The sequence below is a fragment of the Podarcis vaucheri genome (genome assembly GCF_965113315.1).
Source record: "Podarcis vaucheri genome assembly, chromosome: 12".
In the NCBI taxonomy this organism is placed as follows: Eukaryota; Metazoa; Chordata; class Lepidosauria; order Squamata; family Lacertidae; genus Podarcis; species Podarcis vaucheri.
The window spans coordinates 20160733-20304911 of record NC_138750.1 but is presented as its reverse complement, the minus strand read 5'-3'; the positions used below and the strand labels follow the sequence as shown (position 1 = coordinate 20304911).

At 45.1% G+C, this 144179-nt stretch overlaps 1 protein-coding gene across 1 annotated transcript; it reads left to right on the top strand.

Moving 5' to 3' along the window:
• The first annotated feature begins 68486 nt into the window (after nucleotides 1-68486).
• TGFBR2 (transforming growth factor beta receptor 2) lies at nucleotides 68487-134969 on the top strand. Its single transcript, XM_082193429.1, has 7 exons — nucleotides 68487-68748; nucleotides 96558-96723; nucleotides 101081-101268; nucleotides 118381-119186; nucleotides 120459-120600; nucleotides 131133-131260; nucleotides 132357-134969. The coding sequence occupies exons 1-7, from the start codon at nucleotides 68673-68675 to the stop codon at nucleotides 132534-132536; spliced, it is 1686 nt and encodes a 561-aa protein (XP_082049555.1). The 5' UTR covers nucleotides 68487-68672; the 3' UTR covers nucleotides 132537-134969.
• Nucleotides 134970-144179: the final 9210 nt, after the last annotated feature.

The following is a 144179-nucleotide window of genomic DNA, read 5'->3' as shown; positions in this document are numbered from 1 at the left end:
GAACTTGAACGTTGATCTTCTATAAACATGCTTCAAATTATACCTGACTTCCTAATGATTGTTTATTACCACTGGGTGGTTAGAAAGTATTTGTGTTGTTTAGCAGGCTATTTCCTATACTGTTTTTTTTATTTTTATTTTCTACAGACCCTCTTAAAAATAATTCCCCCCACATTTTTCAGATCTAATGGATTTTCATTCCTACCTCTTAAAAATGCTTCCAAGGTCAAATGTTGAAGCAGCATGCAATTTGCTCCAAATAATGGGCTGAAGTGAGGCAGCTGGGTGGCGATGAGCTCATTGTTCATACAACCCAGCAGAGTGCAAATGGGATATTCCAGATTTTTCACACTCGCAGTTGCAGTGCAAAACAGCCACAAAACCAGACCTCCCTTTCCTTCACCTGCTCTCTTCTTCCCTTTTGCCGAATGACTCTCGTTTGCCAACCCAGAGAAAATTTGTTCCATTGGCTGCAATCCCAGGAAGGTTATTTGGTACTTCGTTATACTCAGCAACTGATTACACTGATAGGCTTGCAAGTTGATTTTCCATCTAACGTTCACTGCAAGTCCCGAACTATGCCCAGAGATTCTCATGATGATTCCACCATTCCTGGACCCCACAGTCACAGTTATTGGCTGCGTAGCATTAAAGCCATAGTCGGTTGCACAACCGCTTGTAATTTGGGGTGATGAAACACAATGCTCTTGTATTAAAAAAAATAAGGTCTTATATATATAATAAATGTTCATAAATGTACCAACCAAGCACGTACATAGATATGTGGACCACATATCTGGAGCAGCACAGGAAGACCGTCCTGAAACCATTTTGACTCCCAAACTGACCAAACGTTTTCTCTGCAAGGAGGGAGGGGGTGAGGGAACCTTCCCATTGTCTCAGGAATTGGGTAATCACCATTTCAAAGGAATGGCCAAACTACCAGGAAAGGCAATCAAATAAGGCATTATCAGAGAACCTGGCAGACAGGAAAAACAACAGCATTCAAATTTCTGTTGTAGACCACCTTTTCTGTGATGTAGGTATGATGTTTGTGGGGTGTGGTCTTGGGTTACACCCTTTCTGTGATGTAGGGAACCCACTTAAGGACTCTATATGGGCCCTTGGATACCCCATAAGGGAAGAAGGGCAGATTTTGTTTACAACACTCTGGAACTCTGATTCTGAACTTGTTGGGTCTGTACAATGAGCTGAATCCAAAGTAGTGCAAGCAAAACTCTGTCTGGGCAATGGGGCTTTCTCATCGCCTTCTGCTTCACTGTGTCCTCTGAAATGCAACTCAAGTTTGGGGGACTTTCCGGAATGGCATGGGATGGGGCGGCGGGGGCGGGGAATCTGTAGTGCAGACAACACCAAAGTGGTCTCATGGATGCCAGTGCTCCCACCAGTACCTCCTATGAAAGGACTTGGTAAATATGTCGTCAAAAATCCAAGATGCATGAGAGACCATTTGCTCGTTCTGCTTAGTTCCTGTTTGCAGCAGCTCAGACCCTCCTGAACATGTCCCTGTAGGTATCTCCACATTTCACCGTATACCAGGACTGAGCATCTTCTGTTCCTCCTTTTCTGAACAGAGAAGGTGCAAAGAGCTTCTGTCAGCAAGGGAAGCATTGGCTGATGTAGATGCTCTTTTTCCAGTTGATGGGGCAGCAGATGAAAAGGCATGCACACAGCATCTTGTGGTCCTCTCTCTTTCTCTTTTGGATGTGGCAGGCATTTTGTGGCTAAGTAACAACTCTACAATAGCAATGTTGTTCCATGCAATGCCCCCACAGCAGCCATTTTGTGACTGGTGCTCACAACACGTTCTCAAAATTTCAAGTGTGCCCACTGACCCCTCCACACCCCCAGCCACCACTGTTGTAGTGGGAGGGAATAATTTATGGAAATTACAGGGCCATAGCCTCCAACATTTCTCTGATGGAAATAGGGACATCAATAATAATAATAATAATAATAATAATAATAATAATAATAATACCCCGTCCATCTGACTGGGTTGCTGCAGCCACTCTGGGTGGTTTCCGACATATATAAAAACATAATAAAACATTAAATATTAAAAAAACTTCCCTCTACAGGGTTGCCTTCTGATGTCTTCTGAAGGTTGTATTGTTATTATATACCGTATTTTTTGCACCATAACACTCACTTTTTTCCTCCTAAAAAGTAAGGGGAAATGTCTGTGCGTGTTATGGAGGGAATGCCTACAGGTGGCATGCCTATGGATTTTCCTCCTCTAAAAACTACGTGCGTGTTATGGTCGGGTGCGTGTTATAGAGCGAAAAATACGGTATATATTATTTGTAACCTGCCCATCTGGCTGGGTTTTTCCAGCCACTCTGGGCAGCTTCCCACAAAGATTAAAAATACATTAAAATGTCACACATTAAAAACTTCCCTGAACAGGGCTGCCTTCAGATGTCGTCTAAATGTCAGGTAGTTGTTTCTTTCCTTGACATCTGTTGGGAGGGCGTTCCACAGGGCGGGCGCCACTACCAAGAAGGTCCTCTGCCTTGTTCCCTGTAGCTTTGTTTCTCCCAATGAGGGAACCGCCAGATGGCCCTCAACGCTGGACCTCAGCGTCTGGGCAGAACGTTGGGGGTGGAGACGCTCCTTCAGGTATACTTATCTCCTTGGCTGGGGGGGGGGGTCGCATAACTCCATACACTCCAACATTTCTCTGATGAAAATAGGGACTTCCTGAGGAAAAGCGGGACATTCTGGGATCAAATCAGAAACTAGGGATGGCTTCTGTAAATCTGGGATTGTCCCTGGAAAATAGGGACACTTGGAATGTCTGCGGGGGGAGCATAACTTGTAAAACAGAGGTGCCTTTCTGCTTGCCTAGGCCTCTGCCATTAAATTAATGAACTATGGCCACAGTGAGACATTCCCAATAGGTCTCTTCTATTACATCTATGTTCAATCAAGAATATTTTTTTGGTGGAGTTAAACGTTTTAGTTTATGGTAGGTTTTCCTAATCCATTTTAAACACAGAATGATAAATCTGTTTCCAAAACAAAAGAGCAAGCACTTTTAAAAATCCATTATTGTCACCATATTTTTCGCCCCATAGGACGCACCGGCCCATAGGACGCACCTAGTTTTTTTTGGGGGGGAATAAAGGGGAAAAAATTTATTTCCCCCCCCCCAGGTGCGCTGCGCTAATCCCGAAGCTTGGGGCGTGCGGAGCTCAGCACGCCCCAAGCTTCTGGGTGCCGGAAGGTCTCCGCTAACCGTGGGAGAGCTGCGCGGCTCACCCAGGGCTAGCGGACCGCTGCGCTAATCCCAAAGCTTGGGGCGTGTGGAGCTCAGCGCGCCCCAAGCTTCTGGGTGCAGGCAAGCAGTCCGCTAGCCTTGCGAGAGCCGCGGGGCTCTCCCAGGGCTAGCGGACCCCTGCGCTAATCCCGAAGCTTGGGGCGTGCTGAGCTCAGCGCGCCCCAAGCTTCTGGGTGCAGGCAAGCTCTCCACTAGCCCTGGGAGAGCTGTGTCTCCCACGGCTAGCGGATAGCTTCCTGAAGCCTGGAGAGCAAGAGGGGTCGGTGCGCACCGACCCCCCTCGCTCTCCAGGCTTCAGTGAAAGCCTGCAATCGCCCCATAAGACGCACACACATTTCCCCTTCATTTTTGGAGGGGGAAAAGTGCGTCTTATAGGGCGAAAAATACGGTATGTGGCATGAACTCATGAAGAAGTAAAAAACCCTGATACAAGTGCATTAGAGAGGTTGTTGAGCAAATAATTGCTGCTTTGTACATGTTCAGCTAACCCTGGGCTGTCTGTTCTGTTATGATTTTTTCTGATTTATATTGACGATTAAGGATCATTTAAGAAATCTCCTACTAGGCAAAAGTGTGTCGAAACTGGAAGGGTAGCTCATATTCTGAAGGACGCCTTTATGAGAAAATACCATCTTTCCTTGACAGCTGCTCTGAGAATTCTGTGATACTGTTCCAAATATTTCAAGTTGTAAATTGGCGGCACCATTTTAATTGCAGAATGGGCCTTTTCTAATCAGCAGCGAGCCTCATCTCTGAGGAATGTCCTTTGGTTAAAATGCTCCATCTTTGTTGGCTTGAAGAATTGCTTTATTACTCTGTGGGCTGAGGAAACTCCTTGTGAAACAAAGCTATAGTTTCATTTCTGTAGTGCTGCACATGCAAAAAATTGCTGATGCATGATAAAGTATGTAGCCTTTTGCCATTTTGCTAACCCCCGAGGAATGCACTGTAAAAGGGAAGGGAAGAAGTACATTTGTTCAATTACTTTTCAAAAGCGCTCTTTTCAATCGCACAAAGCCTCAGTTTTCCAACTTGATGAATGCATTGTTCATGATTTGTATGAGTATCACTGAAGCCTTGACCAGTATTGTTGATGGCAACAATTCTACTATTGTTTCCATGTTTCAAAATGCTTTTCAATTGAGGGAGAATGCAGAATATTAAATATCATTTCCCCCACTCCCAGCCTCAATCCTGAATACTGTATTCTTTTTTCTCAACTCCTCTCTCTCTCTCTCTCTCTCTCACACACACACACACACACACACACACACACGGTTCAGATAATTGTAAGGCACCAGTATTGGAGCAAGGGAGATTTTTCACTCCCCCTCACCTTCATGGGGTTCATCATAAGCTTAGTGAAAATGAACACAATATCCTGTACACAAATGCTTTATGACTGCATGTAGCACAGCCAGGTCAGTCATTAAGTGTGAGAGAGACAGCTGCCTTCAGCAGTTGCTTGGCACAGATTACAAATCTGCACTTTAAAAAATAATAATGCAGCAGCAGAAGCCCTGATTTATGGGGAGAAAACACCCCAGCCCTTTCTTAGGACGCAGTGACGGGGGGTGATATGGGGATTTCTCTTAGTATACAAATTTTTGCATGCAGTTTGGGGAAATGCCAATTCTTTTTTCAAGTTTTTTTATTCAAAATTAAAACAAGACATATTATCCAAAAACATATCATCCTTGCTTTCTCCCCATTTTTCCTCCCTCCCTCCCCCACAAAACCCACCCACCCCAACTTCCCTCAGTTCCAGTCTTTGGTTTCTCTGAGACTGCTGTTTTCTGCATGTTACACAGTTATATAGATCCTCAAACTATTTAGCTGATTATTATCAATGAAAAGTTTGTGAATGTTTATTCAAAACCTGCCAAGGAGTCCAGTTCACGTTGTTGCGTCTTCAAATACTTTGTAAAGGGTTCCCATTCATCCTTAAAGTCACAGTTATCCTTGTCCCGTAGCTTATCAGTTTTGCCAGTTCTGCATAGTCCGTCAATTTTTCTTGCTATGATTCTTTAGTTGGGGTTTCTTCAGTCTTCCATCCTTGTGCTATTAGAACTCTCGCGGCCGTTGTCGCATACATGAAGATGTTTTTCAGCTTTTTTGGCAGGTCTTTCCCTTCAATCCCCAACAAAAATGCCTCGGTTTTTTTAACGTTTTCTTCAATTCATTGTATATCATTTCCCAATTTTTTTAAAATTACATTACAATTCCACCACACATGATAAAATGTCCCTTCCTTTTCCTTACACTTCCAACATATATTTGAACTAGTTTTGTACATTTTCCCTAACTGCACTGGTGTTGTGTACCATCTATACATCATCTTCATGTAATTCTCCTTCAATAGGGAACAATCTGTAAATTTTAAATCAGTTTTCCATAATTTTTCCCAGTCTTCCATCATAATGTTGTGACCTACATCTTGTGCCCATTTAATCATAACTGATTTTACCTCTTGATCTTTCGTCTCCCATTCTAATAATATGCTGTATGTGGCCTTCAGTAATTTCACTTTCCCTTCGATCATTTCCAGGGAAATGCCAATTCTAAAAGGTAGGCTTTATTTTGTGTTCCCCTTGTTTAAGTGCAAATTATGTAGCTGCACATTAGAATGCAAACTGAACCAAATCTCCCTCCCATCTCCAATGCTGCTACTTCATCTCAGAGAATTGTAGAGATCAAAGGGACCCTGAGGATTTGCTAGTCCAACACCTTGCAATGCAGGAATATGCACCTGCCCCGTATAGGATTCGAACCTGTAACCTTGGCGTCATCAGCACCACGCTCTCTCCAGCTGAGCTATCCAAGCTATCCTCATTCTGGGTTAGCTGCTCCACCTCAAAGAACATCATGGTACACAAGAAAGCATGGAAGTGGGAACGCACCATCGCCTGCAATTATTGCCATCCTATGTATCTGCTTCTTAACGGAATGATAGAATTGTATACAGTACGCCGTGATCTCTTCTTAGTCTATGGCCCCTGCCATTGCTGACATCAGTGAGGCATTTATGGATTGTAGTGTGATGGAAAAGAAAGATATCAGACTTCACAGTATATATGAATGTCTCACCAACAGCTTATTACACGGGCAGGCCTCAGATGTTGTTGGAATACAACTCCCATCAGCTCTAGCCAGCACAGCCAAGGGTCAGGGATGATGGGAGTTGTAGTCACAACACATTGGCTACCCTTGGCTTCTGGTTTTGATATTCATTTCAGGGGCAATTCAGGCTTTATGTATCAGATGGTCTTGCTCTGTTATAAGAATTATAAGGTCTAACATATAAAATAAATGTACCAGGGACACACATACATAAATATATAAACCACATGTCTGAATCAGTGCAGGAAAAATCCTGAAACCATTTTGTCTCTTCCAAATTGACCTCAAATATTACTGGGATGCGGGTGGCGCTGTGGGTTAAACCACTGAGCCTAGGACTTGCCGATCAGAAGGTCGGCGGTTCGAATCCCCGTGACGGGGTGAGCTCCCGTTGCACGGTCCCTGCTCCTGCCAACCTAGCAGTTCGAAAGCATGTCAGAGTGCAAGTAGATAAATAGGCGGGAAGGTAAACGGCGTTTCCGTGCGCTGCTCTGGTTTGCCAGAAGTGGCTTAGTCATGCTGGCCACATGACCCGGAAGCTGTACACCGGCTCCCTCGGCCAATAAAGCGAGATGAGCGCCACAACCCCAGAGTCAGTCACGACTAGACCTAATGGTCAGGGGTCCCTTTACCTTATTTCTCTGCAAGGTTGAAGGAAATGGGGAGCCTGCCCATTGTCTCTTTGCTCACAAATCCTGTCTCAAGGGCACATTTAAGATATGAATAGGGTGAGGCTGTGACCTGTGACCTGGATTCAGGAACTGAGTAGTTATCATAACAAGAGAGTGAACAAGGATGTCCAGGTAATCCAATCAGGTAACCTGACAAACAGGATAAAAACAACACACTCAGATTTCTGTTGTAGTCCGCCCCTTCTCTGATCTATGTATGATGTATTGGGGAGTGGTCTTGAGCTACACCCCTTCTGTGATGCATGGAGGGGTGGTATTGGGCTCCAGGGTGGGCAGTTCAAAAGTCTATATAAGGGCTTGTGCGCATGGTTCGGGGTCCTCTTCCTGCCTCCTGCGTGTGAGGGGAGCACCCTGTTGGAACAGCTTTAATAAAGATCAGGCTTACTAGCTGCTTTGCTTCTCAATATTCTCTGGTTTGCCTCTGTTATTTTCTCCTACCAATAGAGAACCTAAAAAAGGACTCTGTATGGGCTCTTGGGGACCCCATAAGGGAAAAGGAGCTGTTTTTCTTTATAACAGCTCTTTGTCTCAACCCATCATTCCCATGAAATACCCTTACCTATGAAACGAGAGGCTTAGTCTCTGTGAAACACGTATATTTTAGGGAACTGTAGCCAATGGCAGCTCTTGGGACACGGCTTTCATGTATAATATAGACATTCAGGTCTCATTCAGACATTATGTGTTCATGCTCACCTGGCACCTAACTTGTGGAGCAGCCCTTACCTGCCGGCCCCTGTTTTTTACAGACCATACATTGAAATAACGTTCAGGCAATAAGCACGCACAGCTTGTGGGGAATACTCGTACTCAGCATATGTCATCTGAAAAAGCCACAATTTGGAGGGGGGCGCGAAGCATAATATTTTATAAGAAGCACTTGCTCATTTTTTAAAGGAGAAAAACTGCCTCTACTCAGTTTTTCTCCTTTAAAAAATCAGAAAACTGATTTTTCTTTTTGAATGCTCGTGTAAATGATACAGTCCCTTATGACATGGTATATTTTAATATCACCAGCTGGCAAAAGGATAATGAAGAAATGCAAGTTAACTGTAGACATCAAGACAGAAATGCACGGGTTTTAGAGTCTGGCCAGAACCCAAAACTGGAGGGAAACAATATGCAGTGTGAGCAAATGTGGCTGGAAAACAGGGGTTTTTTTTACTGAGACTCACAACTAGTATCATTTCCCTTTTGTAATATAAAAAATTAGAAAGTACTTGAAAGTACCAAACAGGCCTAGGATTAAATTAGGATAGAATCAAATAAATGGGATTTAGAACACTAAGAAAAGTGAAAAACTTGGATTATAATTGGAGATATTTTAGTTTAATAATGATATTGGAAAGCTGTTACATTCAATTATAAGGAAACACAGAAGGGAGGGACTAGAGGAAGTCAATTAAGATGTTTATAAGGTTGGACTTTTAAAGAAGTAAGTGTCTTCATTGTTCATTTGCTCCTGTTTGTTTATTTTTTGATGTATGTTCTCTTTTTGTTTTTGTTTTTGTATGTCATTCTGTTATGTGATGTTTGTTATAATTATGGAAAATCTAATCATTTTTTTTAAAAAGTATCATTTACTTTTGGAAGAGAGCTGTTGTGCCCCCCAAAGAAAAGATGGGATATGGGGTTGGTGTGGGTTGTTCTGGAGTGTGGGCACCTATTTTGCATGCTTGCTTTGCATGCATGCTTGTGCCAGACGTATATTTATGTAGTCTTATCTGCAGAAGAAGGCCAGGGTGCAGATGGCGCTGTGGTGTAAACCACTGAGCCTCTTGGGCTTGCCGATCGGAAGGTCGGCGGTTCGAATCCCAGTGACGGGGTGAGCTCCCGTTGCTCTGTCCCAGCTCCTGCTAACCTAGCAGTTCGAAAACACGTCAAAGTGCAAGTAGATAAATAGGTACTGCTCCGGCGGGAAGGTAAACGTTGTTTCCGTGCGCTGCTCTGGTTTGCCAGAAGCGGCTTAGTCATGCTGGCCACATGACCCAGAAAAACTGTCTGCGGACAAACGTCAGCTCCCTCGCCCAGTAAAGCGAGATGAGTGCCGCAACCCCAGAGTCGTTCGCGACTGGACTTAACTGTCAGGGGTCCCTTTACCGTTATCTGCAGAAGATGTGCCTGCAGAGGTGCGAGGAGTGGAGAGTTCAGAGAAGCCAGGCAAATGAGCTCTGGGAGAATGTCTCTGGATATCACAAGCTGCAAGGCACTGTTCCTGTCTGCAACTATGCAGAAGCGGCAGCCCACTGAGAGCTTGCGTCTCTGAAAGGAGAGGCCTAAGGACAAGAACAATGCGAAAGTGGGGAACAGGAAGCTTTTGGAAGTGTTTTGTGCAGTGCAGATTCAAAGCTGGGTTTTTTTAAAACTTAGGCACAATTGCTAAGAGACAAACTAGACATGATGCTAAACCAGGGCTAGATTAACCATTAAGCAAAATAAGCACATGTTTAGGGCATCAAGGGAAGGCGGGTACCACAGAAACTTCCCATTGCTGGATTTTTAAGACTTGTGGTCCCAAATTGCTCAGCTGAGTGTTCATTTTCTCAGTTGAAATATATTAAAAATCACAACGGAACAACTACGCAACAAGGCCAGCTGGATGCCTTATATCCACTAAGTTTAGAAGTAGATGTGTTACGTAAGATTAGTTTTGAGGCACTGATAGAATTGCAGTTAGAAAAAGCAGGATCCCCCCCCAAAAATATATATATAAGTAAAGTGGAAGTTTACAAAAATAAACATTATTTTTCATCTTACTGTAGGTTTTGTTTCATTTCGAAAAGTAAAATTTCATTTTACGTTTTATTCTTGTTTAAGTTTTGAATTAGATATATACTGGCCTCTAAAATTCTTAATCCGGCCTTGTACTAAACACACCATTAATAAGCACATCAGATCCACCTCCCCTTTTTTGAAAATGACAGAAAGCATGGGGGAGGTGGGGATTTTTATTTAGATTACACCACATGGAGAGGAGAAGAACAACATTCTCTCCCCGACCACAATCCCAGTGAAAATTGCCCTCCCCCATATAATGATTAGTCCTTTTTTGAAGGTAAATAGGAGGGTTTTATTATTATTATTTAAGGGAGCTAAATTTTCATTAGGATTGTGTCTGTAAGAAGAGGTAATATTCCCCTTTCTGCACTTTGTAATCCCAATTAAAAATGTTCGCCATGCCTCCCCCCACCCTCTGCCAGTGACAACCATTAATTAAAAATAAACCTGGCATGCTTCTGAGTGATGTCAGGTTTGGTCTTAAGGTAGAATTATTCATGTAAATATAGAAGCATATGATAGGCAATGGTAAGTTTTTTTAAAAAAACAACCCATGAAATATATAGATGGAAAAATATGAACACACGTATTGCGGGAGTGCAAGTGAGTCCCATTCTCTGTGAAGGGGGCAAAATTTGGGCATCATTCATCAGCAAAATGTCTGGCACTGTGTCAGTTACACCATGTTATTTTCTCCATCACATGCTATAGGTACTCATTCTAGGACAAAAAGGTAGAACAGATTTTGCCCTGCCAGGTGTGCATCTGTTCTAGAAATGGGAAACCTCCCGAAGTTGATAGATGTCAATCCTCTTTAACCCTGACCAGCATAACTAATGGGCAGGGTTTGCATGAATTGTAGTCTAGCAACAGAGGGCACCAGATCCTGCAGTCCTGCTCTGATCTCTTATTGGTGCTAGATAATTCACATTTTATTCTATTTCATAATGTGCATCTGATAGGGTGGAAAGCGGAGGAAACATGTGCGTGCAGTGCAGGTGTGGTAAAGATCTCCCATCCCAAAGTGTTGCTCATGTTGGACTTGATGTTATGCGCCTTGAATATTTATGGTTCATCGCAGGACGCAAAATGGTGAACATTAAAATGCATCATTGCCCATGACTTCCTGCAGGCGGTGAAAGAGCGAGCTATATCAACAGCCTTGTCGAAAGGGCAGGGGTGGGGTTTCTTTGGTCAAATGCCTCTTATCCAAACAAAACCACAGAGGTCTGTATAAACAGCTGTGCGTGGAAGTTGACAGTAGTCAGCATATTTCAGAATTCATGGCAGATTCCCTAGCTGAGAACCCGCAGAAGTGTGGACCTTGGTGACAATCCTGCCACTTTTGTTTAGTTTCTAGTTCTGCTTTTTAATATCTCCAAATGTTTCTTTCAATTGGTTGGGGGCAAAACTGTAGGTAAACAAACATGAAGGGGCAGGTTATAATGTGGGAGTCTGCTTGTGGGAATGTTAAGGATAGTAAAGGTAAAGGGACCCCTGCCCGTTAGGTCCAGTTGCGGACGACTCTGGGATTGCGGCGCTCATCTCACTTTACTGGCCAAGGGAGCCAATGTACAGCTTCCAGGTCATGTGGCCAGCATGACTAAGCCGCTTCTGGCGAACCAGAGCAGCGCATGGAAACGCCGTTTACCTTCCCGCCGGAGCGGTACCTATTTATCTACTTGCACTTTGATGTGTTTTCGAACTGCTAAGTTGGCAGGAGCAGGGACCAAAAAACAGGAGCTCACCCCATCACGGGGATTCCAACCGCCGACCTTCTGATCGGCAAGCCCAAGGCTCAGTGGTTTAGACCACAGCGTCACCTGTGTCACCAATAAAAATAGGGGTGTCCTATTCCATTATTCAGGGACGCAGGTGGCGCTGTGGGTAAAAGCCTCAGCGCCTAGGGCTTGCCGATCGAAAGGTCGGCGGTTCGAATCCCTGCGGCGGGGTGCGCTCCCGTCGTTCGGTCTCAGCGCCTGCCAACCTAGCAGTTCGAAAGCACCTCCGGGTGCAAGTAGATAAATAGGGACTGCTTACCAGCGGGAAGGTAAACGGCGTTTCCGTGTGCGGCTCTGGTTCACCAGAGCAGCGATGTCACGCTGGCCACGTGACCCGGAAGTGTCTTCGGACAGCGCTGGCCCACGGCCTCTTGAGTGAGATGGGCGCACAACCCTAGAGTCTGGCAAGACTGGCCCGTACGGGCAGGGGTACCTTTACCTTTACCTTTATTCCATTATTATTATTATTATTATTATTATTATTATTATTATTACCCTACCCATCTGACTGGGTTGCCCCTTCCACTCTGGGTAGCTGCCAACAGACATAAAAATGTAATGAAACATTAAACATTTTAAAACTTCCCTATACAGGGCTGCCTTCAGATGTCTTCTAAAGGCTGTATAGTTACCGTATTTTTTGCCCTATAGGACATACTTTTTCCCCTCCAAAAATGAAGGGGAAATCTGGGTGCGTCCTATGGGGCGAATGCAGGCTTTTGCTGAAGCTTGGAGAGCGAGAGGGGTCGGTGCGCACCGACCCCTCTCACTCTCCAGGCTTCAGGAAGACACCCGCAGTGTGGGGAGCCCTGCAGGTGTTCCCCGCAGGGCTCCCCACGCTGCAGATAGCAGCCTGCTGCCCAGCGCAAGGGGCGCCCTGAAGCAGAGCGCCCCTCGCGCCGGGCAGACATGGGCCAGCCCCACAAGCTCGGGGCACAGCAGGGAGGCGCAGTGCCGCCATCCTGCTGTTCCTCGACCTGGTTTGGTTTCCCCGACCTGCTTTTGGGGGGGAAATAAAGGGGAAAAAATTTTCCTTTATTTCCCCCCAAAAAAACTAGGTGCGTCCTATGGGATGGAGCGTCCTATGGGACGAAAAATACGGTACTTACCCCCTTGGCTCAGGGGGCTCGCATAACTCCATACCCACCAACATTTCTCCAATGAAAATCGGGACGTCCTAAGGAAAAGCAGGATATTCCAGGAACAAATCAAAAACTGGGATGGCTTCTGTAAATCTTGGACCGTCTCTGGAAAATAGGGACACTTGGAGGGTCTGCCATTGCTATAATCCTAAACGCACCTGGCTGGTAGTAAGTCGAATGGGACTTGCATCTGGAGAAACATGCATAAGTTTGAACTACAGATTCAGCACACCCACCTTACAAATTCTTTAGGTGTTTGCCATTAATCCTACCTGTCCTATCTACTCTTTTTAATTCTGCCCAAGGCCTTTTCTTAAACAGGAAACCAGGAACCTACTTTGAAGCAGATCAGACTGTTTGTCCATTTTGCACAGTGTGGTCTACCATGACTGGATTTTTTCCCAGGTCTGCCAAGGATTGAACCTGGCATGTTTTGCCTACAAAGCCCGAATTCTGCTCCAGAATCTCATATAGCCCTTCCCACTCCCTGTCCTCCCTTGTTTTTTAAGGGTCCTGAGAAAAAAATCACTGGTGTCCCACACTGTGGATTTTGGGGGTCTGTAGAGATGAATAAAGACAGACGAGATGTTTTCTTTCAGGGAGCTTGCGTGTGTGCCAGATGAAAAGTGAGAGAGAGAGAGATTCCTTCTCTAGCCTCACAGCATCTCCTTTTATTCAAAGTTACAACAAGCATGGCCACGAATGTGCCAGTGGCTGATTGGCTCAATACAAGACAAAGAAACTGAAATCCTATTGGCTCATTTGTATGTAAGGCGGGCTTACATAGCTCCATAGATCTTTGGCACATGAAAGACAGAATGTTAGAGCTGTATTTAGACAGGCATATAAGCTCTTAATCCACCTATGACTAAGATTGATAATGTTATGACTAAGGTGTTTACTAATGTTTAGATTGTTATATAAACTCACACAATTAATTATACATTGAGGATTAACACATCATTGTGATTTACACATCATTGTGAACTAAAGGTGAACTAAAGAGACAAGTGTGGTATGTAAGGAATGATATACAAAAGGATCTGTGCCAGGCACAGACCTTTAGCCTTGTGCATGAAAGAGAGGGAGAGAAGCGTGATTGATTATAAACAGGTCTTATAGTCTGTTTTAGAAGCAAAGGGAAGATAGAAATAATTCCCAGAATGCAGGAGGAAAAGAACCAATGTTTTACTATGCTAGGCACATAGAAATAACATGTCTACATCTCCTCCTTTTTTTTCTTCTTAGCGAGGTAAGGCAACTCGGTGAATAAAGCAACAATACTTCCGGATCAGTGGTTTGCCATCAAATGCCGGAAATAATACTGCTAGGCTTGATGGGGCAAAAGTACTTCAAGATTAGTGGTGTGCCAACAAATCTCAAAATAATCCTACCCACATCTCCCCTTTTATTTTTGTTTTTTACTTACTGGTGGCGTTGCCATTTCGCATAATAGGCTGCAAGGAGCGCGCTAGGTGGTGGTGGAGGAGAGAGAAGGCGAGAAAAGAGATTTGTAAGGCTAGGAATGCATTGGAGAAAGCAACAAAACAAAATTAATATACATACAATAATAATGGTATAATAAAAAACATCGCGTAGCCATTTGAGATTAGGTAGCCACGCCGTCGACCACAAGGAAAAGGAATCCCAGAGTCCGGAAAATCCGATATCCTCTTTGATGTGGTGAGTGAGATTTTGCAAATGAGAAATTTGCCTTTGAACGGCCTTAGAATTGTCAGTGATGTTAAAACAGCACATTTCCTTGAATTGTTCGCAACCATAATGATGTACCATGAGTAGGTAGTCCAAGGTAGATTTCGACCTTAATAAACCGTTGCGAAGTTCGGCTTGCTCTGTGTTGAGAAGATGAAGCGCCTTAGACGTAATATTCAGGGATTTTGCTGCAGAGCAAGCTAAAGAATTAATATTTGCGCTATTACGCACAGCCAAACCTGGAACACCTAAGAGAGAGACAGCTAAAGAGATGTATTCAGACCTGCTAGGGAGAGAGACAAGATCATCGCAGTCATCAGACAATTCAACACTACGCTGATGTCTAGAGTAAGAGAAATGATGTTTTTCAGGCAATATGATAGACAGACGGCTTAAACAACAAGGTGTGCCGTGACTAATGTTTGCCGGAATGTAATTGAAAGTGTAACCTGGGCAGGACCAAAACCAGCCTGCTGGCAGTTCTGTGTACTTATATATATAAGAAATGTTTACATAATCAGAGCAATTGAAGTTATTTTTGCCCATTTTCACGCAGTTCTGTTTCGTACAGTTGACCATACGTGCACAAACAGCGTTATAAGAGGCTACATATGGTGTTGTCAAATCAATAGCTAAAGGTGGGCGTTCACGCATTTGCGTTCCCCAATTGTGATAACCTTTATACCCAAGGGTACGAAGTGAATCATTTTGAGGTAGGAATGAGAAAAACCAAGTATCATTCTGTATGTCATGAGGATCATGGCAAACTGGAATGAGACAAGAGCCAAGGATATCACCAATGGCTACTTGCTGAGTAAGGCAAAATGATGAGACATTGAGCGTCCTTGCAAACGATTCCCATACATTTAACGATGTGGAATCACCAGTAGGAAGAGCTGAAGTAGAGAGAGGCAAAATTAAAATACTGAAAATGAGAATTATCATGGAATTCATATTAAGACAAGCAATGAGGGATAGAAGCTGGTTAGTAGGGCTTGCTTCCAGTTGCTGTTCTCTCCTATACTGTTCAGCTTGAAGAGAGAGCGATTTTATTTGGCCCCACGTCACTGGGGGATTGCGATGTCCCCGCTTACGAGTCCTGGGGGGGCTGGACGTCACATCGCGGGTGATCTGGAGTTGGTGGTTGAATTGAGGCAATGGATCCGGAAGAACCTGTCGCCACGCCATGGTGCAGCCGGATACAACGTGCAGGAACCCACCGAGCACCCTGTGGAGTAGAAACTGCAGCGTAACCCTTACCCCATGTAATTAATTTCACTGGTTCACTCCACTCATTGGAGGGTAGAATTTTATAGCGCACCAGTGGAGCTGGAAGAATTTCCTTTTGCTGGAAATGCTTTTGAAGACGTGTGTAAGATTGGTGATCCTGTATGGAGATATTCAAATGATTAAGAGTGAAAAGCACACTTGACAACCAACTTTCCTTTTCTGAAAGTGAGTTTGGAATGCCTGCTTTCTTTTCCTGCCTGTTCAGTGCAGTTTTCAGGGTACGATGAGAGCGTTCAACTATAGCTTGACCTTGTGAATTATAAGGGATGCCAAACAGATGATGAATATCCCAAGTTTCACAAAACTTAGCAAAGCCTTTTGCACAATACGCTGGGGCATTGTCAGTTTTTATAGAATGAGGCTTGCCCATAACTGACATTGCACGAACAAGATGATTGCAAACATGTTTTACTTGCTCTCCTCTTTGAGGCGTAACCCAAAGGTAGCCAGAGTATGTGTCGACAGAGACATGCAGAAACTTCCAGGGTGAAAAAGGGGCAAAATGAGTTACATCCATTTGCCACAACTGATTTGCTTCCAGTCCACGGGGATTAACCCCAGGGCTGGGATGGCCAATCTGATTGGAGCATTGAGGACACTGCTGAATAATTGCACGCGCCTCTTCCAATGAAATTTGAAATTGGCGGCTAAGGGCTTTTGCATTTTGATGATGAAAAGCATGACTTTCTATAGGAGAGACAGGCAAAATCTTTAGCAAAGAATCTGCTTTTGCATTTCCATCTGAAATGAAACCTGGAAAAGGTTGGTGAGAGCGAATGTGCACTACAAAGAGTGGGTGAGAACGATTAGAAAGAAGCAGTTGCAAAGACAGGAAGAGACTCAACAAGTTATCATCTAATAAAGGACTTACATAACTGCCTTGCATTCTACATATGACGTTTGAAACATATAAGCTGTCAACAATCAAGTTAATTGGTTGTGAGGAAAAATAATGCAGAGCTTTTACCGCAGCTGCAAGTTCAGAACGCTGAGCAGACTTTTGTGGGAGAGTGTACAGGCTATGCCACTCCTCATTCTGTTGCCAAGCAACAACTCCTCTAGAAGGAGCCCCGTCAGTGAAAACAGTCAGGGCATTCAAAGGAACAGGGGAAATGATAGAAGAGAAAGACATAGGGAATTGCTTGCTCATTTGCAGGCGCGTATCGGGTGGAATATGACAATCCACCTGACCCACAAAATCAGCGAACGCACACTGTAAATCCATGCTAGTGGAAAGAGCTGTTTCCCATTGTTCTAAAGGCATAGGGACAATAATTTGATTACAATCAACACCAAAAAGATGCTTACAACGTCGTCGTCCCTTGCTAATGAGCTGAGCAAGGAGATCCACTAAAGGGTTTACTGTGTTTCTTGGTGCATGATGTAAATAAAGCCATTCTAGTATATGAACTTTTGATGGACCTTTCTGAATAATTGCAGCAAAAGGTTGTACAGAATCCGTCATTATGACCAAATCAGGCATAACATTAGGAATCGCTCGATCCACCCAATGAATACGCATGAGTGCTTTCAACTCTGCAACAGTTTTGAGTTGATCAGAGTTCAAGGTGATTTGCTCACCTGGAGATTGATGGCCTTTTAAGGCTGAAAACAATGGCTTTAGCACTTCAAGAGGGATTTTAAAATAAGGCCTTATCCAGTTAATATTTCCCAGCAATTGTTGCAGTTGTACATATTTCATTGTTTTTGAAATATGAAGTTCAGGGATTATTGGAATAGAATAACTAGCTATCATTTTATGTCCTAGATACTGAAAGGGGGGAGATTCCTGAACCTTCTCTGGAGCTATTTTTAAACCATACAAAGACAAACTGGTTATTAAATCATGTTTCCAATTAGGGGGAAGGACTGGAGAATAAAAAAGGATATCGTCCGTATAATGCTGAATCTTAAGATGTGGGTACTTAAGACGAAAGGATTGAAGTGCCTTATCCACAAAATATTGGCACATGGTGGGGGAATTTATCATGCCTTGTGGCAGAACCTTCCAGTGATATCTCTTAGATGGTCTACAATTATTTAATTCTGGAATTGTAAAAGCAAAAAATTTGCGATCCTTTTCATGCAGGGGAATAGAGAAGAAGCAATCCTGCAGATCTATTATAGCCAATTGATATGAATGTGGAATCATATTTGGATTAGGCATACCACATTGCAAAGGCCCCATGGGTTCAATGATACCATTTATGGACCTCAGATCGTGCAAAAATCTATATTTCCCATTTTTCTTCTTAATTACGAAGACTGGGCTATTGAAAGGGCTGACAGAAGGTTCTATATGGTCAGCTAATAATTGCTGATCGACCAATTGTCTCAAAGCAATCAATTTCTCTGTAGTAAGAGGCCATTGCGGAATCCATATAGGATCAGTGGACTTCCAAGTAAGTGGAAGCACAAACTTACTCATTTATTTGAATCGTTGCTTGTAATTGTTGCAACAAATCTCTTCCCCACAAATTAAGATGAATTTTGAGCACACAGGGCTGAATATATGCAATAACTTCAGAGCTATCAGGCAAAGAGACAGGCAGCCATTGTGCGCTTTTGCAAGAAGTCTGATTGCCTCCCACGCCCCACACTTCAGGAGAAGTTTCAAGCGGCCAATTTTGTTCCCAAAAATTAATGGAAATGACCGAAACATCCGCACCAGTGTCTATCAGACCCTCTAATATTTTTCCATTGATTTTATACTTACGAAGGAGTTTCTCTCTTCCAATACGTTGGGTCACAGCTAGAAGCTGAGGGGAAAAAGATAAAGAGAGCTTGTGCAGATTAGTGTCAATTGCATAAACAACATCAGGTGGTGAAGGCAGCATCACCAAATGAGCAAAGGATTCACCCTTTGTTAACTGCATGGGCATATGGCTCCAAAATTGAACCATGATTGTGCCCACATAGTCAGGAGGCAAGGCACCTGGGATGACATGAATGCCTTGTTTTGCAGCAGAAAATTTAGGTAAAATTAAACCTGTGATATTAGAAGGAAGTGGACCTGCCATTTGGCTGGCCATGATTATGATTTCACCAGGCAATGCAGTGTTTTTGGTTTCTTGATTAATCAAATCAATGGCAAATTCAGAAGGCATATTTTTAGTAACTTTTGCAGCAGCAGAAACCAAAGGCTGACATCTCTCTATTCTTTGGGGCCCGAGAGACTGGGCCCACTGAAGTTTCCCTGAGACCTGCATTGATTTGCCCAATGATAGCCTTTTCCACACTTTGGACATTTTTTGGAAGGTCTGGTCGTGGTATTTGCATTATTATTCTTCTGTGCAGTCCCACCTTGGGCCTTGCACTGTTTTGCAAAATGACCTGGACGGTGACAATTATAACAGTTTCCTGTTTGTATCACGGAAGCGTGAAGTGCATTGGCAAACAAAGACATTGTATGAGATTGACTCCCTACTTCCGAACACGCTTTTATCAAATCTGCAAGGGAATATGTTGAACGGCTTATGATTGATTGCAGCAATTTTTTGCAGTCCGTGTTAGAGTTCTCATAAGCCAATTTTTTTAGCAACTCACTTTGAGCCGTTTCATTATCAATCTGTCTGCAGATCGATTCCTTCAATCTGTCCACAAATTGATGGTATGGCTCTGTATTCTGCTGTTTAACATTTACAAAAGAACTCAGTGGCTGTCCTGAGACAGGAATTTTACGAAATGCACGCTGCACGCAAGTTGCAGTGCGCTGAAGGTGTGAAGGTGACAACACGGCTTGGGCAGCCAGGGTCTCAAATGGAGGAGCGCCGAAAAGCTGGCTTGCTGTATGCGTTTGATCAGCCAGAGCGATGGCTGCATGTTTAAATTCATTTTCAAAAACTAAAAATTGCGCTGGAGATAACATCATCCTCATCAAATCTTTCCAGTCAATCGGAATCATTGTAAAAGAGGTAGAAATGCCCTCTATAATTCCCATTACATAAGAAGATTTAAGACCTGAATCACTAATGGCTTTCCTGAGATCTTTCATGACAGCATAAGGCAATTTTTCATGATAAACTTGCAATTGCTGACCTCCAGGAGCATTTTGATATGTGAGAGGAAAAATTAATGGCATTTCACCAGCCCATGCAGCTGTTTCTTCCATTGAAAAAAGCCCATCCTGCTTAGCCTGTAAAAGCCCAGCACGGACGGCTCCATATTGTTTTGGCAAAGCAGCATGGTCTAGAGACAAAGAGGAAGGGACAAAGGCATGCTGATTTGCTTGTTCAGGCAGAGAAGGGGGGCCGAGGGGGATGGGGGGGGAATTTGTAAACTGAGAAGGAGCAGCAGCAGAAAAAACAGCAGGCTGAGCCACAACTTTTACAGCAGGGAGAGGGGGAGGGGTCTCAGAAAGCTGAGACGACGCAGGAGCAAGGGAAGGAGAAAAGGGAGGGGGATTTCTGCTAGGTGATGAAGGAGACAAAGGGGGCAAAATCAGGGGGTATGGCGGGGGGGAAGTGATTTCTTCAGTTACCAGCAGTGAAGAAATTGAAAGAGAAGATTGTTCTAATTTCGCAATGGCGGTAGCACACTTTTGCCACGTGAGTAGGCAGCTGATTTGGGCACGTGGCTCAGAGAATAAAATTTTGCCGATTTTCTCCCATGTGCTAATTTGCAATGTGCCTTCTGCTTTATAAAAGGGACATTGATGATTTATCTCCTGCAGCAGCTGTTCAATCTCTTTTAGAGAAATTTGGACTTTGTCTATTGTCTGTCTTACTAACGAAAGAAGCTCTTTCGCATGAGCCTTTTGCACCTTACTTAAATCCCCTCCCATACTAACGAATTAAGCGCTTTAGACTTTTTCCCAGTCGGATTAGTATGAGGAATGCTTTTGGCTCTAAAGGGATCTCTATTGGGATCTGATTACTTACCCTTCTTCAGGATCACGTCAAGGGGTCACCAGATGTGGATTTTGGGGGTCTGTAGAGATGAATAAAGACAGACGAGATGTTTTCTTTCAGGGAGCTTGCGTGTGTGCCAGATGAAAAGTGAGAGAGAGAGAGATTCCTTCTCTAGCCTCACAGCATCTCCTTTTATTCAAAGTTACAACAAGCATGGCCACGAATGTGCCAGTGGCTGATTGGCTCAATACAAGACAAAGAAACTGAAATCCTATTGGCTCATTTGTATGTAAGGCGGGCTTACATAGCTCCATAGATCTTTGGCACATGAAAGACAGAATGTTAGAGCTGTATTTAGACAGGCATATAAGCTCTTAATCCACCTATGACTAAGATTGATAATGTTATGACTAAGGTGTTTACTAATGTTTAGATTGTTATATAAACTCACACAATTAATTATACATTGAGGATTAACACATCATTGTGATTTACACATCACTGTGAACTAAAGGTGAACTAAAGAGACAAGTGTGGTATGTAAGGAATGATATACAAAAGGATCTGTGCCAGGCACAGACCTTTAGCCTTGTGCATGAAAGAGAGGGAGAGAAGCGTGATTGATTATAAACAGGTCTTATAGTCTGTTTTAGAAGCAAAGGGAAGATAGAAATAATTCCCAGAATGCAGGAGGAAAAGAACCAATGTTTTACTATGCTAGGCACATAGAAATAACATGTCTACACCACACTATTACAGACTTCGTGCAAAACTTTCAAGGCTGCTTTCACACAATATTTTTCCAACACAGAGTTAACTTCTCTGTGTGAGAAGTGGTGGGGGCAGAACTACAGGCATTGTTCAGCATAAAAACTGTGCTAGCATCTGTCTTTCCTGAAGGAAAAAAAAAAGTGTTTACCTCACAAGATTTTGTGCTTTTCTTTTCATCTGCCTTACTGGGGGCAAAACTGTCAGATATGTGCTTTTTTCAACACATGGCATCTTATTCTTATATGCTGACTGGGAATAAGGTTTCAAGCAGTTAGGTTCCCCCCCCCCTCGGGCTAAAAAAAAATAAATAAATTGGCAATTGGCAAAGGAGTATTCATAAAAATAATTGCAAGTTCTGTGTGTGTAGCTAGAGCAGTCTTGAGTAGTTCCTGCAGTAAATTACATTTAAACCTACTGTTTCATCTTAGATGGCCTCAGCAGGGATAACTGAAAATGCAAATTTAAATTGCTGCTAAGCGCTCATAGATTTTCCCTTGCAATCAGGAAGATACTCAAAAGATCCTGGAATAGTTTTCTTTCTTTTTTACTATTTAGAAATTTAAACTTTCTTCCAACTAGTTGAAGTGATTTAAGGCTCTAATGGTTCTTTAAAATCTTCCTCAGAGGAGTCCTTACGAGTTATCAGGTTTTCCTGCTTTTTTTTACTTTGCATTTGCAGAGAGAGGAGGGAGGGAGGGAGGGAGGGAGGACACTTGAGCCGACTTTATTTTAAATATGCCCAGTTATGTAGGTTTTAAAAGTGATGGATTTGTTTTCATATTTTACAAAACAACAAATCTGTGAGGGAGGTTAGGCTGTGTAATAGTGATTGGGCCCAAGGTTACCCAGGCTAGAAACCTGAACACACCTAAGCTAGGAAGAAGACCCACTCAACCTAGTGGGACTTTCTTCCTAGTAAACATGTATAAGATTGCTCTGCCAGTGAGCTTCCTGGCTGAGAATGGATCTGAACGCAGGTCACCTCAACCTTTTAACGGTTAAGTCACACTCATTCTCTCTCTTTTTGCAATAATTTTTATTAGTTTTCAATTACAAAAATCCAATGTAAGCCTTATTATAACCAGCACTTTTTTCTTAAAAAAATGTTTAGGGGTACAGTGGTACCTCAGGTTACATACGCTTCAGGTTACATATGCTTCAGGTTACAGACTCCGCTAACCCAGAAATAGTGCTTCAGATTAAGAACTTTGCTTCAGGATAAGAACAGAAATTCTGCTCTGGCAGCATCGTGGCAGCAGGAGGCCCCATTAGCTAAAGTGGTGCTTCAGGTTAAGAACAGTTTCAGGTTAAGAACAGACCTCCGGAACGAATTAAGTACTTAACCTGAGGTACCACTGTGGTCTCATTTTGACTCAAGACAATCACTGGGAAAGGAAATGAAGCCACCATCGGAGGTGGTAACAACAAAACTGACCAATCACCATGCTAGATTCCAACTCCTACTTCACACATTAAACGCCCGCTTCAGTCTGAGACTCAGGAAACACCGTGACAGGAAATGAGGCTGCCATTGAGGGTAGCAATGGAACTGACGATTCACCATTTTAATTATTATTATTTTTTAGTTTCTTCTCCCATTAGTTTCACAAAATGTTTAGGGGTACGCATACCCCTACATACCCCCAGAAAAAATCACTGATTATAACCAAATTGGGTTAGCAGAGTCTGTAACCTGAAGCGTATGTAACCCGAGGTACCACTGTAAATTGCTTTTTCTTTAAGAGCAATTTATAGTTTTTCCTCCATGAATCTGTGTGGTCCTCCATGAAAGTTGGTGGCCGTTACTGCCTCTCGGGGAAGCGAATTCCATAGTTAAACTCTGCTCTCTGTGAAGAAATGCTTTCTTCTAGTGTTATATGAGAGAGGAATAAATACTACTTTCTTTCTACTTTCCCCACACTGTGCAGAATTTCATACATTTCTGACATGTCGCTTCTTGCCTGACGTTCTGAACTAAGAGTAATTTTGAATTCAACAGATTTAATGAGCATTCTCTCCCACTGAAACCCATGGCATGTAAAAGTGCTTACCTTTTGCTCATTACCCCCCAGGGTGGTCAGGATCATTCTCACCTGCGGTGATTATTGCTAGTGGGAGAAAGAGGAGGGAGAGAAAATGAGAGAATTTTGAGGAGACCAATAATGGACTCCCTAAATGACACAAAGCCCACATGGAGGGTGAAATTGGAAGGGACGGCAGAGCAGCCTACAATGTATTCACTGATGCCATTTTATTTGCATTGTGGAGTGGTGAAAAATAATGGCTGAATTAAGAACTTAATAACAAAACTCTGCAACCATGCATAAGCCAAAGCTGTAATATACGGGGAAATGGAGAGTTGCCTAAATTTCACAGAAAGTATGAGTTTTGGAGGTAGGCGTGTTATAGTTATACTTTCCCCTATTTTTAAGAAAATCATTACATTAGCAGTGCCAGCCGTCCAATTCCAAAAGGTGCCAGTGAATTTGATTTTAGAATGTTTCCTGACTTTTTCACTTAAATAATAGGTAAACAGGAACAGCTATTGTGTCAGCGTGCAATAAACTCATAAAGTGCAAATTCTTGACTGCGGAGAAAACCGTTAGCAGATAACACGGCGATTTCTTTTTTTCATGGTTCCGGAAACATCTAATCCAATGATCCTTAAAAGATTAAACATGTGATAAGAAGGCACCTCACAGGGACTCGCGGCGGTGCAAGCAGCCATCGTGCCGCCGCAGCCGCATGTGGAAGATCCTCCATTCACAGCTACAGCTGCAAGCAGAGGATCCCGGCGCCAGCAGCAAACCTCTATGTACAGTGCATGTGCGGCGCTGTACGTAACGCCGTCGCACATGTGCCGTACATAGCGGTTTGCCGCCCCGGGTGTCACGACGCCTTCGTTCGCCCCTGTCTACACGATCCTTGGGATCCCTTCCAACTCTACAATTCTATGATTTTAATATCTGTCCTGCCCTTTCCATAACCCGATATGTCTTTCTTTCTGCAATGTTACTGCATACATAGTGCAGTGTTAGGCTGCTGTCAGCAATGATGATACTTTGAAACAGCCTGAACTTTACTTTTTACACTGGTATGCGTTTCAGCTGGTTGGTCGCGAATCCCCCAAGTACCGGCTGGATTCAGCATCTGTGATTTATGAGTCATTCACAAAACTGGTAAGAGACAAGTAAAGAAAATGGATACATATTCCAATTACCGCAAGCACGTCTAATAACAGATATTTCAGGGCCTGCCTTTCTCTCGTTCCTTTTTCCAATATCCTAAAATACAAAACCCATCATAAGCAAATGGAAGTCAATTTTCAATCTACATCTGAGGCATCGTTTGCCATTAGGTTCTATGAGCACATGAATATTAATTCCCCACCTTCCAGTTCTTTCATATCTTTTTTTTAAAGTGCAATTTCATCTTACATCTCTGAATGACAGAGTTCAATTCATTCACATCCAAATAATACGAAGGCCCAGGCTTAAATTACATCTTTTAAAAATGGCAGTATTCATGGTTTTCTATTTTTGCGTTATTCGTCTTCATCTGTCACACTGCTGGTTTTTGTACACAGTAAGGCTGAACAGCTTGTGATGAATTTCTACACACACACACACACTTTTTTATTTCCTTGCATAAAATGTTTTACTAAATGTGTCTATTGGTTGGACCACAGCTGTCAACTTTCCCCTTTTTAAAAGGGAAATTTCCTTATTCCGAATAGGATTCCTCACAAGAAAAGGGAAAAGATGACAGCTATGGGTTGGACATGCCTAGGCCCAGCATTGGGGTGCTATTGACCTAATCAGGCTGTACACTTTGTAATGCTTCTGCTTAATGCTGGGATCTCCAACATTGCACCCTCAGACACCACCCTTGTCCCTTCCCCTTCCCCATTTGATATTTATTTGTTGCTTGGTAAAGGGATGCAGGTGGTGCTGTGGTCTAAACCAGTGTTCCCCAACCTTGGGTCTCCAGATGTTTTTGGACTACAACTCCCATCATCCCTTGCTAACAAGACCTGTGGTCAGGGATGATGGGAATTGCAGTCCGAAAACAGCTGGAGACCCAAGGTTGGGGAACACTGGTCTAAATCACTGAGCCTCTTGCGCTTGCCAATCAGAAAGTCAGCGGTTCGACTCCCCGCGACGAGGTGAGCACCTGTTACTCTGTCCTAGCTCCTGCCAACCAGGCAGTTCGAAATCACACCAGTGCAAGTAGATAAATAGGTACCACTTAGGCGGGAAGGTAAATGGCATTTCTGTGCGCTCTGGTTTCTATCACAATGTCCCGTTGTGCCAAAAGCGGTTTAGTCATGTTGGCCACATGACCCGGAAAGCTGTCTGTGGACAAACGCCAGCTCCCTCGGCCTGAAGCGAGATGAGCGCTACAACCCCATTGCCGCCTTTGACTGGACTTAACCATCCGGGGGTCCTTTACTTTTACCTTTTTACCTACATGGGTTTTTTTGTGTGGAGGGGAGCTGTCTGCTTTTTCTTCTTCTCCATGTTTCATTTCTTTAGAAGGTGTTTTGCTTAATTGGGGGGTGTTTATTGAGCACCACTGTTTTCTCCTCAGTGAAATGGTTATTTGGTGGTACTCATGACAGTTTCTTAAATTTTCATATTTGCCCTAGGCCCATATATAGGGGGGGGCAGGGGCACTTTTACATTCCTATAATTTCTTCTGCACTCTTAAGAAACATAACATTTGCCGAGTCTCAGGTATCTGGCCAGCATTTCCCCATAGTCATGATCAGTGTAATGAATGTGTTTTAACTTCTCTGAAGTATCCCTCAGATACTTCAGATAACCTTTCAGAACCTTTGTCTCATTGTCAGGCCACCTCCCTGATTTATTTCTTGCTTCTAAAGCATCTAAAAGCATTTGTACTGGTAGTCTTAATGTTTTTATAATTGCATTCTTCAAATTCCTCCCGGCCCACTTTACTTATTGTCAATATACATCTTTATCTCTCTCACTATCTCGCTGCCTTCCTTCTCTTCACTGGGACAAGACCTCTACTCAAAAAGAAAGTTATTTCTCTGCTTAATAGTTCTTTATTTGGGTTGTACTCAATGCTAGTCCTGCTCAGAGCTGGAATTAATGAGCAAGACTAACCTGAGGTTTATTCATTTCAGTGAGTCTACTCAGAGGAAAACTTAGTTGGATACAACCCTTTATTTATTATTACTTCCTCCAAAGAGTTCAAGATGGGGGTGTATATAGTTTCCTTCCTCTCCATTTTATCCTCACAACAACCCTGTGTTGTAGTTTAGGCTGTTTACCAGCTCCATCTGGTATGCAGGCTGAGACCCTATCTACCTGCAACTGTCTCGCCAGAGTGGTGCATGCTCTGGTTATCTCCCGCTTGGACTACTGCAATGCACTCTACGTGGGGCTACCTTTGAAGGTGACCCGGAAACTACAACTAATCCAGAATGCGGCAGCTAGACTGGTGACTGGGAGTGGCCGCCGAGACCATATAACACCGGTCTTGAAAGACCTACATTGGCTCCCAGTACGTTTCCGAGCACAATTCAAAGTGTTGGTGCTGACCTTTAAAGCCCTAAATGGCCTCGGTCCAGTATATCTGAAGGAGCGTCTCCACCCCCATCATTCTACCTGGACGCTGAGGTCAAGCGCCGAGGGCCTTCTGGCAGTTCCCTCATTGCGAGAAGCCAAGTTACAGGGAACCAGGCAGAGGGCCTTCTCAGTAGTGGTACCGACCCTGTGGAATGCCCTCCCACCAGATGTCAAAGAGAAAAACAACTACCAGACTTTTAGAAGACATCTGAAGGCAGCCCTGTTTAGGGGAACTTTTAACGTTTGATATATTACAGTATTTTAATATTTTGTTGGAAGCCGCCCAGAGTGGCTGGGGAAGCCCAGCCAGATGGGCGGGGTATAAATAATAAATTGTTGTTGTTGTTGTTGTTGTTGTTGGCTGATAGAGAGTGAGTGGCCCAAGATCACCCAGTGCACTTCATGACTGAGCCAGGATTTGAACCCGGGTCTCCTGTCCCATGGTTCTAGCCTGACACTAACCACTGTGCCGCACTGCTCAGCGTTCACCCATGACTGATAGATGTTTACTAAGAAGCAATTTATAATTTCTTTCCATTATTTTAGCAACAAGTTGACACATTTATTTATTTCCTCTCCGCATTTGTCTTATTGTCAACATACATTTGCTTTGCCCATGTTTGTGTTCCTCAAACCTGATGCTCAACTAGAAGGCTCACAGCCCTTCTGGCTGAGCATAAGCTTTGCAAAGGCTGGCAAACATTTTTTAAAAAGACACAAACACAACTTTGAACCACAGCATACAAACTTAGCGTACACACTCACGTCATTTTATTAATGCACCTTAGTAATGTGACAGTTATGGTTCCCCTGCAGTGTTTGTTGTATCCTGGGTAAACAGATCGCTGACACAATTGACGCTACTCCAATTATTTACACCAAGAAAAATATGTAAGTGTTCCAAGGATGCCTTTAGAGTCTGACGTGTAATGTAAATCTATCTTCAGGCACTTTGGGGAAAGAAAGGAAAAACACAACTCATAATGCCACTTAGCATATCAGCAGTACTCTGAAAAAGCCCAGCAAGAATTACACATAGCCATGAACTGAACATTAAACAAAAAGCATCTAGCCTTTTAATGCAGGGATTTAGAAAGGTCCTGTGTCTTGAGCCCCCGCACTTACTGTCCTCTTGGTCATGAGGTGATGAGGGTGGTTATTTTTCCTTTCTTCCACTGAAAAGTACACAAAGCTGGGAGAGGAAGTTGGAAGTGTGGCCTTCTTTCCTACTTCCTCTTTCAGCTCTATGTGATTTTCAAGTGAAATATACCGTACTCAGAGTCGAGAGTGGATTTCATGCTCTTTGTTCAGCTCATAGTGGTGAGGAGGAATGGAAGTTCTCCCAGAATGTCTGCTTTATATACATTATTTACACAATGGGCCCCACATGATTGGCTAATTCCAGGATTCTCCTGTAGGCCAATCAGGTTGCGGATTCACTTCCACCTGGAGCTGGATTGGGTAGCTCCTGTGGACCAACCAGACTGCTGTATTCTGGGTCCTATTGTTTTAGGACCAATCAGAGTGCTGCGTTCTGAATCCTATTGTTCTAGGACCAATCAGACTGCTGCATTTTGGATCCTATTCAACTCAGTACATAACATCAAGGTTCAGATTAATTCTACTGGCTGCAACTTTTACACAGATTCCTTAGGGAAAGTGAAGTGCTTTCGTGCACATGTTCTCTCTTTCTGGATCTAGGGAGGGTGGCACCGATCCACTGAGAGGAGGCAAAGATGTGACCAGAATGGGTGACACCTACAGCATTCATTGAAAAATCCAATGGTGGCCGTGGAATTCAAAGGTTGGCAACTTCTGGCATAGCAGATGATGACGCCATCATGCCCGAAACTCTCCCCTCAATGACAGAACTTAAGTTGGTGCTGCAGCAAGAACTTTGGAAGACGCAACAGAGACATCAGTTTCTCCCAGGCCCAGGTCATCCACCCAGGTCTTGATAATACATGCTAGGGTGATGCCCTCCTGCATAATCAAATTGTGGACTATTGAGGTTTTATGGCAGACCAATTTGGCACTGGGCAGCATTGGATTTTATACTTAAAACTGCAATGTGGTATGTCAATTTCACTTGGATGAATGGTGATCTGGAATTCTTCCAAGGGCTGCAGCCAGGAGAAGATCTGAACCCTAAATGTCTTTGTTTCAAGTCCATCTTTCTCTCCTTCTACTTTCCCTCCCTTCTCTAGTACACTTTCCTTACCTAAACACTGAAATAAATGCCCGGGACCATTTAAAACTTCTTTTCCTACTCAAATGGGTTTTCTGTCCTTTAAATAACTTGATGCCATAAAGGAAAAGAATTCAGCTAGAAGAACCTCAAGGAAAACTGTGAACTTTGGTACCCAGAAGAAGTATGGCTGACTGAAGTTTTAAGCATATTTTCTTCCAGTATTGGTAAAATAACCCTTAGTTTCCCACACCCCCATTTCTTCTTCTTCTTTCAGAGGTGGGGGGGGGGGGAGGGAGCATTATGTAGTTATAAGTAACCTTGGTTACTGATTTCTGATATCACTGGCAGTTTTGCAATAGAAGAGACCAGGTTCAGACTGGCAGTCATTTACTCAGAATTCTTGTTCTGAATTCAGGCAAATTTAGAGCAGGTTTTTTTGTTTTTGTTTTGTTTTTTTAACAACTGGAGATTAGAAACAAGTGCTGCTGGCCACTCACAGAAATTGCTTCCCCAGGTGACTGGTTGTGTTTGGTCTGCAAAAATCTCTTCCAGCTGTTTCTCTTCTTTGCTACCATTTGTGGCACAGGCCTTACTGGTACACTTTCTGTTTATTTATTTACGTATTTATTTAACAAAATGTACACGCCCCTTCTGGGATGCGGGTGGCGTTGTGGTCTAAACCACAGAGGCTAGGGCTCGCTGATCAGAAGGTCGGCGATTCGAATCCCCGCGACGGGGTGAGCTCCTGTTGCTGGGTCCCTGCTCCTGCCAACCTAGCAGTTTGAAAGCACGTCAAAGTGCAAGTAGATAAATAGGTACCGCTCCGGCGGGAAGGTAAACGGCGTTTCTGTGCGCTGCTCTGGTTCACCAGAAGCGGCTTAGTCATGCTGGCCAAATGACCTGGAAGCTATACGCCGGCTCCCTCAGCCTATAAAGCGAGATGAGCGCCGCAACCCCAGAGTTGGTCACGACTGGACCTTATGGTCAGGGGTACCTTTACCTTTACATTTACACACCCCTTAGTAGAACAGAAGACCTCTGAGGCTTGTCTAAAACAGGTAGTCTAAAATATTCATTAAAAATACCAATTTTTAAAAAGCAAACATTAAAACGAAGCTACGTCAAACATTTTAAAATACAAAATAACATTTTAAAACCTTTAAACTTGCTAAAATCGTCTGTCAAAATCACATGCCTGAGTAGGCTTGCTGCAACCAAGAGAGTTTTAGCAGGCTCCAAAACCCAAACAGTATAGCGTGTTCTCACTAAAAGAGAGCACGTGTTGCGGATGGGGCCGAACAAAACTCCACTTGGTTGCCAGGCAGTATTAGATTCAAGGGGCCTGGAGCAGATTGGAGGATGGTGTTACTGGGGTAAATTTGATGTTGCCAATTTAGGGGTGGGATCAGTGGTTATTTAAGCAAGGTCCACAGCTTTCTCTTTCTCTTTCGCTGTGGACATCGGATCACATGGAGCACTTGGACTGTCTGGAGGACAGTGATGCAAACTTCTCATTGTCTGGTTACATTTCTTTATTTCCCCCTTCTTTTAATCCTCTTTAGTCCCTTAAATAATTTAATTCCCCTTTTTCCTGTTCAATTTCCCACCCCACCCCTTACCCTGCCCTGTGGGAAGATTCTCCCTGTATCTGTGGCTTGCCTTTCTTTCGCAAAAAGGTTTCCCCCATTTATCCTGTTGTAAATTGTGGGGCTAGTCAGGGCTGTTCCCAGCTTAGCTGGAATCACTTTCGTTTATAGCACCCCCGAAGGTTGGCTTTATTTGAGTGTGTGCAGTGCTGTTGGCCAAATTTTAATCTAGCCTTGGGCGGGAGCACTATTTTGAGTTCCTTTAATATTGCTATGAGACTAAGATTCTCAAGAGCAGAGGCATGGAGCCCTATTCGGCCTGGGCATAACTTCCGAGCCTAAGTATGCTACAGGTAGCAGTTAATTGTTAAGTCTCTGACCTCTCTATAAGAATGTACCTGCTTGCAGGCTCAGTTGCTGCTAATGTATATCTGAGGCAGACAGAGGGCGGCAGAGGCTCTCTGTGCTTCCAATGACTATGAGCACTCTGTATATGCTCTTGAACTATGCTGTTTCTGAACAAGTTTATTTTCTTTAAGTTTGTTTTGCCCTGATAGTGGCGACTGCCATTTTAGAGGCAAGCCATTGTGGTTTAGTGGCTAAAGTGTAGGACTAGGACCTGGGAGACAGGGTTCATATCCCCCTCTTAGCCATTGTTATAACAAAACAAAACAAACTGCTCCTTTGGGGCTATTCTGTTGCTGGGTAGTTCGGCCCATTTGTGATAAAAGAACTTTGGGTTTCTTGAAGGGGTGCTTCCCTCTAAAAGGGCAAGCAGGGGTACCTGGACAAGCTGTGGGCTGCCTCAACTCTGCTATTTCACTGGAAACATTTATGCCTGGCCTGGCAGGTGATCCTAGGGCTTTGCCCTAGAATTCGATGGCCTGGAAGCGTTTCCGGCCTGAATAGTGTCCCCATGTGGTCCATGAAGCATTGGTTTCACCAGTTCCTTACATTGTTTAGTTTTTGCGGACTATGACTGGGCTTTTGCAAATGCCTCAAGAGCTTGCCTCTCCTGCAGGGGATGACTTGTGGACGCCCCAGGTGTCTTCTTCCAGAAGGAAGCATCTTCGAAGGCTGCAATCCAGGAGGAGGGCAAAGAGGAGCAGGGATCATGATTCAGACATCACCTTGGACCTCTACAGGGGTCAGGGTGAGGCTGTCCCGGGTCTTTAGGGATCATCCTGGATAGCTCAGCTGGTCAGCGCATAGTGCCGGTAATGCCTAGGTTGCAGGATTGGTCCCTATATGGGACAGCTGCATGCTCCCCCATTGCTCTACCTGGACACTTAGGTCCAGTGTCGAGGGCCTTTTGGTGGTTCCCTCACTGCGAGGGATGTAACAGGCGCCACGTTTGCAATATGCAAGCGGGAGAAAGCACCTTTGTGTGCCCGCACTGCAGTTTGCTCTGTGCGTTGCAGGGCACAGCGCTGCACGGGCTGCATTTGCATTGCATTGCGTGAGAGATTTGCATTGCACAGAGGTTGTGCGCATTGCACAGAGGGTGTGAGTGCATTGCACAGAGGGTGTGTGTGCATTGCACAGAATGTGTGTGCATTGCACGGAGGGTGTAGTGGCATTTGCACAGAGTGTGTGTGGTTTTGTTTTTGTTTTTGCATTGCACAAAGAGTGCATTGCACGGAGTGTGTAGTTGCATTGCATGGAGGGTAGTTGCATTGCACGGAGTGCGTTTTTGCATTGCACGGAGTGTGTAGTTGCATTGAACGGAGTGTGTAGTTGCATTGCATGAAGTGTGTAGTTGCATTGCATGGAGTGTGTAGTTGCATTGCACAGAGTGGGTAGTTGCATTGCATGGAGGGTAGTTGCATTGCATGGAGTGCGTTTTTGCATTGCACGGAGTGCGTTTTTGCACTGAGTGTGTAGTTGCATTGAACGGAGTGTGTAGCTGCATCGCACGGAGTATAGTTGCATTGCATGGATTGTGTGAGCACTGCACGGAGTGTGTTTTTGCATTGCACAGTGTGTGTCTGAAAAGGAAGCTGGCTCGGCGGCAGTTTTGTCGGGACTTTTTTAGCGGTTCTGGCCAGCATCGGCCCTGTAAATTTACGTATTATGATGGCAGCACAAGATGCCCCCTGCCCAAGCGGGGCTGGAAGCTGGCAAGCAATACCTCAATGCTTTTTGCCCATATTCCCATTTTATTTAGGGATCCAGTTGGATATCGTTGCTAAAACATACCACTTGCCTATGGAGAAGCTGTCTGCCTTGAAGGAAGTTATTTTGTAATACTTCCTCTGTAGCAAGTGATGCTTCATCAGATCCGATCTTGCTGGGTCACTTAATTAATCTTGCATGCAGAGTGGTTGCCCCAGGCCGCCCCTTCCCTTCCCACTAGGCCAGGTTGCCTGCGGCCTGAGGTCCCCTTACCTTTCTCATGCAATGGGATCTCATGCAATGGTTGCAATTCCTATATGTATGCAATAGTAGTTGGCCATGGCAGGATACTTGCACAGGGATTTTTCAGGTTCATGCTGATGCTGCTGGATCTTTGCCCTTTGGTTTTTTATTTCAGGGGCTGCTGGTGTGCAAAGCCATGGCCTCAAGCCCGGTATGGTGAGGCAATCATGTGACCTAACGTTTGAGTTTTCCCCATAGTAGTAGCAGTTCACATGTGGCCCGAGGAGTTCAGTGACCATCGGATCTGCTTTTGGTCTGATAACCAGGTAGTGGTGAGCGTCTTGGCTAAACAGTTCTCACGCTCCAGCAGAGTCTCCGCCCCTCCGCTCATGCTTTTGAGCTGCACCGCTTAAGGTTTAATATTGTGCTTTCTGCTCTCCTGATTACGGGATCCTCTAATGATGTCTCTGACACTCTATCCCATTTTCAGATGGAGCGCTTCAGATCCTGGGCTCCAGACTCAGCTATTGCCAGACTTTTCCAGACCACCTGTGGCATTTTGACAACAATTAGTAATTACAGAGAGCAGCAGCTTCCATTTCCCCTTCTGCTTTTAGCTCTTATGGGAAGGCCTGGATGGATTTCTTAGCCTTAAGCTGGCAGTCCTCGGCCATTCAGATGAACTGGCCCCCATCCTCTGAGCAGATCCTGCAGTATTTGGTCCACCTGCAGCAGATTGGGCGTCCTGTTATAACTATAAGAATTCAGTCCGCTGCAATGTCTGTTATACTGAAGCTTTATTTTTCAGAGACCCTTGCATAAAGTTTGTAATGCGCAGGGCCTTGGAAGGTTGGAATAGGCTCCAACCTCATAGGACAGTGGGCAGGAAGTCGGTCAATTTTACCTATGCAGGATCTGCAACAAGTTAAAACTTGTCTGCTGGTAAAAGATCAAGGCGAGACTCCTTTCAGTATTCCATTGCATTTTGGGCACTGAAGGTTGGGGAAATGGTTGTTGGAGCCAGCACAGGGCTGAGAGTCTGGAGGCTTATTGCTTCAGGACTTTTCCTTATCTGCTTTGGAGCTTGTCATTAGAGTTGGGAACTCTAAAACAGACTTAGTGGGCAGGAGTGCCACAATCAGGCTTCCCATTACAGATGAGGAGGGCCCTTGCACGGTTATGGATACCAGAAAAAATTGGCTTTTCATTCCCCTGGGGGCTGGCCCACTCCTAGTGCATGAAAATGGGTTCCCGTTAGCCAGGCATTAATGTGCTTACACCGTGCACCAGTTATTACGGCCTGCGGCTTGCCTACCACTGAACACGCCTCATTCCTTCCGAATAGGGCTGCTGCAACGGCTGCACACTGGGGGCCTGTCTGTAGACAGGATTGTGAATACGGGTCATTGGAAGTCTGACGCTGACAAGGGTTATATCAGGAAGTGTCACAATGATGTCTGTGCTGATGCTTGTCTGTTATTTCCTTTTCTCATAGGAGCAGCGGTGCACATTTGGGCCATAGCATTGTACACTGGGCTGGCAAGCGCGCTGACAAGTCTGGACTGGGGCGCCATCTCAGTCTTCCTGCCCATGTGGACATATACTGGATGTCCAGATGGGGAATGCTTTGGGAGGAGGTCCTTCCTTTGGTGCGGTCGAGTGTGACCTGTGCAGGTCCTCCCGCAGGGCTGGTGGTACAGCTGGGCAAGAATGATTTGCTGTCTTCCTCCAGCATAAGTTTGCATTCCTGCATGCAAGAGGGCTTGGATTGAGTTGATGGCAGCTCTCCCTGGACTCAAAATAATTTAAGGCATTTGGTTCAAGGTGGTCTGGAGGGGGGGTTGGAGCACCTGTCCCCTCCAATGCGCAAAGATATTCCATTAAAGGAAACCAAGGATTTGCCATGCTTTGTCAACCCCTTTCGAGGGGTAGGGCCACGCAAGAGTCCCTGGGAGCATTTGGGGTGAGCTTGAGTCTGATCCTGGTTCATTGCTCCCCCACGCTGTTTACTTGTACTGACGATATGGTGGGGCCCAGTCGTCAGTGCTGCCCTGCTGAGGTCAGGTGCAGCTAGTCGGGAACCAATGCCTAGACAAACTACCACCGAGCAGGCCAGAAAGCATGTTAATATGGCGGTGGAAAATAAAATAAATAAAGTAAATCAAATAAATAACATATAAAATAAAATAACAAATAAAATAAAATAGGTCCTTGCTTTAGGTGGTTCTGTGATATTGCACCCTGCTATTTTCTTCAAGACTGTTCCCCTCTTTGGGGCAGATGGGGGGTGCATCTTTCCCCTATGGGGAATGACACCTGGCGGGATGCGATTGCCTTGGGATTCCTTGCTCCCCCACAATGTTGCTGGTACTGACGATATGGTGGGGCCCAGTCGTCAGTGCTGCCCTGCTGAGGTCAGGTGCAGCTAGTCAGGAACCAGTGCCTAGACAAACTACCACCAAAGAGGCCGGGAAGCATGTTAATAAGGAAGTGTAAAATAAAATAAAATAATAATAAAATAAAATAAAAATAATAAAGTAAAATAGGCTTTGCTTCAGGTGGTTCCATGATTTTGCACCCTGTGATTACCTTCAAGGCTGCTGCCAGCTTTAGGGTGAATATTTCCCCTATAGGGAACGACACCTGGTTGGCTATGGTTGCTTTGGGATTGAAGGAAGGGTTGCATTTGTGAGTGGTTTGGCGGTGAGCTAAGGCTCTGTGGCGGTTAGGCATTGGTTAAATTGGTTGGTGGAGGGGTATGGATTGGCTGTGCCTGCCCCTCCAATGCTGCTGCTGACGGGTATTCCGTTAAAGGAATTCTGGGGCTTACCATCCCTTCGTCCAAACCCTTGGAGCAGGGTGCGGGCCGTGTAAGTTCCCAAGGAACAAGCAGGGAATAGCTGAGGGTCTGTGTCGCAGTCCCAGCTGTCCCTGGTCTTGTTCCTCCACACGCTGACTCACGGGAGTCAGCGCTGTCCCCAAGGCGGGGGGGACAGATAGTCATAACCAATGCCTAAGCAACCACTCTCAATTTGTATGAAAATAAAGTTGTGGCCAAAAGTATGCCAAAAACCTTAAACAAAAATTATGTGTGATGTGTGAGTTATTGGGGTAGGGGTTTTGGGGGACCTCAGCACGCAAAGCGTGTTCTCACTAAAAGAGAGCACGTGTTGCGGATGGGGCCGAACAAAACTCCACTTGGTTGCCAGGCAGTATTAGATTCAAGGGGCCTGGAGCAGATTGGAGGATGGTGTTACTGGGGTAAATTTGATGTTGCCAATTTAGGGGTGGGATCAGTGGTTATTTAAGCAAGGTCCACAGCTTTCTCTTTCTCTTTCGCTGTGGACATCGGATCTCCCGCCCGCCCTCCCTTGCTTGGGCTTGCGCCTTGACCTTGCTCTGCCTGTCATGGGGTCGTTCGCCTTGGTGCGGGGGCCCAGTAGGAATTTTTCCAATTGGCTGATTAGTGTGTGCCTTTTGGGTTTTGCCTACTGCTTAGCAAATCGTCACAACTTGTAAGGTTGGCGGTTAGGCATTGGTTAAATTGGTTGGTGGAGGGGTATGGATTGGCTGTGCCTGCCCCTCCAATGCTGCTGCTGACGGGTATTCCGTTAAAGGAATTCTGGGGCTTACCATCCCTTCGTCCAAACCCTTGGAGCAGGGTGCGGGCCGTGTAAGTTCCCAAGGAACAAGCAGGGAATAGCTGAGGGTCTGTGTCGCAGTCCCAGCTGTCCCTGGTCTTGTTCCTCCACACGCTGACTCACGGGAGTCAGCGCTGTCCCCAAGGCGGGGGGGACAGATAGTCATAACCAATGCCTAAGCAACCACTCTCAATTTGTATGAAAATAAAGTTGTGGCCAAAAGTATGCCAAAAACCTTAAACAAAAATTATGTGTGATGTGTGAGTTATTGGGGTAGGGGTTTTGGGGGACCTCAGCACGCAACTGTGGAACAATGAATGGGCAGAGAGTTTCAAAGTATAGGTGCCGCCACTCAAAAGAAACAATTTCTTTCAAGTGTGAAATGACCACTATGTGTCCCATTCAGAAATGCCAGTTCCCCAGATCTAAGTGACTGAGTGGGCAAAATATTCCAAAAGTGGATCACTTCTACGCTTATGAGATCCCAAGCCTTAGCAACAGTATGATTGTTTTGTACAGATCTGCCAAATGTTTGATGCCCTGCTCTTTCCTCTTCTGACTTCAGAACAGAGAGCATGGAAAGAGGAAGTGAGCTACGATAAAGTGGGCCAACTTTTAAAACCGCAGGAAAAGGTATACCAGGCATTTGGTGGGCTTGTTTGACTTGGAGCTGCTGTTGGGCCCTGACCCAATTCAACTCCCAGCACAAGTTGTTTTGAAGCTCAAGAAGTTATTACTCTCTTGCAGTCTAGAGGAGGCCCAAAGGGAAGAATATTTTAAGTACTGTACTGTGCATTTCTCAGATCAAATGGCCCATGTCCCATTTAAAATGCAATGTGGATTGAGGCAAGGTGGGCCAGGGCTGTTGTCGTTTTAAAAACATTATTATTATTTTTTACAAAGAAGCGAGTACAGTGCATCCTTCTTAATACCACCTTCATTTTCTCCTGTAGACGAGCATGTGGCTAAATATGGCACAATTTCTATCCTTAGCTCAAACAAGCCCTTTTCAGGTGCTTGTCTTGAGCATCCATGAGCTGAAGGAAACATGAGGACAGACTTTGCCCTCTCCTACACAATTCTGCCACAAGTCTACATGCATATGCTTCTATGATTCTATGATCTGCCTGTCTTAAGGGACAATGGAGTGTGCCTCTGGAGGTGAAGTCAAAGCACTGTAGAATCACAGCACTTGCTGTGGCTGCAGAGACTCGGAACTCATAACTGCTGCCTCCTGAGTTGGGTGTTTTTTTGGGGGGGCTGTGTTAGCAGCACCAAAGTGACCTCTCCAGGGCAGTGTGCATGGAGGTCCTGAAATGCCCAGACCGCAAGACACCCCCACCCCCAGATTCACTGAGGTGGTCCAAAGGAAAGCAGAGCAAAACATTTGCCACCACCTGCAGGAGTTGCCAGAAGGAGGCCTACAAGGTGCCACCCAACCATCTTAGGGACTTGACTTTGGGTTTGTGAAGGGTTTACTCCTTAGGCCTTTCCTCTCCTGAAGATATTCCTAGATGGGCTACCTTCCCAGGCTGATGAGCCCCATCTGCCCCTCACTTCCCTCTACAACATGTCTGCTCAGTCCACCAGATGAGCTTAAGGAGAGTTTGTCTGGACAACCTAGGGCAGGGGTCAGCAAACTTTTTCAGCAGGGGGCCAGTTCACTGTCCCTCAGACCTTGTGGGAGGGCGGACTATATTTTTTTTTGGGGGGGTGATACAAGAGCACCATGAGCCCCGGTGGCAGGGGCTGGCGGCGGAGGGATGATGAGCAGCACGTGAAAGGGCTCTGGAGAGGGGCTGCTTAAAATGGCAGCCACTCGAGCGCTGCTGCTGGCACCAACAAACCCCAGCCCTCTTCCTCCTCTAGGCAGGGCAGGGAGAAGCCAGGAGGAGGGAGGGAAGAGGCGCCGGCGTCGCTGTGTGAGGGAGAGGGAAAGAATGCGCGCTCTGGCGATCCACGCAGTGATTCCCGGACTGTCCACAAGCCGGATCCAGAAGGCAATTGGGCCTGATCTGGCCCGCAGGCCTTAGTTTGCTGACCCATGACCTAGGGAGTTGCTGCCTGGAGTGCTCAACATGGTGCTTGTGGCATTCAGCTGGCCCTCAGACCATCTGCTTGGTTCTGACCAGTGGCTGCTGCCTCTCCAAACTTTTCATTTTCTTTTCGTAGAGTTGAGTTTTGGGCAGTGGCTTTGCAGGGAGTGGGGCACAGGGACAGTTGCCCTGGCGCAAAATGGTTAGGGGCACAAAATATTGACACCCGGTGCTGCCTCAATACAGCTGTGCATTTCTGTCACTGGGCTCTGTTGAAAATGGCTTCTCCAAACAATGGAACAACTCTTCTTATGTTATCTTTGTAGCTGAAATCTCCTGGGTGACATTAGGCAGGTAAATGTGCATACATACTCAGTCTGTTTCCCTCCCTCCCACCTACCCCTCCATGTGGCCCTGGGCACTGGCAACCCATGCTACGCCACTGGTTTAGGGGGCTTTTTGTTGTGTGAGTTGCCTTTGAGGGGGAGATATTACCTGCTTTTTTTGTCTATGGTATGTATAGGTGTTTTGCTTGTTTGCAGGAGTTGGTGGGTTGTGAACATCACCAGTTTCCCCCATATGAAATTTTGTAGTTCACATGGCTGGTGGTTTCTTACATTTTCTGATGTGCGCCCGGGCCCATAAAAGGTTGGTGACCTCTGGCATGGACCATAATGAGCCAGATGGAACAATCGCCTGAATCAGTATGATACAGATTAATATATTCATATAGAGAAAGAGTATTCATATCATCGGACTTGCTGCTGAAGCATATGAATGTAGGTATTTGTTTGGAAATATACAGTGACTGGAGAGGATTATAAGGAAGAGAACAAAACCTGCCTTCAGGGCTGTTGTGCCTCCATAGATGCACTCCTCGTGGAATTTTGATAAATGACCTTTCCGCTGTTACCGAATCAAAAGGACAGATCAGTTTCCAGATTGAGCGAAGCAGAGTGAATCACATGATCTCTGGTGAGCTTTGGAATGTTTAGCAAATGAAGTCATCGAGACAGCATTAAAAAGAGTTATGTCTCTGTTGCCCAGTCGTGTTTATGGAAAAATGAGATTGGGGGATTGGGTTTTTGCTTAAGCACATAGTGTTCTTTGCTACCTAGTCGCACACGGATTGCTTCAATAAAGTAATCGCTGTCCTGGCCCGAAAATGCTCCCGATGAGCCTACAGAAGTGGCATCTGTGGCGGCAAGGCTATCTGTGCCCTGTGATTTCCCAGAGGTTTGGCCGCCCCTTTAATGTGTGACTCTGTGTGCCCTTTAAAAAAAAACAAGCGATCTCTGCATTTCATCCAAATTAGTAAACCTAGGAGCACATGAGATATATATTGATGGAGATCATTTGTTGTTGATGATGGTGGTGGTAAGAAAGTATATTGTGGCATAACTATTAACGTCCATCTAAATATCTATGTAAATTGTCCAGCAGCTGCAGAATTTTCCTTTTCTTCAGCCTATGAAAAGTTCCCACAGACCAAAACTTACCTTTTAATACATTTGTCCTCAGTCATTTCATAATCCTCAATCCCTGTCAAAACAACCACTTAGTCTGAGCAAAATATCTATGGATGGGATACTCAACCCAGGTCCATCCATGTGTGGCTGAACAAAGCTCCCATAACCCCTGGCCTTCAATCATCAAATTTTTATAGGAGCTACAGTATTTCAAAAGGGCAAGCTAGCAATGTGTTCCCTGTCAAAAGACAATTTCATGAGGAAGCATTAAACACAAAGAAACAAGCACTCCAGAAATAATTATGAACACTGGCCATCAGTAGAAAGACTTGCATATAGGCAGGAGATAACTAATTTATCTTCTGTTTAAGTCAGGGGTAGGGAACCTAAGGCCTGGGGGCCAGATGCAGCCCAATCACCTTCCCAATCCGGCCCACGGACTGTCCAGAAATCAGTGTGTTTTTACATGAGTAGAATGTGTCCTTTTATTTAAAATGCATCTCTGGGGCATAGGAATTTGTTCATTTCCGCCCCGCCCCCCAAAAATAGTCCAACCCACCACATGGTCTGAGGGGCGGTGGACCGGCCCATGGTTGAAAAACGTTGCTGACCCCTGGTTTAAGGGATAGGGTCATCAAATTGAAATGGAGATCTCCTTGTAGAGAGATCTCCAGAGTTGGTTACTGAGAGTACATGTGTGATTTTGTGTGTATAAATACATGCACGCACACGCGCGCGCACACACACACACACACACACACACACACGTGTGCTTTGGCATGTTTCAATCAAAGAAAATTAATCACAGTTCAATAGCAGGTCATATCACAGCTTTCTAAGACAAGAAATGTAAACATTATGAGTTTCTAAGCGGTCAGCCAGCCAGTTATATAAAAGCAAGGCCACTCAATAGCCCCGCAGAGATATTGCAGCCTTCTTATCAGCCCAAAGGAGTACATATCACACAAGATAAAGTACCCACAGATTAGCACAACAAGACCTTTGGACTTCAGGCTTGCTCATGTTGGCCTTAGTACAATGGGTGTCAAAATGATTTTTCTTTAGTAACAGCAGCTTTACAAACATTGCCAGTAATCTTCGTGATGCCAAAACACCTTGACCATCTCAGTTGCCCTCCTCTGCACACGTCAGCGGGACTAAAATAAATAAATAAATCCAAAACATGCTTACAGTGGTACCTCTGGTTGCGAACAGGGTCCGTTCCGGAGCCCCGTTTGCAACCTGAAAGCAACGCAACCTGCATCTAGGCATGCACGGGTCATGATTCGCCGCTTCTGTGCATGCACGTGACGTCATTTTGCACACCTGCGCATGCTCAAGCAGTGAATCCCAGAAGTAACCCTTTCCAGTACTTCCGGGTCACCGCTGGACGCAACCTGAAAAGACGTAACCCGCAGCGTTCGCAACATGAGGTATGACTATACTTGAAAATTACTCCCTTTTAGGATTACAGTCTTAGACTACACCACTTACCCAGGATTAAGCCCCATCAAACTCAAAGGTGCTTATTTCTAGGTAGATTTTAAAATGTACCGGTACTTCCACTGATGTTAATAGGGCTATGCCACAAATATATATCACAAAGTATATCAGGGATGGGGAACCTGTAGCCCCCAAATGCTAAAGATAAAGGTAAAGGGACCCCTGACCATTAGGTCCAGTCGTGGCCAACTCTGGGGTTGCGGCGCTCATCTCGCTTTATTGGCTGAGGGAGCCAGTCATGTGGCCAGCATGACTAAGCCGCTTCTGGTGAACCTGAGCAGCGCACTGAAACGCCATTACCTTCCCGCTGGAGCGGTACCTATTTATCTACTTGCACTTTGACGTGCTTTCGAACTGCTAGGTTGGCAGGAACAGGGACCAGTGGTGTAGCGTGGGTTGTCAGCACCCGGGGCAAGGCAAGTAATTTGCGCCCCCTAACCCATGGATTTGCGCCCCCTAACCCTAACCCCCAGATGTTGTGCCCGGTGCGGCCGGGCCCCCCCTGCACCCCCCACGCTATGCCACTGGCAGGGACTGAGCAATGGGAGCTCACCCTGTCGCGGGGATTCAAACCGCCAACCTTATGATCGGCAAGTCCTAGGCTCTGTGGTTTAACCCACAGCGCCACCCGCGTCCCGTCCCCCCATGCTACTGGACTGCAATTCCCATCATACCTAATCATTGGTCAAGCTGGCTTGGGCTGATGGGAGTTATAGTCCAACAACACCTGGAGAATTTTCAGATGCTTCTGAACTCCCATAATTCCAAGCACTGGGACAATGTTGGCCAGGGTGGATGGGAATCTTTGTTAACCACCTATGATGGGCCTCCTTATTCATTTCAGGAACTCGCCTTCAGTGCTTCTGGGTAACAACTAAACATCCTTTTTGTCATCCCTAGAATATAACAGATTCTAATTTTATTGCTGGTCTTACTGTTGCTGCGGATTTAAATGTGTATAGGATCACACTGCTAATATGTTTTATTTCTGGCTTTAGCTCTCTTTCAAGTTATTTGTTATTTTATTGCACTTAATATTTTAAAATGTTGTTTGCTGTCTCATTACTTTGTTCACCCTTCCCATGGAACATCAGATGTCTAACAGATAAACAACTATTTGACTTTTAGAAGACATCTGGAGGCAGCTCTGTTCAGGGAAGCTTTTAATGGTTGATGTTTTATTGTGTTTTTAATATTTTGTTGAGAGCTGCCCAAAGTGACTGGGGTAGTCCAGACAGATGGGTGGCATCATCATCATCATCATCATTTTTGGGCAACAGACTATAAATATGTAAAGGTAAAGGGACCCCTGACCATTAGGTCCAGTCGTGACCGACTCTGGGGTTGCGGCGCTCATCTCGCTTTATTGACCGAGGGAGCCGGCGTACAGCTTCTGGGTCATGTGGCCAGCATGACTAAGCCGCTTCTGGCGAACCAGAGCAGCGCATGGAAACGCCGTTTACCTTCCCGCCGGAGCGGTACCTATTTATCTACTTGCACTTTGACGTGCTTTCGAACTGCTAGGTTGGCAGGAGCAGGGACCGAGCAACAGGAGCTCACCCTGTTGTGGGGATTTGAACCGCCGACCTTCCGATCGGCAAGCCCTAGGCTCAGTGGTTTAACCCACAGCGCCACACATATAAATAAATATCAGTGGAGTTAGGACATTCATTTGGTGCACAGCAGACGAAACCAAATGCTACGGGACTCTTAATTCCAATAACTACCAGTCAACATGGCCAGTGGTTAGGGATTATGGGAGTTGAGGTCCAGCAGCAGGTAGAAGGCCACACCAGTGGGACTCAGTAGGACTTACTTCCGAGTAGTCTGTTTATTCATTCATTCAGTTTATATCCCATCCTTCCTCCCGAATGAGTCCAGGGTGACCTTTGTTGGATTTCACTGTAACATCTAATGCATGTCTACTCAGAAGTCCTACTGAATTCAATGAGACTTACCGTATTTTTCGCACGATAGGACGCACCGGACGATAGGACGCACTTTGTTTTAGAGGGGGGAGAACAAGGAAAAAAAAATCTCCCCCTCTCTGCCCAGCGCCCCTTCAGTGAAGCGGCAGGAGGCGCTGCACAGAGAGGGGGAGAACTTTCCCCCTCTTGTTTTCCTGCTCTAAAACAAGGTGTCGTAAGGTGCGTTCAGGCGGCTACCTTGGAAGCCTGGAGAGCGAGAGGGGTCGGTGTGCACTGACCCCTCTCGCTCTCCAGGCTTCAGGTTCCTTTCGATCTGCTCTTTGGGGCTGGCGGGGGGAAGCCCACCACCAGCCCCAAAGAGCAGGTCACGGAGCAGCGGAAAGGCGCAGCGGAGAGGCTCCTGCCATAGCCGCGCGTCACCTCTCCAGCCAGGAGAGGGTCGCGGGGGTTGCTTTAGCCCCGCGCGCGCTCCCCCGGCTGGAGAGGTGACGCGCGGCTATGGCAGGAGCCTCTAAAGCTGCGCGTCACCTCTCCAGCCAGGAGAGGGTCGCGGGGTGCTTCTTTAGCCCCGCGCGCGCTCTCCCGGCTGGAGAGGTGACATGGGGCTGTAGAGGCTCCTGCCATAGCTGCGCGTCACCTCCCCAGCCGGGAGAGCGCGTGCGGGGCTAAAGCAGCCTCCCGTGACCCTCTCCCAGCTGGAGAGGTGACGCGCAGCTACGGCAGGAGCCTCTATAGCCGCGCGTCACCTCCCCAGCCGGGAGAGGGTCGCGGGGCTACGCCGTCTTCGCTCCATAGGACGCACACACATTTCCCCTTCATTTTTGAAGGGGAAAAAGTGCGTCCTATAGAGCGAAAAATACGGTATTCTCAGTGAAGCACATATTGGATTGCAGCCTGTTGCATATGCCTTCTTCATGCAAACTCACTTATCCCGTTTAAAGTATTTCTCTCTCTCTCTTCTGCATATCACCTACCCATTGGGGGACATTGTATGCTTTGTTGGAACAGGCAGCCCTGTTTAGGGAAGCTTTTAATGTTCAATAGATTATTGTATTTTAATATTGTGTTGGAAGCTGCCCAGAGTGGCTGGGGAAACCCAGCCAGATGGGCGGGGTATAAATAATAAAACATTATTATTATATACCACAGGGAACAATATCTACTTTGTTAAGCAAAACAAGTGGCTTCCTTTCATCACATTGTGTTCGTAATGTCTTTCATATGAAAAATGTGGATTCAGCATCACCAGGATCACATTCTAAGCTGGGATCTCTGGCGATCACTCCTAGTCGAGTAAGATTGTCTTCCATAAACACGATTTTAACAATAAGTCCGTAAGTGACTGTGGAAGCCAATTCTGGATTCACACGTCCTTCCACAGTGGGGACATTGGTTTCCAGGCGGGAGTTGATCCTGGTGTGGATTTGCCAGGCGTGCCTTCCTCTTAGCATGTTTCTCCCTTGCGTCCTGAGTTTGAGTGTCTTCAAAGCCCATGACACCTTTGGTAAAGGCTGTTCTCCAACTGGATCGCTTGCAGGCCAGTGTTTCCCAGTTGTCAGTGTTTATACTACTTTTTTTTTTTTATTTGCCTTAGACAATGTGGTGTCCTTGGATGTTGTGGACTGCTGTTCCCATCAGCCCTAGAGCGCAGAGCCAATGGTGAGAGATGATGGGAATTGTTGTCCACAACATCTAGAGGGAACCACTTTGGCTACGCAGGTTCTATTCTGTTCAGGTCAATTCGCAGAAGCAACGAGATTCCTTCTATTGGTTTTGTTCCTATCGCTTCTATGGTTCCATGGAGTGATGATCTTGAATGAAGTGTTGCCCAGATTTGTGCTGAAGACTATTTGAGACCATGAAAATGGTTCAAGAATGCTGCCATGGCTTGACCTGTGCAATTTTACCCCTCAAAAAAGGGCGGAAGAGGTATCAAATGATTCCTTATTATGCATAATGTTACATTCGTGCTGAAGCATGGAACTGTGGCTAGAATGTGGGAGCCTTTAGGTTATCTGGAGATTTATTCTGCAGTCAAGAGGCAACAATCCTATTGATTTTTGTTGGACAGGATGGGATGGAACTAAATGTTTCCAGATGAAATTACATACTTGCAAAAAGCCACATGTTGTTTTTTCACATTCTGTGCACGGAGCTCAATTCATCTTTATGTTATGTACCGTAGCTGGTAAATAATAACCCATTTAAAAACTTTATTAAATTACAAATAATGGTACATATACTCAAAACTGCTGAAGGATGGGAGGAAGGAAACTGAAAAATGGGGGGAGGGTGTGTGGAATGCTTTTTCCACTATTAGCTAACCACATTGGGGCGGGGGGAGAATGCAAAGTCAGGTGTCAGGATACTAAGATCAGATTTTCCTTCTTCAAGGAATGAGGTTAATGTGGATTTTCTCCTGTCCACTAGGCTGGCAATCAATATAGACTTGCCCCCCATGCCCGGGCTGCTTCTGCAGAATTGGTTCTGCTGGAGGCAGAATAAACCATCAGAGCCGTAGATAGATTTTACAGGAAGGCATGGACCAATCCAGGCAAGATACAGATTCAAGCCAAGCTCTAAACCAGACATGCAGGTTACAGATGTGGTAAATGGAATAACACTTGTTTAGGTTGGGTGGGTGGGGTAACTTCCCTTTGTTTTTTTGTTCCCCCCTATCTGTTTTCCAAAACGACGATGATGTAATTTACATGTATGTCGTTGCACAAGGAACTTTGTTCCAAGCATAGAATACAGAGACTGTCATTTGCGAGTCTTTCTGGGTGCGTCCATTAAACTTTTTAGCCTCACTGAAGCAATATCCAATGAGTCAGTTCAAACAAGCAAAACAAAACCATGCTGACTTTTTCTGGTTATTTTTGTCATGGGCACCTTACCCTTACAAATTCTGCAGCACGTTATTAGATCCCAGTTCACCTTGTCTCCAAATACCACCACATAACCTAACTCAGCAAACATCTGTTTTCCTAAACATCTGTTTAACTTCAAACGTTGAGAATAATCCCAAAGTGTCGCATTTTTCAGTCAGTTCAGAGTGTTCTTTGTGTTCTTGAATCATATCCTTTTAAAAGATGGGCTGAGGAACCAAGATACTGAGAATCTTCCTTGCACAATAATAAAACAACCCGCAACCCTGTGTTGCTTTGTTAAATTTGTATTTTAAGATACTATGCCCCAATTGTGTTGCGATAGTAGTTGTATTTTTGAAAATATATATGTGTGTCCATTGTAGATGCTGATTAGGAAAACTAGATTTCTTCCAGGAATTGTTGTTGTTGTTTAGTCGTTTAGTCATGTCTGACTCTTCGTGACCCCATGGACCAGAGCACGGCAGGCACTCCTGTCTTCCACTGCCTCCCGCAGTTTAGTCATGCTGGTAGCTTCGAGAACACTGTCCAACCATCTCGTCCTCTGTCGTCCCCTCCTCCTTGTGCCCTCCATCTTCCCCAACATCAGGGTCTTTTCCAGGGAGTCTTCTCTTCTCATAAGGTGGCCAAAGTATTGGAGCCTCAGCTTCACGATCTGTCCTTCCAGTGAGCACTCAGGGCTGATTTCCTTCAGAATGGATACGTTTGTTCTTCTTGCCGTCCATGGGACTCTCAAGAGTCTCCTCCAGCACCATAATTCAAAAGCATCAATTCTTCGGCGATCAGCCTTCTTTATGGTCCAGCTCTCACTTCCATACATCACTACTGGGAAAACCATAGCTTTAACTATACGGACTTCCGCCCCCATAGGCAGAGTTTAAAGAACTTTATGCTGATGGCATAAAATGTGCATCTTTGATTTTAGATCGCATGGAAGAGTAATGTTCCCTAACTGTCTTGCAACAGGGATGGGGTGAGAAACTTGTGGCTTTCCAGATGTTATTGGACAGCAGTTCCCACTATCTCAGACTATTAGCTTTGTTGGCTGGGGCTGGTGGGAGTCCAGCAACATCTGCCAGGCCACAGGTTCCCCATCCCAGTCTAGCTCCTAATCTTGTATGGAGCCTCAGGACTGCAATACCTCAAGGACCGTGTCTCCCCATGTGAACCAACCCAGACTCTGTGATCATCATCTGAGGTCCTTATTTGTGTTTCTCCTCCGTGAGAGGTCCAGGGGGTGGGGACACGAGAACAGGTCTTTTCTGTGGTGCCCCCTGCTTATGGAATGCTCTCCCCCAGGGAGGCTCGCCTGGCTCCTTCCTTGTCTGCCTTTAGGCACCAGGCAAAAATACCCTCCTTCTCTCAGGCCTTGTCAGGGAATACTCTGAAGATGAAGGCTGGGGAATGCAGCAGCAGGCAGATCAGCTTAGTTCATAAGAGGAGGGGGGATATTAACCACCACCACCCATTCTCAGCGTTTCCAGAAGCAGAGAGACAGGCAGAGACAGAAGCTGCACAGTTGAGAGAGGAGCTACCCAGATTTGAGATAGTAGCTAAGCAACGGGAAGGGAGGGAGCAGCTGGGCAATACATCAATCGAGAGTGGGGGGGAAACCCCTCCCCCCCCCAAACCTGGAGGTTTGAGCGTGTCAAAGAACAAAGGAGATGCAACTTCCGGGTTGGCGCCATTGATAATGGCGGATTCCCTCTGAGTCTCTGAGGGACCAGCTCCGCGGGATCGGGTCTGGCCGCTGCGGCGAAGCGGGGACCCTTTAAAAATCACAGGCGGGTGAAGCCTGTGAACGTGGGGACTCGGCGGGCACCTTTTGCGCCCCCCCAAATTGCGAAAGGAACCCTTTTAAGGGCTCCGGAACGAGATGGGGTGAGCGGGGGGGGGGAGGAGTCAGAGTGAGCAACTGCTATCCTTGCAGAGAGATACTGGTCTGGGCTCACAACATGATACTGTAATAAAAAGACTATAAATCTACTAGATGCTTGTTAATTCTTATTGGTGAGGTACCAGAAAGGAGAGGGGAACTCCTGTACTTGACAGGACTTTGGCTAATTAAACAATCTATGGCCCTTTATATATTGTGTGGGGGGTGATGTTGTTTTAGTTTGTTAGTTACTATGGTATGTATTTTTGTGTTTTTATATTGTAAACCACTCTGTGATTCTTGGATGAAGAGTGGTATAGATATTTAATAAATACATAAATACCCCCCCCTTTGGGGTTATCCATGGACCACTAGGACGACTCAGTACAAAATATAAGACAACTCTCCCATGGTGAAAGAAGGGAACTTAGAATCTTGACTTGTTCCTGGTCCAACAATTCTCTCCAGAGGACTGTCTATTTCTATGAAGAAGCTGGGCCCAATTCACTTTTATATACTGCGACATCTGTACTTTAGATGGTTGTGACTCTGAGGGCGATTATAGACACAATTTGAATCACATTCTGTGCTTCATCCCTATCCAGGCCCAATTCCTGTTATCCATCATGCCTGGTTTAAAATAATGCCTGTTTTTTGGCACAGAGGAATTGATAGCACTGGAAAGTTGGCAGATATATTTGTTTAAGCAACGTTTCCCAACAGTCTGCTGGCAGGTGTTTTTGGAGGGCTTTGAGCTCAGCTTTTTGGATAGACCGTGTGCCTGCCAATGTACATAGCAACAGAGCAGGAACGTGTTTTCCTTTACCACAGCTGGGACGGTGCAGAGCTTCAGATACTGTGTTGTCAGGAACTTATTTTGGCAGCCGACTCAACAACTGCAGAGAGATAAAGCACAATATGATGATCTATGATAGGTTATGCTCCTGACGGTGAACCTATCATGCTCTTGTTTGTTGCTCCTAATAATTAAGCAGATTCTCTTACTTTTTTTAAAAAAAAACCACCAGTTTCCATTGTCTCTGTCCAACTGAGAAATAGTTGCAACAAGCCAATGTCTAAAGCATCCGAAGTGCGTAAAACATAATGCACTTTTTGTGCAATAAATATAATTAACCCCATGCTTATGTGGCAGAGACTGGTTTTTCCATCTTCTGCAGAATCTGTTGGGTTCCCTCTCTGCTTGGTTCGCCCAAGACTGAGCAAGCAGGGAGATGAAAGGACTAGAGAAACTGCATGGACACCTGGGGGAAATATGGCTTCCATAGATAAAGCACCTGTAATCAGAAAGAAATATGAGATATACACCACAGCTGCAAAGAATGGGGCTTCAAAGGGAGCCCGAGTGAAACTCTGAAGGGAGGAAGAGAGGAGAGCAGAGAGATGCATGCCACCCCTTAACTGCGTGGAGCCCATTTCAAAGTCTGGGCTGCAGTGGTAAAGTAGGCCCAAGTTATAGTTTCTTGGTGGGGGTTTTGAAGCAGAAAATGTGTCTTATGGCATTGGTGTGGCGCCCCATGCAGTGCAGCACCCAGCATGACCACACTGGTTGTGCTACCTTAAAACTGCCTCTAGTGGCGGTATATGGGATGGCATTTTGATGTGGGTGACACACTGTGTAGATGCTGGGGAAATGTCAGGTTTAGCGCTTCTCCCACACAAGACACGGAACGTTGGCAGTTTAAGTAGCTGAGGTTTATTTCTCAATCACAGGCTTACAGCAGTCCAAGCTTCCACAACTCATCCTTTGCCATCAGAGTCAGTTGACTCGACTGGCTTCTGACCACTCCCAAGGCCAGATATATATCCCCCGCCTCCTGCTGGCCTGCCTCTTCTCTAATCGCTTGCTCCGCCTCCTACTTCTTGGAGACTCAGGTACAGCCAATTCCTACTCCTTTGGAGTTTCCTTTCTGCTGGGCGTGTCCCTGACCGAAAATATCGCATGCATGTGGAGTACTGAGTCCACTGTAAAACTGCAGCGTGGAAGTGCCCCTTCTATTCTCATGAGAGTGTCAGGGACTAGGCAGAGGAGGAATGGTGGAGACCGCCTCCCCAGCCTGAACCTTCCAGAGAACAAGGAGACAGTTCAGAATTACAATGGGTTTGAGGGAGATCACAGCTCAGAGGAAGACGAGGGGGAAAGCTGGGAAATAATGGGAGAGGAGGAGGAGGCAGAGATGGAGCAGCTGGCTGACACGTTCTCACTAGAAAGCATTCCGTACCCACCATCTCCCAGAACCCGGCAAGCCTTTAAAATAGGAGAGCAAAGGACTCAGAAGCAAAAGGCCCTCAGCGCCAGCCGTAGAAGGGATGACGAATGAGGAAGTGGGAGAGAAGGGGAGGGGAGATTTACGCAGAGCAACGCCATTACTCCAAGAGGCTGCCTTTCTAAGCCTCTCTGTGTGAACATTGAATAAAAAGCAATTGGTAAGAACTTCCTTGTCTTATCTGTTCCTGGCATCCTGCCGTGGGGGTTGGATCCTCTGACGCTTGACAGAGAGCTTACGTTTTACATTACAGTGGTACCTCGGGTTACATACACTTCAGGTTACAGACTCCGCTAACCCAGAAATAGTGCTTCAAGTTAAGAACTTTGCTTCAGGATAAGAACAGAAATCGGGCTCCGGCGGTGCAGCGGCAGCAGGAGGCCCCATTAGCTAAAGTGGTGCTTCAGGTTAAGAACAGTTTCAGGTTAAGAACGGACCTCCGGAATGAATTAAGTACTTAACCCGAGTCAATGGAATGATGATAATTATTGTTGTTGTTGTTTATATGCCACCCATCTAACTGGGTTGACCCAGCTACTCTGGATGGCTTCCAGCACATATAAAAACATAATATAACATCAAACATTAAAAACTTCCCTATACAGGGCTGCCTTCAGATGTTTCCTAAATGTTATATAATTACTCATCTCCTTAACATCTAAGACTTTTTAGAAAGTCAGATAGTTGTTTATTTCCTTAACATCTGATGGGAGGGCATTCCACAGAATGGGTGCCACCACCAAGAAGCCTCCCCCCCCACCTGGTTCCCTGTAGCTTCGCTTCTTGCAATGAGGGAACTGCCAGAAGGCCTTCGGAGGTAGACCTCAGTGTCTGGGTCGGACAATGGAGGTGGAGGTGCTCCTTCAGGAATACAGGTCTGAGGCTGTTTAGGGCTTTAAAAGTCAACACCAACACTTTGAATTGTGCATTTGAGATGAGCAATCATGAGGCTAGAGATTCCTCGATAGGTATGCCCTCCTCGGTTCCGTGTCCTCAGCACCAGGCATGTTAGAGAATACCGCAGTGTTAAAAAGCAGCAATAAGTAAGGTGTTGTGAGTTTTTCAAGTCTTTGTTTTTCAGCGACAATATCTGGGATCGGAGAGCACGCACCTCGACCTTAAACGGATCAGATTGATAGTGACAGTCGGAAACGTCGCAGTTCGAACGTTTGCCCAAATCCAATCAGCTAATCATGCTGTTTAAATTAATCGCTGTGTATGTAATTGGTTCCAAATACCAAGAGCAAAGGAAATAAATGAACAACAAAACAATTAAGGGAGAGCAGCAAGAGGCCCTATTGTTCACAGTGGCATGCAGTCCACTCCAACTTCCGTTCAGCCTCTGGCTCCAGCTGGAACACATTCTGCATGCCTTCCAAAGTCTCTTGCAGAAGAACCAGCTCCCCTTAAATGGGTTGTTGTAAGTCACCACACCATAAGCTCCTTATTTTGAAGCATTGTTTTCATTAGGGAAACGTCCAATGCCACTTCGTTCAACAGCACCAGGCCCTAGGAGCACTTCGAAGAAACTTAGGAAATACCGTATTTTTTGTTCGATAAGACTCACTTTTTCCCTCCTAAAAAGTAAGGGGAAATGTGTGTGCGTCTTATGGAGCAAATGCAGGCTGCGCAGCTATTCCAGAAGCCAGAACAGCAAGAGGGATTACTGCTTTCGCTGTGCAGCGATCCCTCTTGCTGTTCTGGCTTCTGAGATTCAGAATATTTTTTTGTTTTGTTTTCCTCCTCCAAAAACTAGGTGCGTCTTGTGGTCTGGTGCGTCTTATAGAGCGAAAAATATGGTGCATATAGTTGAACGCTTTCTTAATCCCACTCATCTCAGCAAGACTTCAGCATCTCTGACTTCTGCTGGACTGCTCTCTTTGTACTTCCTGGAGTCCACCGAGGGCTGATTTCATGAAGTATAAAATCAGTAAGTATAAGACAAGGGGAAAGGGACTGCTGCGTTCATTCCACATTTCCTGGAATGAATTTAGCCACCTTCACATCTGGAAGTTAACAAGACACAAGACTTGCATTTCCAACCATATTGAATTTATATCTTAAAGCTCTGCCTTGGACAAAACACCTACGCCAGATGAAAAACACCTGTGTGGCTTGAAAGCATGCAGAGACGTTTTAAACTTGTCCAATAATATCCTATCGCATTTAGGTATCAAATTCACCCACTCTGTCTCTCTTCCCTAATTGTAAAAACATCCCCAAAGGGAAGCCATACACTATGCAAATCACACTAGCAGTTCAGCCACTCTTACGCAACACTGGTGCTTTGTTCATGCCTCTCTTTCCACAAATTGTATTTCCATCCAGCACAGGAAGCCAAAATAGGGATTCATGCTACAGTACTGTACTGCATTATACTATAAAAGCCAAATACTTGGGGGCAGACTGTGCTCTACACAAGACCCCAAGAGGAAGCATCTGCAGCAAAAGCATGACAACAGAGACCCTCTGCCTTAGGACAGTACAATAGGGCACAGTTACTGCTCCCCTGCAAGGGACGCAGATGGCGCTGTGGTCTAAACCACTGACTATGACTTGCCGATCAGAAGGTCGGCAGTTCAAATCCCCGTGACGGGGTGAGCTCCTGTTGCTCGGTCCCAGCTCCTGCCAACCTAGCAGTTCGAAAGCACGTCAAAGTGCAAGTAGATAAATAGGTACCGCTCCGGCGGGAAGGTAAACGGCGTTTCCGTGTGCTGCTCTGGTTCGCCAGAAGTGGCTTAGTCATGCTGGCCACATGACCCGGAAGCTGTACACCAGCTCCCTTGGCCAATAAAGCGAGATGAGCGCCGCAACCCCAGAGTCGGTCACGACTGGACCTAATGGTCAGGGGTCCCTTTACCTTTCCCTTACTGCTCCCCCGCAGCCAAGAAGCCAAGAATATCAGAGCTGGTGCACATCTTTGAGGTTCTGGACCAACAACTGTAGAGTGGTACCTCGGGTTAAGTACTTAATTCGTTCCGGAGGTCCGTTCTTAACCTGAAACTGTTCTTAACCTGAAGCACCACTTTAGCTAATGGGGCCTTGAGCTGCCGCAGCGCCGCTGGAGCACAATTTCTGTTCTCATCCTGAAGCAAAGTTCTTAACCTAAGGTACTATTTCTGGGTTAGCGGAGTCTGTAACCTGAAGCGTATGTAACCCGAGGTACCACTGCAATTCTATTGTGACTTTTTTGTCCTACAGAACAGAAACTGGGAAGAGTGCTGGGAGTTTTCATGCTGTTCCTCTACAGCAGGGGTCAGCAAACTTTTTCAGCAGGGGGCCGGTCCACTGTCCCTCAGACCTTGTGGGGGGCCGGACTATATTTTTTTGGGGGGGAAATGAACAAATTCCTATGCCCCACAAATAACCCAGAGATGCCTTTTAAATAAAAGCACACATTCTACTCACGTAAAAACACGCTGATTTCCAGACCATCCGAGGGCCGGATTTAGAAGGCAATTGGGCCGGATCCGGCCCCCGGGCCTTAGTTTGCCTACCCATGCTCTACAGTTTCAGGTCCATTTCCCTGATATCCTTTGCAACCTGGGCTGACATTGCCTTTAATGAACATTTATTTGGGAGAGGATGGTTCTTTCCATACAGTATGCTACGGATATGACCATTATCTCCCCAAGAAATGGGAAGCATTCTTCTTTCCCTTCAAGAGTCACGGCTTCTCCACTGTAGTTAATTAAGGTTGCTGAGAGTTGTCAGGAGAGCCTTAACAAGCTATAGTTCCTAGGATTCTTTTGGGAGAAGTCATGACTCGTAAAGCAGAACAAGACTGCTTTAAATGCACAGTGAGAATGTGGTCAACTTTCCTCAACAGGATTATATTTTATAGTGTTATACCGGTACTTTGTTCATTAGCCCTTGAATTGATGCAGCACTGCAAGACAGCAACCAATCCCTTCCAAAAGACTGCATGCATACATGCAGATGGGTGGGGTATAAATAATAAAATATTATTATTATTATTATTATTATTATTATTATTATTATTAAGTGGTGCATGTTCTAGTTATATTCCGCTTGGACTACTGCAATGTGCTCTACGCGGGGCTACCTTTGAAGGTGACTCAAAAACTACAACTAATCCAGAATGTGGCAGCTAGACTGGGAGTGGCCGCCGAGACCATATAACACAGGTCTTGAAAGACCTGCATTGGCTCCCAGGACATTTCTGAGCACAATTCAAAGTGTTGGTGCTGACCTTTAAAGCCCTAAACGTCCTCTGCCCAGTATACCTGAAGGAGCGTCTCCACCCCAATCATTCAACCTGGACACTGAGGTCCCGCTCCGAAGGCCTTCTGGCAGTTCTCTCCCTGCGAGAAGTGAGGTTACAGGGAACCAGGCAGAAGGCCTTCTCGGTAGTGGCGCCCACCCTGTGGATCTCCCTCCCATCAGATGTCAAGGAAATAAACAACTATCTGACTTTTAGAAGACATCTGAAGGCAGCCCTGTTTAGGGAAGTTTTTAATGTTTGCTATTTTATTGTGTTTTTAATATTCTGTTGGGAGCTGCCCAGAGTGGCTGGGGAAACCCAGCCAGTTGGGTGGGGTATAAATAATAAATCATCATCGTCATCATCATCATCATCATCAGCTAAATGTGTCAGCTAGATCTATTTGTTGGAAGGCACCTATAGGAAGGGGTTGAAAAATGCACGAGTATGCAATTGCTCCATTAATGTTAACAATTAATAAGCTGACAATTAATTATTCAATTAATATGTTAATTAACAAAAAATTCTCTAATCAATTGACAAACACGTAGATGCTCAAGACTGAGTGTTTAGTTACCGTTTTGTAGCTCCTCACCCCCACGAAGATTATTTTAAAGCAGATTGATTTTGCTGTATTTTATCTGAATGTTCTTTAGTGTGAGGTCACAAATGACCAAATCTTGGAAAAGAAGGAAGCAGAGCACATAGTCCAGGATCCAAAGAACCATGGGATAAGTTTCATAAGCCAATGGAAGCTTTAAGCTTTTTAATAAAATAACAGCAGCCCCTTCTGCTTGGCAAACCACTGTTGAAAATAAGGGGAGTTAAAAAAAAGTAGTTTGATCTGTCATGGGGTTGAATTGTTCCAATGGGAAAAAGTTCCACTTGCCCTTTAATATTCTGGTTGGTAAGGAAGCAAGTGCAAATTACTTATTTGGAGACACAACGGGTATCTCGCTCTGTAGATGGGCACTCTGAGGTCACATTGATGGTCTTTAATGCAGGGATGAATAACTTGTAGCTGTCAAGATGTTTTTGGACTCTAGCGCCAATCAGCCCCAGGTAACATGGCTGGGATTTTCAAGGCTGATGGGAGTTGTAGTCAGAAAATGTGGAGGGCCACATCCCATACCACTGGTTTCATGATTGACTACATCTCACGGCACATGAGGAGCTCTATCATTACCCATTGGTATGGCTGAAATGACCGGCAGAATCCGTGATCAGGGGAAAGAGACGGCGGATGAAGATTGGAAGAAATTTAAAATTTATCTTAAGAAATATTACAAAATTGATGAATGCTAAAATGTTGAAGTTTTTAGAAAAAAAGAAAAGAATAAATAAGGGACAAATTTGATAAAATTAAGTGTAGGATTTGCTGAAATAATTTTGGAAATTGGGGTGTAGAAAGGGGAGGTTTGGGGGAGTCGGAGAAGTGAGGTTTATGAAAAAAGGATATGAAATTATACATGTTTGTTTGTTTTCTTTATTTGTTTGTATTGTCTATAATTTTTTTTGTAAAACCAATAAAAAATATTTTTTAAAAAAATATCATTACCCATTGGTGTATCCAACACAAGATTATTCTAGGAGAAAAATTCCTTTTTCGGTTCACAGACCATTACGAAATCCCCACCCTGATTTTAGTCTAAATATCCCATACAGTACCAGGTAGATGTCCCAGAAGCACCCCATGTACATACTGTTGTTGATAAGTTAGTGGTACTTGACTGTTCTTTGCAAAAGAATGCTGCTTCTGATTTCTACCCTCTCCTTCTCAAGAGGATGAGGGTAAATTCAGATTCAGGGCGGGGAGGGGGCTGTTTACAATTTCATGCTATACACCAGGCACGCCCAATCGGTAGATCACTTGATGTCTGTGGTAGATCTTTGGCTCCCCTAAAAACTTTGGCTCCCCTAAAAAAGTTCAATAGTGTTGGTGTACCCCCAAAAAACAGGGTTTTCCTTCCTAAAAAAAAAAGCTCAGCTCAACAACTTTGACCTGAACCCCCCAAAAGGGGGTAGATCACTGCCAGTTTTTAACTCTATGAGGTAGATCACAGTGTCTTGGGAGTTGGCCACCCCAGTATACACAAATAGTCTTGCAAAATGACTCGTGGCTGGAGTTCCACCTAAGAGAAAACCCCACTCAATGCGATGGGACTGATTTCTGAATAAACGTGCAGAGGGTGCTGGGCAGCACACACACAGCCCCCCACCCCACTTCCATGACTAGTGTTATGTAGTGTAGTTTCACCCTGGGCCAACAGGGGGATACTGTATATAGTTTTCACTCAGGTCTGTAGATAGTTTTCACTCAGGTCCGCGTCCGTTATTTTAGGCGGGAACTCTGAGCTGTTGTGGTTACAATGTTGACAGCCGGCTGACTATAAATACAGGCCGGCTGAGCTGTTCGCAGTCAGTTTATTTCCAGCTTACTAGAATAAAAGAGCTACTTGAAGAAATCGCTGTGCCGACTGCTATGTCAACCCACAACTTAACAACTAGGAACAGGCCTTACACACAGTTCTCACACAAGGGAAACAACATGCAGATAAGCCGCTAAAAGGACCTTTTCATTCTGAAGTATGTTTTCAGCAGTGCGTGCTAGTTATCAGCAATGAAATCTCTATCTTGCTGCTTCAGAAAAGGATCTTTGTAGATTGCACATCTTCAACAACGCGAGGTTTGTATTCGTTCTCTTTTGTTAAAGGGACAAAGAAAAGTGTTGGGATTGTAAGTTGCGGAAGCAAAACATGAGAAACTAAACCAATGCATAGAGATATAAATATGCAGAAAGGACAGTTAATTCTTCAAACATTTGGTTACGGTTGATACACACATACAATACTAGGACACCATGTAAGAAAATATGTCTGTAACACCTATAGAGCACCAACAAATAGACAGACAGACAGACAGACAGACAGACAGATATGTTACATGAGTTTCCCAGTACAATAGTTCCCTGTTCAAGTCCAGAGACTACTTAGTTTTATCAGGACTATAGCATCAGGGGTTCCATGACCATTCTTTGGGTCCCAGTTGCCACAAATTAAAATTCAGTTCCAAACCTGTGGACCAAATATAGAATAAAAGTTACAGAAACTTGTAAAGGAGGTCACAGGTGGAGCATGACTCACGAGCACCCCTGTTTTTCAAGTCCAGTATGGTTTCCCTCATGGGACGCAGGTGGCGCTGTGGGTTAAACCACAGAGCCTAGGACTTGCCCCAGAGTCGGTCACAACTGAACCTAATGGTCAAGGGTCCCTTTACCTTTACTATGATTTCCCTCAGGCACTCATATCTAACTGCTCAGTTCATAGGTTTAACATTCCAGTTATTGTTATAAACAGTGGTGTAATGAAATGCCAAAGTTGCACACCCCTTTAGCTGGGATAGGGTGGGCGATGCAATATGTCTGTTGGGGGGGGGAAGTGCAATAGTTTTATAAGGTATTAAAAGATGGCCTTGGCACAGAGTTTAAAGTAATTTAACCTTGAATGTTTCCAAAAGCAAACCTTTGGATTTTGTTGAATTGCTTTCCTCCACCACTACGATCTCTCCCGCACGCCATCTTAACTAGCACCCCTGGATCCATGCTTCGACAAACAACCATTGTATTAAAAGTGTATCTTTGTATCCCAAGCCATGAAATGAGATCATTAATCCCAGCTACATGAGTCAGGATAGCATCACCACTCCTCTCTGCTTCATTCACCAGCGTGCAAGGGGCAAGATGAGACAACAGCCCTGAGATGTTGGGAGACGTGTAATTAAAGTACAAAGAGAGCTTTACGCCAGCATTAAGGAGATATCCTTTCAAATCCATCACTGTAACAGCTCCCATTAATTGAAAAGGGACTAAAGAGAAACTCTCCCATACATCATGTTAGAACAACATTTTAATGATTACCCATGCCTGGTTTGCTAAAGATACTATTTGCAGCGAGAGCGGCAAGCTACAGAACAGGAATCAATTGTGCTAGGCGGCACACAATGTGCAGTCTTATAGTGCAAGGCTCTACAAGTTGGAGGCGACTTCGTCTTTCACCATGGGGCAGTCACTTAGAGCAAAAGTCGCTATCACCACTGCCAGAGAGCGGACCTCAGTTTTGATCTGGACTGCAGTAGAAGGATAAAGAAAGAAGAAATTTTTGAAAAACCGTTTGCACATGTTTCATCTGTTGTGTAGTGATGCTTACGGACGTAACATGGAGTTAAAGTTGTAGCGATTGTTTAGTTTGCTTAAAGAAGGTAGGTTTCCAGGGGGCACTGGGTACTGTGGTACCTCAGGTTACATACGCTTCAGGTTACATACGCTTCAGGTTACAGACTCCACTAACCCAGAAATAGTACCTCGGGTTAAGAACTTTGCTTGAGGATAAGAACAGAAACCGTGCTCTGGCGGCGCGGCAGCAGCGGGATGCCCCATTAGCTAAAGTGGTGCTTCAGGTTAAGAACAGTTTGAGGTTAAGAATAGGCCTCCGGAACGAATTAAGTACTTAACCTGAGGTACCACTGTAATTTTTTTTTCTGAAAAGGGGATAATAGGCCAAATAGGTTTGGGAACCTCTGGTCTAGAAAAAGAGCTGCGTGGGGAACTTGGGGGAAATGAACAAATATTGCTGTGGATCAGATGTAGAACTGCGTATTAATGTTTCTGAGACACACTTCTTTGGAAAAAACAAACACACCCAGAGCCTGAATGCTGTACTTGACAATCTCTCTGTCCACTTTTGGTTCTGGCCCAGCCCATGATTGGCTCTGTCCCCTGACTGACTTTTCCAATGGGTCAATGGTCCTTCATTGGGTAACGGTTCACCACCCCTGCTGTAAAGGCAACCCAAAACTTTTCACACAACCTATGTTGGCTGGAAACTTACAATGCCTTTATTTACTTATCTATCACAAATAGACAGGTAGAACAGGTAATAGAGGAGAGGGACACATTCTGAGGTTCCTAGCCTCCTGCCTGAACGAGTATTGGGGGTGGGGGGAATAGTTCACACAGCACGTAATTAATGTATGGAATTTCCATGAGGTGTGATGATGACAATCACACTGCTTGGGTGGTCTTGAAAGAGGATCAGATATACATTCATGAAGGAAAAAGTTTATCTATGGCTATTTGTCAAGATGGCTATGGGTAACCTTTGGATAACAGGAGTGATACGCCTGCTCCGACTACCAGCTGACAGGGAGCAACAGTTGTGCCTACAGTCATACCTCAAGTTACGTTTGCTTCATGTTACATTCTTTCAGGTTACGCCCTGCAGTGACCCGGAAGTACCGGAAAGGGTTGCTTCTGGGTTTCGCTGCTCACGCATGCGCAGAAGCGCAAAACGACGTCACGTGCATGCACAAAAGCGGCAAATCGCAACCCGTGCGTGCGCAGATGCGCTGCTGGTTGCGCTCTTTTCATGTTGCGAACAGGCCTCCGGAACGGATCCCGTTCGCAACCAGAGGTACCACTGTACATCTTGTTTGTGGGGCTTTCCAGACACTGGTGGAGCTTCATGCTCCAGCACCGGGGAGCGGAGAGCAGGTGGGGGCGGGGCTGGTGCGCGTCCTGGGGGTGTGGCGTGCTGCCCACAGGGGTATGGTCACATCCTGGGGGCGTGGCACCCAGCGCGGGCGGGGAGGCAGCCTCAATGGCACCCCACCGGGATCGCGCTGCCGGGGGCGGTGTGCTCTCCCCGCACTCCTCTTCCTCTGCCGCTGTTTCCAGAGGCTACAGCAAGAAACAGGTTACTGGACTGGATGTGCTGAAGAACAAACTTTCTTATGTTCTAATCAGTGCATAAGCTGGGAGGCCGGGGAGGGAGGGGAGAGGGCAAGTTAATTCATTTTCAAAAGCCTTGAAAACCTATTTGAAGATTATCTTCAATGTTTTCCATATGTGGAATGATGATTTCAAAAATAAGTATACCACTGTGGTTGCTACATTTGATAATGGGACTAGGCTCTGACACACGGCAAATTTTGCTATCTATCTACGGAGCCGTGTTTTTCTTGAACAGCTCTCGAAGGACAGAATATACGCAGCAGAGAAGAATGCCTGTGCCTGCAACCCATTTATTTAGATTATTTCACACCTATTCCTGGAATATAGATGTGCACAAAAGTAAAACTGCATTTCCGCTGCTAGTTTTGCAAAACTCAACACACTTTTTGCTCAAGATCTACAATAACTGATAGCAGAAAATAATACTGTGAGATTTATTTTATTTCTTTATTACCTTTATATTACCACCTTTATGGGACGCGGGTGACGCTGTGGGTTAAACCACAGAGCCTAGGACTTGCCGATCAGAAGGTCGGCCGTTCGAATCCCCGCGATGGGGTGAGCTCCCGTTGCTCGGTCCCTGCTCCTGCCAACCTAGCAGTTCGAAAGCACGTCAAAGTGCAAGTAGATAAATAGGTACCACTCTGGCGGGAAGGTAAACGGCGTTTCCGTGCGCTGCTCTGGTTCGCCAGAAGCGACTTAGTCATGCTGGCCACATGACCTGGAAGCTGTACGCTCGGCCAATAAAGCGAGATGAGTGCCGCAACCCCAGAGTCGGCCACGACTGGACCTAATGGTCAAGGGTACCTTTACCTTTATACCACCTGTCATGGGCTCAGGGGCTGAGCCACAGGGGAAGGAGGAGATGGAGAGCGAAGGGGAACAATCTGAGGGGAGTTCAGGAGGGTATGCCAGCGATCAGAGAGATTCCATGAGTCTCTCCAGCGAATCAGAGGATTCCCAGAAGGGGGCCCCCAAAGGCAGGGCAAGGGGGGCCAGGGGGGAGTCTCCAAGCGGCAGCTGGAAATCAGGGGTAGCTTCCCCACCAGAGCGTAGCGAGGGGGAAGAATCCCAAGGGTTAAAACAAGAGCCTCCTGCAGGAGGAGAGAGTGAGGCTGGACTGACCACGCCTCCGTCAGAGAGTGGGGGGGCGGAGGGAAGAGCAGGTCCGGCCAGCCTCCCTGAAGGAGAAAGCAGTGGGGGGAGCAGTGTGGCCGTTAGGAGGAAAGTAGGCAGCTGGGCGCGCGCGCCAAGTTCAGATGTGGAGGCGCGCGGGCCAGCAGAAAACCAGGATTGGGAGCCAGGTCCTAAAGCCCGCCGGAAGGGTGGGGAGGAGTCAGAAGAATCCGCCTCCGAAGAAAGTAGGAAGGAGGTAACCCCAGAGGGCAGGAGGACCCGGAGGAGAAAGGAGCAGAAGGAGGAGAGGAAAAGGTGGAGCAAAGCTCAGGTCTTGAACTGGTGTAGGGGAGGGGAGGAGTCAGACGGAGCTTCGCCGGTCTAAGGACTCAGACGTAGCGCTGAGCGCCACGGATGTCAAACTAACAATGAACCACAATAAAGACTTTTGTTTATAAAGAGCAACTGGCGTTGGTCCTCTGTGAGCTGGGACCTGAGGCAGCGCTGACACCGTTATCTTCCAAGCATCTGAAGGTGGTGTCCATGGTTCCCTCCCCCCCCCCCATTTCATCCTCACAACAACCCTGTGGGGTAGATTAGGCTAAGAGATGGTGAGTGGCCCAAGGTCACCCAGTGAATTTCAGGGCTGAGTTGTAATTCAAACCCTGGTCTCCCAAGTCATAGTCCAGCCCTCTAACCATTTTTGATCACTATTAATTAAATTTGTATACTGCCCATCGTCTGAAGATCCCAAGGCAGCTCACAATAGAAAAATACAAAACGAGAATACAAAATACATAATAAAAACAAACGAATGCAAACCAGTAACCAATATTGTATTTATCTACAGTAACCTTCAAATACAATAGTTGTACCTACAGTGAACAGTACTTCAAGGACCTAGTTGTCTTCTGAATGTCTGGCTTCTGCCAAGTTGTATAAGAACTTTCTGATAATATTCTGTTGTATAATTATGGGTTGACTGGCCCAGAGATATTTTTAAAGCCAAGCATGTATGTACTATTTTCAGTTGTTGGGTACAAATGACATAAACAAATGAGAAGAAATGCTGGAAATCTTGAGAAATCCCAGTGTACGTTCAGACTGAATTGTAGAACAAAGCGTCGCTTGCATGTTTATTTACATTTTTAACATCTCTTATCAAGGAAGACCCTAGAGCATATCTGTAATGTCAACAATGCTATGAGCCAGATCACCACATTTTGAACTGGCTTTTAACCCTGGGCAGCGATCAAAAGAAGCTTCATTCAAAGAACATTGTAGTAAAGTGGTTTGAAATGGTTTCCACCAAGTTGAAATCTAACCAAAGAGTATTTTGGTTGGCAATACTTGCTCCTGGTCACCATCCACTCAATCCAGAGTTCCACGTGTACCCTAATGCTGCAAACCAGGAGATTAACTAGAGAAGGCATAGGAATTATATATATATGTGCCAAGAAGGAAATGCAAGGTTAGTTTTAATGATAATCTCTGGCATTTGCAAACTTCACTTTTCACACATTGGGGCACATCTCGACACATATGACGACAGTGGGCAGTGTTATGTTCTGCAAACATACGTATAAGAACATAAGAGCCTGCTGGTGGTACAACCAGTGACCCATCTAGTTCTCCCATTCTCACAGAGACCAACCAGATGTCCATCAGAAGCCATAGGAAGATCACTCTCTCCTACTTGTGATTTCTGGAAACTGGTGTTCGGAGGCTTATCTACTCAGGCAGTGGAGATAGAAAATGGCTGTCATGGCTGGTGGCCATTTATAGCTTTATCCTCCATGCCTGTGTCTAGAATTACTGCCCTTAAGTACAAGCCTACAAAGTAGGCGGAACCCCCAGTCAATCCTGAAAAAGCAGGATACTTGATCACACAAGGCTCTGTGATCGCCTTCAAGCTTATATAGGCACCAGTGCATGGTGCAGACATGCATTTTAATGGATGAAATGTGGGGAAGGTGATTCTGTCACTGCCCACCTTTCTCATGTTCATTGTATACATGAACAGAAAATTTATATCTCAGGAATTCTGTTCAACATAAATGAATTATTAAACGAATATGGAGTGTAACAATTTGGTTTCTATACAGAGGAACTGATAATACTCTTGTTAATTATGCACAACAGATAATCCAAGTTAGATAATAATAATAATAATAATAATAATAATAATAATAATAATAATAATTTATTATTTATACCCCGCCCATCTGTCAGAGCTTCCCCAGCCACTCTGGGCGGCTCCCAATCAGTGTTAAAAACAGTACAGCGTTACATATTAAAAGCGTTACATATTATGTCAAGGAAATAAGCATAATGCAGGGTATCCTCCTGACGATTTGAGTTCAGACTGTTATAAAATCTGTTGGCAGGTAACCTTTTCTAAATGCCCTTCCTTGAGGCTAAATATTTTTTACAGCAATGAATGAATTCCTAAGAACGAGTCTGAACTAGTGGAAGTGATTACGCAAAGGGCAAAAAAAGTGATGTGCCGAAATTCCTAATTGCTATGGTAGTACAATGTATTGATCATGAATAGCATTTACAAGTGTTTAGCATTCTCCAGTTACACTTTAGGACGTGGGTGGCACTGTGGTGTAAACCACTGAGCCTTGGGCTTGCCGATTGGCAGGTCGGTGGTTCGAATCCCCGCAACGGGGTGAGCTCCCGTTGTTCGGTCCCAGCTCCTGCCAACCTAGCAGTTCGAAAGCACATCAAAGTGCAAGTAGATAAATAGGTACCGCTCCGGTGGGAAGGAAACAGTGTTTCCGTGCGCTGCTCTGGTTTCACCAGAAGTGGCTTAGTCATGCTGGCCACATGACCCAGAAAAACAGTATGCAGACAAACGTCGGCTCCCTCGGCCAGTAAAGCAAGATGAGCGCCACAACCCCAGAGTCGTTTGCGACTGGACTTAACTGTCAGAGAACCTTTACCTTTACCATGTGTATAGTATACTTGCTTTACTTCTATATTTGCATCGATATTCACATTGGATGCCTTCTGTAACACATTTTGCAGGCTTCATTGTTTGCTCTGCAACGAGGCATAGTGATTTTTTGGAACTGAGTAATTAAAGACAGGGATGCGGGTGGCGCTGTGGGTTAAACCGCAGAGCCTAGGACTTGCTGATCAGAAGGTCGGCAGTTCGAATCCCTGTGACGAGGTGAGCTCCCGTTGCTCAGTCCCAGCTCCTGCCAACTTAGCAGTTCGAAAGCACATCAAAGTGCAAGTAGATAAAAGGTACTGCTCCGGCGGGAAGGTAAACAGCGTTTCCGTGCGCTGCTCTGGTTCGCCAGAAGCGGCTTAGTCATGCTGGCCACATGACCCGGAAGCTGTACGCCGGCTCCCTCGCCGCAACCCCAGAGTCGGTCACGACTGGACCTAATGGTCAGGGGTCCCTTTACCTTTAATTAAAGACAAATAGTGGATAAATAGTAGTTAGGAAAATGAATGAGAATCAAGATGAAATGAAGCTGTAAATCCTGAGATTATACCACTTTAAATGATCAGAAAACCACCCCTTTCAAGTGCATTCACAGAAGGAGTTAATATTTTTTCTTTGGTATTTCCCCCCTATTGGTGTAAACAGCTTTCAGATATGTTTTTTGGTTGAATTTTTTTGTTTGGGCCACCTGTCATATCATCATAATTGGGCCCATGCATCAACCAATTTGTGTGGACCAAAATAGGGTAGTCAGTTTTCTAGAAGCTTGGGGAATACACTATGCGATTTTGCCCCACGTAGGTAAGATTGCACACCAATGGATGTCATTCGGATTGGCTGAGTGGGACTGGTGAAGGCAGAATTGACCTGCTGGCTCCATGCATAAGGCCAGGACAAAACCTGAAAATATTTCCCAAACTAGCCCATTGTAGGCTTAGGGGGCTTCTAGAGGGTTACTACTTTTGGGTGGGATTCAGGCATCAGGAAATTCAAATCACGCAATTATAGTTGATTGGGTGGACTTATGCAACAAACCTGCTTCCCCACAGGTCAGACTTTTTGAAATTAGGAAAAGTATCAGTCAAATGCAATTGGAAGTGTGGGATAACACTTGTTTTGACACAGCCTCTCCACAAACAAATCAGAATGAAAGCTCAATAATCCAATTGTGTCCTCGCTCAGGGCGCCATATTATCAAGCTCCACCTCTTGGGCTCAAATCTGGCTTGCGGGTTTCCTACAGGTATCTGGCTGGTCACTGTGAGAACAGGATGCTGACCCAGCTGGGCCACGGGCCTGATCCAGCAGACTCTGTGTGTGCCCTGAAGTGCGTGGACCTGTCTATAGTGTTAGGATATTTCCGTTCCACCTTAAAAGGGAGCAGGATGTTTGTGTCACAGCCTGCGTATTTCCTGTTTTCACAGGATGTTTCTGTTGTGTCTTTGCTTTCGTTTTCTCTGTGCTGGAGACACTGACGCAGGCAGTCATGTCTTTCTTTGTTCTGATCAATGCTGAATAAAACTTGTAAATAATGCTCTCCTGAGTGCGACTTTTGCTGTGCATTATCTGCTGATAGAGTGTGCATGAGCTCTGGAATGTGGCAAGATATTTCAGGAAACTCATGTCACTAATTGCTGATACTGCGTGCCTATGGGAGATCGATGGATCGTCCGGCAGACGGCTTGGGGCCATGATGGACTTTGTCTCCCTGGCAGTATCCCAACATATAGCACCCCGCAAAAAACCAACAACACCTTCTTAGCATTTGCATTGCTGATGTGACAAGTACAAACAATAGAAACATGGGCACAGCCAGTGCTTTTCTTGTGGAAAAAAGGTTTCATTACTCACTGTGAAGTTGTGCCGCACTTTTAACCACAGCTTTTCTTCTAGAAAAAAAAAAGGTGTCTCAGTCAGGTTGCCAGTTGCGTCACTGGAACGCGCCACAACATCATCCAAGTGACCTCAGTGTGCATTTCAATTTCAAATATAATTTCTGCTTTTCAGTTAAGCAAGATAGCTCAGTTGGTTAGTGTGGTGCTGATAATGCCAGACCCTCCAAGTGTTCCTGTTTTCCAGGGACAGTCCTGGATTTGCAGAAGCTCTCCTGGTTTCTGATTTCCTGCCAGAATGTCCTGCATTCCCTATTATCGGAGAAATGTTGGATGGTAAGGTAGGACGCCCCTATTTTCATTGGAGAAATGTTGGGTGGTATGGAGTTATCTGACCCCCAAGCTGTCTGAAGGCAGCCCTGTATAAGGAAGTTTTTTTAAAAAAATGTTTAATGTTTTGTTATGTTTAAATCTGCCCAGAGTAGCTGGGGCAACCCAGTCAGGTGGCTTGGTAATAACAACAACACCATAATGGAATAGGACATCCCTATTTTCATCGAAGAAATGTTGGAGGGTATTCAATGCCAAGGTTGCAGGCTTGATCACCACATGGGATGTCTGCAAATTCTTGCTTTGCAGGGGGTTGGACCAGAATTCTGTGGTTCCTAACTTGGGGCTCACAGCCTAGGGGGGGGGCAATTTGATTTTTAAGGGGGACAATTCGAGAATGAGTTACAGGAGTTCACTTTTTTGAATAATTAGAATTATATGTCGGCTGGGGGGAGGGGATCAGGATTTTAAAGATGCTTAGGTTAAGGTTAGGGACGCGGGTGGCGCTGTGGGTAAAAGCCTCAGCGCCTAGGGCTTGCCGATCGAAAGGTCGGCGGTTCGAATCCCCGCGGCGGGGTGTGCTCCCGCTGCTCGGTCCCAGCGCCTGCCAACCTAGCAGTTCGAAAGCACCCCCGGGTGCAAGTAGATAAATAGGTACCGCTTACCAGCGGGAAGGTAAACAGCGTTCCGTGTGCTGCGCTGGCTCGCCAGATGCAGCTTTGTCACGCTGGCCACGTGACCCGGAAGTGTCTCCGGACAGCGCTGGCCCCCGGCCTATAGATGTGAGATGGGCGCACAAACCCCAGAGTCTGTCAAGACTGGCCCGCTCGGGCAGGGGTACCTTTACCTTTACCTTTAGGTTAAGGTTACCAGATTTTTTTCAAAGAATCCGTGGACACTTTTTTTTTTTATAAAAAAGTTATTTTTTAAAAAAGTAACTATGGTTAGGTGGGGCATGGCAAAAAAGAAAAAAAAAAGGTTGGGAACTACTGGACTAGATGATCGTCACAATTCTATGATTCTAAGTATATTTATTTACTTGATGGGGGGGGTTCAGCCCACGCCCACAAATAAAAATAAAAAAGCCACGGCGCGTGCCATAGAGATGAGGAGGGAAGTCCCCTTCCAGGAAACAAGCGGGCGACGTGCGACGATGCCCAGCCGCCTCTCTCTGGGCATTATTATTTTTCTTTTTCCCCCCAGCGTGTGTGAGAAAAAGAGCGCCCTGAGGGCGAGGGAGGGTTGGCCTCTGGCTCTTGATTGACAGGCAGCTCCGAAGCGAGCCCGGGAGGGAGGGTGGGCCGGAGAAGGAACTGGCTGCGAGAGTTAAGAAAGTCCTGCCCAGCTGTTTGCGAACTTTTTAAGATTTCCTGTTTCCTCTGCAAGGCAGGGCTGGAGCGGGGAAGGCGGGCGGGGGTGAGTCACACACGCCCTCCGAGCAAGCAGCCGAGAGCCGCGGCTGCTGCGGCTGCTGCTGCCTCTGCCGGGGCCTCGCTCGCTCGCTCGCCCGCTTTCCGCCTCGAGGGACCCGCCTTCGCCTCCAGAGGAGCCCCTCGCCGCGCCCCGCGCGCCCCTCGCCGCGCCTCCGCCGCCGAGCAGCCCAGCGCCCCGAGGGAGCTTGACAATGAGCTGGGCGCCCAAGCACGTTTTGCTGTGGACTCTCTTGCACTGCGCGGCTTGCCCGCTGGCTCGGGGTACAGGTAAGCCTCGCCTTTGCTTCGCTGCTTGGTCTCTGGTCTTCCGACGTTGCCCCGCCAAGACCTAGCTTGTGAACAAGGCACCAGAAGCCTATTATTATTATTATTATTATTATTATTATTATTATTATTATTATTATTATTTATTAAAAGGCCAGGTTCATAGCACCACAGAATTGCAAAGGGACACAGGTGGCACTGTGGGTTAAACCACTGAGTCTTGGGCTTGCCGATCAGAAGGTCAGCAGTTTGAATCCCCACGACCCGTTGCTCAGTCCCTGCTCCTGCCAACCTAGCAGTTCGAAAGCACTTCAAAGTGCAAGTAGATAAATAGGTGCCACTCCGGCGGGAAGGTAGACAGTGTTTCCGTGCGCTGCTCTGGTTTGCCAGAAGCGGCTTAGTCGTGCTGGCCACATGACCTGGAAGCTCTACGCCAGCTCCCTTGGCCAATAAAGCAAGATGAGCACCGCAACCCCACAGTTGGCCACAACTGGACCTAACGGTCAGGGGTCCCTTTACCTTTACCACAGAATTGCAAAGGGTTCCCCCAGGGTCATCTAGCCCAACCCCCAGCAATGCAGGAATCTTTCTCTCGAACCCACGACCCTGAGGTTTGGGAGTCTCGTGCTCTACCAACTGAGCTACGTCGTGTTTCCGGGGTGGGGGTGTTGATCTCCCTCCTCCCAAAAAAGTTAAAACTTTTGGAATGGTTTTTCTTCTTTCCTCTTGAAAAGAGTGTAGTTTTGGAGGAAAGCCTGCGTCTCCCCCCCCCCCCAACTTCTGTTCTTGCTTGAGGTGTGGTGCAGAAGTTTTCATCCTGATCTCAGGATATCTGGCAGGGAGCAGCTGCCTTGTGTCTTGCAGATGCAGCCGTAGCCGCAACACCTGGCCTAGGATGAGCTGCTTGCAGTTGTGAAATCGGTGGGTTGTTTGCTCCTGGCATGATGGCAGGGCTTTTGGCAATGCAGAGGAAGGTTTGGGGTTCAAATCCCTGGAAATAGGGGAAGTGAGTCATGCGCTGATGTTTTCTGAGTCACAATTCCCCAGAAAGTAAAGGATCCGAATTCCAGAACGCCAGTTCCCTTAATTTTGCAACTATAACCCAAGTGCGCCAAGAGACTAAGAACTCCCTCGTTACAAACTTAAGGGTAAAGCGGCCGTGTAGCCTGTCACTAGCATGCTTTTAAAAAATCCTGCACCTTCGTTTCTTCCTTCAGCTGGGTTAAAGCTGTTCGGAGTGTAAGCATGTGGTCGTACACAGTTTGCAGTAGTTTGGTGGCAACTTCATTTTTAAAACCGCTACGCTAAGCATCTGTAGAGGGAAGCAGTGTCTTTCCAAGTCACTTGATCAGTGTTTTGTGTCCAGGTTTTAAGTTGTCTCATGACTCCTTGTGTTCTTCATTTTGCTTTCCGCCTTGTTCAAGTGTGGAGCTCTTCAGTCATTTAACACGCTTCAGTGCAGACTGTTAAATAGCAACAGCAACAACAACCATACTGAGGACTGATGTGCAAAGCCCTTTTTCTGCACAATCCTTTTCACTGGTTATTATGGGTACCAGTGCTGTCAGCTGATGATATAATCAGAGTGGCCAAGTTTCACGAAAGTTAACACACAGCTTAACTTCTCTCATCACATTGCTGATGGTGCACAGCACACCTTTTTAAAAACACTTTTGGTCATCCTGGATGTTCTATTTTTACATAGTCTGTTTAGTAGGTAGAATCAAGGTTGTACTCAAGGCTTTAGGCACGTATTTTGGCCCTCAATTCCCATCAGCCAGAGCCAGCACAGCCAGTGGTTAGGAATGATGGGAGTTGTAGTGCAGCCACATCTGGAGGGCCAGATGTTCCTCAGCTGTGATCTGTAATTTTTGCCAAGAGCAGCTGCCCGGAAATCTCATGCTCCTTTAAAATGTACTGCCACTTCTTTCTTGCTTTTGGTCTCTTATTTCCGGAACTACCTCTATCCTTACGGATCCTTCCTCAAAACCCACTTGAAGCCTAAGGATACATAATTATATTTGAGCATATTCATTCCCAATTCCCTTGCACTTGCCTTGCACTTGTTCTCCTCTAGAATGTAAAGCTCTGTGGGAGTTGCCATTTTCACTTATTGTTAATGATGGAAAGTGACATGAACATTGTTGGTACCATACGAAGTACAGTGGTACCTCGGGTTAAGTAATTAATTCGTTCCGGAGGACTGTTCTTAACCTGAAGCACCACTTTAGCTAATGGGGCCTCCTGCTGCCGCCGCGCCGCCGGAGCACGATTTCTATTCTTATCATGAAGCAAAGTTCTTAACCTGAAGCACTATTTCTGGGTTAGCGGAGTGTGTAACCTGAAGCGTATTTAACCCGAGGTACCACTGTATAATGTCCACTGGCAAATTTACTAGGGCCTACTTCCCTGTATACTTACTTCCATTTTTTTAAAAGCCATCCCATAGTAACATAACAAACAGGGTGATGCTTTTGTATTGCTTGCAAAATGATGGTTAGTGGGGCAAAAGGAGAGGTAAAAATAGAGTGCTGGAAAGGAAACCTGTATATTAAGGTTATGCATCTTACCATTCAAATAGCTACCTATAGTGATATTAAGCATAAATATGCAGCATGCTTTTTTTTTTAAGCTGCTGATTTAAAGTGTTTTACTTACTCAGCATGCGTAAAATCAGTTTAGCTATGTCACAGTACAGCATTTGTAGCGTTTTATGTAAAGATCCTGCAAACAGTTGCATAGCTGAGTACCGTGCAAAGTGTTAGCAAAATCTGTGCATTTGCTGAAAAGTTAGGTCCAGTTGCAGATTATGATAATAATGTAATATTCCTGTACTGTAATATAAAACTTGTACGATAGAGAAGAACGTAGGCATTGCCTATCTTGGAATAAGTACTCACGTTAGAAATTCTCCTTGCCTCCTTTCCAATGCAAGTCTTTGCATCTCTTGAAAGTACAGTGGTACCTCGGCTTACGAACTTAATCCATTCTGGAAGTCTGTTCTTAAACCAAAACCGTTCTTAAACCGAGGTGCTCTTTCCCTAATGAGGCCTCCCACCGCCGGTGCCCTTCCACCATTTAGCTTCTGTTCGTAGACCGAGGTAAAGTTTGCTAACCGGAACACTACTTCCGGTTTTGCGGAGTTCATATACCAAATAGTTTATAAACAGGGCTGTTCTTAAACTGAGGCACCACTGTAAGGGGATCTTCTAGAGCAGGCACCCCCAAACTCGGCCCTCCAGCTGTTTTGGGACTACAACTCCCATCATCCCTAGCTAACAGGACCAGTGGTCAGGGATGATGGGAACTGTAGTCCCAAAACAGCTGGAGGGCTGAGTTTGGGGATTCCTGCTCTAGAGCAACTTCCCTACAACCTAATGGCCTTGCTGGGGAGGCTGATGGGAACAGTAATCCAAAAAATTTGGAGAGTACCAGCTTGGGGAGGCTACTCTAGAGCAGGAGCCGAGACAGCAGTAGCACTTTCTGCAGTTATACACGGCTGTTTGGGTCGTGACCAGTGTTATCTGAGAGCTAGCACAATCATTAAGAGTGGTGACCTTGTATAACAACTTGGCTTTCTCTCTGAGTTTTATTTCTGCTGCGTTATATCTTAGGCTGAAAGAGAATAAAAGTTTTTGTCCAAGACATCCAAACGGTATACAGGCCCAGAAACTCCTGTTTGTGTGGCCCTGCAAGCAGGATCCGTTGCCATACTCACAGTCCCAAAGGAACTCTTGGCTACATATGCATACTTTCCTTTCACAATTAATTGGCATTGCCTTTATCACTATAGCTATGTTCCCATGTCCCAGTAAACAACATTGTCATGTCGTCTGGACTGGCAAACTGTGGTTTGTGTTAATTTATGACAAGTTTCAAACAGGCCAGCGCCTAACCATGGTTTCTGAAGCTGTGTCCCTTAAACAAACCGTAGCTCCATGTCAGCCACAGTTCCTGGTTTTGGAGGGCATGGGAAGCTGTGATTGGCTAAAAGCAGATGGAAAAGCTCCAAAACTCCCCTTGAACACAGGGCAAGAGGGGAGATAGAGTGTGCAAGCCCAAGGCTTGTTCCTGCTCAAATCTGTGTGCTGCTAATGATCCCTCTTCATACTACTGTGAATAGTTCGATTATAATTACCTTGGTGTATTCGGAATGACAATGCTTTTATTTTTATTACTTAATCTCTAATGAGCATTCTTGGGTATAAGACCACTGACCTAATTACTCAAAGCCAATTATTTCTTTTTTGCAAAGCTCATTTTCAAGTACACACATAGTACATACGACACAAGGGATATCTGCCAAGTTTATCTCTTTATCAGTCACTATGATGAAGGCATGCAGCTGTGGCAAACACAGCTTTTTGCAAGTGAAGAAAGTTCTCTGACAAGGATGCAGTTTGCCAAATATAACTTGCATGATATACTACTAACATCACAAAAGTGGGGGGGGGGACACCGAACATTGATATTGCTCCCTCCCATCCTTCTGAATATATATCCTGCTTTTTAAATTTTGTTTTGTACTGTTGAATTATGCCTGGTTTCAGTAACATACCCTCTGTCTCCCAGGTTGCACTGCGGAGTCGTATGCCCTCCCTGAACCTACTTACTTCTGAGTAGCATGTATAGGATTGCATTTTGCTTTGGCTGACTTGGAGTGAGTGAAAAGGGATTCTTTCTTGGGCAGGAGACTTGGCAGCGCTAGCTTTTTCCTGGCTTGTATCCCTGGGTAACCTCCGTTGAAGTAGATAAAAACAAACCACTCCCTGTTAATGGAAGACTACTGGCAAAAATCTTAGTAACATGAAATACCCAAAGTACATCACTTTCTGTACATGTACACCAAATGTATATTAGGTGGTGGTGGTGGAATGGATGCTTGTTGGTGTGCAGAACAGAAGGTTCAGTCCTTAAGGAAAAACACTCCATGTGTAGTTGGGAGGGGCAGAGAAAGACAGAGACTGCTGGCTTAGTTTCTCTAGTTAAGTTTGCTGAAACTTTGGGTGGGAGCACTTTTTTTTGAGGGGGGAGGTTAGTGCTATCTTTGGGGGTTAGAACATAGACAGCTGCCTTATACGAAGTCAGAACAATGGTCTATCTAGCCTAGTACTGTCTACACTGATTGGCAATGGCTCTCCAGAATTTCAGACAGGATATTTCTGGCTCTCTCTGGACATGCCAGGAATCGAACCTGGAGCCTTCTGCATGGAAAGCAAATGTTCTGCCACTGAACTACAGCCCTTCTCCGGGGATCTACCTGTAGCAGCTCTTTGCCTACGCTTCGTTCTCTGCTTGTATGTCTGTAAATATACAGCTCTTTCAGAGATGACATAACATGCTGCCACACAAAGGAAACTCGGTTCCATAACTCTGTACCTACCAAGCCTGATGGGGTTGCCAGAATGTTACCTTGGGCTATATCATCATCATCATCAAACCTTTTATTGGCATCACATACAAACATCCAAAACAAATCAATACAGAATTAGCATTTCCCCAGTGGCACAAAACATTTGCTAAAAGAAAGGAGGCAGAACAGTCTATCGTCACATCTCTAGATCTCCTGGGAGATCAGACGTCTGCAGTGTATTTCGATGACAAAAAAACCAATAGAGATATTTAGCCACTAACTTGGTGAGCTCCTGATCATTCTCCAGTAATAGAAAATGTATGAGCTCCAACTCTGGTTTCCAGTTGAGGATACAGAGTTGATCTAGAAATTGCTGACTGAGATCAGCATATAGCTTACAATTAAGAACCATATGTATAAGGGTTTCCACCAGGTGGTCTTCACATGGGCAAGTTCTTTCTCCTTGCACCCTCCCTGAGAACCTTCCCCAAAGGAGGTTTGATGGATTTGAATTAAACCTGGCCAGCGAAAATGCCCTTCTTCCTTGAGGGTTAAGCAGAAATTCAAGGTAATTGTGGTTAGTTTCATGTGACCTTGGGCTGTAGAGTTCCCTTCCCACCTTAATAAGGAAGATTCAGAACCAAACTACACATTACATTAATGTGCAGCTGCATGAATTTTTTAATTTTTCACTGAATGTGGTTGCTTCTGGCCTTCCAACAGGCGTGTCAACTCTAGGGGACAAATGACCTCTCAAGGACTGCCTCCTGACTATGCGCCTCCTCCTGATGATGCACGTGTGACATCACAGGTGTGCGACAAGTGTCACGTGGACGGCGGGTTGCTGGCCACACCACCTTCGGCCCAAGGTGGCCTCTGGCTCCCAGTGAATATCAGCACTGTGGTGGGAGGGGTAGTTCAGCCTTCCTACCCACCATGGTCTCAGTGAAAAACGCTGTCCACCCTGCTGTGTTTTGACTCAAGGAATAGCCAGTGGGGAACGGGTGGCGCTGTGGGTTAAACCACAGAGCCTAGGACTTGCTGATCAGAAGGTTGGCGGTTCGAATCCCCATGACGGGGTGAGCTCCCGTTGCTCGGTCCCAGCTCCTGCCAACCTAGCAGTTCGAAAGCACGTCAAAGTGCAAGTAGATAAATAGGTACCACTTCGGCGGGAAGGTAAACAGCGTTTCCGTGCGCTGCTCTGGTTCGCCAGAAGCAGCTTAGTCATGCTGGTCACATGACCCAGAAGCCGTACACCGGCTCCCTTGGCCAATAAAGCAAGATGAGCACCGCAACCCCAGAGTCGGTCACGACTGGACCTAATGGTCAGGGGTCCCTTTACCTTTCTCTTGCAGGGGCAGTTTTATTAGGACAATGGCATGATAAGAAAAGTTTAACTCCCACTGCCCTATCCTTCAGTGCATGATCCTGATTCTTACTTGACTCCAAGCGGCTGTTATTTACAGTGTTTGTTAAAAAGTGACTGTGCATCTGTGAATTTAAATATTTAATATCTGTTGTAGCTTGGCCTTCAGGAAGCGTGCTGAAGGCCTGCTCTGCTTAGTGACTTGATCACATCTTGAAACTGTGCAGCAATTGTTAAGAGTTCTGCTATGACTAGTTGGTAAAAGATGAAGGAACCTGATAGATTCTCCCTCCTCTGAAGGCTTATGGCAGACAGCATTTCACAAATAAATGAAACCTCTAAATTTGAAGAAAGAAAATAAAAAGGTGGGTGGGTGGGAAACAGGTATTACACGTTTCTGTAGACTTTAGTATCTCTATTTCTGCTGTTTTTTTCTTTTCAGGGGAAAGCTCTGCCTCTCATTTAGAAAGGGGATGTCCAAAAAAAGACATGTTGTCACTTTCTGAAAATCAGATGTCTGTGCCTCAAATTGCTGTAATTGTAAACTGAAACAGCTGAACATTTGGGGAAATCTTAGAAGAACAAAAAAATAATAATCTTCAGTTCCTCAAATTGTCTAGTCATGAAAATATGTGTTAGTTAGGTGGACAGAATAGCCAGAGCTTTCTGGTTTTTTTGAGTTGCTCTTTTAGTTGCAACTCTAGCGATTTCTTACCTTCTGACATGATGCAGCTCCTAATTAGCATGAGGTAGCTAATTAAACAGGGCTGGAGATGGAATCTTCTTGTTATAGTATTGCACAAGCCAGTGAAATAGTTAAGCTCTGATTACAGCCTCGGAGCTACTTGTGCACGGAATTGCTACCAGAAGAAGCACATGTCTGTACAGTACTTTTAAATTATCAACAAATTGTAATTGGCAGGCAGAATGGTCTGAAGGCATGTATTTACAACTAGGACCCCAAATATAGCACCTGTGTGCACCAAGATACCCTAAGAACCCCCCCCCCCTTGGCTAAGACCCTCTACCAGCTTTTGAATTTTAATTTTAAAAATGGATATTTTATTTGTGTCATCCCTCACCACTTTGATTGGCAAGTTTGCATTTTTTATAGGGGGAGAATAGTTGGCATTTTTGTCTGTGTTTTATTTTGTGTGTAGGTATTTCACCTGTTTTGTTGAATTCTGAGCACCATCAATATTCCACCCCCCCCCCGTGAAATGGGTACTTTGTGTTGCCCACAACAGTTTCTTGTGACCCTTTCTTTTTTGCAGCATATGGTTTAGACAGACACTCGCCATTCTGTTTGTTGTGGTTCAGCAGGTATTCCATAAGCCAACAACCCTGTTAGTGTAAAGGGTTACACGAGGAAGAGGGTTTTTTTCCAAAGAGAAAGAGTGTGCACACAAAGTCTTCAAAAGGCAAGATTGCATATGTGAACTAATTAAGGCAATATGTGACATACACAAAAAATGTCAGCTGTTAACTCCCCAACTATTACATTTTATTCTCAAGATTACATTAGTTTCTTGAACATGTATTAAATATGCATTAAAGCGCATATCAAGATGAAGTTCTGTGCATTTTATTATTGCTGCACTTATAATAGTTTTAATATTTTGCTATTTTTTTTTTAATAAAAAAAGCCCTTCGTGTGAATTTGTAAGGCTGTTTTATCTATTCCGAGGTTCCAAGTTGTAGCCAGTGGGTGGGAAAGGAATCTTTTGTATAGATAAATAAAATAAACATGCTACATATATGAATGGCTAATATTTACCTGGCCACATTTAATGAGCTATCTAGTGAGCTATGTATCAAGTCTGTACCAATAAATACCAGCCAGGCCTATTAATCCATAGCAGCCATTTCTACTTCTAATGATAGAGAGAAGTGCGACAATTTTGGGGCGTCTTTGGTAGCCAGCCAAATATTGGATGGGCAAGATCTTGCATATTCCAGACCTGATGCTGCTCCTCTAGAACTCTGTAAGTCCCTTGCTCCTTTTTCCAGCTCCAGGCCTTCCCAGATTTCCCCTCAACCCTGGAGTAGGGGAAGGGAACAGGGGATTATTCCCGTAGTCTTGCTGTTCTTTGGAGCAAGTTGCAATCCAATCACATTGGAGGGTGGTGTGTGAAAATAGCAAGCCTTAGCCCTATTCTTGAGCTTTGAGCTGAAAAGGGGATCACGCCTAGAATCAGGTCCAGTATACCTGAAGGAGCGTCTCCACCCCCATCGTTCTACCCGGACACTGAGGTCCAGCACCGAGGGCCTTCTGACGGTTCCCTCACTGCGAGAAGCCAAGTTACAGGGAACCAGGCAGAGGGCCTTCTCGGTAGTGGCGCCCGCCCTGTGGAACGCCCTCCCACCAGATGTCAAAGAGAAGAACAACTACCAGACTTTTAGAAGACATCTGAAGGCAGCCCTGTTTAGGGAAGCTTTTAATGTTTGATGTATCATAGTATTTTAATATTCTTTTGGAAGCCGCCCAGAGTGGCTGGGGAAACCCAGCCAGATGGGCGGGGTATAAATAATATATTATTATTATTATTATTATTATTATTATTATTATTATTATCATCATCATCATTGAGTTGGAAATAATTGAGAATCATCTAGAAACTAACATGCAGCTGGGTTCAAACCCACAACCTTGGCGTTATCAGCACCACACTCTGAGTTATCAAGTTGCTATCCCTGTGGTTTTGAACATAAGAATAGCGTGCTGAATCAGGCCAGTGGAACATCTATTCCAGCATCCTGTTTTCACAGTGGCCAACCAGATGCCTGTGGGAAGCTAGGGAGCAGAACACGAGCATATTCCCCTCCGGTAGTTTCCAGCATCTGGTATTTCAAAACATTGTTACCTCCATCTGTGGAGGTAGAGCCCAGCCGCCATGGCTAGTAGCCATTGGTAGACCCCTCCTCCATGATTTGTCTGATCCTTTTTTAAAGCCCTCCAAGTTGGCGGTCATTGCCCCCTCTTGAGGAGGCAAGTTCCGTAGTTTTGACTATGCAATGCATGAAGAGGTATTTTATTTTCTCTGTCCTGGATCTTTCAACGTTCAGCTTCATTGCTGTGCTTCTAAAGTCCTCCTGTGGCCACCTCAGGACTAGCGCTGCTCCTGAGAGACGACCCATCCACTTTTTACAGCTCCAAGTTCAGGAGGGCAGCTGTGGCTTGTGCTGCCCATCTTCTACTTTTGAGATACAGTACCTCAAAATCACCTTGCCAACAAAGGTCCGTATAGTTAGAGCTATGGTTTTCCCAGTAGTGATGTATGGAAGTGAGAGCTGGACCATAAAGAAGGCTGATCGCTGAAGAATGGATGCTTTTGAATTATGGTGCTGGAGGAGACTCTTGAGAGTCCCATGGACTGCAAGAAGATCAAACATGTCCATTCTTAAGAAAATCAGCCCTGAGTGCTCACTGGAAGGACAGATCCTGAAGCTGAGACTCCAATACTTTGGGCCACCTCATGAGAAGAGAAGACTCCTTGGGAAAGACCCTGATGTTGAGGAAGATGGAGGGCACAAGGAGAAGGGGATGACAGAGGACGAGATGGTTGGATAGTGTTCTCGAAGCTACAAACATGAGTTTGACCAAACTGTGGGAGGCAGTGAAAGACAGGAATGCCTGGCGTGCTCTGGTCCATGGGGTCACAAAGAGTCGGACACGACTAAACAACAACAACAACACTACCTCAAAACGCATCTTACATGTTTTTAACCTGCGCAGTTTCCGCCATGCACAGTTGAAGACCAGCCGGTTGAATTCTGTAAATTAAATGCGCCCATTTCTGGCTTGGAAAGAGCTATTAAGCTCCCTGTCTTGCTTACCAGGCAAGGGCAGATCAATGTGCCTGCTCTGCAAGGAAAGGATGTTCACACGGGGGTATGTGGGGTGTGAGTCAGTGTTTGATATTGGCCCGGTCCCAGGCACATTTTGTGACTGTTGCGGGCCCAATTGCAACCACATGGAGAGCTCTGAATGCCAGGTTGGCAGCTGGGGAAAGCAAAATGTCCCCTAGTGAAGGATCTGAAATATTTTCCTTGAAGCTTTAATTAATTTTATTCTGGATTGTTTTATTTGGTGTTTTAATGTGTTGCAAACTGCTTTGAGATTTGTTCTTTAAAATATAAAGTTGTATAGAAATAATAATAATAATAATAATAATAATAATAATAATAATAATAATAATAATAATAATTAATAATAAAATAATCTCATCCCGTGGCGTGGGAAAAACAGTGCCTAGACATTGCATTGTGGTGACCGTAGCCCAGGTTTAAGGTGCCATTTGGCGATTAGATAATACAGTGGTACCTTGGTTCTCAAACGCCTTGGTACTCAAACAACTTGGAACCCAAGCACTGCAAACCTGGAAGTAAGTATTCCGGTTTGTGAACTTTTTTTGGAAGCTGAACGTGCTCCGTTTTGAGTGTCATGCTTCCATTTTGAGTGTTACGCTGAGGTCTGTCAGATTTTGCTATTTGTTTTGCGTTTTTGTTTTTGCAACTTTTTTGTTTTGTTTTTGTGGCTGTGTGGAACCCAGTTCAGCTACTGACTGATTGATTGTGTGACTGCAGTCCATTGTTTATTGCTTTCATTTTATGGATCAGTGGTCTCGTTAGATAGTAAGATTCATGTTAAATTGCTGTTTTAGGGGTTGTTTTTAAAAGTCTGGAACGGATTAATCCGTTTTGCATTACTTTCTATGGGAAAGTGCGCTTTGGTTTTGGAACGGACTTCCGGAACGGATTAAGTTTGAAAACCAAGGTACCACTGTATATCTGAGTTTCTGACACTGGTTTGAGTATACGCAGCTTGTGTATCCATCCCATCCCCAGATCATAACCCCCACATAAGATGTGAATGTACTGTACTTGGAGCATAGCATGACTGTAGAGATGAGATCCTGTTCCCTCCAACTGCTCCAGTGTTGAAGGAAAGGATGGGGCTCACCCTGTTCGTCCCAGAAAGTGATGCAACACTTCCTTTAGGGCATGTGGAGAGTGGAATTACGGGTCCCGTTAGGCAAACATTGGGAATTAATCCAATCTTTCTCAGTGTCCCTTGCAAACTCTCTTGGATTTCTTTGGTCACCCTTGGAGAAAAATCAACAGTTCTCTTTCCTAGTGAGAATCTGGATCTTTCCACCTTGAAACTTCCCCCCAACACTTCGTTTAATTAAATTTAAAATAGAAACAGAAAGGACTTGCAAAATTTAAGGAGAAAAGCTGAGCTTCCTGCATTCAGTAATGCCTTGGTTTATGCCAAAAGCAGGCATTCCACAGGAAGGCGGACATTTTTGAAATTTCTCAGATGCAAAACTTTATAGCCCGCAAACATCTGAAATATCCGTTCGGAGGGCTTGTTAGCAGCCGAGCTTAACTGTTTGTTATTCTACTGAGCAGAGTTTAAAATCCGAGCTGCAGTTTCAAACTGAGGCTCGTTTGTAAAAGTTGGCACTGTGTGCTTAGCCATTTTAGAGTTGTATTAGGACTTTTCTATTTAACACCAGTGTAGGAACATAAGAAGAGTGTGCTGGATCAGGCCAGTGGCTCAACCTAGGCCAGCATCCTGTTTTTGCAGGATCTGAGCACAAGGGCACACTCCCCTCCCCTGGTTTGTGATATGCAGAAACAGAATGTCTCAGATAGGGAAGGAGCTTGGTATAGAATAGGCATATGAGGCCTCAGGTTCTTGGGCACAGAGCAGTGTTTGAAATTAGCCAGGCGCCAGGAGCATTTTGCATCTGGCTTTTGACCACTTGCGACCAAGTAAAGATGTTGGGTGCCAGGATATTGTTTGTCATAACCATCTGGGGTCATTGGATCTGGGCTGTTTTCACACACTGGTACCCCATCCTGTAGAAGTCTATCAGTTATATTTTATCTGCACAATCAGAATGAATTTCTGGAACCAAATTGCATTTTGTTCTGTGGAGCAGGAGCAGTCACCATTAAGAAAAAGAGGTCGGAATAGGCAAATAGGCCAATATGTATGTGGACTGTCTCTGGCTGGATCAAGTGACTTTGCTTCTTTAAGTTCTCAAAGCTCTTAACCTAGCTCAAGGTTGTCATCTGAACTAGCCAGGTGTTTAACTGAGAATCAATCACAGTCAAGTTCTCCATTTGAAAAATAGGGCTTTAAAGCCATCTTACCCCCAAATGTCAACTAGGCCTTCCATTTTGGCGACTTTAACCTTGGTTTAAGGAGCCATTTGCCAGCTAGGTTATATATATGAGTTTCTAACACTGCACAGAAGTGCATGGGTTTAAGGTGTGTGTATGTGTGCGGGTGGCGCTGTGGGTTAAACCACAGAGCAAAAGACTTGCTGATCAGAAGGTCGGCAGTTCGAATCCCCCCGACAGGGTGAGCTCCCGTTGCTTGGTCCCAGCTCCTGCCAACCTAGCAGTTTGAAAGCACGTCAAAGTGCAAGTAGATAAATAGGTACCACTCCAGCGGGAAGGTTAAACAACGTTTCCGTGTGCTGCTCTGGTTTGCCAGAAGCGGCTTAGTCATGCTGGTCACATGACCCGGAAGCTGTACGCCGGCTCCCTTGGCCAATAAAGCGAGATGAGCGCCGCAACCCCAGAGTCGGCCACGACTGGACCTAATGGTCAGGGGCCCCTTTACCCTTACCTTATGTGTGCACCCACAAACACATTCATATAGGGAAGGTGTGTGGTCTAGTTGCAAGGAACTTTACAGTGACTGTAAATTGATCAATACGATCCGTGCTAGGTTCCAGTCTAGACCAGCCTTTGCCAACACGGTGCACCCCACTTGTGCTGGCCTACAACTCCCAACAGCCCCAGTCAGCAGGACTGCTGGCTGGCGCTGATGGGAGTTGTAGTCCAAAACATCTGGTGGGCAAAGGCTGGTCCACAGAATTCTGTTGTTCCAGTTCAACCCACTCCTTCTCATACCTTTACTTGACAGCTGTAGTTATTGATATTGGCCTCCAGGAAGCGTTCCCCGTTCTCTCCCTGGAGCACTCGCATGCTATGCTGACAGCAGCCAGGAGACAGACATCTGTGGTGTTCCAGTTTTATGCTACTGACAGATGCATGTCTGATAAAGCAAAACTGTTGCTCAACAAGCCACATTAAAAACGAAATAAAACTCACCCATGCAGCACTATAAAGCATGGGGATTATATTAGTGAGAGCTGCAGGAGACAACTGCATTTCTTCTTAACATGTGGAAGGAATGAGAGGAAGATGGCATTAGCCCTATTTTGCTTTTAATTTAACTTGAAAGGCTTGGGGGAAGCTGACAGCGCTTTCTGAAAGTCCAGAATGTCTTCACTTAAAAAAAGAACTCTACAGATGAGCAATAGCTTTCTTAGGCTCAACCAGAATGCCATGAACGGGTATCAGGCTTTCAGGTTCTCCAGAACGGCTCATTAGTCCAGACGCCGGAAAACTAGAGATGCTACTTTTATTTGTAAGGCAGTAAAATAACTACTGCTTTAGTTACTGAACCAAAATGTGGCTTTGTGTTTCAAATTGAATTGAAGAAATGCCCACACTATGTGGTGGTTATAAAATTATTCAGAGAATTCTTTTTTGGGGGAAAGTCCACCCACAGCAGCCTACACCTCATAAGCAAACAGCAGAATTTTAAAAGAAAAACACGACAATTTAAATAGCACTGTTTTGTTTTATTATTGTTTAACAGATGTTCATCCTCTTTTAAGGATCTTAGTTCATAAGGAATCCCTTTATGGTGCCAGGGGTGGGGAAATGGAAGCAAAATACATTTAATAGCACAAATAACAGTGACTTGCTGGGTTTTCACAGGCAGTAGGTAGGAGAGAAGTCTAAAACCAGGGACAGAAATGTAACTGAGAACTTGTAGAGCAAATGAAAATTCTGTATTCTAGGCTGGAGGACTGCAGCTAATGTAAGCCTCTTAATTGTATATCCTAATAATCCCCCCCTCCCAAGGCCAGGCTAGATTTGGAAGAGCATGGGGGATGCAGTTCTTCTGCAATGGATGAATGTTGTTGTTTAGTCGTTTAGTCACGTCCAACTCTTTGTGGACCAGAGCACGCCAGGCACTCCTGTCTTCCACTGCCTCCCGCAGTTTGGTCAAACTCATGTTGGTAGCTTCGAGAACACTGTCCAACCATCTCGTCCTCTGTCGTCCCCTTCTCCTTGTGCCCTCCATCTTTCCCAACATCAGGGTCTTTTCCAGGGAGTCTTCTCATGAGGTGGCCAAAGTATTGGAGCCTCAGCTTCACGATCTGTCCTTCCAGTGAGCACTCAGGGCTGATTTCCTTCTGAATAGATAGGTTTGATCTTCTTGCAGTCCATGGGACTCTCAAGAGTCTCCTCCAGCACCATAATTCAAAAGCATCAATTCTTCGGCGATCAGCCTTCTTTATGGTCCAGCCCTCACTTCCATACATCACTTCTGGGAAGACCATAGCTTTAACTATACGGACCTTTGATGGCAAGGTGATGTCTCTGCTTTTTTCTTTTCTTTTTTAAGATGCTGTCTAGGTTTGTCAGTGGATGAATAGATGGCAGTAATATTTCAAAGTATATTATGAGTGTGCACAATGCTTTGTGTGGAAGTAGCCTAGATTACCAGCCCTGGAAACATCTGCAGGCATGTAGTTACAGAGTAAATAAAGTACCCCCTTCTTTGAGAAGAGCTGCAAAATGGAGTAAACTAATGGCCCCCTCCTTGGCATGATTCTAAACATCTGGCACCCAAGTTTTCTAAATACTGCTCAGGCTTTCATTGGCAACTGTTGTGGTTTAGGTAATGCCATGTGGATATTGTTAGAGCCAGCGAGGCCCATGGCAAGGAATGATAGGAGTTGTAGTCTAGCATCATCTATAAAGCAGCTGGTGGGTAATGGCTGCCCTACAGGATAATGAGAATCAAGTGATGTGATGGCCCATGATGCAGTGTTAGAAACTCAGATATATCAGCTGGGCGCCAAATGGCTCCTTAAAGCAAGGTTACCGTCACGAAAAATGGAATGTCTAGTTGCCATTTTGGGGTAAGTCTTACTTTTCAAGTGATGGACTGACTGATTGATTCTCAGTTAAGCATCTGGGTAGTTCAGATGACAACCTTGAGCTAGGTTAAGAGCCTTGAGAACTTAAAGAAGAAAAGTTGCTTGATCCAGGGACAGTCTTATTCCGACCTCTTTTTCTTAATGGTGACTGCTTCTCAGGCTGCACAGAAAAAGCATGTTGGTTCCAGAAATTCATTCTGAATGTGCAGATAAAATATAACTGATAGAATTCTACAGGATGCAGTATTAGTGTGTGAAAGCAGACCAGATCCAGTGATCCCCAGGCATGCACATAGCTGTCCACTTTTTCCTTTTCTTGCGAGGAATCCTATTTGGAATAAGGGAAATTCCGACGAAAGAAGAATGGCAGACGAAATTAATGGACTATGCAGAATTGGACAAAATGACAGGAAGGATTTGAAACCTGCGGGACCAGAGATTTACAGAAGATTGGAAGAAGCATATGAATTATTTGAAGAGCAACTGTAATCAACAAATTACACTAGTAGGACTACAAGAAGTTTTGTAAGGAGAAATATATGAAGTCTTACAAAGTAGAAAAAGTTAGAGATATTGGTTAAGAGTTTGAAATGTAATAGGGAAGATAAGAAATGCATGCTGAGAGATTAGATTGGAAAATTGATGGATTGATGGAAGTCAAAAATTTGAATAAGATGTAAAAGTATGTTTAATTACTGTTGAAAATGATATGTTAAAAAAACTAATAAAACTTATATATATATATATATATAAAAAGGGAATTTCCCTTAAAAAAAGGGAAACGTTGACAGCTATGGGCATGCGCCTCCAGATGGCAGAGATGTCAGGCATGCTCACTTGGTCGCAAGTGGCCAGCAGTCAGGTGCAAAATGCACCTGGCTCCTGGCTAATTTCAAACACTGTCCAGATGTCAAAGCATTTGCAGTCTCCTCCTTGTAGAAACAAGCCATTAATACGAAACACTGGATTTATCTTCTGTGAAGTCAGCCTGGACCGCTGTCGATCTTCTGTCTCCAGATTGCTTTAAATACTAAATCTGTTTTTTTGCCTTAGAAAAAGAAGCTGCAGTGCTAATAATCTACATAGCTACTGTACACAGTGAGCCACTTCAAATGTATACATATGCTGACATCCTGCTGTTTGTCAGCCAGCTATCATCACATGTAAAGTTAAGCTTTGTGCTTGACTCCAGAGTAGGAGTTTTTGAACGTTTGTCAGAAGGTATCAAAAAGCTGATTCTGTGCACGGTGCTAGCTGCCTGGGATTGGATAGCTCTAGGCAAGGAGCTGACATGTAGAATGGGATTTGAGATGAGCATCCCCACACACCCATTGATTGTCTGAATTTTCTCTTTACTACAGCACAGTTGAATCACAGTGCAATGAATTGGTTTCCACCAGGGAATAATGGTTTCCACCAGGGAATAATGCTCATCTATATTTCCCTGTATATATGTAGTTGATTGACAGGTGCCCATTATTACGGATGAAGTTGAGGCTTGCTCTCTGTGCTTTCCGTCTCTTTGACAACGATGATTCAAGTTCTGGCATATTGCTCAGAGGGCTGGCTTTTAAACAACAGGAAAAGGAAATTTCTGATGGGACCAATGAGGCATAAAATAGGTTTGCTGGTAAACCAAACATATGGTAGATAAAATGCTGCTTTCACTGCCCCCCCCATGATATTGGGCATACTGTAGCATCATATTTAGAAGTCTCTCAGGGACACTAAAAGCTTCGAAATAAGTATTTTTGTGCAACATTCTGCTAAGAGTAATTTAAGTCATTTTAAAAGTTAGTTTATATAAGTTCTGCTCTTCTGTTTTTGCCTACATAGACTTTCATTTATTTCAGATGGCAACATCTATTAAGGAAGCAAATCTCAAGGGCTTTAAAAATCTGTTCATTTTTGCCTCACATCAGGAAATGTATGACAAATATTGCATTCGTGGCTTTTGAAACCCCCAAAATATTCCAATCCATTCTTGTCCCAAAATATTGAGTTGTGATTTTTAATAATAAGATAACGACACATATTTTTCCCTCCCTGTAAACCAACTTAAACTAATTAAAGTCTTAGCTCCAAATATTATTTTTTAACACTCGGAAACAATTCTCTTAAGTGGGCTGGGGAGGCATATTTAACTAGCAGACCTATACAGAAGAAGATTAAAATGTGCTGTCTTCAGAGTGGCTTTATTTATGGTGTTTATGAATCACCCTTTGTTGAACAGAGCCCAGGGAGATGTATGTCAAAGGATAAACAATAAAATTACACCAATGAATAAAACTAAAATATTCATAAAGTCACACTAATGGGAAAAAAACTATCCACCCCATGCTTTTCGGGGAAAACATATCGGACTGAAAAGGTGTGGTTAAGCAAGTGTCTTTAGCTGAGGTTTAAATCCCAACAATGAAGGGAGCAAGCACAAATGGGAAGGTTATTCCACCAAGCAGGATTGAGCCATTTGGTATTGGAGGAGGCAGATACTTGTGTCCTGTGCTACTTAGGTAAAGGTAAAGGGACCCCTGACCATTAGGTCCAGTCAGGGCCGACTTTATTGACCGAGGGAGCCGGCGTACAGCATCTGGGTCATGTGGCCAGCATGACTAAGCCGCTAGCGGCAAACCAGAACAGTGCACGGAAACTCCGTTTACCTTCCCGCTGGAGCGGTACCTATTTATCTACTTGCACTTTGACATGCTTTCGAACTGCTAGATTGGCAGAAGCAGGGAGCTCACCCCGTCACGGGGATTCGAACCGCCGACCTTCTGATCGGCAAGTCCTAGGCTCTGTGGTTTAACCCACAGCGCTACCCACATCCCCTGTGCCACTTAGGGCTTTATAAACTGTTACCAACACCTTGGGCCCAGTAGCTTACAGGTTGCCATTTCAGTGCAATAGAACAACATTCATTCATTTATTTATTTATTTATTTATTTATTTATTTATTTAGTATACTGCCCTATACCCAGAGGTCTCAGGGCGGTTCACAGAAAAGATCACAATATATAAAATCAAAATAAGAACAATAACCCAATAACACCCCCTCCCAAAAAAGAGCCGCATTTTAAAAGGGTATAGGATGTCCATCAGGTCAACCAAAGGCCTGGTTTAAAAGGAACGTTTTTGCCTGGTGCCTAAAGGTATATAATGAAGGCGCCAGGTGAACTTTGCTGGGGAGAGCATTCCGCAGACGGGGAGCCACTGCAGAGAAGGCCCCGTTCTTGTGTTGCCACCCTCCGGACCTCTCGAGGAGGAGGCACACAAAGAAGAGCCTCAGAAGATGATCTCAGGGTCCGGATAGGTTCATATGTAAAGAGGCGGTCCTTGAGGTTTGCTGTCCTGAGCCGTTTATTTGCAAGGTCTCCCACCTGCACAATGGGCCTTTCCCTCTCTCCTCCCTTCCCAGCTCCCATCATTCCACTAGCCAACATATGCAGTAAGCAGGAAGGATGGCAGCTGTAGTCCAGCAAGATCTGGAGTGACAAATATACCCCTTTCCTGATTTAACAGGGTTAAGTAATTTGCCTGATTTTTTTTTTACACAAAAAGTTGCAGTAGCTGTTTTTATACATGCAACACAAATTTCTCATGAGACTGCAGGGAGAAAAAAGCCCAACCACTTTCTTTCCTTTTTTGTTGCTCAGAACTGTAAATCACATGTGCTATGAACTTGCATGAATGTTTTTAGAAAGAAAAACACCCTAACAGGAAATGAGGCTTAAACCCATATAGCTGACATGATGTTTGCAACAAAAGGCAGGAAATTCAGCGTTAAGGCTGACATCCCACCTTCAGTAGGGCTGGGTTGGTGTGAGTGAAACATTTCTTTTCAGTTTTCTTTTCCATTTAGTTTTGTGTTAAGTGTTACTTAAGGCTAATCTCTGTGTGTATTTGAGCGAAATACACACATGAAGTGTTTTGCAGGTATATTTCTACATATGTGGGTCTTGTTGTTTGTTGTGTGTTTTGCATAGGGGTCCTCACTGTGTTTTGTATTGTAACTGGCAATGTGCCTGGCACTAGCCTGGCTCCTTTAAAAATGGTGCGGTGTTCATTATTTATACATTTTGGCCAGACCTCTGATTGCATCACCTTTGGCACACGCATTGTTGTAATATATTTGGCTCTTTGGGATGTTATAGTGAGAGCCAAATCTTTTATGTTACGGTATGTTACTGATTTTAAAATGAAAGCCTTACAGCTCTAGAGACTCTTAGTGTATGAAGTGCTTTTCTGGTTTTCTTTATTTTCAAGGTTACTCTCTCAAATATCAAATCAACATAAGCCTGATTTCAAAGTGTTTACAATTAAACCTTTTTTTTATATAAAAAACAACAACAGTACAATAGTCATATTCAGTAAGCCTCATTGCTACAGCAGGGCTTTTACCTTTGTCTTTCCTTAAATAAAAGATACCCAGTCATCAATGGAAGATGCTTCTGGCTCTTTAATCTTACCACAACACATCTTTGGAGCAAAGGCAGTTTTCCCTGCTTGTTTTACTTACATGTTTCCCTGCTTGTTTTACTTACATTCCACCTTTTCTAAACTTGCAGGAACAAATCCGTCAAATCTATAAATGAACTCGCCACTATAGATATGATGAGCCTATGATGTGGTGATAAAAATATTTACCTCCTCCCACAATCAAAATCTGCTCCATTATATCTCTGCTCATTCCCACTATAAGATGCCAGTCCAAAAAGGAATCCATAATATTGTTTTCCCAAGGAGCTGAAGACTCTGAAGCAGTTAGGTTTGCCAGGCAATGCTTCAACAATAAAGGTTAAATCACAGATACCCCCCCCCCCCACCACCACTGGGGAAAACTTACACTGCCTCTCATTTTCATTTACAACTCTTAGCAGGACTTCTCCAGTTGATCTCGTTGGGTGGGGGGCAGTTTTAGTATGCTGCTGATATCTCAGATAAATCAACCTTGTTAATAAATTCATAAAAGTGATGAGTCTTTAAAAATGGATAGTCCTTGGGACTGCGAGAGGAGAGACAAGTGCTCCTTCCCTCTTGCGTCGACCTACTGAATTTTAGTGCTGCAGTTTCCCTCCTCTGCAAAACGAGCCTCTTGGATTTGCCGATCGAAAGGTCGGTGGTTCGAATCCCTGTGACGGGGTGAGCTCCTGTTGCTCGGTCCCAGCTCCTGCCAACCTAGTGGTTCAAAAGCATGCCAGTGCAAGTGGATAAATAGGTACCACTGTGGCGGGAAGATAAATGGAGTTTCCATGTGCTATGGTTTCTTTCATGGTGTTCCATTGCGCCAGAAGCGGTTTAGCCAAGCTGGCTACATGACCCGGAAAGCTGTCTGTGGACAAACGCCAGCTCCCTCGGCCTGAAAGCGAGATGAGCACTGCAACCCCATAGTTGCCTTTGACTGGGCTTAACTGTCCAGGGGTCCTTTACCTTTACCTCTGCAATCCATTTGTTTCATAAAGAGGGATGGAGCACTTCTCTCTCCTTAGCCAGCCTGCTCACTCACCTGTGTGTAATTCATTGCCACCTGTGGCTACCAGGCTTGTGCTTGAATTTAGAGCTGAGATTACCTAACAAATATTGGACAGATTCATCATCATTCATCATCATTTTTAATTTGTATACCGTCTTTCTGTCTTACAATACTCAAGGCGGTTTACAGGTTGAAGAAACAAAAAAATGTACACCTTATAACAATCTAATGCAATACAAAAATGTGATAATAAAACATAACTTTAAAATAAGCAACCTACATCAAAAAAGTAACATTCAACAATCATTAGAATAGTAAATAATAATAATAATAATAATAATAATAATAATAATAATATCAGCATATAGATTCAGTTAACGTTTCCTCTTAATGGGATTTAGGATGAGAAATGTTTGCTTGCAAACATCCCATTGCAAAAGAGAGCGATGTAAACATTCAGAATATGAATGCAGTATCCAAGGAGCTCTGTGTTGCTTGTTTGTGTTCAGAAGTTCACAGACAAAGGAGGCTGGTGGCCGGTTTCCAAAGAGATGATTCACTTTCCCTCTGGGAATTCTGATAAAATGGATGACTCTTTCTGTGGTTGCTTGAAAAGTGTCTCTTTCTCTCTCCCCCCTTCTGCAAAAGACTATGCACCCTCTCCAGTAAAAACAGACAAAATTCTTGCCCTCTTAGCTTGTCCTCAAATTCTTGAAGAATGCTAACTGTCAATTTGTACTATATTTAGCTAATTGCTACTTCATAGTACATCCTAATTACGTGTGCCCATTTTCTGCTGAATCCAGATAGCTGTCCTGTCACTAGATGTTGTTGTTGTTGAATCTGCAAAAGTGTGACAACTTCTGATACAAGTGACAAACCAAAATTGCAAATCGAAAGGCTTTTCTGACAATCCTATTTTCCTCCATGGGGTTGTCATTGCAGTGATTTAAGGACACATGCAAAACCTTTGTATCAGAATTGAAAATCCGCATGAATTATCCAGGAAAAGGAACAAGTAAGCAAGTTCTGGCATGACTCTAGAATCTTGATTGTGGAGTTTCTGGGAAAACATTTTTGCCTATGTATACTCCTGCTGAAATAATTCCAAGAATTCTGCCCTGCATTCAAGATTTCAAAGCAAGAACTAGACATTACCTTGGCAGATGCTTTTGCTTCCAAACCTGTGTTTGTTGGGGTAATAATACGTTTGCAGAGGAGGCATTTGCAATGTTTCTAAGGTGAAGGGGTGCCCACTCTGCGAAGCCAGTTCGCCTGCCAAAGGCCTTGAATCCTGTTGTTATGAGAAAAACCTGCTCCTTTTCCCTTATGGGGTCCCCAAGAGCAAATATAGAGTTCTTTTGTAGGTTCTCTATCGGTAGGAGAAAATAACAAGAGACCAGCCAGAGAATATTGAGAAGCAAAGCAGCTAGTAAGCCTGATCTTTATTAAAGCTGTTGCAACAGGGTGCTCCCCCCCCCCAGAGGAGGGGGCGAGGGACCCAGAACAAAGGTGTGCCCGCACTTATATAGACTTTGAAATTGCCCACCCTCAGACTCCAGACCACCCCCCAGAAACATCATGTGTACATAGCCCAGGGCCACTTCCCCCAGTACATCATAGGGGGCGGTCTAAAACAGAATCCTACGTGTGTTGTTTACCTCCCGTCTGCCATTTACCTGATTGCATTATCTGGGTTTTGGCCACTCTTTTGTTGTTATAATTACTTAATTCCTGAATCCAGGTCACAGGCTCACCCTATTCACACCTTAGTAAAGGTAAAGGGACCCCTGACCACTAGGTCCAGTCACGGACGACTCTCGGGTTGCGGCGCTCATCTCGCTTTATTGGCCGAAGGAGCCGGCGTACAGCTTCCGGGTCATGTGGCCAGCATGACTAAGCCATTTCTGGCGAACCAGAGCAGCGCACGGAAACACCGTTTACCTCCCCGCCGGAGCGGTACCTATTTATCTACTTGCACTTTGATGTGCTTTCGAACTGCTAGGTTGGCAGGAGCAGGGACCAAGCAACGGGAGCTCACCCCATCTCAGGAATTCGAACCACCAACCTTCTGATCAGCAAGCCCTAGGCTCAGTGGTTTAACCCACAGCCCCACCCACGTCCCATTCACACCTTAAATGTGCCCTTAAGGCAGGATTTGTGAGCACAGAGACAATGGGGAGATTTCTCATTTCCTTCGACCTTGCAGAGAAATATTTGAGGTCTTTTTGGGAGAGAGAAAATGGTTTCAGGACTTTTCTGTGGGTTTCAGACATGTGGTTTACATATTTGTATGTGTTTGCTTGGTATATATATATGGCCTTAAAATTCTTATAACACTGTTTTGGATCCTGGATGGGGGAAATGGAGAAAGGTGTTGTCAGGAAAGAATCTTTGGGGAGAGGGAAGGGTCGATCACCTCCCTCCCATTCACAAATCCTCTGCATTAACATTACCAGATAAAAACAGACTTGGTAATCCTCAAATTGCCTCATGATCTGTGGCTTTAACCTCCAGGTGACCTTTTTGTACTTGGTCATTCTGAAGAATTTATTCATGCTGAAGTATATGAGGTCATAACGACTTAAGCATAAGAGAAAAACATTTCCCCGCAGTAGTTAGTGATTTATTAATTTTTTTAAAAAATACTCCTTCATTATGCAACCATTTTGCTGGAAAGGGCTGTGAATTTTTAATACAGTGGTACCCCGCAAGACGAACGCCTCGCAAGACGGAAAACCCGCTAGACGAAAGGGTTTTCCGTTTCGGAGGCGCTTAGCAAAACGAATTTCCCTATGGGCTTGCTTTGCAAGACGACAGCCCATAGGGAAATCTCAGGGACAGCGGGGAAGCGCAGGGCGTCTTCCCCACTGTCCTCGGACCTCCTCCCGCCGCCGGGCATCGGAACGAAGCTCCGATGCCCGTGCGGGGGGGAACGCCTCCTCCTGCCGCCGGGCATCGGAACGAAGCTCCGATGCCGGGCGGCGGCGGGGGAACGCCTCCTCCCGCTGCGCGGCATCGGAACCAAGCTCCAATGCCGGGCGGCGGCGGGGGAACGCCTCCTCCCGCCGCGCGGCATCGGAACCAAGCTCCAATGCCGGGCGGCGGCGGGGGAACGCCTCCTCCCGCCGCGCGGCATCGGAACCAAGCTCCAATGCCGGGCGGCGGCGGGGGAACACCTCCTCCCGCCGCGCGGCATCGGAACCAAGCTCCGATGCTGGGGGGGGACACCTTCTCCCGCCACCCGGCATCGGATGGCTTTCCTGAAGAGTTGGGGTGGGAGGAGGGTTTTCCTTCCCACCGCCAACATTCAGAATGCTGTTCTGAATGTTGGCGGTGGGGAAGAAAAACCCTCCTCCCACGCAAGCCCCGGGAACAGAGGGAAAGCGCTGCGCACCTTCCCCTCTGTTCCCGTACCTGTCCTGAAGGCTTGCGGTGCGGAGAAAAGCCCTTCTCCGCACCGCCAGCCTGGCAAGCGGTTTCCCTAGGAACGCATTAATTGATTTTCAATGCATTCCTATGGGAAACCGTGCTTCGCAAGACGAAAAACTCGCAAGAAGAAAAAACTTGCGGAACGAATTAATTTCGTCTTGCGAGGCACCACTGTATTGCACCATAATGGAAAACCTGCCACATCTCATACCCTCCAACATTTCGCTGATTAAAATAGGAACATCCTATTTAACAACAACAATATTTATACCCCGCCCTTCTGACTGGGTTGCCCCAGTCCCTCTCAGCAGCTTACAACATACATAAAACATAATAAAACATTAAACATTAAGAAACTTCCCTAAGCATGGATGCCTTCAGATATCTTCTAGGTTGTATAGTTACTTATCTCCTTGGCTCTGGGGTCAGATAGCTCCATGCCCTCTAACATTTCTCCAGTAAAAATAGGTACATCCTAAGGAAAAGTGGGACATTCTGGGATCAGATCAGAAACTAGGGACTGCTTCTGTAAATCTGGAACTGTCCCTGGAAAAGAGGACACTTGGAGGGTCTGATTTGCTCTGAGTCTCCATCAAATCTATGCACTTGCATGATGGCTGTTTAATCACTATAGCAGTGCTTGGAACCTTTTGAACTCCTGCTGTATGGCGTGAACACAGACCCGGCTTCTGTATAAACCCGGAAGTGGTTTATACTCGCACTCACTGTCCTCAAAACAAATCCTTCAGAATGCAGCCAATGGTCTACCACATTTTGGAAGGCTGTCCTGTCTTCCATCTTCTTCCGCTCCATGTGAAGTCAATGGGCATGTGGAAACACCGTTGGACAACCATCTTCTTGAGAAGCTTTGTGGATTAATTAGAGTGACACGTAGCTCATGCAATTGTTTTTGTCTGGATAAACCAAAACAAAAGAGCCCGGGCAATAGAAGATTGCAGAAGGTCCTCAAGTCCCATGTTCTGAGCCAATCATATTGTTCAGGAAGCCTCGGTTGTATATGGGTGTTGGAGTTCCCTACTAGGACAGACTTTGCTCGTGTGCTCAAGACATCGATTCCATAAAACATATTTTGTTGCATTGTGCAAAATATGAGCAGGCCAGGGCTGAACTGATACTACCCTTGCTGGTACCTTTCCCAGGAAAATCAGAGGCTCACTATGTCAGGTTCCTACTGGAAGACCGGACAATTGTTAGAACATTAGCAGTGGCAAAGTTTTTATCGGTGGTTGCAAGATCAAATGAGCCCTATATTCTAAACAAAATGCTTGTTTAACCTGGAGGTAGGCTGGGTGTATTGTTTTGTAATGATTTGTTGGGTCTCTGGACCATAATAAAGATTGATGATGATGTATATGGGTGTTAGCCTTTGATAACCTTCTGAGAAGAAATAATAATAATTTATTTTTTATACCCCGCCCATCTGGCAGGATTTCCCCAGCTACTCTAATTAGTGATCAATAACATTCAAAAGTGTGTTTGGAGAGGTGGGGGTGGGTTAGATAAGTGCTAATGATTGTAACCTGCCTTCCAAACGGGTAGAGTTGGTAAGCAAGCAGGCCTAAGATGATCAATGCTTGCTTCTACTTCCCGCTTGCAATACTTTAAAGAATTGCTTGTGATAAAGATCAATTTCTTGATGTATCCCTTTGCTCCGAAAACAGTGTTAAATTGCTTGTTTCTCTGCTGATCAAATTTGGAACGGCTTCTCCCTCCCTCCCTTTACACCTGCAATGAAGGATTACATTTCACGAATCTGATAAAATTGACTTTTGTCCAGTAAAGGTTATAGATTTATTTATTTTTTTAGATATATGTTCCAAGGCCAGAGAAAGCTCTGCAGCTTATTTTAGTTTTTGTTTAGTATTTTATTTTATTTTTTAAAAAAGTTTTGCCTGAGGTATGTTGATTAAAGGTTAAGCCATAATAAAATGGTTAGCCTTCAAGGTGCCACAAGACAGTATGTGATTTTGACTTTCAGAAGGGTGATTTACTCCCGGTGACTTAAGATGGGTATTGTGAAGAGTTATTTCATTTCTAAGGATTGTATTCAAATGTATTATACTCAAAAAGACCCATTGAAATTAATGGACCTAAACGTCAGTGGATCTGCTCTGTGTATGATTAATGTTGGATATTGCCCTAAAAGTCTGACCCAATGTTTGTAGATCTCTGGGTGGCATTAGTTGTGTTATCAAGCACAACTAAATGGCTCAGGACTGCAAACCTCAAGGACCGCCTCTTTCCATATGAACCTATGCGGACCCTGAAATCATCTTTTGAGGCCCTCCTTCATGTGCCTCCTCCTTGAGAGGTCTGGAGGGTGGCAACACGAGAACGTGCCTTCTCTGCAGTGGCTCCCCGTCTGTGGAATGCTCTCCCCAGGGAAGTTCGGCTGATGCCTTCATTAGATACCTTTAGACGCCAGGCAAAAACTATCCTTTTTTAACCAGGCCTTTGGCAGACCTAATCCTCTGCCCTTTAAAATGTGTCTCTTTTTGGGGGGTGTTATTGAATTATTGTTTTTATTTTTATTTTATATCTTGTGATTTTTTGTGTGAACTGCCCTGAGACCTCCGGGTATAGGTAAAGGGACCCCTGACCATTAGGTCCAGTCATGATGGTGTTGTGGCGCTCCTCTCGCTTTATTGGCCGAGGGAGCCGGCGTACAGCTTCCGGGTCATGTGGCCAGCATGACTAAGCCGCATCTGGCGAACCAGAGCAGCGCACGGAAACGCCGTTTACCTCCCCGCCAGAGTGGTACCTACTTATCTACTTGCACTTTGACGTGCTTTCAAACTGCTAGGTTGGCAGGAGCTGGGACCGAGCAACGGGAGCTCACCCTGTTGCGGGGATTCGAACTACCAACCTTCTGATCAGCAAGTCCTAGGCTCTGTTGTTTAACCCACAGCGCACCCGTGTCCCAGGTATAGGGCGGTATATAAAGTCAATAAATGAATGAAAATGAATAGCTATGCTCAGTTATCACCATTTTAGCTTGAAAAAGCAACCCCAATTTACTTCAGGAAAGCTTTGCTTCCGTACCTGGTTTGTATGTAGGAACAAAGTAAATGTTTGGAATAAATGTAAATTTGTCACGTTCAATAAAGCGTGTTTTTTTCTTGTCCGCAGCTGACGATCATTTTTCCAAAATGCTTGATGGCAAATTCAAAATGGCAGCACTTTGCAAGTTTTGTGACGTGATACCAACCAGCTGCACGAATGAGGGCCATTGCATGAGCGGCTGTAACATCACTTCTATATGTGCGGATAAGAATGAAGTTTGTGCTGCTGTCTGGTAAGTTCACTCTGGCTACCTACAAGCATGTGCATTTGGTCTGTAGTTTTCTTAACCTGCAAAAGTATAAATTAAATGTTGTTCAGAACTTGCGAAGTCAGGGCTTTCTTCAATTCCATGTTTCCACCATTCAAATAGGGTTGGCTCTGCAATATATGTGTTTGTAATTTGATCCTTGGTCAAAAGGTCTAGAGACGGATGGCAACTAATAATTATTTCAGTTCTCAGTAAAGCATTAGATGCATATAGCCTTAACCCGTGATTCTTCATTCCAAAATAAGAATGTGCAAGATTAGTAGGGATAGGCTTGCATTCTAGTACAGTGGTACCTCGGGTTACATACGCTTCAGGTTACAGACTCCGCTAACCCAGAAATAGTACCTCGGGTTAAGAACTTTGCTTCAGGATGAGAACAGAAATCGCGCGGCAGCAGCGGGAGGCCCCATTAGCTAAAGTGGTGCTTCAGATTAAGAACAGTTTCAGGTTAAGAACGGACCTATGGAACGAATTAAGTACAGTGGTACCCCGCAAGACGAACGCCTCGCGAGACGAAAAACTCGCAAAACGAAAGGTTTTTTCGTTTTTGAGTTGCCTCGCAAGACGAATTTCCCTATGGGCTTGCTTCGCAAAACGAAGCTTGCCCCGGGGACAGCAGGTCTTCTCTTTTGAAGCAAGGGGCGGCGGGGAGATCGCTTCTCCTGGTGCTCCGAAGCGGGGTGGGGGGGCGGGAACACCTGCCCCAGCCGCCGGGCTTCGTAGCGCTGCTGCGAAGCCGGGCGGTAGGGCGGGAACACCTGCCCCAGCTGCCGGGCTTCGTAGCGCTGCTGCGAAGCCGGGCGGGGGGGCGGGAACACCTGCCCCAGCCGCCGGGCTCTGGAGCGCTGCTGCGAAGCCGGGCGGGGGGGGGCGGGAACACCTGCCCCAGCCACCCCGCTTCGGAACGCTGCTCCGAAGCGGGGGGGGGGGCGGGAACACCTGCCCCAGCCGCCGGGCTCCGGAGCGCTGCTGCGAAGCCGGGCGGGGGGGCGGGAACACCTGTCCCAGCCACCCTGCTTCGGAACGCTGCTCCAAAGCGGGGCGGGGGGGCGGGAACACCTGCCGCAGCCGCCGGGCTTCGTAGCGCTGCTGCGAAGCCGGGCGGGGGGCGGGAACACCTGCCCCAGCCGCCGGGCTTCGTAGCGCTGCTGCGAAGCCGGGCGGGGGGCGGGAACACCTGCCGCAGCCGCGGGCTTCGTAGCGCTGCTGCGAAGCCGGGCGGGGGGCGGGAACACCTGCCCCAGCCGCCGGGCTTCGTAGTGCTGCTGCGAAGCCGGGCGAGGGGGCGGGAACACCTGCCCCAGCCGCCGGGCTTCGTAGCGCTGCTGCGAAGCCGGGTGGGGGGGCGGGAACACCTGCCCCAGCCGCCGGGCTTCGTAGCGCTGCTGCGAAGCCGGGTGGGGGGGCGGGAACACCTGCCCCAGCCAGCCCGCTTCGGAACGCTGCTCCGAAGCGGGGTGGGGGGGCGGGAACACCTGCCCCAGCCGCCGGGCTTCGTAGCGCTGCTGTGAAGCCCGGTGGGGGGGCGGGACCACCTTCTGAAGGCGGGCGGGGGGCGAAAGTCTTTTCCCCCCCTGCCTGCCTTCCCAGGGGCTTTTAAATTGCCCCAAACAGCGGAGAAGTCCTCCGCTGTCCCGGGGCGATTTTTAAATGCCGCCCGCCAGCATTTTAAGATCGCCCGGACAGCGGAGAAGTCCTCCGCTGTCCCGGGGTTTTTTAAAATGCTGGGGTGGGAAGAAAAGCCCTTGTCCCCCCCCCCCAGCCTTCAGAAGAGGTCCGGGGACAGACTGTCCCCGGACCTGGTCTGAAGGCGGTTTCCCTAGGAACGCATTAATTGATTTTCAATGCATTCCTATGGGAAACCGTGCATCGCAAGACGAAAAAACCGCAAGACGAAGAGACTTGCGGAACGAATTAATTTTGTCTTGCGAGGCACCAATGTACTTAACCCGAGGTACCACTTTATTAGGGAACATCTTGTGATTTGATTCCATGACCTATCCAGGTTAGATACATCAGATTGCAGTTTTGACAGATTTCACAACTCCATTGAGGTGTGTGCCTGAAATCAAGAGTCACCACTCCATTCCAGGGAATTCTGATACTCTCAAAGCAAGAATAATTCGTAAGACTATAAGAAGAGCCTGGTGGGTGAGAACAAGGTCCCATCTAACCCAGAATCCTGTTTTCACAGTGGCCTTTACCTTTATATGTCCAGCTGTCCTTTGTCAACAACAATTTTTTGCTGTTTTTTGTGTTGAATATATGCTATATGGTCATTTATGGACCTTATAGGTATCTAAAGCCATTTGCACATGTTGCCATGCAGTCAGACCATGCAGAATGTAGGCACCCTATATATAGAAATGAGCAAACCAATGATGTTTTAGGGAGCAGGCGAGCAGGAGGGGCCCATTACTTACATCATAGGAGCCTACACAACACAAAACACAGTTGATGTATGTAGGTTTTATTTTATTTGTTTTTCATCTTATATTTTGGAAATGTACATCCAGTTTTTTCCTCTTTTAATTTTTTTGGGGCCCCCAAAAGAGTGGGGCCCTAAACTGTAGCTTGTTTAGCTTATACGTAAATCCAGCACTGCGAGGAAAGACAGATTGGGAAGTTACTTGAAGACCAGGTACATTCCTGACTTCCCACGAAGAATACAGCTAACCACTTGATGTCGCCTTTGGCATGCTCTGTAGCTGGCAAAAGCCCCAATGGGGGAAAGCCTAGTCACTGCTGTAGTGTTCGCCTTTGCATAGGAAGTAGGGGGGAAGGGGTGAGGCTTTGGAGATGGTATTGGTTCTTCCAGAGCCTGTTTATCTTATTCAGATGAAAGGTTTGGTCCTAGGGTATGGCACTGTTGGAGGAGTGCCAGACTTCTTCCTACTGAAAGTTCAAACACACAGATGCAGACACATTAGATGCTATAAATAAACTACGTTAGTTTATTCTTCCTGAAGAATAGGAGAAAGATGAAACAATCATCATCTATATCTTGTTGTTTGTTGTTGTTGTTTAGTCGTTTAGTCGTGTCCGACTCTTCGTGACCCCATGGACCAGAGCACGCCAGGCACTTCTGTCCTCCACTGCCTCCCGCAGTTTGATCTTGCAAACACCTATATCCGGGGATGTCAGAGAATTCCAACGGAAATGGGAGAGGAAATTGCCAATGCTTGCCCAATGGTCCCACCTCTGCAAGAGAAATCAGTTAAATGAATATGATCGGTATTTACTACTGCCGTTTTCTGTCTGCAAACAATACATAATTGACAACACACAAACACACACACTCCAGTTTGTGTTGTGTTTCCTTTGCATTGGCATGACTGGTGTAGAATAACATACTGATAATTAAGGACGTGAATTCCACCAGACGGGGGAGAATACTGGATTTGCTGGAAGCTGAACTGCAGCAGAACGGAAACAGGGATGTCTTCTTACATCATTGCATGAATCCTAGGATATCACAAAATCACACATTTCCGTTGTACTAGTAGTTGGTTTCATGGGTCATAAAACGTTGCCCCCTGTGTCTGGAGCAACTTTGCAACAATTTGTGCAGACCCAGGGACTGCCGCCTCTGAAATTTCTGTATTCCTATCGGGCAGTTGGCTTTCACTGTGTTAAAAATCAGCTGCAAGTTACCTTGAACTGTGGTCCTGTTGCTAGTTGGCTAGCTTCACATGTCAGGCTGATCTTGCGCCCATCTGAGATGTACACCCTAGGGATTTTTGCATCTCTAGGTTATATCAGCCATGATCCATCATGTTGGACAAAACCACTAGACATGTGCTTGCAAAAGGCTCCCTGGAACACCTGTCTGAGATTGCAAGAGAAAGAGAGAGGGCAAACATCACGTAGACCTCAGTACATGGCATTTATCTTAGTGGGACACATGTTGTACAAGTTTGAATTATGCGATGAAGAGGCGGAATGCAGGGCATTTTTGTTTTCGTTGTTTTTGTTCTTCCTTGTGTCTCACCTTTCATCCAAATTGGTTCCCAAGATGACTTACAGGCACAAAACTCCATGCTGACAAATCTTGGAAAGAATTAGGTTCACTCTGGTGAAGGATAGCGCTGTCACTCTGGAAAGATGCATTTTGAACCATTTGCCCGCAAGCAGCGGCACCAAAACTAACCTAGCATAAGTTACGGAGAAGTTGTAGCTGCGATATTTTCAAAGTTTAGATGAGACTCGACAACTGGCTAGCTTTACCTTGAATGCCAGGCCTCTACCTTCGGGTTCATGTTGCCATTGTTTTGATTATTTTTGCTGCTGCTGCTGTTTAAAAAATCCTATTCTTGTACAGGAGGAAGAATGATGAAAACATAACCTTGGAAACAATATGTCATAATCCCGCACAAAAGCTTCATGGGCACATTTTGAGTGACTACAATTCGGATAAATGTATAATGAAAGAGATGAAGGGAGATGGTGGTTTGCTGTTCATGTGCTCCTGCAAAGAGGAAGAATGCAACGACGAACTTATTTTTTCAGGTAAGCGTTTATGTGTGTGTGTATAAAGGTTTCGTTTTGAATATGCATTGCTCTTTTAATTTGCTTTCCTCCACTTACCCCCTTCCCATTACGCTATCGGGTGTGGTGTTTGTGGGGTGTGTGTGTTCTTTTTAGGATATCCTCTCATAATAGAATTTCCTGTTGTGAAACTTCCTAACCTTTGTCACAGTAGAAAAGGCCAGAGGTGTTCCAGTAGGAATCAGAATTGAGGAGCTATTTTGTCACTTTAAGGTCTGCAGTGTTAGTGTCACACATGCATGCTGTGTGATGTGGGCACCACATGCTTGCACCACATGCCATGTGACGTGTTGCACTCCGCGTGGCTTGTGTACATGACGTGAGCACATCACGTGCACCGGCCTCCTCAGTCGTGCTTTGTAGCCGTGTGAGTCCCTGACGTCGCATCCGGGACTGCTGGGAATGACTTTCATAGAACGGCCTCATAAGCCAGATTAGGAGCTCCGTTGGGCCAAATTTGGCCCGCAGGCTGCAGGTTCCCCACCTACAGAATATAAGGAGAGAGACGTCAACGCCAAGCCAAAATTGCTAATAATGTTATCGTTCTATTATATTTGTAAACCACTTTGAGGGTGTGTTTTCTTAAACAATCCAGCGGTATATAGATTTCATGAAATGAATAAAGCCGAGGCAGTTTGCCTGCTCAGTAAGGGTGAATCGTAACGCTATAAATGGATTAGCAGAGAGTACGAAGCGGAAGTCCAGGGAGGAAATGTGAGGTAAACAAAAACTTATCTCAAGTCAAGATCGAAGCAGTTTTTTGGTCATCCACTTTTATTATTAGGTAGGCTGATAAATTCTTGCAGTACCTCTGAACAGCACAAAACCACAACAGAGGATTGCCAGGCTTATGTGGTGTTTTATAACTTTACTACTTCACATTTTGTAAACCCCTGTCTTTACACAGGCGGTAAAGACACTTGATGAGAGTAACTGAGGGAGGCTTTGGCTTTGATCTTGTCTGCAAAAAAAATTTAAACTTGAATTTTTTATCTTGTCTGCCTTACTTAATGAAGTGCATTATCTCGGTGCTGGCAGGGCAGTCAGGCAGATAATGTGCTAGTAGCCGACTTTAATGATTTCATTCACGTCTCTGTTTTCCCATCTCTGTAGAAGAAAACCACCTGGAAGGTACTTTATAGAAATGTATGAGAATTAAACAGGAATTTTGCAACACCTTTGCGTGGCTTTGTTGGCCACCTTCATGGTGGCACTGCAGTAGTGGTGGTGAGACACAGAGGACCTCTGATGAGAGCCATAGAACTGTCGAGTTGGAAGGGACCATGAGGGTCATCTAGTCCAACTCCTCACAATTCGGGAATTTTTGCCCACTGTGGGGCTCAAACCCATGACCCTGAGATTAAGAGCCTTGTGCTCTACCATCTGAGCTATGCAGCCTGAAATGCAGTATTAAACCTCAGAGCTAACTAACTAGGTGTAACTGTTGCCACTGCTGTATGTTGGTGCTTTTTAGTAGTTTTTATGATGTTGGGTTGTGGGACGCGGGTGGTGCTGTGGTCTAAACCACTGAGCCTAGGGCTTGCTGATCAGAAGGTTGGCGGTTCAAATCCCCACGACGGGGTGAGCTCCTGTTGCTCGGTCCCTGCTCCTGCCCACCTAGCAATTCGAAAGCATGCCAGTGCAAGTAGATAAATAGGTACCACTCTGGTGGGAAGGTAAATGGCGTTTCCGTGTTCGCCAGAAGTGGCTTAGTCATGCTGGCCACATGACCCAGAAGCTGTCTGTGGACAAACACTGGTTCCCTCGGCCAATAAAGCAAGATGAGTGCCGCAACCCCAGAGTCGGCCATGACTGGACCTAATGGTCAGGGGTCCCTTTAGCTTTACCTTATGATGGTGGGTTGTATTAAACGTAGCACTACACAGATTGTTCTGCTGTGCAAGGGGAATTCCATGCACTGACAGAGCAATCTCTCCCTCTGCTGCCCCTGTGCACTCCCTAAATCTGTTCTAGGTTCCCCCCCCCCAATCCTCCAGAATGGATTTGGAGATGGCACCACCCTTTGTGGTGGCACTAATCCAGACATAGGCAAACTCGGCCCTCCAGACGTTTTGGGACTACAACTCCCATCATCCCTAGCTAACAGGACCAGTGGTCAGGGATGATGGGAATTGTAGTTTCAAAACACCTGGAGGGCCGAGTTTGCCTATGCCTGCACTAATAATTGTGATAACCCCAAAATGGAGTTGAATGCTTTCCATTGGCTTTAATGATGAATGATGAGTGGTGATTTTATTTTATTTGTAACTTGTGTTATTTTTGCACATTGCTTTAAGCATTTTGAGAGGGGTGGGGGAGAAGCAATTAAATTCTAAATGAATAAGCTCTCAACTGGACACACACACGCAGTACTTTGACAAGCCAAACAGCACCTCTTCACTGATGGTGCCTGTTAAGTTGTGGGTGAACATATCAGACGACACAGCGATTCTTCAAACAGCTCTTGTTTATTCAGAGGCCAGAACAGAACTGAACTGAAGGGTTCAGCCAGCCTGCTTATATAGAGCTCCAGTACAACGTAACTGTAACAACTTTCTGTAACTATCCAATCACTGAACGTCACTTTTGATCCCTTATTTGCATATGTGGACCTGAACTATCTGCAGTATCCCCCTGCTGGCCAGGGTGAGAACTTCAGTACATAACAGTGCCCCAAATGTAATGTACATTCTTCTTACTTCTTTAGCATGGGTGGGATCAGTGCCACTCCTATTTTCTCCCAGATGGATTGGGAATTGTACCACCCATGTATCCCTGCAGTAAGCCTCAGTTGTTGTTTTTGCTTTCTCCATGGGTTGAGCTTGTTGCTGAAATTTGTGGCATGCTCTCTACATCTGTTTATTGTGTATGCTGTGTGTAGAGCATGTCAGATGCTCACACTTCCCTTTCATATGTGCAGCAGAGACTGATAGCTTCTAATGTGTAACAAATTATGAAACACATAGTCCGGCTGTGCTTATTGCTGTGAGTCATCTCTGTTTCACTTGACTAATAGTAATTTTAATCATATGTCAGTGCTATGAGATCTGCGTTCCAAAGCCAACCAACACACCCTTGTAGATTTTGGCTGGCTTCTTACAGATTAGTCAGATTGTACTTGTTTTCTGCTTAAACTACACAAACCGGGTACAGTCTGCTTGTTGGAGTTATTTCCTGTCTCGGTGCTTGCAAAATTTGCCCCAGAAAGATGCCAAAAGCTGTGTTCTCAATTCTAGTAAGGCTGTTGTGTTTTGCAAAACTCCCTTGGAGTAGTGCCTGTTGCTCTGAAAGGGATAACCTACATTGCTTCCTGGAAAGACTTTAGTCAATGCACCTCTACCATTAAAAGACTGATACAGTGGTGCCTCGCAAGACGAAAAGAATCCGTTCCGCGATTCTTGTCGTCTAGCGGTTTTTTCGTCTTGCGAAGCAAGCCCATTGATTAGCGCTACAGCGGTCTAGCGGCTTTCCGTGATCAGCTGTTAAGCGGGTTTTTCAGCGGAACAGCTGATAGGCGGCTTAGGAAAAGGAGGGGAGCGGAAAAAACCCGCGGGGACGCGCAAGATTTTTTCGTCTTGCGAAGCAACCCCATAGGGAAATTCGTTTTGCGAAGCACCTCCAAAACGGAAAACCCTTTCGTCTAGCGGGTTTTCCGTCTTGCGAGGCGTTCGTCTTGCGGGGCACCACTGTACTCTATGTAAGTGTCTCAAACGCTCAATCCTGCAACATTTTTCTACACAAACCCACAAGGAGAGAACCAACTAATGTGTTTAGAGCAGGGGTCAGCAACCTTTTTCAGCTGTGGGTCAGTCCACCATACCTCAGACCATGTGGTGGACTGGCTATATTTTTTTGGGAGGGGGGGAATGAATGAATTCCTATGCCCCACAAATAACCCAGAGATGCATTTTAAATAAAAGGACACATTCTACTCATGTAAAAACACGCTGATTCCCGGACTGTCCGTGGGCCGGATTGAGAAGGTGATTGGCCTTAGGATGCCTGCCCCTGGATTAGAGTGCCGTCCCTAACTCAACAGATGTTAACTGAGCAGGAAAAGCGGTGGCTTTACATTTAATTGGGACGGAGGGGTTGGTTTGAGTGTGCTTAGGTTTGGTAGTCATCTAGAAATGGCCCAAGATGAATTAGAATTGACCAGCCTTTCCAACACCAGGGCAGTCTTCATCCTGGATATGTAATGTTCAAGGGGAAATAGCAGTATTGTGTAGTTTGGCTGGCAATTCCAGGAGATCTTCCTTACTATGGCTGGGTGATATATTGTCCATTGCTGGTTTGAAGTCCATATGGTGATATCGGTTTCATAATTTTTGACCTGGCAATATATCACAAATCATGATTTATTGTTGTTAGGCGCCCTGAGCCCGGCTTCGGCTGGGGAGGGCGGGATATAAATAAATTATTATTATTATTATTATTATTATTATTATTATTATTATTATTATTATTATTTGTTTGTGCGCACTATGCAGAAATCACAATGTGGGGGAAACCAAGAAGCCAGCCAATGCCTCTACATGCCTCCATCCTTATTTCAGACATTGTGACATATTGCAATGTTTAGTTGGGTGATATATCACGTTGTTGAAAACCAGATACCACCCTGCCGTATTCCATATCACCTACTTCTGCATGAGAGCCAGTGTGGTGTAGTGGTTAAGAGCGGTGGACTCGTAATCTGGTGAACTGGGTTCGCTTCCCTGCTTCTCCACATGCAGCTGCTGGGTGACCTTGGGCCAGTCACACTTCTTTGAAGTCTCTCAGTCCTACTCACCTCACAGAGTGTTTGTTGTGGGGGAGGAAGGGAAAGGAGAATGTTAGCCGCTTTGAGACTCCTTCGGGTAGTGATAAGGTGGGATATCAAATCCAAACAACAACAACAACAACAACAACAACAACTCTTCTTCTTCTTCTTCTTCTTCTTCTTCTTCTTCTTCTTCTTCTTCTTCATGCTCTGGTTCTCTTTCTCCCCTTTCTCTCTCCTCCCAGCAAAAAGGCAAACCTGTTTCTTATCGCCCCCAAACTAATATACCTTGTTCTGCCCTCCAGCTCTAGCCTCGAGACATTTTGAGCTTTGGTGCTGCCTTCAACAGCTGGCGTTTGGGATGTTATAGGGAACGTTCCTCTAGGAAGTATTCAAGAGAGCCTCTCCAGATTTAGCGCAGGGTGTTTGTGCCTCCAGACCAGAGCTTGGCTACTTAAGAGCGTGCTCAGATGAAATCCCAAACTTCCTTTTGCAGCACTTGCACTCCCTCCACAAGACAACTGGCACGTTGTCATCCCCCTTTTATTGTTGTGGATTAGTGTTCCTCTTAAATGGAAACAGCCCCTTTGGGTTGCTTGCCTGGTTAGCCATGGCAGGAAGACAAACGATTTTTACAGTATCAGACATGCGGTTTCCTGTCTGTGTTTAACTCTGAGCAGAACATTGTGGCCAGCTGGTCCTCTGCTCCCCCAGACAACTGGATAATAGTCTGTAATAATTTTGTCTTTTGGACTGTCATCCAGATGTACCCTTCATGTGGCTCTTGTCTTGTGCATGTGTGCTCTTGCTGCTATAGTGGGGCGTGCATTTCCCTGCATAGACTTTCTGCTGTATTTAATTAGATAAGATTGGGCCATGCGTTTTCTCTATAGCCAAGGTAGGGGACCCATCCCAGATGTTGGATAGCAACATCCATCATCCCTGACCATGCTGGCTGGGTCTGATGGGAGCTGGATTTAAACAACTACTTTCATACCTCGGGTTACAGACGCTTCAGGTTGCATTTTTTTCGGGTTACAGACTGCCAAAACCCAGAAGTACTGGAACAGGTTACTTCTGGGTTTTGGTGGCCGCCCATGTGCAGAAGCGCCGAATTGCGACCTGCGCGTGCACAGATGCGCTGCTGCGGGTTGCGAACATGCATCCCGCATGGATTACGTTCACAACCCGAGCATCCACTGTACAGTGGTGCCTCGCAAGATGAAATTAATTCGTTCCACAAGTTTTTTCTTCTTGCGAGTTTTTCGTCTTGCGAAGCACGGTTTCCCATAGGAATGCATTGAAAATCAATTAATGCGTTCCTAGGGAAACCGCCTTCAGACCAGGTCCGGGGACAGTCTGTCCCCCGACCTCTTCTGAAGGCTGGGGGGGGGGACAAGGGCTTTTCTTCCCACTGCCAGCCTTCGGGGCGATTTTAAAATGCTGGCGGGCGGGAGCGAAGCCTCCACTGTCCCGGGGAGATTTTAAAATGCTGGGGGTCGGCAGCGAACGCTTCGCTCCCGCCCGCCAGCATTTTAAGATCGCCCGGGGCAGCGGAGAAGTCTCCGCTGTCCCGGGAAGGCAGGCGGGGGGGAGCAAAGACTTTTGCCCCCCGCCGGCCTTCAGAAGAGGTCCAGGACCTCTTCTGAAGGCCGTCTGTTGGCGAAAGTCTTTGCTCCCGACCGCCAGCAATTTAAAACAGGTCCCCGGAGATTTCCCTACGGGCTTTCGTCTTGCGAAGCAAGCCCATAGGGAAATTCGTCTTGCGAAGCGCCTCCAAAACAGAAAACTCTTTCGTCTTGCGGGTTTTCCGTCTTGCGAGGCATTCATCTTGCGGGGTACCACTGTACTGGTTTGTTAATACCAGCAAAGTGAGTTGCCCTCATGTGAATGGTCTTTGAAAGCGCTTTGTTTGTTTGTTTGGGGATTTTGCCCCCAGCTTCCCCCCTTCCCCAACTGTTTGTGTGTGTATGTGTATATATGTGTGTATAGTGGTACCTTTATTCTCGAACTTAATCCATTCCAGGAGTCCGTTCGACTCCCAAAACCATTCGAAAACCAAGGCACGGTTTTGAATTGATGTAGGAGTGTCCTGCAGCCAATCGGAAGCCACGCCGGACGTTCGGCTTCTGAATAACGTTTACAAACCGAAACACTTGCTTCCGGGTTTGTGGCGTTTGGGAGCTGATTTGTTCAACAACTGAGCCATTCGAGAACCAAGGTTTTGTTTTTCTTAAAAGCTTACTATCAGCTTGAAATGCCAAACAGTTAAAGATGTACTGAAACACTTGCTTATGTCTAAATAAGCAGAAAGGTGTGTATGTTTGTTGCGAAGAGCCATAAAATCATGAGTGCAGAAACAGGTTCTGATTTCTCAAAGACGCTAGGCACTCCTTTTTAATTAAATAACTCCTAGCAACAGGCGAGTTACAAAGGAACTGCCATCCTTAATCTTGTGGAAGCTGAGATTTCTAACCCCAGTCTCTCTAAAGGCACATTTCTCCATGTTTAAATACGATTGTTAGTAATAGTAGTTATTGAGAGCCCCCAAGAAACTTGACATTTGAAAATATTTGCAATGGGTAGAATTAAATCTAAAGACTGCATGTCTCGTATATTTTTATTTTTAAACTGACACTTTTTGGGTGGGCGGGAAAATGGGAACTCTGCATGTGCTGAAATGGATGTGATTCATTTTGATAAAGGCAACTTTTAACCACACTCTGTGAGTCAGTTTGATGCCCTTTTAAGCTTGCACAATCCCATGTTGTTAAATGTTATACAGAGATGTGGAGTGGTGGTGAGGGACTTTCATGGGGAAACAGATTTAAGACTGAGTGGTATCTGTTGGTTTAGGTTATGGGCTTCCTTTGCCAAACCAAATTGTGTCAGTCTGTCAGACGACCTGCACAAACTGGAACTTTGAGCGCGGTGGTATTACAGTGGAAAACTTTGCCTTCAAAAGCAAAGTATAATGCCAAAGTGCTTTTAGTAGCTCTTTATATAACTCTTTTCAAGGAAACGTCCCGATTTTGGAAGGAAAGGCTAAGAGAGAACATTTCTTTCCAAAATGGGGACGGGGGAGCAGCAAAAAAGTAGAAATTAAGGTGTGAGATTCTATGTGACATGCCGAAAGAAAGAATTCCCAGCTGGATAGCTTGGTTGGTTAGAGCATGGTGCTGATAATGTGAAGGTTGCAGGTTCAATCCCTGTACAGTGGTATCTCTAGTTGTGTTCTCCTCCAGTTATATATCCTTCAGGATACGTATTCAGAAAATCTGGAAGTATTTTCCTGGGTTTTGCTGCGCATACATGTGTAGAAGCCCTAAACCGTGCCCCGTGTGCATGTGCAGAAGTGCTAAACTGCGCATGCGCAGAAGCATCATGCCTCTGCTGCAAATATATATATTTGCATTCCTGCATAACCAAAGCCTATAAAAAAACCAAGTCTCTTTAAAACTTAACCGGTTCACAATGAATGGGGACTGCTCCCCTGGCTGCATTCACACGGCTTTTTGTGGTTTATCCATAGCTGGTGTGCACTGTTGAGTCACTAACTTCTCTTTCGCCCCTCTCCTGTTGCAAGCAGTGGTTTACCGTTACATTACAAATGTGGGCAGCATGTCAAAAGGTGTGTTGGGTAATTGTTCCCTGGCCTCCTTAGCTTATCTCTTAGTTTTCTCTATATTTCTGGCAGGGTGAGGTGCTGAGCATTCAGACACGTGATTTTCCATCATCTCTCTGAATTGCTTCCCCCTTGAGAAGGGCTTACCTTCTCTTGTGACTTCTCTGAACACGTAGCTTAGTTTGAAGTCTTAACCTGTCAGGAGCGTTGCTTAGAAACTGACTTTACAGGCACCTCAGCTGAGCTGGGAAAATTACTTTTTTAAAACAGTGTGTTGGATTGTCATGCAAATTGCCTACACGCTAAACATAATTTGCCCAAATGTTCGTCATTTGTAGTTGTCGGGCAATTTGGCTAAACAAATCATTGCCGGTGTATTGATTTACTGTGATTCTGCAGAACGCAGTTTGTTCTTGGAGCAACGTGATCTCCCCTCTCCCACCCATTTATGGGATTATGTAAGCTTCAGAAACAACTAAGGTGAACTACTAAGGCTTTAGATGCTCGAAAGGAGTATGGGAAGGTACAAAGCAGGGGAGACATTTAACAAGCAAGGGGCAATAGGAAAGGAATTTAAATAATTTCCTGTGTACGAACGTAGCACTGTAGCTTGCTTATGAGGCCACCCTTAGATTTCAGTTTAACCTTGCCATGTAAGTGTTAATGAGCAGAGAGGATTGGAATATCCAGAGCACATCAATGCATTCATGCGCCTATTCATGCACAAGAATTCTAGACTGAATAATGCCTCAAATAACAGAGAGGTATATGATGTTTGAGAAAGGTGGTGTCCTGGCAAAACAGACAGTGACAAATGAGGGGGGCACAATAAATTGCCAAATTGCCAATTGAATACCATATTTTTTCCATGTGTAACACACCCCTGTGTATAAGATGACCCCTATTTTTGGAGACTCCAAATTAAGGAAAGGGGGGTTGCCCAGAGTTATTGAGCTCTTTTTTTTGGGGGGGGATTACTGACAATCACTCACCCTCCTGGCCGCCGCTGCCAATCGCACGTCTCAACAAAGCCACCAATCGTCTGCCCAATTACTGCAGCAGCAGCCAATTACCAGCAGGTCTTGCCACAGCCACCAATCACCTGCCCAATCACCAGTTACAATGTCCTGCTCGTGGCTGCCATTGGCTGCCACCAATTGCTCATCCCCCCCCTCTGCACTATCCTTCTGTAAGACGACCCCCAATTTTCAACATTTTTTTAATAATAAAAAACACCGTCTTATACACAGAAAAATACGGTGTTTGTTATATTTTAGAAGATGGGCTGAGTTATCATCAACTGTATCTTCCTGTGGGCCATTAGGATTGATGGTCACTAAACCATAATGGAGAACAGGACTATGAATGGTTGCTAGTCATTATGGCTGTATCCTACAAGATGCCACCCACTTCCATGGGATACAGGATACATCCAACATTGACAGTTTCTTCTGGAAAATGGGCCATGGCCCCTTGAAACGTGGGTGGCACTTGCCTTTACACCTCCCAAAGTAAATATTATTCATTTTTGCTCTGAATTGTATCATCAGTTTTAATTCAAATAAAAAAGTGTGCCTTGGCTGTTGGGAACTTGGGAAACTTTGCTCTTGATTATTTTTAAGGATGGATCGTAAGCGCAGTGTAATTTCCTTTAGAGCTGGAATTTACACTATTAATTCACTTAACGTCATTCCAAGAAGTACCACATTAAACCTCAAGCGTTAAAAGGGTTGCAGCCTGTTACTTGTACAACGAGTCTGCTCATTTGGGGTTTTTTTTTGTGTGTGTGTGTTTGTTTTATATAGTTCTGGGTTCTGTTTATAAGCTTTGCACCAATGGCATTAAAACATCCTCAATAGTATGTAACTGTAGGTCAGACTGACGTTTACCATAATCAGAAGGGACCCTGCTAGCCATGTGGTGGCCCGTAGATCGCCATGTTTGGAAACACCCTGGAAATAGGCCTTTTCAGCTGCAGTGCTAACTCTCTGGAATACTCTCCCCAAAGAAATCCAGGAAGCTCTTTCTGAGGCTCCAAATGTCTTCTAAAAATCCAGTTGCTCTCCTAGGCCTATTTGGATGATTGAGGGTGCTCTCCTGCTTAGGTACCATTTGAATTTATGGAATTGTAGCAAAGCACTTATTGCATTCTGGTCTTTATTTGTATTATTTTATTTGTTTGTATTGCATTCTTGCCAACCTTGGTACTGAATTCTATAAAATGAAATAATCTTGCCCTGGCTGACTCACGTGATAGAATTTGCACTGCTAAGACAAAAGTCTTTAACACTGCAGAGTTGTCACAGAAGAGATTTCAATAATTGCAGGCGGATCTAACTAACACTGGCAAAAAAGTAATTTTGGGAATTTACGCAGAATCAAACCAGAAATGAATATAATAATGGAGGTTAATGTGTATCATCTGGGGAAATGTAGCCAGTCTAGAGTGATCGATTTGTTCCAGAAAATTATTAGCAAGCAGATAATGCTAAACGTATACAAGTTGAAGGATACTAGTTATACAAGTTAGAGGATACATTTTATATATATTGTCTTGTTTCTTAATAATTTATCAGCACTCAACGAAACAGCCTTGGATACTTTAATAATCTGTTGCAGTTGTAACATCTGCTTGCAACTGGTTTATACTCTGCCACAATGGGTCCATCTGTTATAATAGTCCACGTGTGTACAGTTATTATCAGAGTATCAGTATGATCCACTAGCCCCAAGATTCCCTGCCTCTAGGGGCAACCCCTACCCTAAAACCCACAAAAACCCCAGAAGCAAGAGGATCCGTAGTGCGATGCTGACACTGAGGCTACAGTTTCTAAATATACTTGCCTAGTAAGCTTTTCAAACACATTCCAGTTTGCAGCACATTGAGAATTGGAACGGGCAAGTGTGATGGCTGTCTTTGTATACATCTGAATTCAAGGCAAGGAAGTCCAACAGAGCTATTTTTGTTCCATCGTTTTCTTTTCCTTCTTGCCTGATGTTCAGTTACATCCATCTAAAGCTGTCAAAAAAGAGTATTTTGATATTTAAACAAAAGTATATGAATTTGAGTGGCTTGGGCTTGAATTCTGGACACCGTGTCATTTGCATAGGCATACTTAATGTGATTAAGAATGACTTGCATTACTGTTTCAGCTTTGCATATTGGAGGGTGGGGGAGATGAGAGAGATTTTACCACCATCACTTTTGGGGAGAAATGCTTCCTTTGCTGCTGGACTGTGTTGGAGGGTCAAGGGTCAGCAACCTTTTTCGGCCATGGGCCAGTCCACCATCCCTCAGACCTTGTGGGGGGCCAGACTACATTTTGGAAAAAATAATAATGAACGAATTCCTATGCCCCACAAATAACCCAGAGATGCATTTTAAATAGTCATGTAAAAACACGCTGATTCCCAGACCGTCCATGGGCTGGATTGAGAAGGCGATTGGGCCGCATCTGGCCCCTGGGTCTTAGGTCAGGGGCAATTGCTATACCAAAGTGGGAAGATCAAAGACAGGAGATTACATAAGGAACAATGTTGGAAGTGGTGTGTGATAATGACAAAAACCCATGTCTCCCGGCACCTTGCCATCACGTTTGACCAGGAGGTCCTGTTTCGTAACAATGGCGTTCACCTTTTGGACATGGGCACTGATTTTTGGCTGGCCAATATCATGGAGGGCATTAAGTGTTGGTTGCAGGTGTGAGTGTGTTGGTGGTGAGCCTTTGGCTCGATTGGTGGTTAGGCATTGGGTAAGCGTTATTATGGGAGGTGAGGTTTTTCCTTCGCCTGCCCCTCCATGTTAAGCGTATCCCGTCAAAGGGATCTGGGGGTGTGGTTCCTGTCCGAAGCCTGGGCGTGGGCTAGGGCCATGCCATGACCCCAACAGTGACCCTGGGGGTGCTCAGTTGATGTACATCATAGGGATCCCCCTTCTGATGATTGACCCTTAAGAGAGTTCCTGCAGTCAGACAGGAGTCAGGATATAGTCTTGCTTCAACCCATTGCCTAAGCCAAACCGCTCACATCTTTAACCAATAAAGTTGTGGCCTTATTTATCCCATTAACCCAATATACTTGTGTTGGTGTATTTATTTCGGGGGGAGCTAGGGGGGCTTGGGCACCGCCATGCAAACAGGACCTGAGTCCCCATTTGGGATTCCCAGCAACTGTTAACTAGAAACAATGGCTTTGATCCAGATTCCGCCATACTTCATTAGACTCTGAGCTTATCCACACTTCTACTTGTCTTGTTCTTTCAAAGCATGGATCCGAACCGTTTTCTTCTTGTCCTGTGCTTTCTAGGCTCTGGTCTGGGCAGTTTTGCCCCCACTGCTTTCCCCCAGAAAACTCGCTCTTTAGTACTAAATCGGAACAAATAGCTATCGGCAGAGGATCTGATTTCTGTTTCTTCCTGTTCAGCACTAAACCATGGGTTTTCTTGGGGGAAAGTGGCGAAGTGAACAGAAGCATGAATGAACCTTAACTCAAGTCCCTTTGATTTCAATGAGTCTACTCTGTGTATGAATAAGGCTGCCACCTGTTAAATTCAGTGAAGAAAGTCCCATATACGTGGATTTAGGATTGCAGCCAAAGTCTGGATCTAACTCCATATCCTTAAGTATGGCTAGGGACTCTTTTTCAGCCTAAAGGCCAGATCCAGTACTAACCCACCCTCTGTGGGCCATTTTTGACAGATGATTCCGATTTCAGCCTGCCTGTGGTTTTTCAGTAAAAGCCAGCAGCCGAGACTTGTATCCAAGATAAGCCTCTCTGCTTGCTGCCTTTTAAAGAGCAGGCGGGGGCTTATCTCTGAGCGTAGCACTGGGGTTCTTAATGCTAAAAACAAATATGAGAGATCTCTAATATCGACAATTAGTGCTTGGATGGAAGATACCAGATTTCTGTGCCAGACGTCAGATAACTGACAGGTGGTGTCAGGGCTGGATTTAGGTTTGATGAGGCCTTATGCCAGGGGTCAGCAAACTTTTTCAGCAGGGGGCCGGTCCACTGTCCCTCAGACCTTGTGGGGGGCCGGACTATATTCTTTGGGGGCAGAAATGAACGAATTCCTGTGCCCCACAAATAGCCCAGAGATGCATTTTAAATAAAAGCACACATTCTACTTATGTAAAAACACCAGGCAGGCCCCACAAATAACCCAGAGATGCATTTTAAATAAAAGCACACATTCTACTCATGTAAAAACACGCTGATTCCCAGACTGTCCGTGGGCCGGATTGAGAAGGTGATTGGTCTGGATCCAGCCCCCGGGCCTTAGTTTGTCTACCCATGCCCTAAGCTACTGAAGGCAATGGGGCTCTTTATATATCCAGCTGTCCTTTGTCAAAACAAATTGTCGCTGTTTTTTCTGTTGAATATATGCTATATGGTTATTTATGGACCTAATATGTATCTAAAGCCATTTGCATGTAACAAAATATGTATTTTATCAAAGTAATTGTTGAACTTATCTTATGTTTTGGAAATGTACATCCAGGTTTTTTCCCTTTAATTTTTTGGGGGGCCCTAAGCTATAGCTTGTTTAGCTTATCCTGGGTGGCATGGCTTGCTCCAAATGGCCTTGCAAGCCAAAGTCATACGCCTGGTTAGACCCAGGGCAGAGAGCTTCCACTCCTGTGTCCTAAATCAAGGGTTTGAGCCCTGGAAGACCTGCTCCCTGCCTTGCAAGCCTTTTCCCACCTGGCCTGGGAGAGAGGGGTCCTGACTGACTCCAGCTACATGAGCTGAGGCTGCTGGACAGACTCTGGGGCTTTCTTTAGGGATTTTGTTGCTGTTTGTGGTCCTAAATTTTTGTATCTTTGTTTTAGACCTTATTGTGATCCATGTGGAAATGGTTTGATTTGGTTGCATACATTTCAATGTTCTATTTATTTATTTTTTATGACTACTTTTGTTACGTTTGCATCTGTGTGTAATTTTTTTCACGTTGAAAGCCACCTTGAGCATGGTTTTAAACCATGGAAAGGCATCATACAAATAAAATTATGCTTGTACAGTGGTATCTCGGGTTACATACGCTTCAGGTTACATACGCTTCAGGTTACAAACTCCGCTAACCCAGAAATAGTACCTCGGGTTAAGAACTTTACTTCAGGTTGAGAACAGAAATCATGCTCTGGCAGCGCGGCAGCAGTGGGAGACCCCATTAGCTAAAGTGGTGCTTCAGGTTAAGAACAGTTTCAGGTTAAGTACGGACCTCCGGAATGAATTAAGTATTTAACCTGAGGTACCACTGTATGTATGTAAACCAGTCAACCAGCAGACTTAAAAGCTGGCTTAGAGCCAATAATTTCCTTTTTAAAAGGCCATCGCCAAGGCAATGCATCATTAACCAAGTAGCCCTAAAGATCTTCAAAGCAGGACAGATTATTCTGTTGCTCAAGAAAACTGCTTAGTTGCTTCAATCACAAACTACTGTAGTTTTCTCTCTTTCTCTTTGCTTGCTGCTTTCTGTCCCTTTTCCACCGCTAGTCCTCACTTCCTGTATGATATCTTTCCTCTCTTAAGGTGACAGGCATTCACAGGAGCTATTTAGAGATGAATCTGGACTTTGCTTGTTTTGTGACTCGCTGCTGAAAATGATTCATTAGTGGCAAATTCCGGTGTATTATTCTGTGCAAAGAAGCAGGGTCAGCCATCATGGGGCAATGGGAGTACCCAGAGCTGGCAACAAATGCCCCTTCTCTCCCACAATCCCAATGTGATGTCCAGAATTCAGCCTAGAGGACAAAACAGTTCCTGGGCTACATGCAGCAAGCTAAGTGTGTATTGTGGTGCCACTGCTGCTTGGCAAATGCCATGAAAGTGGTTCATAAAAGCCCGAGTGGACAGTTCTCCAGCAGATGGCATGCTGAAATCCCGTGAAGCCCAGTTGAGATGAATGAAGCTTTCCATTTGAGACCCCATTTAAAGCGGTTGAATATTTTTGCTAAGCCACTAAATGTGGAGTAGTCATACATTTCGGGTGACATTAAATAGGCCAGGAAGAAACCCCAGTAAGTGTTTGTCCATGCTGAACCCATCATCCCAGGGACTGCAAATCTTTCTTTAATTTCAGACAATTCCAGCAAGAGGGGGGGAAGTGTTAAACACCCCATTTTCTTTTCTTTTCTTTTCTGCTTCAAATAACCATCCTCCAAGCAGTTTTTCTTGTACAAAAATAGGGGGTGTGCCAGGCTATGGGTTTGTTTTTTTAAAAAAAATCATGTAACATGTAGTTCAGCCCTAGTTTGAATCTTTATTAATTTTCTTTCACTTAACTTGTGTCATCTTGTAGGAAACTGCTTATTTGTTATTATTATTATTATTATTTTAAAGGCTTTTATTCTCGTTTGTGTGTGCGTTTGTTTCAGCATCTCCTCTCTTGACTTGATAACATTTTAGTTTACTTGAAGAAAACGTTGAGTATTTTAATAAAATAAAATAGTCAAATGCCTCTGCGGTATTCCCCTAAACATTTTGGCTCCCCCACCCTCAAAATAGTTGAAATTTCTGCTGCCAACTGAATTGCTAGATAGAAAACGCAAGTGTGTGATGACACAAGCCGCTCATTCCACTGTGGTTGAAAGTTCCATTGTGCCTCTTACTCAGACTAGATTTTCAGCTGTTGAGAGAGTTTTGCGCGTGCGCGCACACACACTCTCACACACCATAATCTCAAAGTATACATCTTGCTTTGCTAAACTAACTTGGTCATAACAATAGTGATGACACATCCTTTAGTCTAGACTAAACTTCTTAAAGCTTTTTATTGTTATTTTTTAAAAAGGGGCTTACGAAACAAAGTCTTTCTGTGACAGCTTCCTCTTTCTCTAAATACTGTCACATACCGATAGCGACAAGGAATTACAATCTCTGTACAGGTTCTGGCTAGAATCACTTTTCGCCGGGCTTGCGGCAGTGAGAAATTGGTTCAGACCCACATTCAGCATATATGTTAGTGTAAGCACACTAAATTCTCAAGTAAGCAAAAATTGCCCTCCCCTTTGTTTTGCCTGGGATGCGGGTGGCGCTGTGGGTTAAACCACAGAGCCTAGGACTTGCCGATCAGAAGGTCGGCGGTTCGAATCCCCGCAACAGGGTGAGCTCCCGTTGCTCAGTCCCTGCTCCTGCCAACCTAGCAGTTCGAAAGTGTGTCAAAGTGCAAGTAGATAAATAGGTACCGCTCTGGCGGGAAGGTAAACGGCGTTTCCGTGCGCTGCCCTGGTTTGCCAGAAGCGGCTTAGTCATGCTGGCCACATGACCCGGAAGCTGTACGCCAGCTCCCTTGGCCAATACAGCGAGATGAGCGCCACAACCCCAGAGTCGGTCACGACTGGACCTAATGGTCAGGGGTCCCTTTACCCTTACCTTGTTTTGCCCAGATCTATTTTTACCCAAATAGAGGAGAAAAAGCAACAATAGCATTGCCTGAACTGGTGGTTTGTTTGTTTTTTGCCACTGTATATACAGAGGAGTCCATTTGGTATGTATTCAGTGGGATTTGAGTGGCACCGTTGAATGATGCCTGAGAAACAGAAATTTGACCCTCTTTGGGGTTTGTAGAATTGCAAAGTTTTTGCAGATTCCCGTTGTAGGTTAAAGTAAACTACAGTAAAATGCCTCTATTGCCGTAGTATCTTTTATCAACGCTTCAGCAATATTATTTATCTCATTCTACCAGATATCACTGAAATACCAGACGAAGACGTGATCAGTGTGATTTCCAAAGTTGCGCTGATAAGCCTCGTCCCGTTGCTGGTGATTGCCAAAGCCGTGATCCTTATCTTTTACTGCTACCGTATCCAGAGGAGGAGGAAGCTGAACAAGGCATGGGAGAAGAACGTGAAGTCCAGGAAGCATAAAGACTGCAGCGATGTTTGCGCCATCATGATGGACGACGACTGCTCTGACATCAGCTCCACTTGCGCCAATAACATCAACCACAATACTGAGCTCCTGCCCATTGAGCTGGACACCCTGGTGGGGAAAGGACGCTTCGCTGAAGTCTACAAGGCTAAACTGAAACAGAACACATCGGAGCAGTTTGAAACCGTGGCGGTCAAGATCTTCTCCTACGAAGAGTACGTCTCCTGGAAGACAGAGAAGGACATCTTCTCCGACATAAACCTGAAGCACGAAAATATCCTCCAGTTCCTCACGGCCGAGGAGCGCAAGACGGATGTAGGCAAACAGTACTGGCTGATCACTGCCTTCCACGCGAGGGGGAATTTGCAGGAGTACCTTATAAAGCACATCATTAGCTGGGAGGACCTCTGGAAACTAGGCGGGTCTTTGGCCCGAGGGATCGCCCATCTTCACAGCGATCACACACCTTGCGGCCGACCCAAGACGCCCATTGTCCACAGAGACCTCAAGAGCTCCAATATCCTGGTGAAGAACGATTTGACCTGCTGCCTCTGTGACTTTGGGCTGTCGCTGCGGCTGGATCCCACCCTCTCCGTGGATGACCTGGCTAACAGTGGGCAGGTGAGCCGTACGACGGGGCAGAGAGGGGGAGCAAGGAAAGAGTCAAAGCTGGAGGATTTAAAACAGGGCTTGGCAAAATTGTCCACTACAGTTGTACCTTGGTTTTCAAACAGCTTGGGAGTCTGAACGATGGGAAACTGGAAGTGATTGTTCTGGTTTTTGAATGTTTTTTGGAACCCAAATGTCTGATGCGACTTCTGTAGCTTCCGATTGGCTTCAGGAGCTTCCTGCAGCCAATCAGAAGCTGTGATTTGGTTCCCAAACATTTTGGAAGTCGAACCGGTATGCCCCACGGAGGACCTTAAGGTCTATAAATAGTAACACCCTAGAGGCCCCGGTCCCTAAGGAAGTCAGATTAGCCTCAACCAGAGCCAGGGCCTTTTCAACACTGGCTCCGGCCTGGTGGAACGCTCTGTCTCATGAGACCAGGGCCCTGCAGGATCTGATTTCTTTCCGCAGGGCCTGTAAGACAGAGTTGTTCCGCCTGGCCTTTGGCTTGGAATCAAATTGATCCCCTCCCCCTCTTCCTTTTTCCTTTTTCCTTCTGTGATGGAACTCCTATTTGGGGACTTCCCTGGCTTTTTTCTGGTCCACGTAGGACCAGTCTGGATAGTTGGCCTTGGTGAAGTCTTGACGTTTTCATCCCCCAAAAAGTTTTTGATTTGAGTTCCTACTGAAATCAGGCTGCATTTTAATGTTGTATTTTAATTTTGTTTTTAAGTTGTATTTCAATCAATTGTTTTTATACCGGTGTTAACTGCCCTGAGCCTGGGGAGGGCGGGGTATAAATAAAATTTAATACTAATAATAATAATAATTAATAATAACAAGGTACCACTGTACTGTGATGGCTTGAATGTGTTTGGAGGGGAGGGTTTGGACAATTAATTATTGCAAGGGACACACATCCTCCTCCCTTGCATGGATTCATAGAGTTGGAAGGAACCCCAGGGGCCATTTAGTCCAACCCCCTGCAGCGCATGATCTTTGTCAGCAAAATCTCAATTTTCAGAATGCAGGGATAGGTTTTGCTCCGTACCCTAATAGCGTCCACAAAATGTGACTCTTTACTCCTTACTCTAGTTTTCCATTTATGAATGGCTGTCAACTGCTCATGCTTACAAGACGTTGAAATACCATTGAGGGTAGTGGTTAAACCTTGCGATCGCAGGTTTTAATAAAAAAAAACAAGCACAGAAAGCTCAACGTGTACAGTCAAACGGGTTACGCCATCAAAAATAATTTTTTTAACTATTTTGTGAATGCTGACAGGTTGGCACAGCAAGGTACATGGCTCCCGAAGTCCTGGAATCCAGAATGAACTTGGATAACGTCGAGTCCTTCAAACAAACTGACGTATATTCCATGGCTTTGGTTCTGTGGGAAATGACATCTCGATGCAACAGTGTTGGAGGTATGTTTCATGTGCTCCTTTGTGGAGTTGTCTTTTTATGTGTTTACATGCTACTTAGCTCTAAAAGTTGTAGGAATCCTCCCCACCCCACCCCCAAAATACTATTAATTTACATAACATGAGTCCTTCCCTTTTCTTTCAAGAAGCCTGGAGTAGTAGTGTGTGATTCACACAGGTGATCTGCAGGGGCGCCGACTTATAAAAAATATTGGGGGGGCCCATACCGGGGTCCATACTGGCGGCAGGATGGCAGTGGTGCTTTTGCATGCAAGAACCGGCCTGCCCTCCCCAGGCTTCGCGCCGGGAGGCGGCCACCCCCTCCTACCAATGTCACCTTAGCCGAACCCAGAAAAAAAGCCCCGCTCCGGTGGCGGGAACTCCCGTCCCCTCCATTCTCCCCTCACCCCGGTCCCTCGCCGGCGATGAATACGCCGTTCCTCGGCCCCGCGGCTCCATTCCTTTCTAAAGTCCCGCCGCTGGGGGTCTTCCTCTGACTGACCGACCTGCCCGCCCCTTCTCAGGAGCTCCCGGTCACTTTGGGAGGCGCGCGCTGGAGTCCCCTGCGCGGTTTTTGGCAAGGTGCCTAATAATTTTCTTAAATTATTGGGGGGGCAGAGCCCCCCCAAACGAATTTTTGAGGGGGCTCGGGCCCCCTCAGGCCCCATGGAGTCGGCGCCTATGGTGATCTGTCATCTGAAGAACTTCCTGGGCTAGATCGGTATTGGTATTCCAAACCATTTCTAGAACCACTGAGCACCACTTCTTAAAACCTAAATGTTTTTAGGAAGCACTGAAAAGAGTATCAGTAGGCAGAGATTCCAAAGTGTTGGTGTGTTTTTTTAAAAAAAAGATTTCTTAAAACTGCTGAACAAGTAAGCCGCCCAGCCAGATGGGTGGGGTAGAAATATAATAATTATCATTATCATTACAATCATACCTTGGTTTTTGAACAGCCTAGTTCTCGAACGTTTTGGCTCCCAAACGATCGAAACCCGGAAGTGACTGCTCCAGTTTGCGAACATCCGACGCGGCTTCCGATTGGCTGCAGGAGCTTCCTGCAGCCAATCAGAACCCACGATTTGGTTTCCGAATGCTTTGGAAGTCAAACGGACTTCCAGAAGAGATTCATTTCGACTTCCAAGGTACGGCTGTATTATTATTATGAAATCAGACTGTTTGACAAGCCAGCTGGTTCCAAGCTGCTGAGGGCTGTATATGCTGTTAGTCGCACTCTGAACTCGGCCCAGTTGCAAATCGGCAACCAGTACAGGTCTCTGAGCACAGGTGTTCCATACTGACAGGGCTGGGAGGAAGGTATGTTTTTTAATTCTTCAGGTGGAGACACACTTTTAGGTCTTCCGAAGGTCATTTCTAAGTTTCTGGCTTGACCTTTGCCACTGCTGCTGCTGCTTTGTGTTTTGTTTTGTTTTGTTTCTGTTTCACGAGGAAACAGAAAAGCTGGTAAGATACTTTTCATCATCATTATTATTGCTTTCCTTCCTTCGCGTTTGGGCTTACAGCATTCCACAGAATGCTCCTTTTAAGGCATGGATGTTCTGTTTGTTGAGGAAGACTCTTTCATCCTTGCTGATGCCTGATGACACTTCCTGTTTCTGTTTGAGGACTCTGGAATAATACCTAGGGAAAGAAAAGCACTCTCCTGGCAGTGCTCCACTCAGGAAGTTGCAGAGCTGCCTGAAATTAAAATAATCGGGCTTTTGTCAGGAAAGACTGAGGGGGAAAGAAGTGTGCGACTTTATCTAAGTCCCTTATAAATTTCCCTCCTAAAAAAAGAGAAAAAAGTTAAAAAACAGAAAAAAGGATTCATTGGAGATGATAAGACATCACGTTGCAGCAAACGAGAGTGCAATACCTGTGCCAAACAGGGCAGTGCTGGGGAATTAATAATCACGGAATTGCACGTTCCTGATAAAATAACCTTGCCAGCCAGCCAAAATAAGCTATTATGATGATCGATATTATACCCATACGAGAAATAAAACTAGGGCAGCTTTGCTAAATGAGATAAAGCAGCGTGGATTTCCCCGAAAAGGTGCAAAGTGCGGCCGTTCCCTGCAATCTTATGTATTTTTTTTTATTACATGTATAGCTCACCCTTCCTCCCAGAGATGCTCAGGGCAGCAAACCCTCAAAAAAGTTAAAATAAAGCAATTAAAAATGTAGTGGAAATGCCTGGGTAGGCAGGAATGTGTTTAGATTTCTTCTGCTCTGTAATGATGAAGGGAGGCAGGCACACTTCACCAGGGAAGACGTTTCACAAACAGGGAGCTACCACTGAGAAGCCGCTGTCATTGGTCCATGTCTATTGGTCGACAGCCACTCAGAGACACCACCAACAGAGCTTCCCCTGCCAATCACAAGACCTGAGATGGATGCTATTGGAAGACATGCTCTTTTTAGGTACTTGGGTCCCAAGCTATATAGGGCTCTCTATTCTAGTAAAGGTAAAGGGACCCCTGACCATTAGGTCCAGCTGTGGCCGACTCTGGGGTTGCGGCGCTCATCTCGCTTTATTGGCCGATGGAGCCGGCATACAGCTTCCGGGTCATGTGGCCGGCCGCTTCTGGCTAACCATAGCAGTGCACGGAAACACCGTTTACCTTCCCGCCGGAGTGGTACCTATTTATCTACTTGCACTTTGACGTGCTTTCAAACTGCTAGGTTGGCAGAAGCAGGGACCGAGCAACGGGAGCTCACCCCGTCACGGGGATTCGAACCGCCGACCTTCTGATCGGCAAGCCCTAGGCTCTGTGGATTAACCCACAGCGCCACCCGCATCCCTCTCTTCTAGTACCAACACCTTAACTGTAATGGTAGAATAAGTAACAATATAAAATTATAACAACTGTAAGCATACAAACTGTGAAACATTTTGCACCTGTAGTAAGACAGGAAAGTATGCAGGTATAAATAGACCGACTGTTCACTTTTTTGATGGAATATACGTAGGGAAGAGTTCATGTGGCAGAATCTCGGGAAATGCGTCTCTTCTAGACTATAATGTTTGTAGGAAATGTCTTTCCCTAGAAGGATGGCATAGTTGGTCATTTTTGTTGCAGCAAAAGCAACGAAGTGCCTCGTGGCTCCTTTTGTGGCACATTTATTATGGCATAAACTTTCGAGATTATAGTCCACTTCCTCTGAAGCATGAGTGTTATCCTTGAGTTGCAGGAATGCGTACGCATGGCTTGAGGAAACCGGCGAGAGGGAGGGGAACGTTAACAATGAGGTCAGAGGGAAACAAAATGCCGAAAGCTACAGACAGTCATACGTACCTAATTATCTGCAGTGATTCACAAAACAGTTGTTAACACAGGCATCCTGGCATTGATAAGTCAATGATTACACATAATGTATTAAAAATCCTTTGCCTTGGTTCAGTCCACAGGAGACTGCATCAAACCTCTTGTATTGTAATTTAAGCATGTTGCAGTTTCCCTTTGAAATTCCTTTGCCCCAGGAAGGCAATGCTAAAGTCACTTACAGAGACTGTGCTTACCCATGACGCCAAGCCACAGTTTCTTCTTGGCTACAGATCATGGCTAAGGAACATGTTCGAAACTCCCATTGTCCGAGGCGCATTTTGTGACAGGGAATTTCATTGGCGCCAGCAGTCTCTGAGCTCTGGGCACAGTACTGAGCCTAAGATTTCAGATTAAAACGGCAGAGTGGAAGGAAAGGGGGACCTTTTTCTGCCTCCCCATTTCCAGCTACTTTCTGAAGACTGGAGAAGAGACTCGCTTAAGAATATTAGAGGGGTGGGCAGGGGAAGGACTTAGACCATGTGAAAAACCAAAATAATATTTTAGCTGCAGTTCATTCATTTTCAGCTTTGCATTCTTGTTATAAAAAAAGCACCCCTAGACGTTCCGTTGTTGTGCCCATAACCTTGGTTTAAGGTCCCATTTAGCTCCCAGCTTTCATATTTCAGTTTCTAACACTGTTAAGGAAGAGAGACAACTTAACCAAGATCTGTTGCTCAGACAACATGCAAAGCCAGTCTTGGCTTAGTTACAGGTTCGAGTTAAAAAGACTAGGGTGGAGCAAAGTATGTGTTAGCCCTTCTCCAGGAGCCAGGACATTCACATGGCCCTGGCAAGCCATCGTTTGAGAGCCAGTGTGGTGTAGTGGTTAAGAGCGGTAGACTTGTAATCTGGTGAACCGGGTTTGCTTCCCTGCTCCTCCACATGCAGCTGCTGGGTGACCTTGGGGTAGTCACACTTCTCTGAAGTCTCTCAGCCCCACTCACCTCACAGAGTGTTTGTTGTGGGGGAGGAAGGGACAGAAGATTGTGAGCCACTTTGAGACTCCCTAGGGTAGTGATAAAGCAGGATATCAAATCCAAACTCCTCCTCTTCTTCTGATGTGTGAACCAAACCAATAGCTTCTTGTGAGGTTGAAGTGTTTCCCCATGGAATTTGGAATACAGTGGTAACTCTAGTTGTGTTCACCTCCGGTTATGTATCCTTCGGGATACATACATGGCAAACCCAGAGTACTTTTCTGGGTTTCGCTGCACGCGCATGCACAAAATCGCTAAACCATGCCGCATGCATGCGCAGAAGCGGCAGCTCTGATTGCAAATTCCCCGGGATGTGACCAGAGCTCCAGAACGGATCCCGTTCGCAACCGGAGGTACCACTGTATTGCTATTTCTGATGGCAGATTTGTACTCATTTATGTATTCTTGCACAGAGACAGCCTTCCTTGTCCTGTGTAGAATGCAAAAGGGCATTGCTGGCGGATGATGGCATATATCACACTGAGAAGAGGAACAGGTGACTGAAGCCCAGATGTTGCAGATTAAATTGTTAGGCCCTGAAATAATAATAAAAGGTATGGTGTTGCCGTAGTGGACATGGGAACAGAGTCGCCATCTGAATCTGCCACAGAGGGCTTGGCCATGTGTCCAAACCTCTGTTATGGAGGGCCTGTTGTTGCTAGTGAATAGTTGTGTTAGGGTTTGGGGTTGTTGTTTATTTTGGCAGGGGGTGTTCTATAAGAAGGAACAAGCCCTACCATTCAAGGCCAGTGAGAGAGGGAAGCATCATTGTCCAATGTGGGCTGTAGATCATTGATGGTTGGAGTGGTTTCAGCTGGGAATTATAAATGGCAGCAAGGAACGTTCTATCATTTTCTCCTCTTCTTCTGTTCTTTAGTACATTATTCCTCAGTACTATTCTGCCCTTTGTTCTGCTATGGCACTTCGTTGGGTTGATATTGTAGCCTGAGGAGTGTCTGACATAAATTCTTAAGATGGGGTTCTGTCTTAAGTTCTCTGAGTTGTGAGCCTCTGTTTTAAATTCCTAAGTTGTAAGTCTCAACGGATACAGTTGTGTTTCAAGGATTGACTTATAGGCAATGGATTTTGTGGTGTGTTCTGGGTAGAAGCTGGAAGCACATAAATACACATTGTGGTCAGATGGCTTCCTGTTGTGTCCAGAAAGTGAACCTTTTGCATGGACTGGTCTAGGGTCAGGTTTACGATGGGATGAAAGTTATTGAAGTTCTGGTAGAACTGATCAAGTGTCTCTTGTCCACAAATTCAGGTGATAACAATGCCATCTATGTATCTTAGACGTAGGAGGCTTGTTAGGGACAGAAGCTAAGAAAGTTTTGCAAGTCAGCTATGAATGTGTTGGCTTCTGTGGAGCCACGTGACTGCCCATGGCTGTGCCATTAATTTCTCCCCCAAACGTGTTCTCCCCCAAGCTGATTGTTGGTGAGTACAGAGTTTGGTATCTAGACGGGCTGAATCTCCACATCTAGCGGTAATAACCCTCATAGATTGTAGCCCATCTTTGTGTGGGATGTTGGTGTAAAGGGCCTCAAATATCCATAGTAGCTAGTGTGGTGTTTTCTTGGAGATTGTCCATGAATTGGTAGTTTCTTCAGAAAATCAGTAGTATCCCATGTATAACCTGGACTTCTGGTAGCATCTGATATCTGAATAGGGTCTGTCTATCCAGACACTCCCAATAGTACCCATGCCTGAAACAATAGCTGTCCAGGGCTGCCTGGTTTGTGCATTTTGAGCAGTGGATAGAAGATCATAGATATGTAGAGTTGGAAGGGTACCCCGAGGGTCATATAGTCCAACCCCTTGCAATGCAGGAATCTCAACTAAAGCATCCATGCCAGATGGCCATCCAACCTCTGCTTAAAAACCTCCAAGGAAGGAGAGTCCATAACCTCCTGTGGGAGACTGTTCCACCGTTGAACAGCTCTTACCACCAGAAAGTTCTTCTTGATGTTTAGTTGGAATCTCCTTTCTTGTAACTTGAAGCCATGGGTTCAAGTCCTCCCCTCCAGAGCAGGAGAAAACAAGCGTGTTCCCTCTTTCATGTGACAACCCTTGAGATACTTGAAGATGGTTATCATATCTCCTCTCAGTATCCTCTTCTCCAGGCTAAACATACCCAGCTCCTTCAACAGCTCCTCATAAGGCTTGGTTTCCAGATCCCTCATCATCTTGGTTGCCCTCCTCTGCACACCTTCCAGCTTGTAAACATCCTTCTTAAATTGTGGTGCCCAGAATTGGACGCCCAGAAGTGTGGCCTCATAATACAAGTGTAATCCCAATAATATATTGGATTCCAAATACGTTCACCCAGTTGAGCCATCCATCCTCCACTGGCCTCCATTTTGTCACCGCAGCCATTAAGCTTGCTAACCCAGGACACTTGACACTTTCCCCTGCAATGACTCAGACCCTTGCACCTGGCCTAATCCTATCCCCTTACCCAGCAGATCCGTAAACTGACCCTTGGGAGTGTTCATAAAAGGCGGGGAGGTGGATTTTTGTGGGAGAAGAAAGAAAAAGCAATGTGCTTGGTTAGTGAAGCAGTATCACTTTTTAGATGGTGCGTTAAACCCCATGCAACAAAGGGGTTCTGTATCTGGGCTGGGAATGAAATTGTGAAATGGTGCAGGTACATTTCTTTTCTTTGCAAAGCCTGGGAGGCGAAGTGAAGATTTTGCCGAAGTGAAGATTTTGCCGAATGCAGTTTTTGGAGTATCTCAGCCCTTCATAGCTAGTGTTGACTTTAAACAGAAAACACACATGGCGTTTAATCTGTATGCTGACACTATAAATAGCAGTGTCGCTGAAGGTGAAGAATCAGCCTAAGAAGAAGGCCGCTCTGTTACTTTCTGAGGAGCTGAAGTGTGGGAAACGGGTATAGTTTGCTTGATGTTTTGCCGGCATATAATTTAGAAGTCATATTTAGAAGCTCAGCAACTCTGCTTTGGGGAAAGTTTGAGCTGCTCCACTACCCTTTCAGCTTGGCATTTCAGTCAGCACAACAGCTGTGTACCAGATGTTACGCTTTGTGAGAAATATAATTTCCATCCAAGCATTTTGCCCTTGCAGCCGACATGGATACTGTGAGAAAAAAAAGCATGGGGAGAGTTAAGTGATCTGACAGGCCTTCTAAGAGCTGCTTATTTTCAAGTCCTTTGTTGCCAGCATATGACATCAGTCAGAATCAGCAAGGTTACCAGGGAATAATCTGGAAAATACCTTTCAAAATGGCCTCTGTTCCTTGAGCTGCTCTAAGTAATTGTGCACTGCCTGGAAGATTTGCTGGCTTGACTGAAACACTGCTTTTGGTTAAAGCGTAAATGTACAGAAAAATGGTACACAGCTGATTGCGGGAAAGAGCTCTAGAGTTTTGAGGCTCAATATTTTTTGAAAAGCATTAGTTCTGCACTTCATTTTAAAAGCTTCTGGTGTTGGAGCATAAATCTGTGGTCAGTTTGTTATTGCCTGTATGAAGCATTGGGTCAGATTTCTGTGGAGAAGAGGGAGCTACCTGCTTGTATTGTCTACCATAACTTGAGATACATGTGCTTTTAATCAGGAATATGCACAGCAAACCTTTATGGAAATGACAAAAGAAGAAAAAGCCAATGTATGTTAATTTTAGTTTCAACACTTAATTAAAATTATGGAGAAGACTGGAGAGGAAGCATGACCACTGTATTTCCACAATTCCAATTATGTTTCTAAAACGTGATGCTTTTAAAATGAACTTTTAAAAGAAAATTAAGCGCATCAACTGCAATTCTGCCCCCGGTTAGATATGCCTTGTTGACTTCTGAATAGGCGTTACACAGAAGTAACAACCATATGCAAGGGGTGGTTGTTGTTGTTTTAACAAAGTTATTAGCTTCCTCCCTTTTGTCAGAAGTAAGCTTGGCACTTTTAAAAATGCCCTTTATTGTGCTTTGAGTCACACTTGCTTCCTTAGGCTGGCTCCAGGAAATATGGTTTGTGTCTGCTTTTTGTCTGCGCTTCAGTTCTGTCCCGCATCCTTTCATGTCAAAAATAGATAGTGGAGAATTATCTCGCCCAGCCTGCCTGATATATATGTAGGCTATCAGTGCTCAGCGGCAAATTGTGTGTTCGGGGATTGTACGGTGTCCATTGGAATAGAACCCAATCTATACTTTCTCATGCAAAGGTGCAGAAATCACAGGTGACAGTTCTGACAGAAGCCACAGTGGGACAGTCACTTTGTCTGAGGGCCCCTAAGTATTTTACTTCAGTTTATTGGTCGACCGGAAAGGATTTAGCTACTTACAGAAAACAAAGTAGACCCAAAATAGGTTTCTAATCTAGCCAGGCTATCAGTGTGGCTATGTTTTGTGGGGTGTTTTCATGTGCTACATTAGTTGTGCTTAATGCTACTAATGTGGTGTAGGTCTGTTTTGTCATATTTACTGGAGCTGTAGCTAAGGAAGGGCTGTGGCTCAGTTGTGGAGGCAAAGACGTTCCATGCAGGCAGCACTTTATTCCATCTTCTTCATGTCTCCTTACCTGTTCATTTCCACATTTTTGTGTGACGCAAAAGCCACTTCTGGAAATCTAGTGGAATCTACCGGAAGTTTCCGCTCATTTCCATGTTAGCATCTCCATAAGACATCCGTTTGCAACATTGCCAGCTCAGGAAATTGCAGGAGTTTTGTGTTGACAAAATTTGAAGCGTTATATCGGAATGCAGTTGTTTCCCACCATTTAACATTTAGCTCAACCTGTAATAAGTTGATTTAAAAACAAAACCCACAGTTCTGTAAGACAAGAAGGTACTTGAAATGGGAGTAAGAAGTGTTAGCCACCAGTAAAACCAGCACAATAATGTTAGTTACTTTGAACGCAGGGCTAGTAGGGCTTTGCCAGTACTGTACATATTACTTCAGGGTTGCAGGCTTGGTTGTCGTTACAGCTTAGCTACATTTCTTAAACTTGCATTATTAGTAGTATTTTTCCCCAGCTTCCCCCAGTGCTTACTTGGGGGGGGAGCGTGGGGGGAGTAGAAAAGACCAATCTCTTAGATCCAGTGCAAGAGATTCATTCAGCTTGTGAGTAAATTCTACATACATTACAAAAAAAGCACAACAATTCCTACATTATATGGAAATCAATTGTAATTGCTCCTCTTCAGCTGAATGTTTGAGTGGTTAACATAGTTTTTAAATAACAGTAGATATGATGTTAGCACTTTCCCACTTGAAGTACACAACCCCCTGAATAACAAAATTAAAACATGCCACCACCCTAGTCCCTCTCTTTGTCCTCAATCTGTTCCACAGCTGTGGGACCCCTGCTTCTTGGCAAAATCTCAAAAAAATAATAATAATACCCACCTTTAGCATTTACCTGAAGTACTGCAAGACCTCCCGTTTTGGGCTGGGCCTTAGTTATGTATGCAAATGGAGATAGTTGGGACTTAATTCTTGTCAGGATCCTGTGAGTTTTGCCTTGTCTCGTTTGGTTTTCCCATTTCTCATCCCCAAGCAAACAGAAACAAGACTTGATCCCTGGCTGCTTATCTGTCCTGGATGTGCCTTGCTCAAATATTGATCGACAAAACCTTTGGCTAGTCAAACTCAGTTTTGTCCGTATAGATCTCTTTTAGGTAGATATTACTAAAAGGGATGCGGGTGGCACTGTGGTCTAAACCACAGAGCCTAGGGCTTGCCGATCAGAAGGTTGGCAGTTCGAATCCCCGCGACAGGGTGAGCTCCCGTTGCTCTGTCCCAGCTCCTGCCAACCTAGCAGTTCGAAAGCTCATCAGAGTGCAAGTAGATAAATAGGTCCCGCTCCGGCGGGAAGGTAAACGGTGTTTCCGTGCGCTGCTCTGGTTCGCCAGAAGCGGCTTAGTCAGGCTGGCCACATGACCCGAAAGCTGTCTGCAGACAAACGCCAGCTCCCTCGGCCAGCAAAGCGAGATGAGCGCCGCAACCCCAGAGTCGTCTGCGACTGGACTTAATGGTCAGGGGTCCCTTTACCTTTACCTTACTAAAAAGCAGCTAGGCAGATCTTGGAAGTGAAGGAAATAGGACTAGAGGAAATAGAGAGCTACAATCCTGTGTTTGTGTGGTGCTGGGCAGATGGCAAAGTATAAGACGTCGGCAGATTCCACTTATGTGAAGGAGCACAAAACTTGGCTCCACCAGAATCTTGGCCTTCAAGCCTAAATGTCTGTTTCCTTTCCTTCTCTTGACAGAGGTGAAAGACTACGAGCCGCCATTTGGTTCTAAAGTACGGGAGCATCCTTGTGTGGAAAGCATGAAGGATAACGTATTGAGGGACAGGGGACGGCCAGAGATTCCTAACTCATGGCTCAACCATCAGGTAAGAGAGTGGGTCCTTCTTGCCTGGCATATTGGCTTGTATTTGGTGGCTCCAATCCAACTGACGCGTGACAGGATTACCGGCAACAGCTCTGTATCTCCTGATATCCCCTGAGCTTTACTGTCAACTACATTAGAACGCAGGCAACCTGTGACAACCAGGGGTATCCAGTCAGTTTAGTGACTGGGTATGTCAAAATCACACACTGTGAATTGATCTTTGGTATTTGCTTATTGTCCCTTAAGACTCTTGGTACTTTTTGCAAAGCTTCAAAACCCACAGGACTTTTCTGTGTGTGCTGTAGTAGCTCTTCCATATCCAGTTGCATTTTTGTATAGGCACCCTTTATTCATAAAATGAAATTCCAAAATGGATTTTACAGAGCGTTCCTCCTCCTCCTCCTCCTTGCTGCACTACTGATTTCAAGTTAATGCTTTTAATATTTAGCTTAGCTTTAATGTCCTTAATATGAAAATTACCAAGAAAATTAATATTTTCAATATTGGCTGTGCTGTTGACGTTGGTCAACATCAACCATTCAATTATGCAGTTAATGCAGAAGGTTGTGAAGCTTTTTCTTCTTTTTTTTAAAAGAAATCACATGAAAAGAGATAGTAGATTTCATTCTAACCCGGTTCTAATGTTGCTTATCACATCACCAAGGCGAGAACCATTCTCTTTCTTGGTTTTTGCTACATCTTCCCTTCCGTTGAAATAAAAGGTCAGATAGCGTTGCCGTTCCTATTAATGAAATAATATGTCTGAGCCAGAGGCAAGCAACTATACAAGTGCTCATGTCATTAAGGCCAGCAGTACATCCAGTCTTAACGAGGCTGGGATTAACCCTTTGATTAGAGGATAGGGCCCCAACAGTTGGATTCTCATTCCGCAATAATTGTCTCACATATGGTGTAAGTTTAGTGCGCTGTAATTTCTTAAGCATCACTAAGCCTTCTTTCAGCGCAGTAGCACCAATACCATGTGAGGACATTCTGCATAAATGTGCAGAGCTGGTTGCCTTACGTTAGCTGAGAGCTGAGAGCTTTGACGTTCAGGTGTTTTAAAATGTGTTCACTGTTTTCGCTGCGCATTTCAGGGCATCCAGAAGGTTTGCGAGACGCTTGTCGAGTGCTGGGACCACGACCCTGAGGCGCGTCTCACTGCGCAGTGCGTAGCTGAGCGGTTCAATGATTTCGAGTACCAGGACACGCTCTCCGGAAGAAGCAGTTCGGAAGAAAAGATCTCCGAAGAGAGCTCTGTGAACAGTGCCAAGTAACAGCCTGCTGCAAGACAAAACTTCCACGAAACCAAAGAGAGAGAGAAAGAGAGAGGGGCTGCCCTTGTGTTCCATGTGCACAAGAGTGGAACAGGAAGAGGCGATTAGTCTCGGATGCACTTCCTGTGTCACTGAGGTTCCTGCCTCTGCCTCCATCCCGCAGCTCCAGAGAGGGCAAAGCGGCGTCCTTCGCCGTGTCATAGGAGAAACGACGCCGTTGCTTCCTGAGAACACGAGACTGTACAAAATGCCAAGAATGTTTGCACTTTATCGATGCCTGTAGATAACTATCAAAGAGCAACTTTATGTATGTAGATAGAGAGAGAGGTATGTATATAAACACACACACACACACACACACACAGCAAATCTCTGCAAAGAGTCTTCCAGGAAACATAGGTATAGATAGGAAAATCCTACCAGGAATCGTATGCAGGACGCCTGCTGTTATGCTGGCAGAAAAAAGTGCCTTATTCATCCCACCGGAGCCTTAAAAACAAAAGCTGCATGACTTTTATATTTCTGCAGTTGGGGGGGCGGCGGGGGGGAAGGATTTGGACCATATTAGTGCCTCTTTTAACATGTAACTATGCAATGGTTGTTCAGCTGGTTCTTGTATGTTTATAGTGTGTTGATTCAGTGGATCTTACTGGTCTGATTCTTCTCCTCCTCCCCCCTCCCCCCTTCTCCTTGAATTTGGAAAGTTGTCCCCACCCACTCAACTTTCATGCCTGCGCAAAAGATCATTAATTCCTCTGCCCGTCCCTTTCTTTGAACTTTGCCGTTCCCGTTAGCAGCCTGCTTTGGGGAGAGGGCAGGTTCCCCGACCCCTCCCCAGCCTCGCTCTCTGAAATCAGGCAGGGCCCAATTATAATCGAAACAGATGTTTTGCATTTGCCATGCCTTCTGACACAAAGTAGACTTCTCCCCTCCCTCCTTTTCTGGGATCGGTAACATCATGTCTCGTTTCTTGAGCCCTTAAGTTCACATTTGATTTCATGCCCGGCGTAAAAGGAGGAACAGGACGTGGACTCCTTTCCCCGAGTGTCTGGGTGTCTGCGATGCCGTGGAAAAAGATTTGCCCCGCTCTGGAGACATGCAGCGCTTTCGGTCCCCCTTAACTCGCCATTGTGAGCAACCCCTGCCTGCAGTCATCCAGAACTCTGGCAAATAAGAGCACATTCCTAAACTGATCCCCACAGGCATGACTTACATTCTTTTAGTCTTCCAAAATATTTAGCTTTTGGAGCTGGCCTCACCAGGAATTTTTAAATGACGGAATTTTGACCGTCAGTATTTTCATACGAAATCAGATCATCGGAGCTGCTCAAATTGTGCGGCTCGTCGTGGTTTTGCCGTCGGCTTCAGGCACCTTCTGTGCCTCGGTGTTGTTTTCTAACAGAAATTTGCCCCAGAAACAAAAGGTATATTTCAAGTGCAATGTTTTTATCATACAGGTCACAGATACATTTCTTTTTCCTCTCTAGGAACTTTGTGTATCCAATAATAGGGAAATTGGGGGGTGGGGGAGAGAGAAGTATATTCACATAGGAATTATAAATTTATGGGGGAAAATATTTATTTTTAAAAGCTTTTTGCATCTGCTTTTATATTAATTTTTAAAGAAATATTTAAGCATTAAGTGGGGCAGGAGCTCAATAATTAAAACGGAGTCGAGGTTTAATAGCAACAGGCTATGTACTGAACTGTGGAGCTACTGGAAAGACGGGTTTATACTGGGATCATGTTCCTAAGCAGATCTGGAGTCAAGTGACCTCTAGTGGGGTTTCCCACTGAAAAAGTGCTACGCTAGGAAAGGAAAAGGAGGAGCTTTGCCCCACAAACCGGGAAGTTAGGTTTCCATCTGCATTACAGATCTAAACCACTAGTCTCAGAACTGGCATAACTTTCAGGCCTTCCTCCATAACCACAACTCTGGCTTGGAGTAAGTTCCCAGAGTTCCTGAACTGAAAATTGTGGAAGCTTACTTTGAGATGGTTTCAGAAGAAGGTTAGACAAATACGTGAGATAAAAGGCTAAGAACAGCCTACTAGTCCTCCTGGCTGTAGGCTAGTTCCCAGAATCAGAGGCAAGTTTGTCCCAGAACGTCACTTGCTGAGACAAGGCTCAAACTGATTCAGTACTGGTTTAAATTGGCAGCGTAGACTTGCCCCTGGGTCTCCGCTGTGTGCATTGTGCCTGATATTTATCACGCAGCGGCAAACACTTAAGAGAGCACCCAGTAGCTCCTGGCAACTCTTTTAACTTTCTTTTGTACTATTTACATGTAAAGGGATTTTTTTTCTCCCGTTCTTCCACGGAACGCTTTCACTGTATGAAAATAGGAATGTGAACATATATAACCTTGTTTATTCGAGCGTCTCAAGCACTTACCGTATTTTTGTATAAATAAAATGTTTTAGATTAAATGAAGTTATGGTTTTGTTTTAAATGGCCCTTATCCGTTAAAAAAAACAACCTCTTGTAAGTTTCTTTTCAGAGGGGGAGCGGTCATCAGGTGGACTCGGTCATCAGATTTCTCTCCAGCAGTCCAAATGAAGAGATTAGTATCCTTTTTCTGTGTTCTGTTCATTTCATACCCATGCTCTGCACATAACAGCCTCTGTGATTAAGAGGATTGGCTGGTTAAACATCAAAACATATAAAAAAATTGTCCAGTAGCACCTTAGAGACCAACTAAGTTTGTTCTCGGTATAAACTTTTGTGTGCATGCACACTTCTTACGATTCACTGAAACAGAAGTCACCAGACCCTTATATATAGTGGGAGGGTGGGGTTTTTCTCAGGAGGGTAGTAGTATATGTTTGATTGACTCAATGGTTATGGTAAACCTGTTGACGACTGATAATGACTGCAAATAGTTATTAGGTAATGACCGCAATTAGTATGATGAACAGGTTTACCATACCCAGTGATCACTGCAGATGGTGACAGCAGTCACGAAATTAACAGACGCCTGCTTCTTGGGAGAAAAGCAATGACAAACCTAGACAGCATCTTAAAAAGCAGAGACATCACCTTGCCAACAAAGGTCCGTATAGTTAAAGCCATGGTTTTCCCAGTAGTGATGTATGGAAGTGCGAGCTGGACCATAAAGAAGGCTGATCGCCAAAGAATTGATGCTTTTGAATTCTGGTGCTGGAGGAGACTCTTGAGAGTCCCATGGACTTCAAGAAGATCAAACCTATCCATTCTGAAGGAAATCAGCCCTGAGTGCTCACTGGAAGGACAGATCGTGAAGCTGAGGCTCCAATACTTTGGCCACCTCATGAGAAGAGAAGACTCCCTGGAAACGACCCTGATGTTGGGAAAGATGGAGGGCACAAGGAGAAGGGCATGACAGAGGATGAGATGGTTGGACAGTGTTCTCGAAGCTACAAACATGAGTCTGACCAAACTGCGGGAGGCAGTGGAAGACAGGAGTGCCTGGCGTGCCCTGTTCCATGGGGTCACGAAGAGTCGGACATGACTAAACAACAACAACAAGGTGCTACTGGACAATTTTTTTAATATGTTTCGACTGCATCAGACCAACACAGCTACCTACCTGGGTTAAACATCGACAAGGAACGCTGAAGTTCTACATAACTTGCACAGCTATTTTTAATAATCAAAAAAGTGCACTATGTGGTCTTGGGGCAGTAATTGTGTGTCAGGTTCTGATCCCGCCATCTGCAAAATGGGAATTCTAGGTATACATTATGCATGGGGTCATTATCGGGATGAATAATTTACGCATACATGCCCCTCAGTCCTTTCATTTGGGAACCGTGGTGTCAGAGTCTGCTTCGGAGTCTGGTTTCAAACAATTCGCTGGGTCCCCTGTACAGGGAAGGTCGTGTAAGGTCAATAACTTTTGATGACTACCCTGATGACTATGCTCGCTCCCGGCGTGTTCTCATTTTAGGTATGGTACTTTTTCGGTGCGGGGTGTTTGTGTGCAGAAAAGATTTCAAGGGCAAATTCAGCCAGGAGATGGTTTGTATGAAAGCTGAATGAAAGAAGTTAATAACACTACACACAGAGAGAATTGCATTATATACTGTTTTGTTCTTCTGGATTATATAGATAACACAATTAGGTAAATCTAACCAATGGGGCTGCCTGATTGGTGAAAGTGTGTATTACAGCACCCCATTTTAGGAATATCAGAGAGAAAGAGAAAATACTAAGGCTTAAACTTGTTTCAACTCTTTTAGATATATTCTTGATTGAAAGATGGAAAAAACACATAATTACAAGTGCACAAAGCACATGAGTACTATTTCTTTTCTTTTTGTGTCTTAAACTGTGTTTCGACTCTGACGGCTTGTCAAAACTACGAGCTAAGAAGTGTTTGAGGAAACATGTTTTTGTGGAAAGCCCATCAGTCACGATTTCGTAGTGCTGTTTCAAAACTGCAACTCCCAGGGTTTTGGGGAGGGAGTCGACTGTGAAAATGCTTTCAGACTCCTCCTCGGTTGTGGTGAAGTTGTGCTCCCGAGTTCTGTTGTGCCCAAGTTATTTAGAACTTGGATCATAGTACAGTACAGATGTTGAAAGACTTGTGTGTGATGTAAAGGAGGGGTAGACCACACTGCTGTGCTTGCAGGAGCTTCCAAGGAGATGTTAAATCAGTTCCACACTTGGGAAGTGAAAGAAAAGCAGTTTTGTTACTCTGCTAGCATCTCAAAAAAATAAATAAAATCACATCTGTTTTGCTGTTCTCCATAAACCACATTTGCCTCATTACATTCGTGTTGTCGCAGTGCTTGTGTAGTCCTGCTTTAAGTGTTTTGGTGCTGCTTGCCATGGCAGCAGAGGTCTTCTCTAGGGCTGCAATAGGGGCATTGGTGAACCCATCCCAAGCCCAAAAGAAATGCTGAAACTTGGAGTGGTGGGAAAATAAAGTTGAGGAAGCCACTGAAAAGACCTCTGCTTCCATTGAATGGCATGAAAGAAAGCAATGAATGGGTACAAGTGGGAGCAGTGAAATGTTGGGTCCATTCATTCATCGGTGTGTTGGTTTCAGCATCAGGGGGAAACTGATACGGCTTTATTTGGTTCAATTTTTCATGGATTCCAAAGGAATCCCTGTTCCACACAGAGGGCATTTAAAATAGTCTCTCTCTGCTTGTTTCGTTAAGATCTCGTTGGATGGCTGTAGCTCAGTGGTAAGAGCATCTGTTTGCATGCAGGTTAAATCCCAGGCATGTCCAGGAAGGCCTGAAATCCTTCTGAGTTAAATGGACCAGTGGCCTGGGATAGGATAAAGGGATTTCCTGTGTCCCTATTTGTGTTCTGTTGCTTATGTTTGAATGATTTCATTCTTGCTTGGTTTATGCCTTGTGGCAGAAACAACGAATGAGAGTGTTGGTAACTGTCATAACACCGGTCCTGAGAGATTTGTATTGGCTCCCAGCACGTTTCCGAGCACAATTCAAAGTGTTGGTGTTGACCTTTAAAGCCTTAAACGGCCTCGGTCCTGTATACCTGAAGGAGCGTCTCCACCCCCATCGTTCAGCCTGGACACTGAGGTCCAGCTCCAAGGGCCTTCTGGCGGTTCCCTCACTGTGAGAAGTGAGGTTACAGGAAACCAGACAGAAGGCCTACTTGGTAGTGGCGCCCACCCTGTGGAACACCCTCCCTTTAGATGTGAAAGAAATAAGAAGCTATCTTCTCTTTGAAAGACATCTGAAGGCAGCCCTGTTTAGGGAAGTTTTTAATATTTAATGCTGTACTGTTTTTAACACTTGATTGGAAGCTGCCCAGAGTGGCTGGGGAAACTCAGCCAGATGGGCGGGATATAAATAATAAATTATTATTATTATTGGTATGAAGGCATGAACTTGGCGGTAAACATGCATCTTAAAAAAATAAAAAAGTAAGAGTTGGTGAAAGGCTCTACTGCAACCTGTCATTGCTCGGTCCCTGCTCCTGCCAACCTAGCAGTTCGAAAGCACGTCAAAGTGCAAGTAGATAAATAGGTACCACTCCGGTGGGAAGGTAAACGGTGTTTCCGTGCGCTGCTCTGGTTTGCCAGAAGCGGCTTAGTCATGCTGGCCACATGACCTGGAAGCTGTACGCCGGCTCCCTCGGCCAATAAAGCGAGTTGAGCGCCGCAAGCCCAGAGTCGGTCACAACTGGACCTAATGGTCAGGGGTCCCTTTACCTTTACTAAAAGCTGAATGGTCATAAGGATCTTAATATATAGAAAGAGGGAGGTGGAGGAATCTTAATTTTATTTTATTTTTTTAAAAAGCCCGGCCACATTAAACCCATTCACACATTTTAACATCACTGCTGGTTTTCCATACGGGGGCAAGAAGGGAGATTTCATTCCAGCCCCCAAATAACCCCCAGAGGGGGACATCTGTGGCGAACTGTGAAGGTTGCCGATGGCCAAAGCATCTCTTGGGAGAGCCCCTTTAAACTAGTAAGATATGCAAGACATACGGTACCTATCGTAGGCTATACCAAATATATATTCAGATCATGTTCGGATTTGCTTATTCTTTTTGCTGCTCAGTCATCAGACAGTAATCCTCCATATAAGAAGTGTGTGGATATATATAGGCTAACATGAAAAATGCACAATGATTTTCAAAGGCGCATATCGGGTGTTAGACTCATTACAATGGATTACTGTCAGACTCTTTTGACATCACAAGGTAAACAAGTGTTGTCACAACGAATGAAGGCATGTTAAGATGAGGCTTGGGGAATAAACCTACAAGCTCTTTTGGCCTTGAAAGGAAGGTAGAGCAATATCTCCAACACATTTTCCAATCAGCTCGGTTGCATGCCGTTGTCATCCTATAGATGTATTCCATACTTTTTTTTTTTTGCCGGTAGCCTTTAATTAGCATGTCAATCACAACTGCAGTTTAAGAATCTTTTTTTCTCTGATAGCATAAAGCAAGGCTCAGTAGCATAAAGTTGTGGGAAATGGCAAACTACTTTTAATGTGATGGAAAACTTTCCTCCTAACTCATTATTACCATTAAGAAGCTACCTCCTAACAGGTCAAACTGTTTGCCCTTCTAGTTCTACTCAAGACTGGCAGTGGCTCTCCAGATATCTTGAGCAGAGATCTTTCACATTGCCTGATCCTTTTGACTGGAAATGTACTGCACCTGAGATTTCTGTGTGCAAAACTTATTGGAAGTTCGACAGCAAGAATCATTCAGTTTGTAACTTTAGGGTCAACTCTGTTATCCATCAGGCAGCTAGCCATGAGGAGGAGGAAGGGAGGTGTTGCTTAGCAACCAGTGAAGGTGGCATGATCTTTCGTGATGAAAAGCCTACTTCTGTTCAATTTCCCGGGGCAATAATACCTTTATTGTCAATGTACAACCTGTGTACAATGAAATTGCAAGGGGCAAGGCTGGTGTATTTGACAAATAAGGCACTGCCCTGCTAACCTCAGTTTGCCCTCAGCTAGTCCCAGTCTGCCCCTTTTCTGCTTAAAACCCCGCTCCTCAGTCTTGGTGTAGTCATTGCAAAACTCAGCATTGCAAAACGTCATTGCAAAACTTGGTGCAGTCATTGCAAAACTCATTGTAAAAACTCAGCAGGGAGAATGGGGGCAAAACTAGCATTCGTTAGCTCTGGCACCACCTAGTGTTTACCTCCCTGCTTTCCACTCCAGCACTTTTATGTTGGGCGGCTTTTGAAGACTTGCTGTTTGCTGGTAGCTGTTCGTGGTTTCTTTTATTGCTTTTTTATGATTTAGGGGTTAGTTTGACTGCTTTCTGATGACTAGTTTCCTATTGGTGTATTGGTTCCTTTTGGAAGCTGGCTCTGATGAGACAGAGTTATGTGTTTTAATAAAATAATAAATAAATAGAGCGGGTTCTGTTTCTTTTCTAAACATGATTCTCAGCAAACTAATTATTGTGTTAATTATGGGAATGGATTTTATAATCACAGCAGCTCCTGCAGCAATCATAGAGTGGCCTGCAGAGCCGCAAACTTCACTAGTAATTATTTTGCGGGAGCGCATTAAAGGCAATGCTGAACAAATCTGCATACATTAGTAATTCCATCTCCCGCCCCATGTTTCTCGTATGACTTCTGTTTCAATGACTATGTTAATTGACAGCCGGAAGTAATGGAGAAGAAATTGCATGCACTCTTTAAGCTGCATGTACTTCCATTTAAATTGACAGTGTTTATTTATCTTTTTTGTTATTTTTGAATTGGCAGCAGAATTAAGCATTCTAAGCTATGTTCATTTCCCATAGGTGCACGCGAACCACAGCAAGACTTTGGTCTAGATAGGCACCAAATGCAACTCTTAGTTACCGAAGGAGCGCTTGACACCTCTGGCTTAGAATGTCAGGTGAGCAGAGTGAGGTTATTCCACTTACGGAAACATCGCCTCTAGAAAACCAGCTTATGCCGATTCGTAGGGCCAGCCCACCCATTAGGCAAGGCAAGGTGACTGCCTCCAGGAGGCAGGAGCCACAGATACAGTATTCCTCCTCTACATTGGCCTCTTTGTGACTGTGCTGCTGGTCTTCTCCCACCCTTGTTCCTGATTGTAGATAGTCACTTACCCCTTCTTGCCTGGCAGTGCCATTTTGTGGTTGGCCTCAGGTGCCAAAATGTCTTGGGTTACCCCTGCTGATCTGTCCCCTACACCAGTGTGGTGTAGTGGTTAAGAGCAGTAGACTCGTAATCTGGGGAACCGGGTTCGCGTCTGCGCTCCTCCACATGCAACTGCTGGGTGACCTTGGGCTAGTCACACTTCTCTGAAGTCTCTCAGCCCCACTCACCTCTCAGAGTGTTTGTTGTGGGGCAGGAAGGGAAAGGAGAATGTTAGCTGCTTTGAGACTCCTTAGGGTAGTGATAAGGTGGGATATCAAATCCAAACTCTTCTTCTTCCCTTCTACAAGTGCTTTGTTGAATGGAGGCCAGAGGCTATTAACTTTCCATTTGCTGAGTTTTTCCATCTCTTAACTCCTCCTCTCTATCGCTCATTTACAGCGAGAACAAAACGCAGAGGAAACAACTTATAAAATGACTCTCCCGTTGTCCTGTCACCCACTGTTAATTTGGTCTTGCATGAACTTAGCAAATCGATATTGCCCCTGTGACCCTGTGCACTCACCAAAGGCTTAAAGAAATGCCAAAGCATTTGCAAGAAGCAGGAGGAAGAAATGAAGTCGCGTTCACGGGTGAGAAAAACTTTTTGAGAACTGGGGGAAGGGGGCAGATATTGGCACAGCATAGGAAGAAGAGCTTCAGGGAACTGGGTATAGTCTTCCTCTCTCAGCCTGAGTAGTTGTTGCTGAGAAAATCAGGAAAATTGGGTGCCATAGCCCCTTACATAGCTCCTGTATTTACTGCAAAATGGCTCAGTGAGATTAAGCAACGAGAGCTTTGATTGAGACTGGGCAGAGGGGTGGAGAGCATTGATTGTAAAAGCCTTCTAATAGACTTCTGAATTATCGTTGCATGATCATCTCTTTACCTGCACTCAGCTACATTAATCAGCCAAATCTCTCTTGTGTTAAGTGATAAAAGCAAACTAATTGAGGACGCAACTATGTTTCGGAGGTGTTGGCTATTACAGAAATGGGATTAAAAATCAGCTACAGTGGTACCTTGGTTTAAGAACTTAATTCGTTCTGGAGGTCCGTTCTTAACCTGAAATTGTTCTTAACCTGAAGCACCACTTTAGCTAATGGGGCCTCCTGCTGCCGCCGCACTGCCGGAGCATGATTTCTGTTCTCATCCTGAAGCAAAGTTCTTAACCCAAGGTACTACGCCCTGGTTAGCGGAGTCTGTAACCTGAAGCGTCTGTAACCAGAGGTACCACTGTACTAACATTTCCTTATTATAATGAGCACTGCCACTGTTTATTAAATTCGGAATCCCCTTAACTTTTTCTTCCACACAAGATGCTACGCTGAGACTTTAGAGGTGTGAACATAGGAGCCAACTACTAGGGGCTGAGGGGTCCTTTGCCTCCCCAGTAAAATATTTGGGCATTCCCATTCAAATGGTGTGTGTGCACTGCGCCATGTGGTTGATTATGCAGGGTGGGGCTTACCTGCCCTGCCCCCCACATTTTATTTAAGTTGCCAGCCCTCGGTGTGGATATGCAATGTTAAGAGAGATGATTCATCCACTATGCTCTGCAGCATTGCTGGGGAACCTCCCAGATGTGGCCTCCCAGATGTTGTTGGACTTGCCCTCCCATCTTCCCTAGCCTGTGGCCACGGTGGCTGAATTTGATGGGAGTTGGAGTCTAGCAAGGCCACAGATTTTAAGTGACTTCCTCCACGGAAATCAGTTGTCGAGACTGGTTTTAATTTTCTTGCTGCTGAGCAAAATTGCTGTATTTTTCCGTTTCATCTTAATAGTATTCCTGCTTAATTATTTCCAAGTAACAAAATTAGTGCAGCGGGTAATTTAACATTTGAAGCAAAAGGATCTAATTTTGCACGTCTTGGTTTAATTTATTTTTTAAAAAAAAAATATTTCCCCCACGTTACACAATGCATTTGCCAACCAGAACAGCTTCAAGTTCATCCAACCTGCAATTAGCGTGTTTAATCATGACATAGTGAATTTGTGTGCAATTACATTATTTGTACAATTACAATGTTTCAGCGTGTAGTAATAACATTTTTGCATAGGATAGTGGCCAACCTGCAGGTGTAAATAAATAGAGTGGATACTTTCCAGGCACTTGAAAACCTGCCTGGATTTGCTGACAAAATTAAGGAATAAGATTATTTCAGATCCACAGCGATAAGTAAGAAGGGAAAAGAATTTGGCCAGCTGGAGCAGTTGCAACGACACATTGTGTGCTAATTCAGAAATAAAAATTGAATGTAGCATAAGCTTATTATCCAAGCTGCCAATGAGAGACCAAAGCAGTTTGGTTTCTGTCATTCTAATGTTTAACTCCTGCTCATGACAGAATCCTCTACGGGTGGCGCTGTGGTCTAAACCACTGAGCCTCTTGGGCTTGCTGCTCAGAAGGTTGGCGGTTCGAATCCCCGCGACGGGGTGTACTCCCAATCCTCGGTCCCAGCTCCTGCCAACCTAGCAGTTCAAAAGCACGCCAGTGCAAGTAGATAAATAGGTACCACTGCAGTGGGATGGTAAATGGTGTTTCTGTGTGCTCTGGTTTCCGTCACGGTGTTCCGTTTTGCCAGAAGTGGTTTAGTCATGCTAGCCACATGACCCGGAAAGCTGTCTGTGGACAAACGCCGGCTCCCTCGGCCTGAAAGCGAGATGAGCATAGCAACCCCATTGTCACCTTTGACCGGACGTAACCGTCCAGTGGTCCTTTACCTTTTAAGCTACACATCATTTCCTTGCTCATGTTGGTGGGTTAAAGTCTGGCAACAGAAAGGGCAGCAAAAGCAGGCATACCAATTCCTTGGAAGCACGCAAGATCTGAACTGTGGGTATAGAGCATCCATGCTTGTCCGTAAGGACTGTTCCAGACATTTAAATGGAGGTACAATCAAGGGGTGAAGAATGCACTCTCTCCCCTGCAGTGAATGACGGAAAGCCAGCTGACAAAGGGACTGAGCAGAATTTGTTGATATATTTCCATCCCACCTTTCCTGCGAGGAGCTTAAGGTGGAAAACATGGTCTTCCATCCCCCGTTTTATCAT

Coding starts and splice junctions, on each gene's coding strand:
- TGFBR2 (XM_082193429.1), top strand. CDS start 68,673: ATGAGCTGGGCGCCCAAGCACGTTTTGCTGTGGACTCTCTTGCACTGC. Junction 101,269..118,380: donor CGACGAACTTATTTTTTCAG/GTAAGCGTTTAT, acceptor TCATTCTACCAG/ATATCACTGAAATACCAGAC. Junction 119,187..120,458: donor ACCTGGCTAACAGTGGGCAG/GTGAGCCGTACG, acceptor GAATGCTGACAG/GTTGGCACAGCAAGGTACAT.